Genomic DNA, 144,179 nt, shown 5'->3' with positions numbered 1-144,179 from the left:
AGCGCTTCATTCAATGGCAGTTTTACAAGTTTACCAGGCCAAACTTCTCCGCACCATGGATGAGTCTGGACCTGAACCTGAAGCTTTCAAGGACCTGCGCAGCACCACTGACGTAGCCCTGCGAGCCACGAAGGCCACCGCCCAATCCGTCGGCCGGGCCATGGCTAATTTGACTGTCCTTGAGCGCCATCTGTGGCTGACGCTAACGGAGATGAAGGACGCGGATAAGGCGCCATTCCTTGACGTGCCTATCGCTCCAAGCGGCCTGTTCGGATCAGCGGTAAAAGAATTCGCTGAACGCTTCACTGAGGCCCGGAAGGATTCGCAAGCTATGCGTCACTTCCTGCCCAAGCGCTCCAGCTCGTCTCACCAGAGACCGCCTCAGCAGCGAGCCAGGGCGGCCCCTCCCGTCTCCCAAAAGCCGAAGAGCAGACCTGAAACGGACGCTCGACGCCGCTCGCGTGCCGCTGGCCGAAGAAAGCCGCCTGAGCAACGAGGTCCTCGGCCCAAGATCGTGCTGAACCCGGAGCCTCGTAAGTCTTCCTAGCAATAGGAAGAAAAAGAGAGAGTACGTGTCTCGCAAAGGCCGGACCACTCTCTCTAAAACATGTAAAACATTACCCAGTCCCCTTACAGGCGGTTGGAAATGTCTGTATAGCAGTCAATGGGCCAGTCACAGAACTCGCTCAACTGCAATCAAACGCCGTTTTAACGGCGACACACAGAAATCACGAAAAGAGTCATTTTCTGCCTGTGTCACTAAGGGTTCACATGTCCACACTAAAGTGCGCATTCCCACATACCAATACTGTCCAAACAGTGCCAAATACTTCCCCAGCTCAGGCTGTACGTCCAATAAATGTAGATCGTGTGCCTATTGTCATGTATGCACCACTACACACAATTACTGTTCCCACAGTTATAAACACTTCCCCAGTAAAAGCGGGAAATACTATAAAGGTAGCGCGTGTGCCTGCTGTCCTGCATGCACCCCTACACACAAACACTGTATGCATAGCCAAAAAACCCCCGCCGCGAGCAGAAGACTTTATGAAAGTGGTGCGCGTGCCTACTACAGTATATGCACCCCCACCCATAAGTGCTGCCCATACAGTTTCAAACAGTTCTCTGTCTCATGCCGTAAACATCATAGATGCGATGCGCGAGCCAAGAGACGCCCCGCTAAAAGCGGGAAGCTTTATGAATGTGGCGCGCTTGCCTATTACGATGTATGCACCCCCACCCGAAAACTCTGTTCATACAGTTTCAAGCATTTCTCCGAAACATGCTGCAAGCATTTCGGAGATAGCGCGCGTGCCTGTACTCTCACACGCACCTCTGCACTCGGCACTCAATACGGCTGCTCAGCATGCACCTGCGCCTCTGAGAGCTGTAAACTCAGTGTTAGCACAAGGCAATTTGCCGGTGGGGCCCATACGTCACAGCGACATGCCCCCAGCCAGCATTCAGCCCATATCTGTGCGAGCAAAAGCCTGGGAAAAAATCCCTGACATGCCGAAATGGGTTTTGAACATAATAAAACACGGTTACTCACTTCAATTCGCTCGCAGACCGCCCCGCTTTTCAGCGGTGGTCGAGACGAAAGTGTGGAAAGATGTGTCACATGTTCTACGCACCGAGGTGCTCAAACTGATAGAGAAGGGCGCTATAGAAACTGTTCCTCCCTCTATGAGCGAGGCGGGTTTTTACAGCCGCTATTTTCTCGTCCCGAAAAAGGACGGTGGTCCCCGCCCCATCCCAGATCTCAGACATCTGAACAAAGCTTTAATGATTCGCTTGTTCAGAATGTTAACAACCAAACATATCCTCGCGCAAGTTCGCCCCGGGGATTGGTTTCTATCAGTGGATTTGAAAGATGCTTACTTTCACATTCCGATAGCGCCTCATCACAGGCCTTTTCTGAGATGCGCTTTCGAGGGACAGTCATACCAGTACACAGTACTACCATTCGGCCTATCATTGGCCCCCCGTACATTCACGAAATGTATGGACGCGGCACTTTCCCCCCTGAGACAGCGGGGAGTGCGAATACTGAATTACCTCGACGATTGGCTAATCATAGCACAATCAGAGGGTCAGTTAACGACGCACAGATCTTGGATTATCAGCCATCTAGAATGCCTGGGTCTGAGAATCAATTTTGCAAAGAGCGTGCTATCCCCCAGCCAGAATATCTCTTTTCTGGGAATAGTGCTAGACTCAGTGCAGATGACAGCGCGCCTCTCATCAGAGCGCGCTGTCTATTCGACGCCTTGCAACATCATTCAGAACGGGCGCACACGCCCCCGTCAAACGATTTCAAAGAATGCTCGGTCTCATGGCCTCGGCATCAGCGGTACTCCAGCTAGGATTGTTGCACATGCGTCCTCTCCAGCGCTGGCTCAAGAGCCGTGGCGCTCGGGCCACTTTTTGATCAGAGCGAATCACGGCTGTATAAAAGCCCTGATGCCCTGGAAAGCCGTCAACTGGTATCAAACCGGCGTGAGTCTGGGCATAAATACGCAGAGAAAAATTATCACGACAGATGCCTCCAAAATGGGATGGGGGGCCCTTTTTGGTCAAACCCGGAAAAGCGCCTACATATAAACTGTCTGGAAATGAAAGCGGTCGCCTTGGCTCTCAGAGCCCTGCTTCCGTACCTGAAAAACGAACACGTCCTGGTCCGAACGGACAACATGACGGTAGTTTCGTATATAAATCGCCAGGGTGGACTCAGGTCGAGCTCCCTGCACTCTATGGCCAGGGAGCTCATCTTATGGTCACAACACCACCTGCGCTCGCTGAGAGCAGCGCATGTGCCAGGCGCCCTGAACCAGGGAGCAGACATGCTGTCCAGAGACAAGGTTCTCCCAGGAGAATGGTCTCTCCACCCCCTGACAGTTCAGTGGTTATGGCAAAACTTTGGCGAGGCAGAGGTCGACCTCTTCGCCTCCAGGGAAAACGCGCAATGCCCCCTTTTCTTCTCAAAGAGCACGGACGCGCTCGCCCAAGTCTGGCCGAGCCGCCCCTTGTATGCTTTTCCCCCGATCACGATGCTACCTCAGGTCATCAGTCGGATCAGTGAAGTGAGATGTGCAGTGCTCCTGGTAGCCCCACTCTGGAACAACCAAACGTGGTTTCCAGAACTGATGCAGATGATGCAATCTGTCCCATGGCCGATTCCGTTGAGGCTAGACCTCCTCAGGCAGGCCAACAGAATGATTCTTCATCCCCGCCCCGATCTGTGGGCCCTCCATGCATGGCCCCTCAACGGGTTCCCGAGAACCTCCCCAGTGGAGTTTTGAGAACCATCACTGAGGCGCGAGCACCCTCTACGAGGTGTTATATGCCCAAAAGTGGAAAGTGTTCAGTGACTGGTGTGATACCAAGAGCTTGAACCCCAAATCGTGCGAGATACCAAGTGTACTCGCCTTTTTGCAAGAGCTGCTGGAGGCGGGCTGCACACCCGCCACGCTCAAAGTCTATGTGGCTGCCATAGCGGCATCACACAATCCTGATAAAGGATGTTCATTAGGGAAAAATGACCTAATCATTCGTTTCCTAAGAGGCGCTAGGAGGATGAACCCTCCTCGCCCCCCCTCGGTGCCGATCTGGGACCTGGCCACGGTCCTGGACGCACTCAAGAGTGCCCCGTTCGAACCTCTCCGAACCGTGCACCTTAAACAGCTCTCGCTCAAAACTGCGCTCTTGCTGGCGTCGCCTCAGTCAAGAGAGTGGGCGACCTGCACGCGCTGTCATCAAGCTGCTTGCCTGGAATTTGAACCTAACGACTGCAGAGTTGTCCTTAGGCCAAAGCGCGGGTATATTCCTAAAGTGCTCTCCACACCCTTCAGAGCACAGGTGATATCTCTGGCAGCTCTATCGTCCCCAGCAGACGAAAGCGACACTAATTTACTCTGCCCGGTCAGGGCGCTCAGAGTATATTTGGAACATCCTGCCCTGTTCAGACAGACGGAACAATTATTCGTATTCTTTGGCGGCCGCACTAAAGGTCTCACAGTCTCAAAGCAAAGAATATCGCACTGGATAGTGGATGCTATAGCGCTAGCTTATGAAGCCAAGGACCTTCAATGCCCCTTAGGCGTCAGAGCTCACTCTACGAGGAGCATGGCCTCCTCGTGGGCTTGGTCGAGTGGGATACCCATTGAAGATATTTGTACGGTGGCGGGCTGGGCCTCGCCTTCGACATTTATCAGGTTTTATTACCTACAGGTCCCCTCATTGCATTCCAACATTCTATCAGCCTGACTGTAGAATGGACTGGAGTATGTATATGCTGAGCATTATCTCCTCCCTTATAAGGTCCATCTCTGACCGACTTAGAGGATTTTTTATGCATATCAGTACATAGAAAAATGCATTCCAACATTCTATCAGCCTGACTGTAGAATGGACTGGAGTATGTATATGCTGAGCATTATCTCCTCCCTTATAGGGTCCGTCTCTGACTGACTTAAAGGATTTTTTATGCATATCAGTACATAGAAAACTCAGTACATAAGATATATGCTTGTGTTTGTACAATGAGCGCCCCACCTTGGGGCAAAGGTGCTCTGTGTTATCCCGTTATATAGCTCGCCGTTGGCCGGCTCGTGGAATAATCACTTTGCTTTAAGGCTCAGGCATCTGCCTCTGGCTTTATAGAGCGAAGTCAGCACGCACGGCGTTTTGCAGGGTGTTCCCATAGCGTAAGCTACTTATGCAATAGGAGAGACCTCTCGATAAGGAACGACTCGGTTACTAACGTAACCTCGGTTCCCTGAGAGGAGGGAACGAGTATTGCGTAAGCTGCCGTGCTTGTGCTTGGTCAGTTCGCTTCAGTCGATTGAACCTAAAGGAACTCGCATGACGGGGTGCCCATTATATAGCCTGGCTATGCTAATTTCAGCGGGCTCTGAGCGCGCGAACACGAGGCGCGCGCCCATTGGTCGCGCGTTCAGAGTCGCCCCGTCATTGGTTCAAGCAGTTGCCGCAGCACAGCCAATGACCGAGCTGCCTCGCTCATGACTGTCTGCTGTGCAGCTGCAATGCGTTTTACATAAAGACTTCAATATTTCTCGAGAAACTGAGTTTTCCCATAGCGTAAGCTACTTACGCAATACTCGTTCCCTCCTCTCAGGGAACCGAGGTTACGTTAGTAACCGAGTCGTTTCCAAAGATAATGTTGAGTTGGATTTGGCACATGTCGAATGTTAATCTTGGACCTTGCTCCAAAAGCTACATGAACTACTCCTGTACACGCAGAGCATTAATTATCATAACCTTGTTAATTTGCAGCATATTAACAAACAGCTCAAAGTTGAGGAAGTGCTATAAATGCAAGCCAAGTTATAATGCTGAGGGAAAGTGAATGAGTTGAAGGGTACGAAAGGTGCCAAAGAAATCTAATGAATGATGTATGGGCTACTTTAAATATGGTTAAGGAAGAAGTTTCTTAAATAAAATATATATACATAAAAAATGTTTTTTTACATCGAGTGCTCTGGACTTCCCTGATCTTAGCTCCTAGCCAGGAAAATGCAGAGAATTGGCCGAATGTTTTTGGGGAAGTTAGACGGCCCGAAAGCAAACTAACAGTGGATGAAGTTAGGGTATGAAAGGTGACAAAAGAGAGCGAGGCACAGAGCGGGAGAAGAAGATAAAAGAGAATTGTTTAAATAGGGATGAAAGGAAGTTAGCATTGAGGAGGAAGGTGAAAGAAAGGCTGTTTCTCAATGTGCGTTTCGTTGACTCGTTCAACATCATCATCCACTGTCGAAATTCAATTCCAATCCTCAAGAATGCAAGTACCAATAATGTATTAAATTACCCAGATGTGTTCTTGATTTCACTGAATATTGAGGATTCATCAGATAGTGACTTGTCGCAAGAACCCATTTGAAGTCCCAGAAGTCACAGCGGCACTGTGCAACCGGAGGACAGTTGTCATGTTTTCCGTCAAGAGTTTCCCGCTGTAAGCTCGCAAAAAGTCTGATGGCTCATGAGAGTCGTCATACTCTGTCAACATTTGTTGTTTTGTTGGCTTTCATTTTAATAAAGAAATAAATACATGTAGGAAATGACTTTCTTCTTTCAAGGAATCCTGCAAAACCTCACACGTGTGATGATAATAATTCTGTGACTGGTGTGAGATAATGCCAGTAGTTCTCTCACTGGCTACAAATGTACTGTGACTGTTAATTGTGCAAGATAGCAGCACATCTCGAAGCTCACAATTGATGCGTTTTATGTCCTCTTGTCATTCTGAGTTTGTTCTTCCAAGGTAGCTTGGCAAGACTGGATGTAAGTCTGTTCTCTGCGCTCTTAGCATTGAGAAACACCCAAAGGCTTTGGGGGTGACAGATTGATGGATAACCTGATGACAACTAGACATTAAGCAAAAGCTGATAGAAAACATGCACACTTTCCCTCCAAGTCATTATTTAATGTAAATGTTCTCTGCTGTAGCTCTCATATCTCATTTGCACTTCCACATAGTCAAACATGCCGTGTCACAATCGGTCATGTGATATGTGAGAGCTAATAGCATCAAGCATCATTGGCATCAAAAGTGTTGTGATGTTTCGTCATGCAGTATATTTGAATATGTGTGAGCACCAATTAGTATGGATATGAATAGTAAGGACTTTTATGATTCTGGTTCCATCTACTCTTAATGATTCTGATTCGTTAACGGTTCTATTAACAATTCTCACTTTTGAGAAAAAAAAATGTAAATAAATGCAATTTGTATTGCATTTACTGCCCTCAGCAGTCTGTTGCCAAATGATGAGATAATTGAACATTTTAACAAAGCAGATATAACAAATCAGACAGGGATTTAATACAATTAGGGGTGCACCAATCAATCGGCCACCGATCTAAATCGTCCAATCGTGCCTAGATTCAGGGACGATCTTTTAGCAGCACACATACACTGCACAATACAGTGTGGCCTCTGGAGGGTGAGTTGGTGGCATGCTGTAATTCAGATGAATATGCTGGTTTGTTTTACAACATGTGTAAGAATAACGTGTATGAATATTAAGCTGCCCATTCATTACGTCATTACGGTAGTAATTCTGGCTCGCTGCACAGTGAGTATGGAGAGGATAAAGAGACTGCAAATGGGCATAAAACGAAATAAACAACAAATAAACATGTAAATACAAATGTGAATATATGTGATTGTAGAGCGGAGGAGGGCAGGGCCAGGATGGAAGGATGTGCGCATGTTCCCCAATCAGCCTGATGGGGCGTGCAAAGGACAAAGGCGGCTGGTGGCGACAGTTCAAGAGAGAGAGAATTACAGGCAGCTGCCCTGTGTGTGGTTATGTTTGTGTGCTTTTGGTTAAGTTGATTATTAAAATATTATTTATATTGTTAAGCCGGTTCTGGCCTCCTCCTTTCCCTTTAACCCCCTTACAATGATGTAACATGAGTCGTGACAATCAGACAGTGTATAACAGATATAGATGTTTAACCTTAAATAATGGCACAGCGTCTTCAAGCATTTGCTTAATAATTTGTGATATGTATTGCAACAAAATGTCAAAGGCGGTAAGCAAATCATAAATATTAATGATCCCTCACAGGAGCAGTTTTGGAGCTAGTTATAGAAAACTTTCTTATTTTTGAATGGATCTCTGCTGTGTGTGATGCTCTCATCGTTTTTAGTGGTTGCCAGTATGTCACAATGACCTTTGATATTAACAACAGAACTATTCATAATGGTTTTCAATACAAATAAATGTTAGCGGTTCACAATTAACATCATTTTACTGTGTGGGGCATAAACATAACTGCAGAATATAACTTGGAAAACTGTGGCTAATGGCACTTAAAATAAAAATAAAAAAAAATCGGTATCAGCCGATCTTAGAGTTAAAATAAAAATTGGTGAACGTATCGGCCTCAAATATCCTAATCGGTGCACCACTAATTCCAATTCTTTCGAAAGACCCCTTAACTCTGTTGGACCCCCCAGGCGGGTCCAAATGGGGACGCTATATCGCAAAAAATGTTTATGCTTAAAAGATTAACATCTAATTAATCGTTTTTTAATTGTCTGTGAGCTTGCTTGGCTGAATAATCTAATGTTATATTTTAGATGGTCAGAACAAAAAAATGCTATCCATCAGGGAAAGCACGCTAAAGTAACCATCAGAATTTTCTTTCGACTGTTGATGATGAAATGTTATATATCAACACAAAGGGGAGTATCTCAGCTTTCTAATGACACTTAAATTGTCTATTGGTGAGCTACGACTCTGGAGGCTGCTCAAATTTCTGCCTTCCACGGAGCGCAACTTGCATAGTTTTCAATTAAATTCAATCCAAATCATTATCAAACACATGTATTATTTACTCTAGCATCAGTGGATGATACATTGCATATATGTATTTTTCATGTAGTCTACAAAATGTATTTTCAGTTACAAGTATGTCTTTTTGTGGTTTGGGAGCTTGAACGATGCCCATTCAATATTACACACAGAGAAATTGCATACTAAGCCTTGCCATTTCTAATCGTTCAGTTTGCGCAGTTACAACGGTTTCCTGCCAACATACAGACTCATCAACGTCACTCTGTTCATTCTTGAAGAAGAAAAAAACCTTGGTAACTTTTAGTGATTACTGTCTGCCTCCTGAACCGCATCAATGTTCCCTGTTTTTGAAACTTGGGCCACGTCCTATCTGCAACGCAGCATGGCACTTCTCCTCCAGGTTGCGACCGCCTTAAGACTTCAGGTTGATCCTATCGATTTTGTGTGAGAACAGGCCAAAATATAAGTATTTTTTCACTATGAATCTTGACATTAGCAGTCCCCTTGGCAATCATGATTTCAAGCTTGATTACACTTCCTAGCGCCATCTAGCACTCTGTTGTGCATTGTAGATACAATAAATAAACAACTCATAAGGCTCATTCATTTGGTGAAAAATGTTCACTTGTAGGGCTTTATATTGTGCGCTATAGTTTTAAAAAGAACCAGCTCCAAAACCAACTGGATTTGGACTCCACTAGCCATGCTGTTTGTTTTGCGCAGCAGATATTTAATGTGTTATTAATGACGTTATGCCTTATTCTATGAGTACAATTCACAATAGATTAGTAAAAGATCACCACTTGATGAGATTTAATGTAATATCTGCAAGAGAAAATGTGCATTTTGTCTTGCTTACATTCTGAATTCATGATGCTAATTTGCTAACACACTTTATGTTTATGACGACACTGATACAGACTAAAGAATGATGATAGGCGTACCTTTTTATGGGCAGATGGGTGAATAGCTTTCACCTCAGAAGCCACATGAGTGAAGCAGCATATAAAACAAAAGAGTGAATGGGCAATTAAGAGTATCTGAGTAGATCTGTAGACATTCATAGACTTATTAAACAAAAAAATATCTACACAAACAAACGTACAGATCTAGATACATTTGCACCAGCTCACTAATAACTGCACGCTGGTGTGTCCATATTGACTGATCTTTACTGATTGAATGCTGTGAACAGGAATTAGCTGCCGGCCTCAAGGAAGGTGGAGCTCCAGGTCTCATCGATGATGTGGACCAATGGCAGTAAGAATGTGTTTAGCAGCCGGTAAGATGTTTTGAAAATATTCGCCTTAGTTCCTGGCCGAGAGCAAAGTATAGGAGCTTTGGGACTGCTGACTCCTCGCCTTCGCCAGGAAGCCCTGTTGGTCACAAAACAAATGTCTCTATAAAAAGATGTGCACACGTTTGATATTGGCCTCAGAGCAGTACTGCGAGCTATCTAGAAGGGTGGTGAACTGCACGTTTGTTCCTGGAGAACTGTGCACTTTTGCTTGAGTTCTGGCAGGTGTGCAGGCGTATAGAAACACACACTCTGCAGTTCTCATCGATTGTCTGGCAGATATGCTTATGTGTGTGTGTAGGTGCAATCCTTAAGGAAGGGAGAAGTAAGTTGTATTTCTCCTAGAATGTTTGCAGTACCTTACTGAATCAATGTAATATTAAAGGAATAGTTGTTCAATTGATCATTTTGAGATTCTAGGCAGAATGTGGAAGTACACTTTCCAAGTCTACCAAAGCCATGCAATTGCTTTATGTGAGAACAGACCACAATTTAAGTAGTTATTTGCTGAAAGTTTTCTTCTCCATTGTAGTTTTCTGACTTTTGTGGTTGTATATATTCAAGCTTCTGTCCATATCAGTCATGTGACATGGGTAGTGATATTTCAGGTGATTAGTCTTATTAAAAAGTAATTAGTTACTGTAATATATTTACTTTATTCAGAAAGGAATGTAACATTACATTTTAAAAACTTGTAATCAGATTAATCACCGGACTTTCAATTACATTTCTTTGACGCTTTCAATCTGTCAATAATTTTGCGTGTCCTCATAGTATTGTAATTATTGAGGCTTACTGCCATTTTTATGTCATGTTGTTCATAACAGTTGTCAGTTGAGGGCGCTATTTTGCTGCTGTTGTTTATAACAACCGTTTCTGTATGATGCCAGTCTCATTAAAGCTCATTTGGTATCTTTGGAGTGCATGGTTTTGGAAAGAGGGGCGTGGCTATTTCTATGGCTCAGTCTGGCATCACCTTTGATGAAGTTATAAGTAATTAAGTCATTAGTCATTTGCAGTGGATTACTTTGAGTTACTTACAAACACTATATGCACAATATTTGGATATTTGGTATTTGGAATCAATGAGCATGTTCACATGCAATCTTAAACCAATTATGCTTAATAAAATCAGCAATGTGTGTGGTGGTCATTTAAAGCCTTAAATGATGTTCCTTTATTGGGGTAAGGCCAATAACAATTTAAGAAAAAGACAACCTGTACACATGGGTTTTCGTCCATTACCACGATTTTGCATTGCATGTAAACAACTTTGCTGCTATTTTTACCAATTTATCCAATGTTTGCAAGTGTTGTGCGCATGCCAGGTTACAGCTTGATGTCAAAAGCAGAGACTTGTCCTATAATTTAAAATCAAATGTATACACAGATTTCTTAAATGGATTTTTTTGATAAGCTGATTTTTGAAAGAAACCAACGTATTACAATGCACAATAGCACGCATAGAAGTATGTTACTTTTTCAGAGTTAAAATAATTTATTCTGTCCAAGCTTAATATGCAGATACAACTACACTGATGAGCCAAAAGATTTTGACCCCCGGCCTTATATACACCGCATGCCACTAAAACAGCGCCTGACACACCGAGGCATGGAGATTTGAAGGCCAGAACAACACTAAAACTCTTCATTATGTTCCTCAAACCATGCCCAAACAATGTGTGCGGTGTGGCAAGGCGCATTATCCTACTGAAAGATACTCTTTCTGACTATCTTTCTGCCCAAATAAATACATATATAAAGCAAATTTATTAAGAGACTGAATTTATAGGAAAAGTGATGAAAAACACTCTTTGGAAAAAAAAAAAAAAGAGAAATTCACACAATGAGACAGATAGAGTTGTTTTCTATTAGGTATATTCTGGCTGTGTGAAGATATTCTATATGTCTTTCATTTAGCTACATCAAGCTAAATGAGCCAATTAATTCAGGAAAATTTCAAAGACACTTTGGGATTGGACCATAATGACACTCTTGCCAATAAACAACACATTAAACCATGCACACATCCCCATGAGTAATTAGATTCATTGAAATGGGGGAAAAAACTCTAAACGTTTAATTTTCAGTCAACATTAAATACTACTACTATTTAGAATTTCAAGCAGAGCAAGCAAAAAGCATTACTGCCTCTCTTGTGCGGTATACATGTGTTCGAATTTATTGTTATGTAAATCTGTTTTTTTGCTCATACAAAACTCATGCTATACAGTATTGTGGGTGGTTGTCAAGGTACTTCTATGTGGTTGCTAGGGTGTTCTAAGTTAGTCTGTATGATATTTTGGTCCCTAAATATGGCTCAGCTCTCTCCTTCAATCTATGTCTATAGGTTTTTTCCCACCCGTTTTATAGTACGCCAGGCAAAACCTTATGTATAATTGCTTAGAAAAGTAATAGCACACCTCTCCTCAACAAGCTGCATGTTTCATATTGCCATAATTATCCATAGCACAGACAGCACAAAATGAGTTAAGTATTGAAATTTAGTACTTAAAGCTGAACCGAATTACTTTAATCATCTGCTAACAAGGGCACATGTCAAGGTCTGGGTATATTAGATGGTAAGCGAACAAACAGTTCTTGTAGTCAATGTGTTGAATGCAGGAGAAATGTGCAGGAGTAAATACCTAAGCGACTTTGACAAGACCTAAATTTGTTATGGCCAGATGACTGGGTCAGAGCATCTCTGAAATGGCAAGTCTTGTGGGGTGCTCCCAGTCAGCAGTGGTGAGTACCAACAGTGGTCCGAGGAGGGACAAATCACAAACTGGCTAGCAGGGAATTGGGCACCCAAGGCTCATCGATGCGCGAGGGCAACAAAGCCTATCCTGTCTGGTCTGAACCAACAGAAGGTCTACTGTGGCAGAAGTCACAAAATGTTTTAAGTATGTTTACAGGAGGAATGTGCCACAACAAAGTGCATCGTCTGGGGCTGCATTGCCGCAGACCAGTCAGAATGCCTATGATGACCTCAGTCCACTGTCGAAAGCACCTACAATGAACACGCATGCGTCAGAACTGGAACTTGGAGCAGTGGAAGAAGGTCAACTTATTTAAGTCCCGTTTGCCTTTACATTGTGTGACAGCCGTGTATGTGTGCACCATTTACTTGGGGACTTGATCGCACCAGGATGCACTGTGGGAAGACGACAAGTTGGTGGAGGGAGTGTGATGGTCTGGATAATGTTCTGTTTGGAAACCCTGGGTCCAGCCATTCATGTGGACGTCAATTTGCTATGTGCTAACTACCTAAACATCGTTGCAGACCAGGTACACCACTTCATTGCAATGGTATTCCCTAATGGCAGTGGCCTCTTTCAGCAGGATAATGCGCCCTGCCACACTGCACACATTGTTTGGGAATGGTTTGAGGAACATGATGAAGAGATCAAGGTGTTGCCTTGGCCTCCAAATTCCCCAGATCTCAATCCGATTGAGCATCTGTGGGATGCACTGGACCAACAAGTCCAATGCACAGTGGCTCCATCTCACAGCTTACAGGGATTGAAGGATCTGCTGCAAAAGTCTTGGAGCCAAATACCACAGGAAACCGTCAGGGGTCTTGAGAATCCATGCCTAGGCAGGTCAGCACTGTTTTGGTGGCACACGGAGGGCCAGCAGCATATTAGGCATGTGGTCATAATGTTAGGAGAAATATTGGTGTGCTGAAACAACATAAATCCACATCAAATCACTTTTCCACAGACATACTGCAGCAATGTTCCAGCAATCTGCCAATCATTGTCTAAAACTGAGTTTAATGAAAGTATTTACTGCTGATTTATCATTTCAGGGGATCACTAATGAACAAACACAAGAGAGGCTATATGTTGTCATCAAGTCATGTCAAAATGATCATATTTATGAGATGAGCAGACATGAACACGACTACAATGGTCTATTCATCAGAAACTCAGGATTGTCTTTAAAGGGATAGTTCACCCAAAAATGACAACTCTGGAAACATTTACTACCCCTTCATTTCATTCCAAACTCCTTGTGGGGAATTCATGAAGATTGAATAGAGCCTGGTTAAAGTGCCTGTTACTTGCATGCACTGTCTGCGTTGGTTCAGCGGCCAATTCACTAAAGGAATTATGCAGATCAGGCAACGGTGCAAACGCCCTCACAAAATCACTGCTTAAAGCAATTTGCATGTGTACTTCCGATTGTGCGGGCTGATTCTTAGCGATGTTTAGCAAAGGATGCAGCACACCACCACAAGCTGACATACCCTGGCGGGACTGTACATCTTCAGCCCAGTACTGTGATCCAGACACCTGAATCGTCTCTTTAACAAGCCGAAACTGCAACCACACATCTGAATATATGGCAGGTTATTCTCCATAATTTGATCATTATTTGATCAGTTACTGTTGATATGGTTGAAAGTGTACACAAACATCTCTTTAAAATAAAATAAATTTAACTGCCTGCTTTCATCTGAATTTTCCCCTTTGTGTCTTCGGAGGACAAAACTTTGTACGATGTAATGGTGAGTAAATTATGATGACATTTCCATTTATGGGTGAACTATCCATCTAAGCTCCCATTTTCTGATTATGTGGCTTGTCAGTTTAAAAAAAAAATGGCAGAAGCACTTTGGTATCACGGTTCCCACTTTATCAATGCATAACTTTCCAGGACATTTTATGCGCCCAACAGGCAAAATCACACGAGAGGTCATGATGCAGATTGTAGTTATTGAATTTGTATTTTTTCAGAATTCATTACACACATTAATTTTGAAGTGCGCAGCACATGCAGATTATATATTTAATTAAATTCTAACATTCTTTTTCGTGCCAAATATGTCAAATTATGAGATATTCCATGTTCAATAGCTAATGCAATTTTTATGACCGGATCCAGTGATTCCGTCCCTGGTTTTCACATTGTGAAAATCATAAGGCCCTACATGTGGTAACCTCATTATTAGACTCAGATCGTTCATTTATCATTTAAAAATACATTACATTCACATCCCGAGATGTAAAGGAAGCATCATCACGCTATCATCTTGGCTTGATAACTAATTTTCAAAAAAAACATTGTCTAAGATTTACAACTTAAATGTATTGTTGTTAACACCGGCTACCGTGAAACAGGGTAAATCTCCCCGCTTGGATGCTAATTTTCCACTGAGAAAGCTGATCTTCAGAAAGCTGACAGCATCTCTGCTTTGGTATGGCAACAGGTGATCACACATGCTCTGTGTCTCTCTCTCTCTCACTCTCTCACACACACACACACACACACACACACACTCACTCACATCCATCCTTGTTTATTCAATAACTTGTTAGAAATATCACAAGCCGTGATATTATTTCTGAAGTGACATTTTTGAATTACTAACGGAGGCTTGAATGCATCAACAGTCAAACAGTTTTATTATACTTAAATATATTCCAGGACAAATCATTATTTTCAAGGACATTAAGGTGTTTTTCTTCATTTTCCATGTTTTATACATGACTGGAAAAGTGCATTGCAAAATTCCCTAAGTTTTCCAGGTTCTGTGAGAACACTGGGTATTGGTCATAATAGAGTTTGGTTTGTAAATGTTGAATGTTGTGCACATCTGCCCAATACATCCATTATATTCAGAAAAAAATAGTTAAACCAGCGATTGTCAATACCCCCCACCCTAATCTAGTTGGAAAAAAAAGATTGCTTTTTTAAACAATGTTTTTGTATATTTTCTTTAGCAAAAATAAAGTATTTTAAACATATACTTTAACAAATAAGAAAGCTATACTGCTTAACCAAGCTATAAAAAAAACAAAACAAAAAACACACAAAGTCAGGGCCTTTTCTAGGCATAGCTGCTGGGAGGGCGCCAAAGAGGAGGCCTCTGCCATACCAACGGGGGGCCAATAGTGATCTCGCCTAGGGCGCCAGAATGGTCTGAAACGGTACTGCACAATTTCACTCGAATGACAAATCGTAATAATTTGTACAAGATGGCAAATAAAAAAAGACGGTCATAAAAAAGTGTATGACTTTCACAAACCAACGGACAATCTGACAAAGTTTTCAGAAGTTAAATGCCAAACACAAGCCCCATACCAAAACCTAATAAAGTCATACCTTATTGTAAGAGACAAGTTGTACAATATGTTACGTATGTTATGTTTTCGTTTTTGTTAGAAATCGTCAGATATCTTTTTTGTAAGATTATTTGTTTTTTGAAAGAAATTGTAAGAATGGTAAGAAATAGAAATATCTATAACAACTAAACTAAACCTAAACCTAAAAAAGACAAACCCTTTCGTAAGAGATAAGTCAGATGATATGTTACAATTAGGCCATCTCGTACAAATTATTCCGAGTTGTCATGAGACTATGATGTCCATGTCATTGTGTACAATATTTCAAGTCATCTAAAGAAATAGAAAAGTACTGTGTCAAAAACAGACCAAATTCAACAGAATCTTCTCCTTACCTTACAGTGCAGTGCATTGAGCACACCTGATAACATATAAAAGGCGATAGTGGCGAGAAAGAAATTGTGCACAAACTTCATTGGTTTCATGAATTGTTAGCTTTGCAGCTAGCTGTGAAGTTTCCCACCAGGGGATGATTTGCAACAGGTTCTTCCCCTGACATTTAAGCGTGATACGCTCTATAAGTTAAGCAGGACACTGTATGTGCGTGTGTATTGTATGCTGTAGAGAGATGCTTGAGTGTGGTAGATGGGGAAGTAATTGTGTGTAAATGTGCGATAGCCCCCTGGTGTTTGAGAGATAAGTCTGTCTGACTGTGAGCTGAGACGCTGTGGTTAAGGCCACATTAACCACCTGTGGAGTGAAAACACAGAGTAAACACAGCCTGAGGAGAAGAGAGCTGCTCAACTGCAGGGCACTACAATAAAGAAACCGTCATATTAGAAAGAGACTTCAAAAGAGTTTCCTTATTATGCCCATAGAGAAAGCCTGTATGCAAAATAATAAGAAAACATATTAGAAAATGTATAGCTCTGATCCTGGATGCTGACTGGTGAATATAAAGTGTTCTAGCATGCTAAAATACATGAAATAGTAACAGCTATGTGTGAATGACAGCTATATTGTGTATAGCTAACAAATAGCTTTTACCAAGAACAGATGAAAAAAAAATTGGGATGTCTTCATGCTTACATGGTTTTAAAATTTTGCCCACGAACACTTATAATGAACATATTGCATATGCATAGATATCCAACGATGGGAAATGAATATTGAAAGCAACTGAATAAGGAGCTTGTTTGGTTGTGCTTTACTCAACTCTATTGCTTGTAGAGGTCAACCGATAGTGAATTTTACTGATAACTAAGTTGGCCAGAACCTGATGATAACCGATTAATCAACTGAACCATTCAGCACTATATATTTTATATTTTTCCATACAACATTCCTATCCTGACTGTTAAAAAATAGCATTTTATTTCAACTAATGTGCATCAAATAAAAAATAAAAAGTTTTAGTTGGTCCATATTCTCAAATGTTAAGTCAAAAGTCAAATGAGGGGGAAATGCTTCAATAGACAGTCCACATGGTGTTACACTTGCACTGATTCCTACTCCAGACTCAAGCTTCATAATAACAGTGAAACACCTCATTGTTTTTTATTCAGTACAGTTGTATGTAGAGTAGCAATATTCACAGATAGCAGTGGTATTCGGCTGAACTCGGTGGTGAAGCGGCTCAGACTATGAGCACAGGCCAGGGGCTGTTCAAACAGTCGGAACACAACAGACTGGAACCGAACATGAGGATCTCGAAACACACATTTCCAAGTTAAACATCTTTCCAGACAAAGCATTTAAACAACTCATTGCGTAATCTGAGAAACGCTTATAAGAGAGCAAGACGCAACGGCTAAAGACCTCCACCAACTGTAAGGGGCTGTTCACACCAAACGCTTTTGCAACTATCCATTTGTTTTTCTATGTAATGCACGCTAGACTAACGTCTTTGTTTTTCGCTTTGTTTTTGTTTATTCAGCGTCTCGTGCAGGAGCTTTTTTAGATGATGCGTCTAATTAAAAATAACTTAAAAAGCACATTGAGACACCTGCTTTCAAACTATATTTCTTGCGCTGTGTCTAGCCTTTTTTAGCGCAAGAATGTGATCGATCTAAAGTCATCGTATTACAGAGAGGATAAAAAATGTAATTGAAATCAGATGCGTTTCTGATTTTTATACGTTTCTCTTGGCTGCATGAAGATATGAATTTGCTTTCTCACGTCACTAGCTTTAAATATGCAACTTAGCTTGCTAACGAATGCATACATGTGACCAGCTGGATATAAACTAATCCAAATAGATGGTAATAGATTGAACAATCGTGACATTTAAACATTTCGGTTGGACTTGCGTGCTTTTTTCACATTGTTCTAACCGCTTGAGGTTATCTTTAATGTTAGCAGCCTCTTAGCCTTGTCAGCAAACATACTGCTGTTCTCTACTAATGCAGCATCTAATCAAAAAATAAATAACTTTATAATGAAATGACAGCGTGTACTGTAACTATCGGTGTGGATTTTTGCTGATAACCGATAGTTCCAGAAATCTGTTATTAATCAGCAAAACCGATATATGGGTTGACCTCTAATTGCTTGCACTATGATGTTGGTTGTTAATAATTATAATAATATAATAGTGCATAATAATTAAAGTTTTTTAGCATTATGTTCAATCCAGATGCACTTTGTTATTTATAAGATGTACAGCATAGAAGCACTCTAGACTAGAAACTGTGAACAGAAATTGCAGAGTTTGCATTTTCATCTGCAATCAGGATAATATTTACCCCAGGCAAAGACAGTCTATTTGAGAAGCTTGTGGTGCCCGAATTAACATCACATTTTGGAAATCCCTGCTTGTGACCATAGAACACAGAAAGAAAACCCTTGCCACTGTTTTCCTTAAAATGAAAGTGAATGAGGACTGAAGCTTTTAAGCTGCAAAATGACAAAAATACATCATTAATGTATAAAAAAAATCACAAAGCAGTAATGTATAAGCCAATCACACTTGATCTATTGACACATTTACAAGCACAGCAAATTAATGAAGAAAACGAGAATTTGCCAAAGGCCTCATTTGAGTCTTTTGTGCAAACGTTGAGTGCAGAAAATCAGTCTGAAAGGATTAGTGGAATCAGAATCATATTCACTCTTCCAAAACAACACCCAAGTGCCACATTATTCATAGGTGGAAACGTTTCATAGCCAAGTAGGTAGTGATGGATGAGCAATATCACTAAATACTACTGCTCATATTTAGTGTTAGGGATTTGAAATAACCCCTAAACATAAAAATGAAACTTTAACTTGTCCCACACCGTTTGTGCTACAGACATGAATGATAACTCGAATCATGTGGCATGCAGAGTTGTGATTTTTCTGGTATTATTTCATCTGGCGAACAATTTAATGAGCAAATTTTCCCATACACATCCATTGAAGGAGGGACCAAGCCATTTATGAGTGTTTCTTCAACTGCGGTCCTTTTAGCACTGGATTTCTAGAGAGTAAAGTCTTGTTAAAACACTTTTCTTATTTGTCAACTATGAATGTCAAATAGTGTATGTACATACAGTATATCACAGGAGTGTCAGGTTAAGTCATGAAAATTCCCATCACAGAAATAAATAAATATTAATTTGTAAAATGGGTTTGTTCTTTCCAACTAAAATCACTTAAACACACATCACAATGTATTTATGGTATACAACCTCATAAGTACAAACCTCCCAGGAGGAATTTAGTTCACCATGAGTTTCGATTTTTAAACTATTCACCTACAATCTATCCCCCTCCAGTGTGTGGGATGTGACATGTGATATGATCTTTGAAATCCTAAATGTTTAGGACCGAGGAGGGACAAACCACAAACCGGAGACAGGGTGTTGGGCACCCAAGGCTCATCGACGTGCGAGGGCAACGAATGCTATCCCGTCTGGTCCAAACCAACAGAAGTTCCACTGTGGCACAAGTCACAGACAATTTTAATGATGTTTTCAGGAGGAATGTGTTACAACACACAGTTCATCACACCCTGCTGTGTATGGGGCTGTGTAGCTGCACACTGATCAGAGTTCCCATGATGACCACTGTCCACCATCGAAAGCTCCTACAATAGCCATGCGAGTGTCGGAACTGGACCTTAGAGCAGTAGAAGAAGGTAGCCTGGTCGGATAAGTCCTGTTTTATTTTACATCACGTGGATGGCTGTGTACGTGTGTGCCGGTTACCTGTGGAATTGATGGTACCAGGATGCACTGTGGGAAGATGACAAGCCGGTGGAGAGATTGTGATGTTCTGACAAGCCGGTGGAGGGAGTGTGATGCTCTGGGCAATGTTCTGCTGGGAAACTGCCTGGGTCCGGCCATTCATGTGGATGTCAATTTGATACGTGCCACCTACCTAAACATCGTTGCAGACCAGGTACACCCCTTCATGGCAATGGTATTCTCTGATAGCAGTTGCCCCTTTCAGCAGGATAATGCTCCTGCCACACTGCACTACATTGTTTGGGAATAGTTTGAGGAATATGATGAAGAGATCAAGGCGTTGCCCTGGCCTCCAATTCCCCAGATCTCAATTTTTGGTGAAATGAAGAGGCGCTACAACAACAACGACTTGTATTCACTGTAACACAAATCCCAAGTAAATGGCTAATTATCAGTTCATAATCTTACTTTTTATTTCTCATTGTCATGAGATCAGTCTGAAATCATTGTGAGGTTAATGACTGCCAATGGGGTAAGCAAAACAAAAACGTATTTTATATTTTTATTCTTAATTGACTTAAGTATCCAAAAGTATTTTTGTGATTCTAATGGCATTTATTCTGAATAAAAAGAGAATACAGACAAGGATATGACCTGATTTCCCTCTATTACATCCATTGAAGAAGAAAATGGTTTTACCATCATTTCATTCATCATAATTATTCCTCTGATATTGTGTGAACAGCCTTGAGACGACAATCAGTTTTATACTTCATTTCCATGCAACGGTAATTGACTGCAAAGTGCTTAAATGAGCTCAGTCATTATCTAATTCATTTAAGGTAACAAGGTAAATTCTGGTGGAATGTGTATTGATTGGTTGTCGTATATAAGCTGACATTCTGCACATCACGTGGGTGTCAGGAAATGGTTTGAGATGGAGGAATTATTTTTAGATTAGTCACAGTTAGAATTCTTATTAGGCAGCTCTTCTGTCAAACGAATTGAAACAAGGACTTTTGCATATGTAGGGAGCTTGTATTTAAAAGTGAAGTGAGCAATTTTTTATGTCTTGGAATAAAATGTATTTGAACCACAGTATTGGATGCCAGTACAATGTCTGACCTCAGAAGGAGGGATTGAGGGGTGGACAGTTCACTTCTGCCAGCACACCCTCTTTTCATTCAGCCTAAATCTGTGCAAACAGTCGCCGATGGAGCCTAAGTCTGTTAATTGCAATCGCACACCAAATGCCACAGATGGCTTATCTGCCCTTTGTCTCTCCTCACTCGGCAAACACATCCCCTCCGTCCCCCCGACATTCACTGAGATGGTATTTATTTCATTCTGTAAATTCTTAATCCTGTTTAGCAACACTCTTCGCACTCTGAATGGCCTTCTCCTCTCCTTCCCCTCCCGCTCTTTTGTTTTCCCCAGCTAAAAGAGCCGTAAAAAGGAGATATTCTTTATCCTTTATTCGCGACAGCTGATTGGTGGAGAGAATATGCTTCTAGATTTCAGTTCTTTTGCTTTATTCTTTTTCTGAGGGTTCATGCCTCAACTAATTGATGATTATGCTAGCCACCCAGCAAGCGCACAATGTTTTGCAACATTTCGCAATGTTGCATTTTGGTTTCAGTTATGATAGGTCACAGTACAACTTTTAAAAAATGCTCTAGAAACCGCAATGATGGGTACAATGATACCTGGGACGGAGAGGTGCGGCGACCTTGGTGTGTAAGTTTGTACATTACAGAGATGATTTCACCTCTAAAGGACTAAATTGTGCCAAAAAATGACTAAAACTGCAATTGCGAATGGGGTGGCCAGGCATCGGTCCATGGTGGCAACAGCCACCCCTAGCTCCGCCACTTGTTAAAGATGAATTACGAACTCCTTTATTATTGCCAAAAACAGTCACAAAAATAACATCCATTAGTATTCTCAGAGTGAACATTCACTACTCTTTATCATCTGAAGTAACAGCATCTTTTTTTCCAAGTACCTTTTAAGGCATATCAATTCACACAGGATCAGAAAAGTGCAAGTTTGCAAAATAAGTCTCTTTTTGTGTTTCTCTCTTTCTAGGCACAAACTGTTCAAAATATAAAATGCAGTTGCATTGTTTAAAATAAAATCGATATAAGAAACAAGGTTTCCATCTTTTCTGAACACAAAAGAGACTGTGAAGTCTTTTTCGGCAACATTGAATCACAGAATAGATTATACTAATAACAATCTCATTTTAAAACAGTGTAGATTTGAACCACTGGACTTATTTAATCGAATAACAATCTCATATTAAAACAGCAGTGTAAACTTTGAAGCTTTGAATTATCAAGCTCCAAGAAAATTATTATTTATTTTTTTTAATACCTCAAAGGTATACTTTGGAGGCCCGGATCATGAAGATTCAGTGCATTAGGTCCAACCAAACAGGACACAGCAAACCTTGTGAACACCGTCAAGGCCTGTAAGAAGGTCTTTGTTTGGCTACATAGAACCACAGAACAGATTATACTAAAAACGATCTTAATTTAAGACTGTTTTTGACAGCTTTGAAGCATACAGTTCCAAGAGAAGTTTCTGAAATGCCTCACAGATATACCACAGCAAGCCCTGGGAACACCTTCAAGGCCTGTAAGAACTTTCACGCCCTCGATAACGATTCCAGTGTCCTTAGGACTGCACTTGAAGCTCCTGTCCTGGTCACAATTAATGCCATCACAAGCCGTTCAATTCCTGTCTGTTCTTCGTTGTCCTACAACATTTACTCAAAACCTAAGAAATATTGATCAAAAGAGAAAATCTGAAACTCTATCTGTATCTTATAACACTGATCTAACAAATTAAGTCCAATCAACGATATTATGGCCTCTTGGGGATGTAACCAAGAATAATTTTTATTTAAATTCACACATCTGGTATATTGAAATTAAGATTCCATACGTTGAATTCTTTGAGATCTCCTTTCGTTGCACTACCATCAATAAATATTTTTTAAATGATATTCATATAACATCAAGTAGACAACTTGAACAATTTACAACAGTTATTTCATATATAAATTAAATAATCCACATTAAATTTGTCAGGAATTAAGTGAAAAAAGAGCGCCGAAGAGCTTTGCCTCCAGATTGTCAACGGGAAACTCCAATACAGGACTTGTGAGCATAAACTATTCAACTGCAGAGGTGAATAATTTTACAGCTGCTCTTTTGACATTAATCAGTGTCCTTTATTGATATTAATAAGATAGAACTAAGCAAATTGAAAAATATTTAATCACTAAATTGTGCTCTTAGTTCATTATTAAAATGTCTTATCTAGAAAAGATATGAAAATTCAAAACAAGTGGGAACCTTTATGCCACATCCACAATTTCAATAAGTTTATGCTTCTCATCCATATTAAATGGTGTTCTCCTCCACTGAAAATGGAGCATTTAGAAAATGCTATCAATTATACTTAGAAACGTTTTTTTTGGGAAACTGAATTTTTTTTTTTTATGTAAATAGTTTAGGAGTGTGGATGTGGCCTGTTTAACCTTACAAAAATAGAGAGTTCATGGAGACTTGCATTGATGCAGGGTAAAAAAAAACCCCAGTTTGAAACACCCACAGATTGGGAAACGCCCATTATTGTTTTGCAGAGACCTATACTTCAGTTTATGGCAAATGTTCTGCAAACTTGCAGCAAATTTGCCACTGATCATTTTAACATGCAAATGAGCTTTGCGACAAACTAGCGGCAAATTGTCCATTGTTGCAAATGTAAGCTGCAGGTTCACCACTTCAAACTTCAAACAATTTCTTAAAATCAGATCCTTCTGAGTGATGAATAGTGATTATTTGTAGCACAAACTCTGATTAGAATCCTTATCCAGGAATCATGAACAACTGGACAAGACATGGCAATTCATTCATTAGCAAGTGTGGGAAACCTGAGGCGATGTCCATACTAATATATTTTTGTTCGAAAATACATTAATTTCACCATATTTACGCCTCTTATCCACACTGGAATGGTGTTTTCTTCCATCAAAAACAGGGCAATTTTGGTGATAAATGCACCCACTTAACTCATACATTGGAAAATTATAATGTTAGATATTGACATGTAAATTAAACATTTAAAATTGTAGAGAAAATACTTCGGCTTTGATGCAGACTCTACAGTCAACTTTTCAAAGTATGCTTCATTTGAATGTGCGCGCATACACAGGTGGTCTGCGTATGCACGCTAAGACTGCTACGAGAGACTATTTATCTTCAAGAGTTTAGACCCAAAAATATGTCTTTATATGTCACCACCTTCGTATTATTATTGTCACCACCATATGGGCCCACTAAATAGTGCAAATAATTCCATGCGCATAACGCGCGTTCAGAGTAGCCTACATGTGGTTACAAAATCGGGCTGCACGCATTCAGTGCCTGTGCACTCTGCTGATGATTACATTTGCATCACCAGTCCTGAATGTATACTTTGGGCTTAATGCAACCTCTGACTAAAATGTGCATTCTGTACCACGCAGCAGCATTTTGTGTAACTGTGATATAGATGATACTCAAAATTGTTTACACATTTCGGTTGACAAGTATACAAGTTTCCCACTCAGAAGTTGCACATGAATGACCCTTCAAGTCATAATTCCAATTCATTTGAAACCCGAGATTCCCAGTTGGAAGATGTTTAAAATAAATTAATGTTTCCGGTTCTTTACGACAACAAAGCACTTGAACTTGACATATTTGTAATTACCACTTCAGAAATGGGAAGTAGGATGATTCCGATAGCACATGAAATGAGACTATGATCTTTCATGTGATCAACTATAATAAACTATCCAGTAATTACAAAATCAGATGAATCCAAAAATGTTTGGAGGTATTTTTCTGATTTTCGTTGTTGGTATAGTAACTGTGATTTGCTTTTTAAAGGGCAGTATAGCCTTCAACATAATTAAAATCCATAAAAATAAATACAATTTACATTTGTTTTATAAAGTATGTCGGATCAAAATGCTATCACAATCTATTCTCAACTTGTGTAAAAAGTCTTGATGTTGTTGGCCAATTCAGTTTTAAGACGATAAAAGAAAGAAAGAAAGAAAAAAACAGAAAATGAAATGCTGACATTTTCAAATTCCTAAAATGATCTGTTTCTCCTCTTGTCCAAGATCCACTGTCACTGTTTTCCCACAAGCACTCAGCGGCTGTCAGAAGACAGAGCAGTCTGCTAAGCATCTGCTTTGAGTCGCAGCCGAGCGACAAACACACACACAGTGTCCAAATCCAGCACAGACCGTTCCCTGCGGAATTTTAAACCAGGATCATTCGGCTTGCGGCGTTCCCATAAAGTCTTTGTTCTTCCTTTTGTTTCCAGTATCAGAGTTCCACCACATTTATTTTATTTGATAAGACACATTGACATTTCTGCTAATGTGAATGACTGCATAAGACACATGGGTTCCAAAAGCTATTGAGCTGCTTATATAGGCAGCATTTAAAGGCATCTCCCAATACAAGACATGTTCCTATAGGGAGGCAGCTTGAATATACTGCCTTTAAGATAGGCTAGCTTCTTTTTATATGTTCATTTGATGAAATCCTAAGACAGCATCTTATGTATCTGTGGCAGCGGGGGCGTGGTCAAGCGCCCGTCCGGGAGAGAAAAGCGGTAAGGGCGCTCACACCTGAGCTAAAATGATGACTAACACCTGTGTCTAATTTCAGTAACATGAGGAGAGCGGCATAAAAGGGCAGCAGCGACGGAGCACGAGAGGCCCGACAACCCGTCCAAGGGAAAAACCTACAACACCGATATTGTGTATAATTAATAGAGAAATAAAAAGCTTACACCTTAAGCTGACGCCTGTTTCCGTCCCTTCCTTTGGCGGTTGTCACATTGGTGCCGAAACCCGGGAACATTTTTTTATTTTTTTTATTTTCAATTTTTTTGAGTTATGGAACAAGCTCGCCCCATAGAGTCCTCCCAGCTGGCGGAAATCCTCCAGTCCCTCGCTACTCTCCATCAAGGCTACCAACAATCCCTGCTTGAGCTCCGGCAGGATCAAGATCGGCGGTTCTTCGAGATCATGCGGGCTCAGGCAGAGGACTGACTCGCTATCCGAGCCTCCTCAGCCAGGAGGCTGCGCCGCCCCAGCCGCGACCCCGACACTCACGCCACGCTGCCCCCGCCCACGCTACAGAAGATGGGGGTAGCAGATGATCCTGAGGCCTTCCTCGACTTATTTGAGAAGACGGCTGAAATCTGGGGCTGGCCGCCCGAACAGTGGGCAGCCCGCCTAATTCCTCTCCTGTCCGGGAAGCACAACTCGCGGCACAACAACTGCCGGCGACTAACCTCCTGGCTTACTCTGACCTAAAGAGGGCCATTCTGCAACGGGTTGGTCGGAGCCCGGAGGAGAATCGCCAGCTCTTCCGGAGCATGAAGCTTGAGAAGTCCGACAACCCGCTTATGCGTTTGCTCAACGGCTCCGGGACGCATGTCGGCGGTGGCTGCTCGCGGGGACCGCGACGCCGAGGGAGTCATCGATCAGGTGGTACTGGAGCAATTCAAGCAATGACTGCCCAGGAGAACGGGCGGAATGGGTCCAGTGCCACCGCCCGGCGCCGCTGGAGGCAGCTGTTCAGCTCGCTGGAGGACCACTTGGCGGCGATACCGAGGGCGGATGAGCCCTCCCCTCTCTCTCTCTCTCCCTTCCCCTGTGTCTTCCCCTGCTTCTCCCTCCCCTGTTCCCTCTCGCTCTGCTCTCTCCCCAGGGCCCGCTCCTGCCCCCGCAGGCGTGGAGGATACACCAGGCCAACTTCCCGCCATGGGAGAATCCGCCTAACCCTTCCCCATCCTTCAGCCGCCTCCTCTTCAGGTGGTGGCGCTCGCCAGCACGGGTGCGGCCGTGGCGCCTGGGCCGGTCTGCTGGAGGTGCGGAGACCCGACCACTTCCGGATCAGTGTCCGCTGATGGAGGTGGGGACGGTGGTGCGGGTCTCCGATGTCCCGCAGGCTGCCCCCGGTCGGGCTGGAGCGCACGGGTCCCGGTAAGGATCCAGGGGTACATACCAAGCATTGATGGATACCGGCTGTAATCAGACCACCATCCACCAACGCTTGGTTCAACCCGGGCTTTGGGCACAGCTAAACGGGTGAGGGTGAGGTGTGTGCATGGGGATATTCACAAGTACCCCATGGTGACTTTAGCGATCAAATTCGGGAGAAAAACATAGTGTGGAGGCAGCGGTTAGTTCCCGCCTCACCCATCCGCTAATCTTGGGTACTGATTGGCCGAATTTTAGAAGTATATTAGAGGGAGTTTGTGCGGATGGGTCCTGCATGAAAGTGAAGAGGTGTGTGATGTGCGATGCTTTGGCAGGGGAGGCGGAGCCGGGGCCGTCCTCGGATGCTCCGAGTGACGAGGGAAGGGGCGAAGGGGTCACCCCTCCTCTCAGGGAGTTCTCTGAGGAGGACTTTCCCTTGGAGCAGTCGCGGGATGAAACCCTTAAGCACGCTTTTGACCAAGTGAGAGTAATCGATGGTCAACAACTCCGGCCGGGTATCGCCATTTCATATCCGTATTTTTCAGTTATTAAAGATCGGTTGTACAGAGTGACGCAGGACGCTCAAACAAAGGAGGAGGTGACACAATTGTTGATTCCACGGAACCGCCAGGAAATGGCTTTCCAGGCGGCTCACTATAATCCTATGGCCGGTCACCTAGGGGAACGGAAAACACTTTTTCGTCTAATAGCCCGTTTCTATTGGCCGGGCATTGGCGGCGACGTCCGCAGGTGGTGTGCGGCGTGTCGTGAATGTCAGCTGGTAAACCCACCGCCACCCCAAAAGCGCTTTTGCGCTCTTCCATTGATCGAGGTTCCCTTCGAGAGAATTGGAATGGACCTCGCCGGGCCATTAGAACGGACGCCACGCCGGACATCGCTTTGTGTTAGTCCTGGTGGATTACGCAACGCGGTATCCGGAAGCAGTGCCTCTGAGCAACATCTCAGCACGTAGTGTTGCCGGGCACTCTTCAAGATAATCTCCCGGTGGGGGTTCCGAAAGAAATCCTCACCGACCAAGGCACTACTTTTATGTCACTGAACACTTCGTGAACTTTACTGAACTATTGGGCATTAAGTCGATTCAAGACTAGCGTGTACCATCCTCAGACGGATGGACTGGTGGAACGATTTAATAAAACACTCAAAAATATGATTCGTGAAATTGCGCACTAAGACGCTTAGGAATTGGGATAAGTGGCTGGACCCCTGTTATTCGCGAGTACGAGAGGTTCCGCAAGCCTCCACGGGATTTTCCCCATTTGAGCTGCTGTACGGGCGACGCCCACGCGGGGTCCTCGACGTCATCCGTGAAGCTTGGGAGGAGGGACCTTCTAATGCTAAAAATGAAATTTAATACGTTCTTGATCTTCGAGCAAAACTCCACACACTGGGGCAATTAACACGGGAGAATTTGCTCCAGGCTCAAGAACGCCAACGCCGGCTGTATGACAGGGGTGCTCAGCTACGGAATTTGCACCGGAGATAAAGTACTTGTACTACTCCCAACATCGAAGCTCGAAATTACTCGCCAAGTGGCAAGGACCCTTTGTGGTCACACGACGAGTTGGGGATCTCGATTATGAGGTTAAACGCATCGATAGAGGGGCGCCGCCAAATATATCACCTCAACCTCCTGAAATTGTGGAGGGAAGAGGCGGCCTCTGTGACATTGGCAACGGTAGTTCCGGAGAGGGCGGAGCTCGGACTAACTAAGAATCTAACTCGGACTAACTAAGAATCTCACAGCGATTGGTCCAGCCCGGTCGTCCTTGTTCCCAAGAGCGACAGGTCTGTACGTTTCTGTGTGGATTATAGAAAAGTCAACACGGTGTCTAAATTTGACGCGTACCCAATGCCCTGTGTTGATGAACTGCTCGATCGGTTAGGTACTGCTCGGTTTTATTTGACCTTGGATCTAACGAAGGGTTATTGGCAGATCCCCTTGACACCAATATCCCGTGAAAAAACGGCCTTCACCACGCCGTTCGGATTACACCAATTCGTGACGCTTCCTTTCGGTTTGTTCAGGGCACCAGCCACGTTTCAGCGCCTCATGGATAGGATCCTCAGACCGCATACTGCTTACGCCGCTGCCTATCTAGATGATATCATCATTTATAGCAATGATTGGCAGCAGCACTTACAACATCTGAGGGCCGTCCTGAGATTGCTGCGGCGGGCGGGGCTCACGGCAAACCCGAAAAAAAGTGCGCGGTTGGGCGTGTGGAGGTACGGTATCTGGGGTTCCACTTGGGTCACGGCCAGGTGCGTCCCCAAATTGACAAGACCGCGGCGATTGCGACTTGCCCTAGACCCAAGACCAAAAAGGGGGTGAGGCAGTTCCTGGGGCTGGCTGGCTATTACAGACGGTTTGTACGTAATTATTCGGATGTCACCAGCCCGCTGACTGACCTTACTAAAAAGGGGGCTCCAGATCCGGTCCAATGGTCGAAGCAGTGCCAACAGGCGTTTACACAGATTAAAGCTGCACTTTGTGGGGGGCCGCTTTTGCATGCACCTGACTTCTTTCTCCCTTTTGTTTTGCAGACGGACGCTTCAGACAGAGGGTTGGGGGCCGTACTCGCGAGGTGGTGGAGGGAGAGGAGCCCGGTGCTGTACATTAGCCGGAAGCTCTCCTTGAGGGAGACTAAGTACAGCACCGTAGAGAAGGAATGTCTGGCCATCAAGTGGGCGGTCCTCACCCTCCGATACTACCTGCTGGGGCGGGCCGTCACCCTCTGCTCGGATCATGCCCCACTGCAGTGGCTCCACCGCATGAAAGATACTAACGCCCGGATCACCCGCTGGTATCTGGCCCTCCAGCCTTTTAAGTTCAAGGTGGTCCACAGACCGGGGTGCAGTTGGCTGCCGCTGACTTCCTCTCCAGAAATGGGGGAGTGGTAGGCAGGTCGGATGACGCCTCGCCTGAGTCGGGCGGCGGGGTATGTGGCAGCGGGGCGTGGTCAAGCGCCCGTCCGGGAGAGAAAAGCGGTAAGGGCGCTCACACCTGAGCTAAAATGATGAATAACACCTGTGTCTAATTTCAGTAACATGAGGAGAGCAGCATAAAAGGGCAGCAGCGACGGAGCATGAGAGGCCCGACAACCCGTCCAAGGGAAAAACCTACAACACCGATATTGTGTATAATTAATAGAGAAATAAAAAGCTTACCCCTTAAGCTGACGCCTGTTTCCGTCCCTTCCTTTGGCGGTTGTCACAGTATCCTTTGTGAGGAAGGTAATCCTGGAATGTGTTGTGATAGGCTCAGTGAAAAAATACATTCAAGATGGCAGATAAATGAGAGAAATGTCAAGTACGAATCCCGGCCCACATGACTCCACATGCCAAAGTGTTCTTTGGCAAGACACTGAACCCCAAGTAGCTCCCAATGGCAGGCTAGCACCTTTCATGGCAGCTCTGTTGTCATTGGTCTATGAATGTGTGTGTGAATGGGTGAATGAGTCACAGTGTAAAGCGCTTTGAATGCCGTTAAGGTTAAAAAGGCGATATGTAAGTGCAGACCAGACATATAATTTGTTCATTTTGGAAAAATATTAAATAAAAATAGTTAAAGCTAATTACAAATGGACCATTGAATTGTTTAAATCATGTTGAAATGACCGCATTATGAATTGAGTGCATGTAAACGCCAGCACAAAGTCAAAATTACCAGAGGAAAACTCAATACCAGAGGTATTGGTAACTATTGGTGTCAATAAAGCTCAACGTGCCCCACCGAGAGCAAGAACCACATTAGAGCGACCACGAGGAGGTTAACTCAACGTGACTCTACCCACCCTAGCAACTGGGGCAATTGGTTACTTAGGAAGCCTGACTGGAATCAAATGTAAGCTCTCATTCTCACGAATTCGACTGCACAGTTTGTCTGTCCAGAACAAAATATGCGGTCCAACAGGTGGACTTTAACTTTCTAATGATTTCATCTAGATTGAGCTTCTAGTCCACTCAGAGGCCAAAAGATACAATGAAACAATGGGGGTGGTGCATGAATTGAAAATTAGACTGAATTTCTATGGATGAGCACATCTGTGAGTGCTAAAAAAGCGTTAGAGCACCACCTACATTTCAGGTCGGCATATTGTGAGAGAATGTGATAGATAAAAACTTTTCTTTCTAGTTCTTTATGCCATCTAGTGGAATGAAAGAAGACTTTTTGGAGGGAGATGGGGTTAACAGAACCAGAATTACATGCTTACAAAATTAGGAAAAAAATGAAACAATTAGACAAATTTTGGCAATTAGTCCACAGTATGTATAAATGTTACGCTTTTAAATTTGAGTGTAAAAAAATTGCAGATGGCAGCCCCAAACTGCCCAGTAGTTTAAGGCCCAAACACTGGTTACAAAACAACAAATGGAATGTTTTTTTATTTTATCCGCTGGTAATGAAAAGACTTTACACATTATGCACCTGCTTGTTTTGATCTTATCTGATTTTGAACAAACATCAGTTCCCTTACAAAAATCGAGAGTTCATAGCAAATTTGTCACAAACTTGCCGCAAATTCAGCACTGATATTTTTCACATGCAAATGAGCTTTGTGGCAAAATTTGTAAATTGTCCATTGTTGCCAGTGGCCTGCTGGAGTTTCACCACTACCAGTGAAGAGCGTCAATCTTCTGGCAAAGATTTGTGGCAAATCAAAAGCTAATTTGCATGTGAAAATAATGAGAGGCAAACTTATAGCAAATTTGAGGCAAGTTTTGTTTTATTTTTTGTAAGGCATGGTCATGTATCAGTAATGTCCTCCACATCAAAGGCTGATTGTGGTCTTTGAAGTAAAACATAAAATGAGACACCTGCTTTTCAGCCATAATGACTGAGCATTCAGCCCATATTTATACTCTTGCTGAATAATAGAGCGAAGGCGTGTTGAAAAGTCAACTGTACTTAAGGAGAAATCCAGTTAGGTTTTAGGGACTAACAATCAAAGCAACTGCAAAGCAAACTGCACTTACCCACATAGGTTTTTATTCTTCAATCACAAACATTTTAAAGTTCAATAATATCTTTTCAAGCCTGCTTTTTCAAATGAAATGACAATAAATATACACTTAGTCATTCAACAACTACTCAAATAAAGAAAGAATTGGCAGGTAAGATAAAACAAAAACTTTCACTTAAAAGCACAAGGAGTAACAAAGGCAGTCTTCAAAAGCACAAATGAGGAATGCACTGTTTTGGAGGACACAGAACAAAAGAAAGCAGTTAGTTGATATGAATATGAATAAAAATAGCCCCAAATGTGAATAAAACACATTGAAGTAAGATTGAAAGAAAGTATGTTAGGGGCAACTGAATAAAATGTGTGTAAGAAGCAAAATTGTGATTTTCTTTGATTTCAGCACAGCCTATATATTTAGCTTTAAAAGGCTATTGTCTAACTCAACTACAATCAACAGAAACTTCAGTTCCATTAGTTTTCACCAAACTAAAAGCCTCCACCAAAATAAAGGCTTGATGGTTTAACTGACTGCGTAGCAATCCCACAAGCAAGTTATGAAATAATTAAAGAAATAAATGACTTGTAACAATACAAATACATATTTTTTACATTATTTTTATTAAATAATAATGAAAATGTTCTATAATAATTAATTCATAATAAAAGTTATTATTAGGGCTGTGGATTTAACGCATTAGTTCAGTGTGTTTAATTATATAAAAATAACACGTTAAAAAAATTTACTCAATTAATCATGTCCCAGGACAATAATAAGGAATATTCAAGCATGTAGTGCCACCGGTTTTCTCTGGGGGCAGTAAGCAAAACTAACTGTATAGGCAACGTGCAGTTCAAACAGATCAAACCACACTTGCCGACAGCAGACAGCACACGATAAGAACACGTTATTGCATACAAATACAGCTTGATTGAGCACAAATCTGAAAGCAGGGTTCTCAAGACATGATTTTCTAAGTTTCAAACTTTGACACAAGACTTGCTGCCCATCCTCCCTGACTGTGTTTGTGCAATGAGGCTCACTGGAGGAAACACATACTTGCGTAGCCCTCGAGGCCAGCTGTGCGCCAGAACATCTGTGCTGAGGGGAGCCTTGGACAGTGAGTATCAAAGGGGGCAGTAAGAAGACTCTCAGGAGGCGAACAGGTCTACATGAGCATCGCCGAATCTCTCCCAAATCAGCTGGACTATGTGGGGGTGGAGTGTCCACTCCCCGTGGAGCATTAGAGAGAGCATGAGAGCGTGTCCGCTGCACAGTTGAGGATGCCCGGAAGGTGAGTGGCTCGCAAAGACTTCAAGGTCTGCTGAATCCAAAGGAGGAGGTGGCGGGTGAGCTGCGACATGAGATGTGAGCGTACGCTGCCTTGCCGGTTTATGTATGCCACGGTCGCTGTGTTGTCGGTCCGGACCAACACATGCTTGCCCTGAATCAACAGCCGAAACCTCCATAGGGCCAGTGATACTGCCATCAACTCTAAGCCGTTGATGTGCCATTGGAGTCGGGACCCTGTCCAGAGCCCTGATACTGCTTGCCAGTTGCACACAGTGCCCCAGCCCGAGTTCGAGGTGTCTGTCATGACCACGACGCACATTGAGACCTGCTCTAAGGGAATGCCCTACCGTAGAAATGCGAGGTCTGACCAAGGGCTGAAAGTCTTATGGCACTGTGGTGAGATAGTCACACGCTGGGTAACGTAGCACCATGCCCACATCGAGACTCGAGCCTGTAGCCAGTACGGAAGTCTCATATGCATCAACCTGAGGGGGAGAACCACCACCGAGAATGCCATATGCCCAAGGAGCCTCTGAAATTGTTTCACTGGTGCCGCTAACTTCTGCCTGAAGCTTTTCAGGCAGGTCAGCACTGACCGTGCACACTTGGTCGTAAGACGTGATGTGAGAGTGACGAGTCCAACTCCATACTGAGAAAAGAGATGCTCTGCACAGGGGAGAGCTTGCTTTTTTCCCAGTTGACCTGAAGCCAGAGTCGGTCGAGGTGCTAAAGCACAAGGTCCCTATGCACACACAATAGATCCCGCGAGTGAGCTAGGATTAGCCAGTTGTTGAGATAATTGAGGGTGCGTATGACCTTCTACCTTAACCAGGCCAACGCAGCCTCTGCGACCTTGGTAAATATATGAGACTGAAGGTGGCCTCTGTCTGCTTCCTCACCATCGAGAACTGTTGTGCGATGTCCTTGACAGTGTCGCCAAAAAGCCCCTTTTGGGAGATGGCCTCATCGAGAAACCAAACCTTGTCTGTGTCACGCATCTCTGCAAGGTTGAGCCACAGGTGCTGCTCTTGGACCACCAGAATGGACATCGTCTGGCCCAGGGCACGCACCTTGAACTTCTTCGCCTGTAGGGCGAGATCGGTCACAGTACAGAGTTCTTGCATAAGTCCCGGGTTGGTTCTACCCTCATGCATATCTTTCAATACCTTGACCTGGTGGACCTGCTGGATGGCCATGGTGTGCAGGGCAGAGGCAGCCTGACCCGCAGCCTTGTAAGCTGAGTTCTGTTCCTCGATGTTCCTCATCATCGAGGAACAGAACTTACAGGCCTTGGAAGGGAGCCTCGGTCAGTCCCTCTAGGTGGCTGCGAACTGCGGGCATAAATGCAATGCTATGGCACGCTCTACCTGGGTAAGCTCGACATATTCCTTAGGATGAACGAGCCCGCAAAACGTGTACATGCAGAAAAAGGTGCCTTCCACGACTTTGTTAGCTCCTCATGTACTGTCGCACCAGGGTGGGGCGTGGCCGTGAGTCGCGCTCTGAGCCCAGAAACCAATCATCCAGCTGCGATTGTTCAGGGCAGCATGGAGGGTACCACTTTAGCCTGATATTCGCAGCCACCCAGGGAAGCATGGCTACCATTTCAGCATCTGCCTCATCCTGGTAGCTCAGAAGATTCGTCCACTTCCGACAGCAGAAGCCAACCCTCCGATGCTGAGACCGATATCTCAACCTCTTCAGGAGCTCTGAATGAGACATTAAATCTGCCCTGAAGTGGACCACCTGCATCACTCGATAGCTCCTCCAGGTAGAATGAGCATGCTGGGGGATGGGAGGTCTGTGGAGGTTGAGCCAATGGAAGAACTCCCATGTCTTCTTCCAGATCACCCATGGCACTCGCCGACCAGGCCAACTGAGTATCAGCCCAGGACGGACTGGGTTGGGAAGCAGCCGTGTTGGCTCCATGCAACTGCAAAGTTCTCATGGGCACGTTCTCGCAATGAGACCATGACCCTTCCACGAAAGCTGCCTCAGCATGCTGGCACCCCAAGCACTCGTGACAGATCTCATTGGAATCCGGAGGGGAGAGATAATGGCCACATCCAGTAGCACAAAGGCGAAAAGCCATCTTTAAAAAGACGGCAATCGTTTGTGCGAGCTCTTTTAGAAGAAAATATACTCTTTAGAATATACTCTTTTAGCACCTGCAGACTCCGCTGCCGAAGCACCCAGGGGAAGCACAACACTTGACTGTGCAAGGGTGACCGTTGATATGTGGCGTAAATCCAGAAGTGTAGCATCGGTGATAGGGGCGTTTGCGTTTCAGTCAAGTGTTTCAACGGTAGTATATATATATATATATATTAGTACTGTGTAAAAGTTTTAGGCATTTGTGAAAAATTATGCATAGTGAGGATATTTTCAAAAATAATGAAATAAATAGTTTTCATTTACCACTTAATGTCATACAACGTCCAGCTAAGTCAATATTCGGTTGTTGGCAGATAGCATGTTCCAAGCTTCTTGGAGAATTCACCATAGTTCTTCTATCTATTTAGGCTGTCTCCATTGCTTCTGTCTCTTTACTGAATGTAATCTCAGACTAACACGATGTTCAGTGGGGGGCTTTGTGGTGGCCATGACATCTGTTTCAGGGCTCCATTTTCTTCTGTTCTATTCTTTACTATTTGCAAAAGTCATATTTGTGAGTCTAACATTTATATTTCCTATTGACACATTAAAGCTGAAGATATAAATAACCATCTTAAGACAAATGCTTTTGTGAAACATCTTATGTGCCTTAAGACTTTTGCATAGTACTATACATATACACACACACACACACACATACATACATATATATTGTGATTAATTTGATTAATTATCGCTATACCATGTAATTAATTCTATGGCCTACAAAGATAGCAGAAAATAGCAAAAAGAGACAGACAGAATCTCTCAGATGAGCCTACACACTTGGCACAGTCACACTGAATCATTGCCCTTAAAAAGTTCTTGAAAGTCAAGGAATTCTACTATGTGGCCACAGCTGCAACCTTAGGACAGTAAATGTGAGTGGTCTGGCATAATTTAAATCATTAATCATATTTTATTCCATTTACTGGCTCCCAGCTCCTTCATTTGGAACGATTAGGGTGTCTAAGAGAATGCTCAAGATTTACAGTACTCATGCTGAGGCCGGTGGGTCATATTACAGGTTACTGAACTAGCAAGCTAATTCTCAGCCTTTTTTGCCACTTAATCTGTGATCAGCACCATAACATATAAGATTTTTGCTGCTCATTAATGTGGCCTTAATATGTTAATATTGGGGCTGTTGATTTAACATGTTAAGTGAGATTAATTATGTGTGAAAAAATCATGCTATTAACCCTTGTGTGTCAATTTAATAAGGTTACTCAGAGGTCCTTAGAGGACAAAAATATCTGCCATAACAATTATATTGTATAAATATTATTTTCCACTTTCAATTAGTTAATTGTTCTCTTACGAGAGGTTCTCTCGTATTGCGTAAGCTAGCTTACGCTACGGGAAAGATTCATCTTTTCTGAGATATTGAAGCCAAAAAATTATCCTTAATTTTGTATCCATTGTCAACGCAGTGCGGCAGCTGCAGACCTTGAGCGGGCTAGCTAGCGAGCTCATTGGTTGCTCTGCGGCAACTGCTGCAGCCTATAGACGAGCTTGGGTGAACTCGCATCCAATGAGAGGCGCCCGCGCTCACTGCATCAAAGCCCGCCAAAAAGGGCGTGACTAGAGTGCATATAAGCGTAGTTCGTAGGCTGGAACCCTGATTTTCATCTCTTCAGCGAAGCTCTTCGCATCACTGAACCGGAAGCCGCCGCCGTTTGAGGGGCATCAAGCAAGTGTGGACAGCGCCGAAGAAGCCGGCCGTCTTCGCCACCTTCAGCCGTCCTGCGAAGCTACGCCATCCGGCGACGTATCCTTTTTAAAAGCAAGCTAGTTCTTAAAGAACTTCACAAAAGAGTACGAGCGTCTTTTTAAGATGCCTCGCTCCACTTGCGCCTCATGCCGCGCTCCTCTCAGCACCGGAGACCGCCACATCATCTGCACTCTCTGCCTGGGACTGGGGCATGCAGAGCTCGCCCGCGCGGCGGATGCGATCTCTGCGAGGAGCTGCCGATGTCGACCCTGCGGGCTCGACTCGGCGCTCAGGACCAAAGCCGCCGCCGCCTTCCGCTCAGCCGCGCAGAAAAAAGCGCCACTCTCAAAGGCTGCCGGACACAGTGGTAGAAGCGATTGCCTCGCCAGAGCCCATCCCTCGAGCATCGCCTTCACCCTCCCCGCCCACCCGGGACGCGCAGTTGCTTCCGAGCGGCTGCTCTGCTGCCATCTCGGACGAAGAAGCGGAGGATAAGGGCTGTTCCATCATGGCTTTGGACAGCGAGGAGTGGTCAGGCTCACACGCCTCCTCCTCGGCCCAGGAATCCAGCAGGACCCGCGCCGGAGTCGAAGGGGAACTAACACGCCTCCTCACACAGGCCGTCAACCGCCTCGGGCTCGAGTGGTCACCGCCCCTTGAGCAGGCACCCAACAGACTTGACGGCTGCTTTCTACAGAGCCGCCGCCACGCAGCACCCGGGCCGCTCCCTTCCTGCCGGAACTCCACGCCGAGCTTTCCAAATCATGGAACGCGCTTTCTCGGCCAGGGTCCGATCCCACGCCTCCACCTCTCTTGCTTCGGTGGACGGCACCACTGAGAAGGGCTACGCTTCCATCCCTCCGGTCAAGGATGCGGTAGCAGCACACCTTTGCCCGCCCTCCGCGAGATGGCGGTCTAAACCAGTGCTCCCGCCTAAGGCCTGCAGAACAACTTCCGCCTGTGTTGGCCGCCTATTCCGCCGCCGGCCAAGCTGCATCTGCTCTGCACTCTATGGCCAGTCCTACAGATCCTCCAAGCGGACCTTCTGTGGGAGTGGGATGAGGAAAGCAGGCATCCAGATGCAGTTGCAGACATACGGAGTGCTACGGACCTCGCCCTCCGGCTACCAAAGCTGCAGCCCAAGCTATAGGGAAGTGCATGGCGCGCTGACTGTGACCGAGAGACATCTGTGGCTAACGCTAGCCGACATGGGAGAAGCAGAGCTCTACGTTCCTCAACGCACCGCTCTTCCATCCGGTCTCTTCGGCTACGCAGTGAGTGGTATCATTGACCGGTTTTCAGAGGTCCAAAAAGCCACACAAGGCATGAATCTCTTTCTGCCTCGTCGCGCTAGCTCCTCTGCAGGCCACCCACGTGAGCCTCCTGCACGAGCCTCTTCACAGCGCCCAGCTCAACAAAGCCAGACTTCTCAGCGTCGACAGGGCGGCCGCCTTCGATCGCGCTCAGACAGCCAACGCAGACCGCCACCCCCCCCGCGGGCCTCGGACTAGAATTGCGCTGAAACCTGAACAACAGAAGTCCTCCTAGCTTTGTTGACAAAATGACGGATCAGTCCCGCTGCGGCCTGACCACCGTCAAAGCTTCGCCCCCTGTCAGTCCCCTTCCTTCAGGCTACTACAGTGGTAGATTCAGCAGCCAACAAGCCAGTGTTAACGTCCGCTTGCCTGCGCTCAAACGCCGTTTTCACGGCGACCCAAATAAATCTGGTAAAGAGCAAGCATGCCATATGTGTAGAAAATGTGCCCACAACCCAGTGTTCACCTCTACACACAAGCATTACACATCCCGTGTCCATACCAGAGAGCAAACATGTCTTATGTGTAGAAAATGTGCCCACAATCCAGTGTTCACCCCTACACACAAGCATTACACATCCCGTGGCCCTATCACGGCACACTCACATAAAGCGGTTATGAACCGTTCGAGTGTTAGGGTTAATAAACGCACCCACCTAATCCGCTAGCGCTACCATTCTCTGGCAGCTCTGTCACACGACCAGCCTTATGTGTAGAAAATGTGCCCACAATCCAGTGTTCACCTCTACACACAAGCATTACACGCTCTGTGTCCCCATCAGAGCACACTCAAAAGTGGTTACTGAACCACTCGAGTGTTAGAGTCAATAAATGCGCCACGAATACGCGACGCGCTCATTCTCTGCCCGCTCTGTCACACGGCCAGCAAACACTTCTCTGTATGTAAGTCCCGTGCCCGTGACTATGCTTGCGTATCACTTAACAGACATGACTCTTTCCCCATTCACCTCAATCGGAAGTCACTCACAGAACAGCCTGTCCATGCTGTCTCGCGAAGCAGTCCAGCATAAGCACAGTAAGCGCTCACACATTCTGTTCAGCTGCTGTGTGCGCAATCAGAGCGATTTGGCCACTCACCCTCTAACATTACGCTTCAAAGCGTGGGAAGATATTCCAGGGATATCTGAATGGGTGTTAAGCACAATAAAACAGGGCTATTTGCTACAGTTTGATCGCCGCCCTCCTCGCTTCAGAGCTGCTCGAAACTACTGTGAACACGGAAGCAGCGTGCATGCTTCCTTCAGAAATAGCAAACCTTCTGTGCAAAAGGCCATAGAGAGAGTGCCGCCTCCCTGAGCTGAAGTCGGGTTTTACAGCCATTATTTTCTTGTCCCCAAGAAAGACGGCGGCCTCAGACCAATATTAGATCTCAGGGTTTTGAACAAAGCGCTTGCAAAAGACCGCTCAAAATGCTTACAACCAGCAAACTCCTCGCGCATGATGCGCCAGGGGACTGGTTTATTTCTCTCGATCTGAAAGATGCATACTTTCAGATTCAGATAAATCCCCGTCACAGGCCATTCTTGAGATTCGCCTCGACGGCCAGGTTTATCAATACACCGTCCTTCCGCTCGGCCTGTCCTTAGCACCCCATACTTTCACGAAGTGCATGGACGCTGGCGCCGCACTCCCTGCGGAGTCAGGGTTTGCGAATTCTGAACTATTTGGACGATTGGCTGATTTTGGCACAATCACATACGGAGCTTCTGTCTCACAGGACAGTTCTCCTCAGTCATCTGAACAGTTTGGGCCTTGCAGTCAATTGGACCAAGAGCTCACTACAGCCCAGTCAGACAATTTCCTTCCTTGGAATAGAACTAGACTCAGTGGCAATGACGGCTCAGCTTATCTACACAGCTGCGCCGTGTGCAGCTGACTAGCCGCGTCATTTCAGATGAACAGCCTCACACCTCTGAAGAAATTTCAGAGAGTGCTAGGCTACATGGCCTCAGCCGCAGCAGTACTTCAACTGGGTTTACTGCGCATGCTCGCTTCAGCATTGGCTAAACACCCGCGCCTCGCCGGGCTTGGGCCACAGGCTGCCAGCCAATCAGAGTGACTCAGACCTGTATTTCAGCTCTGCAGCCCTGGACAGTGGCCGAGTGGTATCAGCGGGAGTGATGATGGGAGCTGTATCTCGCCGAAAGTCATCTCGACAGACGCCGCCCAACACGGGTTGGGGCGCGGTCTCGCGAGGGCTCTCCGGTTTTTGGCCTATGGTCAGTTCAGGAAAAGCTCCTTCACATAAATTGTCTGGAAATGATAGCGGTCGAGTATGCGCCGCGGCGCTTCCTCCCGATCATTCAGGGTCACCACGCCCTGGTCCGCTCGGACAACAGGTCTGTGGTATCCTATCTAAACCGCCAGGGCGGTGTCAGATCCAGGAACCTCTTCCATCTGACCTAAACGCATACTGAGTTGGTCCCAGCGCCACCTGCGCCGCTGAGGGCGACGCGACGTGCCAGGCCACCTGAACAACAGCCCAGACAGACTGTCCAGAGACAGTATTCCCCAGGGAATGGTCCCTGCACGCCAAACAGTCCAGACGTTATGGCGCATATTCGGCAGAGCAGAGATAGACCTCTTTAGCGCCAGAAGAGAACTCTCACTGCCCAATATTTTTCTCGAAGCGAGGACGCGCTGGCCCAGGACTGGCCCAACCGCCGCTTTACGCCTTCCCTCCCGCCTCGCTATTGCCACAGGTAATGCAGGGGATCAGGGAACGCGCCACTCGGTGCTCCTCATAGCCCCGCTGGGAGAATCAAACATGGTTCCCGGAGCTTACGCAGCTGTCACTGACAGCGCCGTGGCCCATCCCAGTGAGAGCAGATCTCCTCTCGCAAGCTCAGTGAACGATCTGGCATCCCCACCCAGAGCGCTGGGCTACACGCGTGGGTGATCAATGACTACCCGTCGCTTTGCCAGAAGGAGTAATAAACACCATCATACATGCTAGAGCCCCTCCACGAGAAGACTCTATGCGCCAAAATGGTCTGTGTTTTCAAAATGGTGCACCGACAGAGACCTGGACCCACGGACATGTGGGGTGTCGCCGCTGCTCGTGTTTTTACAAGAGCTGCTGGATAAGGGCAGATCCCCATCCACGCTCAAAGTGATGCGTGGCGGCCGTCGCGGCGTTCGCTGAACCCCTGCATGGCCAGTCACAGGGTAAAAACGAGCTGGTCATCCGCTTCCTCAGGGGAGCTAGAAGGATGAACCCTCCGCGCCTCCATCGGTTCCTATCTGGGACCTTTCTATAGTTCTCGAAGCTATGAAAGCCCCCTTTCGAACCGCTTCAATCCGTGAATGTAAAACACCTCTCACTTAAAACCGCTTTCTAACTGCCCTATCATCAGTTAAACGGGTGGGAGACCTTCACGCGCTATCTGTCAGCGCTGCGTGTCTTGAGTTTGGACCAAGTGACTCCAAGGTCATTTTAAAGCCTAGACACGGCTACGCCCCCAAGGTGGTCGGTACTCCTTTCAGAGCACAGATCATTTCCTTGTCGGCGCTACCAGCATCTGATAGCGAACGCGACGGCAATCTCCTTTGCCCAGTCAGAGCACTGAGATTGTAGTACTGCGCGCTCCGCGATCTTTCAGAAGCTCCGAGCAGCTTTGCTTTCGCTCGAGGGCGCACCAAAGGTCTCGCCGCCTCGAAACAGACACTGTCCAGATGGATAGTGGACGCTATTGCTGCCGCATACGCGTCAAAAGACCTACCATGCCGCTAGACATTAAGGCTCACTCCACTAGAGGCATGGCCTCCTCGTGGGCATGGTCCAGCGGAATTTCCATTCACGACACATGTGTGGCAGTGGGCTGGGCTTCCCCCTCCACCTTTGTCAGATTTTACAATCTGGAAGTACCCGCTCTGCAGGCTAAACTGCCAGCGGTTTAATACGCTACAGCTCCCCTGGTGAGCTGCATTAATGGGACACAGTCCACACAGACCGGCACCGGCGCTCTGTCTATGTGCTTATGTACTACACACACACTGGCCCGCACTCTTGCCGGCCAAATATTAATTGCCCACTCACAAGGGCTCCCCCGGGTCCCCCTTAATTCCCTGGGGCTCATGCAGTGGATGCTTGGCGCGACGGCGTTGACAAAGGGTTCCCGTGAGCGTAAGCTAGCTTACGCAATACGAGAGAACCTCTCGTGAAGAGAACGAATCGGTTACTAACGTAACCTCGGTTCTCTCTAGATGAGGGAACGAGTATTGCGTAATCGGCCGTAGCTTCAGCGCCATGGCCATTTTTCGCTTCATTCAATGAAAACCAGGGTTCCAGCCTACTGAACTACGCTTATATGCACTCTAGTCACGCCCTTTTGGCGGGCTTTGATGCAGTGAGCGCGCGGACGCCTCTCATTGGATGCGAGTTCGCCCAAGCTCGTCTATAGGCTGCAGCAGTTGCCGCAGAGCAACCAATGAGCTCGCTAGCTAGCCCGCTCAAGGTCTGCAGCTGCCGCACTGCATTGACAATGGATACAAAATTAAGGATAATTTTTTGGCTTCAATATCTCAGAAAAGATGAATCTTTCCCGTAGCGTAAGCTAGCTTACGCAATACTCGTTCCCTCATCTAGAGAGAACCGAGGTTACGTTAGTAACCGATTCGTTTTAACCATCATAAGTCCAGTGTGTTTACATAATGCCACTGTTGTTTCTCTCTCTCTCTCTCTCTCACACACACACACACACACACACAAATTTCTCAATACACACATACAAACCATACTCTAACATCCATACCAACACACCCGCACAATTTTTGCTGCATCATTTATTCAATGAGCCTGCAGTGCTCTATAATACAGCAAACAGAAAATAGAAAAAAGCATGTATTTGCTCCATAGGCTAAATATGAGAAAAATGGCACCATCTGGTGGAAACAATTAAAACATTTACATTTTGAAACCAGGGCTCCAGAATGAAAGCATAATGTCATACAATTCATGATATAATGTCACTGGGATTAAATATTGCAGTTTTAAAAGGACCTGAGTGTAAATATTTTGAAATATAAAAAATTCCCCAAATAATACACACATTAACAAAATTATCGAAAAAAGAAAAAAATTTACAGAAGGTTGTAAAAGTGTTAAATTAACACAATTAGTCATTCCCCATCCAATATGTAAATTCATCGTTAAGTAATGTTCCATCCTAGCAATTCAAGCTTGATGTACCACCTTGATGTTTTTGTGAATATGTGGCAGTAGGTGGTGGTCAGCGTAACTCCAGCTGTAAAGACAATGATTTGACTAGACCTGACTAGAGCAGGCAGCACAGTCTTACAGATATGATGCGCTTTTGCACTCAAAGACGGCTGGATCAAGCACAACTGTGCAGCAATTACGAGGCACGTTTTTCAAAATTCCAAACAACATTTAATCAGACATCATCCTAAACTCGACATTTATGACTGGAGATGCTGAAAATTATTAGATGTGCAACCTATGGGGTCTGGGTTGCTCAGCGAGTATTGATGCTGACTACCACGCCTGGAGTCGCGAGTTCGAATCCAGGGTGTGCTGAGTGACTCCAGCCAGGTCTTCTTAGCAAACAAATTGGCCTGGTTGCAAGGAAGGGTAGATTCACATGGGGCAACCTCCTCGTTTTCGTGATTAGTGGTTCTTGCTCTCAATAGGGCATGCTGTAAGTTGTGCGTGGATCGCGGAGTGTAGCATGAGCCTCCACGTGCTGTGAGTCTCCACGGTGTCATGCACAACGAGTCACATGATAAAATGCGTGGATTGACTGTCTCAGAAGCGGAGGGAACTGAACCTTGTCCTCCGCCACCTGGATTGAGGTGAGTAACCGCGCCACTACAAGGACCTAATAAAGTAGTGGGAATTGGGTGTTCCAAATTGGGAGAAAAGGGGATAAAAAAAATGTATATTAAAAAAAGATGCGACACAACCAAAAACTTTTTCTGTAAATATCAGTGAAGTTCAAATGGAAACACGATTGAAAATCATGCTTTAAAAATGATTTGTCTTTAGGCCCCTAGTGAGCAAGCCAAAGGCAACTGTGGCAAGGAACCCAAAACTCCATAAAATGTAATTTAATCCAGTTTCTTCACACAGTTTTAAAAGGTGTTTTGTAACATCTATACAAAATTATCCCAGTGAGATCTAAAATATGGCACATTGTGCAACATTATGTCAGACTGTACGATACAAGGACATAACCAAGACTTTGGTCCTAATCGTCACATTTGACAACTAGCGTTTTGTTATTTGGCCAGTTTGATGTTTCACAGACTTTACAGTACTTTGTGATTTCAGACCCATCCTAATTTAACACGTCTGTGTTTTCTCTCACAACCCAGGTAAAAATGACGTTGGAAATTACCAACTGTTTTAACTCGGGCGTCCTCTGAGAAATGTAATCCTGTCCGGATGGGAATGTCATTGAATGCTTCACATTTATTTTGACCTTCATTGGATGAACTAAATCTAAAGTCTCTTGTTGCGCTGCCTGGTGCACATTTATGAATGGATTTAAACCTCAGTAAAGGAAACCAACGTTGATTGGATTCATGGGTTGGTTGGAGGTAAATTCTGGTAATTTTGAAATTATTGTCAAAAAAGTTTAACATTTAAATATTCACTTTCTTGACCTACACTAGTATGATTTTATGTGCCCTAATATAATCAATCAATTACATTATCATTACTCATATTTATCAAAGACAAACATGTGATGAGTTCTGATGTCCCAGTTTAAAATAAACTATTTTTTGCTTTCCTTTGCCAACCAATATGAGGTTGGTTGCACAAATGCACAACATAATTTTGACCATGAATTAACCAAACTCAATAAATATTTGGTGACGTTGAAGGCACTTAATTGTTACCTAATAACTTAAGCTTGCATTTGCACCTACTTGGGATGTCTTAACATTTGTTTCACCAGAGATATTCAACAAAGTCTGAAAGGATTGCCAACCAACCCGGGCTGCCCTACCATCGAAAAGAGTTATTACATACAATAAAACCAAACACTACCAAATACTGAGTCATAAGCCCTATTGTTTCAATAATAATGTTTAAAATAATTTACATGGGCTAGTCAGTGACTTAAATGCCATCCGAATCAGAAACGTCTGTGTTTTTCTCCAACCATCAACAAGAAAATTCCTGGCCGAATAACCTATCTTTTAATTTTTTAAACAAACACCAAGGTCGTACGGTAATTTAATTCCTGTCCAAATCCAAATCTCTGGGTTTCAAAGCAAAGTAATGTGCATGTGTATATTTTTTAACATAATGGATACTTATATCACAGACTTGTTTTTAATTATTACCATTAATTCATACTATGCACACGATACTATAATGAATACTATACAAACCTATGCATTTATTACATTAAAAACTATGTGTGATCACGTGTGCGATTTGTTTCTAGTATGCTGAGCAGCTGCATGCAGACAGGACGTCTTGTCTTGACATGCAGCGAGCGCGGTGTTAAGCAGGGTGTTAGTGCATGTCAGTGGAGCAGGCAGAGGTTGTGTCGTCCACAGCAGGGTTCGGCTGTTAGCAAGACAGAGAACATGGTGTCCTGCGAGGTGATAGCACCATTCAAGCAACCTCTGTTCAGTGGAGGTTAAAGTGTCGTCCTCTTGAGGGTGACCTGGTCCACACCTCCTTTGTTCAGCTGTGACCTCTGTCTTTCCGCCTGCTGCTTTAAGCCATAACCGTGTTTATGGTGGCAGAAGATGTGAACAGGTCACTGGCTCAACGTAAAAGCTGAAACCAATGGATTCTGGCCAAAATCATCGATTTCAACATAGTTAGTTTTGTGTACAAATTCAAACTTTGGCACAATTTATATTTGTCTTTAAAAGAAATTTAGCATTTAAGCACAAGCCTTTAGATGAAAAGTTTTTTATGATAATGAGAAAAAATTTAAATAAATCAGTCAAGTGTGACCAAACGTTTTACTGGTTGAGTAGTTGTGTGTTGAATGCATGCATGCTTGATTCCCTGGAATGCATTTGATTGCACACTACACACGCACATGGCTTTCAAAACATATTAGCATTTTAGATACATTAAAATATTTCTGGAAAATACGACACATCAGTGACATTTCAGCTACTGCGGATATCATTAACGAAAAGACAAATCATTGATTTGACCTGATACTTGGCTCAAGATAAACAAAATGTTCTCTCAGATTCCATTTCCATCATGAAAATGTTTCCGCCATTTTGGCAAATCCTACTTTTTCAAGCTAGTCCTAGGCAATTTGGCCAATCGAAACCAAACCAGTGCAGAAAGATTCTCTGGAGTCCCAATATCAATAATTATATATAAAAAAAGTGTTAACTTTTGATTCGTCGTCACAGCGGTACGTCAAAACGTACAAAGTGGGTGTGGCCTCTTTTACTTAAATGCTTCTAACTCTTGAGAAACAACAATTACACATAACTTAAGAAACTTTGGGGTCATTCTGAGGACACTGGAAAAAAAGGTCTTGGTCACTTGGTGGTGCTATAAAACTGAAAAACCTAAAAATAGCTGTAACAATGGAACCGTTGGTTACAGGTGTCTTTGTCCTAGGTGCCATAAAGATCTATGAGGATAGTTGCATATCTTAAAAATTTGGCAAGGTTATCAAAGGCCAATCGGAACAAAAAGTGGTGGGGATATTTGTCTCTTGGCCCAAGAGGTCGGTGCAATTTTTTTTTCTTCTTTTTATAGACACCGATAATGGCATGATTATCATGTTGCCACAACAGCAACATGATAATGTTTTTGAGTAGGAATGTCCCAATACTGGTATCGGAATCGGGTCAGATATCACGTTCCTGTACTTGCTCATATAAAAAATGCTCTGATATCATCCACACCACAAAGGCTGCAATTGAATTAGATAAATATATAGTTTGCATGTGCTGCACACTTCAAATGTAAGCGCTTGCAATGATGGGTATTAGCTTCCCTACAAATCACAAAGCTATAAGCTTAACTACATTTCTGAGTAGTAAGGTGGTAGCTTCGCTAGTTTTTAATCAAGTAGCTTTTGAGTAGCGACGCTATATTTTTTATTAGGTAGTGCATATCTTTGACTAAAACTACACAGCTATATCATACATCACACCTGTGTTTACTATCACCAGTTTTGAAACAGAACTAAAGATGTCCATCTCAAAAATGAATCGCTCTGAGTCAGTTCTTTACAATGAATTGGTCACACGTTAAAGCAATGCAGTCTTAATCTATCCACGGTTCAATCTGAACTGAAAGCTGAATCAATTGGTGCATGCTCTCATTTGCCAACATGCTCACTGAATATTTAGAAATATGGATAATATAGAAAATGTTGGTTGCAGTAGATCTACAATCAATGGAAACCAAACCTGCAAATGTGTCTTATTGTTTGCCAGGTCTTTATTAAGCTTTTACCATCAAAAGACTTAGTAGCCTACACAAAAACACATAAAAAAAGTACATTGGTATTGCCAATGATACATTCAGATATCACATTGTTGTTGCCCAGATGTGCTCACACACACAAGGAATTTGGTCTCTGATCAGAAGCTTCCAGTACATACAGAAATACACAGAATCACAAGACTAGATGAAAAGTATATGTACAGAGGTTTATACAGGAATGTGCAAAGGAAATTATGTTCAAACGGGTATGAGTTTGTAGAGGTAGTACTATAAATATGAAAGATAAAATGTAAAAATAGTGATTTTGCATATTGAACACATGGGTTTTTATAAGTAGCATGCATAAATAGGACATGTTTTTTTTGGTTTTGTTTTGATGTTTTTACATCCATATTATATTGCACCATACTGCATATTTGTTTACTGTACTGCACTTTACTGTACTATGGCGTGGTGGTGGCGTAGTGGGCTAAAGCACATAAATGGTCATCAGAAGGTTGCTGATTCGATCCCCACAGCCACCACCATTGTGTCCTTGAGTAAGGCACTTAACTCCAGGTTGCTCCAGGGGGATTGTCCCTGTAATAAATGCACTGTAAGTTGCTTTGGATAAAAGCGTCTGCCAAATGCATAAATGTAAAATGTACTATGCTGTGCTATGGCTTTGATAAAAATGATATGAATAAGTCATTTAGATGTTTTGTCTATGAAAGTATTCTCTTTGAATCTGGTTGAAAGAAAGAAAGAAATAAAATTAGCTTCAATGTTGCAAGCTACTTTTGGTTTGTAGCTTGTAATGTAACTTGCTACTTTCTCTGAAGTGTAGCTTTTAGCTTAGTATAACAAAGTTTTCTGTTGAGTAGTTGGTAGATTAGTTAGCTAAATTTTTGAGTAGCTTGCCCAACACTGAGCACTTGTGATTGTGTGGCGCTGGTGTTGTTCTGCCTACTCATACCTTTTAGAACTCCTTGGCTCATACATGGAAAACACTATCATGAGAATCGAGCACTCTGTTTGTAGCAGATGACAGCAGGCAGAGCACTAATTCACTTTGTTGTGAAAGGCACATGCAGACTACAAATGTATTTAATATGCAGCCTTCAGTTTATTAATTACCTTAGGGGTGTTTTCCATTCAGAAGTTATTCGCAATATGCCCTATTTCCTTTGAAGACTTCACCATCCACTGTGAGAGCTTTGGGGGGCTGAAAGTTTTTAGTTAATTCAGAACTCACCTTTTAAGTGATCTTACAACATGGCTATCATGATTGTTCTCCATTCTAAGTGTCATTCAGAGGCTGATTTATCCAGATTGGAACACAGGGTATGTCAGGTAGCGGCTTTGTGAGAAGCTACCGTCAAAAATACACAGAAACTGAAAGGGCTTCACTCCAAAATAAAAGCTTCCACCAAAATAAAACCTCAATTTAAATGAAAAAAAGTAGGACAGAAATATATAACTACTGTATATTATTTAATACCCACTCTAATACTACAACTGCTTTCACTACTGATAATAAATCAATAGTATTTGTATTTAAGCAATATCGCACATCTAATTCTCTGTTAGGCAGCACTTTATTAGATAAAAATAATACAATATTATCCAAACCAGTACTGCTACCAGTTTTGGTAGCAGTACTCAAACTTGTTCTCAAAAAAATGCTATCAGGACATACCTAGTTTTAAGTTAAATCTGTTTACTTTGGCGGCCAGTCAAAGTGTTTGATAAGTAAAACTGGTTTGCTCTGAGAGTTCATCTCTTTGGTCCATCCATCTTCAACTGCTTATCCGAAGACGGGTCGCGGGGGCAGGAGCTCCAGCAGGGGGCCCCAAACTTACCTATCCCGAGCCACATTAACCAGCTCTGACTGGGGGACCCCGAGGCGTTCCCAGGCCAGTGTGGAGATGTAGTCTCTCCACCTAATCCTGGGTCTTCCCCGAGGCCTCCTGGCTGGACATGCCTGAAACACCTCCCTAGGGAGGCAGCCAGGGGGCATCCTTACCAGATGCCCAAACCACCTCAACTGACTCCTTTCGACGCAAAGGAGCAGCGGCTCTACTCCAAGCTCCTCACGGATGACTGAGCTCCTCACCCTGTCTCTAAGGGAGAAGCCCGCCACCCTTCTGAGGAAAGGCATTTCGGCTGATTGTACTCGCGACCTAGTTCTTTCGGTCATGACCCAGCCTTCATGACCATAGGTGAGGGTAGAAATGAAAATTGACCTGTAGATCGAGAGCTTTGCCTTCCGGCTCAGGTCTATTTTTGTGACAACGGTGCGATAGAGCGAGTGCAATACCGCCCCCGCTGCCCCGATTCTCCGGCCAACCTCCCGCTCCATTGTCCCCTCAAACGTGAACAAGACCCCGAGGAACTTGAACTCCTTCACTTGGGGCAATACCTCCTTCTCTACCCGGAGTACGCATTCCATCGGTTTCCTGCTGTCTCCTTGGTCATGATGAATATTTTACATTTGGTTCACCACATACAACCAACTGAAGTTCTGGATTCAACAGCAGGGGCAACAGAGCAAGCAGCCCGTCACACACAGTCTCATACCCTCGACCTGCCGCTTTTAAGTAGATGCAGATTAAATATACGCAAGTCTGAAAATAAAATTCACTTTTATCAAGGTTAAATTATTTTCATATTCATTCAAATGCAGTTCTTAGTTTCCAATCATTTCAACAACTGCTCAGGATTCCTTTAGAGCAATTACCAGGCCAAACACATTGTAGTCTCGACTGAAACCTATTCATCACCAGAAGAGCTCCGAACCGCACTGAGTGGATTTTGTTTTTCATTGCTGTGCTTGCAGCCTGCAGAACTCATTTAAAAAATAACAGGATTTTTTTTTTTTTCTAATCATGACAGCACAATTTATTATAAAGATATTCTGGAATAACCTTCCACTTTACATTAAATCTTCTTCTACAGTTGAGACCATTTAAGGAATAATAAATCCAAAAATGAAAATGTTGTAGTTATTGTGGCCGGGTCTGAATGTGAGACTTTCTTCATTTCTATGGGCTATGATTGGAATGGAATACTAGCATACTACATACTATTATTTGTTTTAAATAGTATGCATTATAGTGTAAGCTACGCAGTATTCTATTAATGGAATAGTACACATTCTGCAACCGTAAATGTTTCACATTTTATTTTCCTTTTGTAATTCAATTTTTATAATTCAAAAAGACATGTTTAAAATTGTCGTGATCATTTGTCAAGTGTCGTCTGCATTGCAGAGCCATTACAGTTTGAACTAGCATAAATATGCAATTTCAAACATAGCCATACTTAATTCTCTCATTCATGAAAAAACACAGGATATGAGAGAGACACACACACTTACTCATACACAAATAGACAATGAATTACTGTTTCGCACCACCTAAACTGTTTTTGGGAAAATATGACCCATCTGTGACTTCTCATTCAATGCTGGTGGCCGTGTGGATTAAGTGTTTTCATCACAGTGGATCAAACAGAAAAGGAGGGGTGAGAGAGACACACATAGGGTGAGAGAGAGAGCTGCACAGATAGATGTGAACAAAGCTGTTGGGGCAAAAGAAAAACAATTTTCCACGGCACAGAGATGCATTAACATAATCGGCATCAGACTCTACCGTCAAATCAATCCAATTGGCCACAGAAACCTCATTACCTGAGTGTGCAGCGGGAATTTAGTGGTCTGATATGTGTGGGTGTGGGGGACGTTGAAAGGACGTTGAATACTAGAAGTTCCTTGAAACCATCTGAGGCTATGACAAGTCTACACTGAGAGCGAGTGATGCAAGAAAACTATATTTTTAGCCTTCAAATGAACCTTTTAATGAACTTCAATAGATGTCTTAACATAAGCAACATGAAGCACTTTCAGTAGACACACAAAGATCGTTGTGGATAGCGTCATGGAAGGATGATGTTTCAAGGTTTCTAGATAGCAAGAAAGAAAAGTTGTGGATGGGTACAGAATAAAAATTAACTAACACAACTCTCAATCGACTGGCGACCTGTCCAGGGTGTCCCCCGCCTTTCGCCCAATGTTAGCTGGGATAGGCTCCAGCCCCCCGCGACCCTGTACACAGGATAAGCGGTTGACGATGGATGGATGGATGGATGGAACTCTCAATCGGTGAACAATCGGTAACAACATCTTAGAACGGATACAGGTTCTGGAGATTGCTTTTAAAAATCACCAAAAGAGCTGAAATAAATTGCCGAACATTGGATCACAAAACTTGACTTTTTTTTTTATGTTAGGATCTTGTGGAATATAATGGAATTATTTAAAAAAACAAATGTTTTTTTTTATTTACAACTTAGTTTAGTGTTTGATTGTTTTTATTCTATAACTTTAAATATATTTAATACTCTGATACAACTTTATTATTATTATTATTTTTATTTTTTAATAATATTTCTTAGGGGGTACCAAAGTTAATGTGCTAACAGATATTATTTAAATATGGTTAAAGTTTTTAGTATTTCATTTTTGTTTCTATTTAAATTTTTCATTTCAAGTTAGTTTGTTTTTGTTACTTTTTACTCTATGAAGTTTAGTTTATTTTTTTCTAATTTAATTGTAATGTTTACAGTATTTTAGCATTTAATTTAAATATAGTGAAATATAGTTTTGAATTTTGAATTTAGTGTTAAAATAAATGTTATTTTCTTTTTTTTTCTTTCAATTTAGTTTAATTTTTTTATTCTACACCTTTAAATATACTCTTTAATATACTCTAGTTTAGTTTTTGTTCATTTTTACTCTATGAAGTTTAGTTTTAATTCTCAAATTTAGTTGTAATTTTATTAGTATTTTAGAATTTTTGGGCTTTAATTTAAATATGGGTAAAAAATAGATTTTAATATTTAATTTAGTGTTAAAATCTATTTTATTTTCCTTTTTTCATTTCAATTTAATTTAGTTTTTGTTCATTTTTATTCTAACATTTCATTTTAATTTTAGCTTTTTTTTTTCTTCTTCAATATTTTAGTATTTTAGGGCTATATAATTTAATATGGTAAAATATAGTTTAAAATTTTTATTTCAGTGTTAAAATTAATTTTATTTTTATTTTTTTCCCCTTTCAGTTTAGTTTAGATTTGTTACTTTTTAACTCTGTAACATTTTAATATTTTTTTTTTAGTTTGAATGTTATCAGTATTTTAGGACTATACAATTTAAATATGGTCAAATATGGTTTTATTTATTTATTTATTTATTTATTAGTGTTAAAAATACATTTTATTTTCCTTTTTTTTCTTTCAGTTAAGTTTCTTTTTTGTCAGTGTTCACTGTATGACTTTCGAGTATTTTAGTTGAAATATATTTAGTTATTTTCAGTCAGCCAAAATTAATGCATCAACAGATATGATTTATGATTATCAACATTGCATATCACTATCTAGTAGCGTTTGCTTGTTTATTGAATGCGGTCTGTAAAAGTTGAGATATTGATAATACACTGTTTATAAAGAACTCAAAATAAAATAATTCGATGTCCTTTTTATTTTCAGGAAAATATATTTTTGTGAGTTTTTTTTATTTTTTAAATTTTAGTTTTTATTTGAATTTATTGAACAAAAATATATAGTTTGATCCTGTGCACAACTGGCTTTGGGAGTAATGCTGTATCGTGTTGGCTCACTCCATAGAGTTCAATGCATTGGGAAATGTAGACTTGAATCATGCAAAGGGCCTTTACAATCATTAGAGCTTGCATTGTACACAGCTTCATTTGTTTTAGTGGGAGCACTCTAGTTTCGACAAGTTGCATTGCTCATGTATGGTATAGTATCATTGCTTTGCGTGATGGACATTGAACAGTAAAGGGCCGTGATTTAAGGGTAAGTGTGTTTTCATGGCAGTAGTATTTTGATCCCCTTTCAGTTACACTCTGTCAACCAGATTAATTCTGTTGATAGTTTCATAATAGTTAGAGAACTGAACCATGACATACTGTATGCACACACATACTTACATACACATAAAAACATATTTCTGGTGTGCGCAGGTGCATAACTGTACAATTCAGACATCTGTTGAAAGGTATGAGGTATTTTTCCCAGTAATGCAAGTTTTTCTATGATTACGGTATTGCGTAAATGGTAATGTCTTAATTTCCTTGAAAAAAAAATAAGTACGACAATGCAAAAAATTTGGCTTAATTTTCAATAAACAAAATATAATTCCGTATTCATTTCTGTTGATTTTGAGTTGAATTATAACCTCAACATGCTCTTTACAAGTTTTGCGAGATTCACCGTAATATGAATAACTTTAATCTTTTCCCTGTCCTTTTCGCTGTCCAACCCATTTTTTTTCCACCGAAATGCAACATGCGTGCATTGTCCTTTCCATGACCCCACTTGCAATTATGCCAGTCTAGCCAAGAGCGGGTTCACATTTCGGTCACTTTGGTCCAATCAGATGCGTTCAGACAGACTCCGCCCCTGCGTCATGTAACCGAAGTGCAACTGCGATTGACCCATCTGAGCGTGCTCTAAAACTATAAACGTCATTAGCAGTGGCAAAGCCCTAAACACAATCCACTTTTAAGTTCACATCATTCAGTTCCCCATTGTTTTTGCCAAACGTGTCAAATTCCTACAAAGGTCGAGTCGTTTTTCCTGTCCTGCTCTTTGTTTTTTTGACAGCTCACCGCATTTACAGGTCAGCGATAGTAGAAAAAGATAAAGTGTTAGGTTTAATGAGGTGACACTTTGTTGAACATTAAAACATCTCCCACTCTATTTCACACAGCTGCAGAAATGATAACACACAACATTACCCCCCCATTGTTATCACCTTTGTTTGGCTGCCACCTAGCATTACAAAACCAAAATCGCTTTATTTCACACAGACAGAAGGCAAAGGTTAGATGGGCCACCTGGTCCAAAGAGGTCTGCTATTTTACATGAGAATGTCTGAACGTCTTTGCAATATGTCATTCTGATTAATTTTTAGCTACTAATATGCAGTAGTTGCATTTAATAAATAGTAAGTTCCAGTGTTGTTCGACTCTTTGAAAGCATTAGGTTTTTATCCCTGATTTTTTAAATAGCAGAGGATATTCAAAGTATTGAAATTATATTTTCTATAGTTGGCGTTGTTACATTGAAAGATCCAATCATGGTGATTTTAGAGCACAATACTGGATGTAGGGATTTGCTTTGTTGCAGGTGTGGTTTTATATTCTATATAAAGCAGATCAAACTCATACCCCAAATAACAGTGTTGAAATACCTGACTTTGTCTATATATAACCAGTAGACAAAGCACTGAGCAAATGTTCATAGCATTATTTACCGACACTTCGATTAGAGCACGCAACTCCATTTAAAGTTGTGGAATTATCCTCTGATAGACTAAATGAATGCACTTGAACCTCAACAAGGTTATAACAGTTGTATAAGTTGATTCTTTTTTGTATTTTATATTTTATTTTTTATTGTATTATTTTATTGTGCTTATTATATACCTATATATCTTTAATATATTGTGCTTATTATATACCTATATATCTTTAATATATTGTGCTTATTATATACCTATATAGCTTTAATATATTATAATAGTAAAACAATTACTAAATAAAATATAAAGCTCTCAGTGCATAGGGTCAATTTATAGGGTCAGACTTTCTAAAATAAAATAATAAAGTACAATTATTAATTACAAAAAAAATAATAAATAATAAACAATAAAATACATTTAATTATAATGTTGGACCTAGAATACTGTTAGCTGTAAAAACTCAGCTACAATTATAGAAGCGCATTAAAAATTAATGATACAATTAAAACACTGAATAAGCTAATGAAATAGCCAGATGGTAATGGTTTGGCTGCTACATAACTCTAAATTGATAATGACAGGCACAAAAGGACCTACACACTAAAGAAGCACAATCCAGGTGCACTTACTCTGCTTTTACATAGGCAGATCAAACTAGTCGTAATAAGTGAGGACAATCTATGTATTGAGTAAACAAAACCAGTTGTTAATAGTCTGTCTAAAAGATAAAAATATAATACTATTATACATAGTATACATATTTATGTATGTGTGTACTGTATGTGTGTGTATACATACATGTGAGGTCAAATATACAGTAGGTGTTCTTACTATCACTATATTTACATATAGCACTGTATGTATATGTATGTATGTATATATATATATATATATATATATATATATATATATATATATATATATATATATATATAACATTTATATGTTAGTTGTTAGTTTTTATTGCAATTTTTACATTTATTATTATTATTTTTTTAAATATTTAAGGGAGTCTTTTAATATTAGGCTATAAAACTACATGTATGTTGACAATAATAATAATAATAATAACAACAAATAATCATATTTAATTAGCTGGCTAGTTGGGTAGTTAGTTTTGCTTTAATAAAGTTCAGTTTTCGTTTGGTGGTCTCTGGCATTTCTTATAGCCATCAAGGACGCGTGAGAGGACGCTGGTCGCCTCTTTGCCGGGAAATAATCACAGCACGTCTGCCTCAAATTTGATTAAGACTGATAAATATCAACGCTCTGTTAATGAGATGTCAGCCGCTAACTGGACGTTCCCAGCCTAACCTTTTCCACCAGGAAAAAATCATATCAAAACAGGACGCCGTGTTCCCACATATCTCAAGGTCATCTTCCAGTGCGCTGGTCAGGAGGGAGAGTTATTCATTTTCATCAAAAGACGACAAGTTGGAGACCCTCAAAGCTGGTAATAACATACTGATTAAAGGTTCAAGGTATCAAGCATTGAAAGGATTCCCACACAAAGCCACTGGATATTGTAGCATATGTGTTTGCCTTAAAAAGTGTGACCACGAATTGGTCAAGACTAGTGTAGAAGGTAGGTATAGACCTAGATGCTGAACTGAACAACTGTGTCCTTAGCCATGTTACATTGTTCTGCACTCCCACACTTATGAATACCACAAACATTACAGCATTTAGAAATACCCTGCATGACATGTTTCAGGCTTTATGATGGGTAATAGCTGATATTTTGTTTGAGTTATGACAGAAGCAGTGTATGTTGAACTAATCCACCCTTAGAAACGCAGCTGCACTCATAGATCTCAACAAAGGCTTGCTTGTTGTGCCACTGTCAATGCACAGGCAGCCATTTTGGATGAATAGTCAAGATGAATAGAAGTTCTTTGGGGGGTTGGGGGTTGGAATGGGCTAATCCTTCTTGACTTTGTGGACAAGGCATGTGGAGTCTCCCAGAAATTCAATGGAGAAACATCTAGTTTTTGAAGAACCGTGCCTTTCTTGAATCAAGATTTAGCTAAGCCCTTTGCAAAAGTAAAAACAATTGAAAAAGTGTACATGCTGCAATTTGATCTGCAAAGATGTTAGCCAGTCATAACAGCAGCCATGTCTTAAAGGAACCAAGCATTTAAGACATTTACCACATTTGAGAGCCATTCAATTTGGTCACACTTGAACAAACGTATAAATGTAGTTGGTTTTTTAATGCAAATGTTCAAATGTATCACCTTAACCAAGTTATGTGTTAAAGTTATTTGGTAACACTTTACAATACGGTAAAATTTGATAACGTTAGTAAATGCATTAGGAATCATGAACGAACAATGAACAATAATTTTAAAGCACTTAATATTAGTTGATTTCTCAAAACAAAATTGTTTATTGATAGTTTATGCTAGTAAAGTGGAACAATTACATTTACCTTAAAAAACACTATCAAAATGATTAGCAGGCACAACAATACTGCTACAAGATGGGCGGCCATCTTGATTGTTTTGGGTTGAATGGATTACATGATTGTGTCACTTGACAACAAATACTTCATTTTGAAAATCTCCCTTTTCTCTGGCGACACAACAACGCGAAGATGGAGTTTTCAAATGTATCCATTAGAGAGAGCATTTTCAAAAATTTTACTGGACAAAAACACCGTCTCAGTGTGGTCTGAAGGCCAAATCCCCGATAGCACTTTTACATCACCTAGACGTCTAGTTGATGTCTGTGTTTACATCTGGCATTTTTTGCTGAACTCTTTTATTAAATGGGTCATGACATATTTAAAATAAATAAATATATATATTTATTGTTTATATCACCCTATTTATAATGTTTTTCACCCTAAAAAAATTTTTCACCCTGTCTCTGGCCCTCTGACTGAAACACTCAGTTTTCGGTTTTGTTCATCAAATATAAACAGCCACTGTTATGATTGGCTAACATTATGCAGCCCCTAAAAAACAACCATATATATTTGAAACCAGGGGCGTCTCTAGGATTTCAAAACATTGGGGACTGAGGGTATCATAAAATCGCCACCCCACCAAAGAAAATTATTAATTAATAAAAAATAATAATAATCATAATCATAACAGACTGCCTATGTTGTGTTTTTTACATTCAACAGATGTTTCTAGCATTTCATCATTCACACAATCTCCCAGGAGTTAAGTGCCTTGCTCAAGGACACAATGGTGGTGGCCATGGGGATCGAACCAGCGACCTTCTGATTAACAGTTATGTGCTTTAGCCCACTACTCCACCACAAAGTTGTGAAATTCACCCCTATATTGGTTTAATTGTGATGTTGTGATTGAAGAAAATTGGAACAATGTACAATGTACTTTAAAAATGTACATTTTCATACTTTTAATATATTAAAACATATATGATGGCGACATGAAAATGCACTGCATAACAGATATGACCCCTTTACCGGCACAGAAATATCATTGGTTTCATTGGTTTCAGCTGCCATCTTAGTCTGCTGTCAACTTCTCTACACACACAAACACCCCCATTCTTGTGGGAAACCTCTTCCAATTAAGCGACGTGGCGCTGGGCCTGTAATTAGCATTTCAAGTCAGTTGCTGTCTGCATGTTGCTTAGCCAAGACAGGCCTGATGCTAAACGGCACACTATTTGTCCAACAATTATGTCAGGTCCCTGAGTCGTGGCACAGACGTGACCAATTAGCCGAACCTCTGCACAGAGCGCGAGGAAGAATCAAGGGATTAGAGCGGAGGATATGGGTAAGGATGAAAACAGGGTGAGGGGGAGAGAGGGAGTGGGTGGAGAAGAAGGCGAGTTTAAAGGGAATAAGAGAAAAGAACGGATTGAAAGCCTTTGCCGGGAGGTGCAAGGATGCTCTCTTTCTCTCTCTGTCTGTACTGTGTGTTTTCTGAGGCTGTACTGATCATTTCTTTAACCAAAGCAAAGCCCATAATATTCATCAAAGGACACTGTGTAAAACTCAGTCTAAGAAAATAGTTGATATTTTCTCATTTTGACCATAATATGGTTGTGTTAATACTTTATAATGCATTCATAATACATCTTATACGGTAATCAGATACAGTATATATTCTCATAAATTATTTCAAACACTTATAATACACTATGATACTTACCTTTTCATGTTGCACACTTTTAAGGGATATTTAAGCAGTAGGGTACTCAAGGCTGTGATAAAAAATTTACATTTAGAGTAAAAGAATGGTCCGCTGTGGTTGCTAGATGGAACTTTGGTGCCTGTACTGTATATTTTACTCAACTAATGAATACAGTATATCCTTAAATGAAAATACAAATATAACAACCTACTAAAAAAAAAATCTGCTTTGCAGTGTTAACCACCATAGTAATGCAGGTGGAGAAACAAAGGCCACAAGATGACTTACTGTAAAGGAGCAATGGCAAATAAATATGAATAGACAGTGCACAGTGTCACTCACACAAACACAAAACACCAACAGGAAACAAATATAACACTAGCATAATGCAATAAACATTAACAAAACAATATAATGTAATACATGCAATATATATAGTGTATACATAAATAAAGTAATAAGTAGAAATTGAACTATTTCAATAAAATATAATAAAACGTGATGGGCCACACAGGGACTACTGGGAATCCAAACCTTTTTACTTTTTATTTATATATTTTTAACTATAATTTACAGTCAAAGTACATGTATTTTTGTATTAAACAATAAAATGAATAATTAAGTAGTTTGTAACTATTTCTAATTAAAGTGATCATATTTTTTAATATATTTTATATGATTTATTGTTCAATACATTGTCCCTATTAACTATAAGGAAAATCATACATACAAATCTACAAACATATTTGTACAATATTGTACAATAAAATTACATTTATTGTCTTGTTAAAAAATATATATATAATAAATCTAACTGTAAGGTAACTACCAGTTAACCAATTTACAGATTTGTTACTGCTTTTTCCATTAAAATTCAGATTTTTTTTTTTTTACAGTGTATATTATTTATGATTCCTATATGCTTTTATAATCATTAAAACATTATTTTATCAAGCAAATTGAATGCCATCATTCTGATAAAACATACAGTCCCTGACATATACACAGTAGCTGGTTTACATGTGTTTCACGGTACACCTATGTTGTGTATTTTAGCATGGCTGAAATGTTTTATTGTTGTAGAGACCAATCAGCATAAAAGACTCTAACTATCAGTTTCATTAAATGCATTATAACTAGTGCTATACATTTTTTGTAGTGAATCGGGATTAAATCGCAGATTTTGAAAATGCTGAACTTTGACACCATAAATTGTTCTTTTCCTGTCAAAATGCATTTATTTTCATTTTAGTAAAGAAAACAAAACAATATGCAAAAATATAATGCCTTATTAACTTTTTACAAACAAAATCTTCAACAGTATAAAGATATAAATGTTACATTAATTGTTTCCAAAGTCAAATTGGGAGTTTGACTAATCGAAAAAACTAGTCTCCCCATAGGTTGCATTTTAATGGACATTAAATATCTGAAACTCTCATCCTCCGCAATATTAATCTGTCGGTTCACTGGGGCTATCCACTTTCCTACAGCAATAGTGAAGCTGCATTCATGATTCACTTCAGAGTGACAACACCAGCAGCAATTGTTGCTTTGAACTCCACATGAAAACATTTGTTGCAGACAAAAATGTCTCATTCTGTGTTTTGGTGATAGTTAAGACATTTGAATGGATGCAAATATGTTTTGAGAGCTTTGGTGGAGGGTAATAGTTTTTTAATAATTTGCAGCATTTTAGTTATAACACAAAGCTATCGTATGGCTTCAGAAGTCTTTTTCCACTTTGTGTCCTTTTTGGTGCTTGATGGCACCCATCCCCTTTCCCTGTCATTGAATGGAAAAGAGCTTACAGCTCATTCTGCTTAACTAAATTTATGTTCCATGTTTGTGGAGTTGTAATAATAGTACAAGATGCAGATCTAAATATAGAAAACTCTCTTAGGCTGTTTCTCAATGTGAAGAATGCAGAGAATGGACATGCTTTCTTATGAGGACCAGTCTTGACTACCTTGGAAGAACGAACTCAGAAGGACAGGAGGACATGCCTATTGCGAGCTTTGAGGTGTGCTGCAATCTTACTGTTGTGCAATTAACCATCACAGCACATTAGAAACCAGTGACAGAACTACTGGCATTATAACACCAGTGACGGCGTTATTATCATCATCTCAACAGTGAGGTTTTGCAGGACTAGTGACATGTTAAAATAATATAGTCTGTAAACACTTATTTCCTTAAACTTTTGCAAGTTTACAGCAGGAAACTGACGTAAAACACAACGATAATTGTCCTTCGTCTGCCACCATAGTACTGGGTTCTTGCCCACAAGTCACCATCTGATGCATCCTCTATATTCTGCCTGATCAAGAATGCATCCAGGTAATTTTATGCATTCTAGGTACTTGCATTCTTGAGTACTGGAATTTAACTTTGGCAGTAGACGATGTAGTTGAACAAGTCCATGAGAACATAAGAACACAAAAGAACAAAAATTGAGAAACAGCCTTAGTGTGCTGCTGTAAATCCGGCTAACCTGCAAACAACTATGGCTATTAACTATTACAATTTAGACAAAGAGAAAGTACGCAAGATGATTGGCTAACAGGTTACTTGTCAATGAATGCATTGTTATTCTGAATTAAAATGTAATGCAATACAGATCTGTAAGCAAAAATCTGTCAAAACATTTTGCCATATAGGATTTGCGGTTATCCCATCTGGAGGCATCTCTTTCCAATCTGACAATAGCTCTTGTGTGAGTGCCAGCCACTGTAATGTCACGCATTTCACCGCAGCCACTGACAGCGGCTGGTTACCATTGCAAATCAAGAGATAGCACACAATACAACCACTGTGTCATCACATTCCAGCCACTGAATATCTGTCTGGGCTTGCTTAACCGAATCTATTATCAAGTATGGCCTGGGGAACGCTAACCATCTTGAGTTTGGTTTGGTTGGTTTGGTGAGATTGCTTTTGTTTCCTCTCTCTCTCTCTCTCTCTCACTCACACACACATACACACACACACACACACACACACACACACACACACACACACACACACACACACACACACACACACACACACACACACTCTTGCTATTCAATGCAGCCAACAAACAAGTAATCCTTCTTTAAAGGAGCTCTAAGCGTATCCACTGAAGTCCTGAAGGAAGCTTACAACAGCACAGCTTCTTTATATGGACAGTGAGGGAGAGATGAGAGCATGAAGCAAGTGGTGAATTAGTGGAATTTTAGATGAAGTGGCACCATACATAACTGAAATGTATGTACAGTGCAATATATTTGATAAATTGATTTTTTAATGCAAAGATATAACATTTTCATCTGAACTTACTAGATTCATATTTTATATATTTCTTATAAGTAGAATAGCAATTAGGGCTGGGCGATCAAGCTAAATAAAATTAGATCTTTCAACCTTTTTGACATTCAGTATATATCAATAGTTATGATTCTAAGTTCAGTCATGAAACTCTTCATTGTGCAAGCTGATAGGTCCTATAATGTCTAATCAATAAGCCAATCAACTTGTGTACTCTCTCTTTGTCTACACTTAAATTGCCTCAGTTGCTTGCAATTAAGCCGGTTTCACTGCAGCACATTAAAAGAGCTTTTTCCACTAAAACCCCTCCTCCTCCCCAGCACCACTTGACTAGAGCTGCTCCATGGGATCGTATGCATATCTAATTGTGCAGCAGAATGTCTAACATCCTCAACACATTATGTCTGTGTATTTTCTATCAGAAGCATGTCTTCGTATTTGCTCTGCTGCAGCAGCATTAAATGTATTCAGAAAGTTTTCATGACTGAAATTTGCTTTACAATGGCTTAAAAGGGTTTCAGCCAAACAATTATTGTTGTCAAGTAAAAAAAAAAACATTTTGTCTGTTTGATATAATTTTAAAGTAAACTTTTCAATTATTTTAATGATATAGATTACAATGATCCTGCGATGGACTGGACTGTCAGTGTGCCTCGCTCTAGCTGGGATAGTCAGCCCCTGACCTGTACACAGGATGCTTCATGATGGATGGATGGATGGATTACAATGATATAGATTACAATACATTTGAGACTTTGGTAAGCTACTGAAATTATATTCTTATTTTGCTATTTTGATTTTTCCCCCAATCATGTCACTTTGAACCAAGTAAATATTGTTTTAATACGACAAAGCAATCAACAGTTATTGAATTACAAAAATACATTTATCCTAGTGTCCAAAAATGTCTCCAAGAGTCCAAAAGCATCTCCATATAAATAAAACATAATAATTATACATAATTATACAAAATAAAACTGGACTGTCCAAGACTTGGCTACACCTGTTTACATGTAACATGTTTTTCAAAGACATATACTTAGCTATTACTTGCTATATTTTGTCTGTGAGTAAAACTAATAGACTGGTTGTGATCTGTATAAACTCTTTGAGAGCTTTCCAATAGCATATGACACATGGACATTGCCGGTCCAAAAAGCATTTTTAGTCAGCATCAAAGTAATCCACATGACTCCAGTCGATTAAGTAATGTCCAACTTAATCGATACATTTGAGTGAAAAACAAATCGCTAATTAAAAGTTTTTACTTTAAATCGGCGCTTCTCCAAGCTCTTTTAAACTGTTTTATTTGAACACTCGCATGAAGTATGTTCCTCTGTGGTAAACAGAGCGTAACTTCTAAATTCTCACATGAACGCATCAACGTGATGACGTCACGCAACAGCGACGTGAGGCATTGAGTCTTGGCAGGAAGCGATTTTTTTAAAGTTAATAACGTTTTAATTAGCGATTCGTTTTTCACACAAGCGTTTCGATTCACTTCAGAAGGCATTACTTGATCGGCTGGAGTCGTGTGTATTACTTTGATGCCGACTAAGTGTGCTTTTTTTGACCATCCAAATTGGTGTCCATTCACTTTCTGTAAGGGGGTTAATGGAAAGGAGGAGGTGAGAACCGGGTTGACAATATCATTAATATTTTAATGAAGAACTTAAACGAGAAGACAAACCCTGTCACATTCCTCCCTCATTCTCTCAGGCTGGGGAGCACCCGGCATGTACACCCCCCCCCCTTTCCCTGGGAAAATGCGTGCCTAATGCCCCGGATGGATCAGAGGCAGTCTTCTGGCCCCTGGTGGACAGAACACCCGCCGCGTTCTCGGAAAACAGAAGCAGTGGTTCTGCCGCTCCAGGCGGTCGGCCAGGAGCCCCTCCCCGCTCGTGGTCGGCAGTCTCATAACCCGCCGCGTTTCAGCGGCTGGTAGGGGTCTCCTCCGCCCCTGGCAGTGGCACTGACCACTCCAGGTGGTCGGTTAGGAGCCCCTTCTCCTTTCGCGGTCGGCAGCCGTTCGTCCGCTCTCAGGTGTCCTCCGGTGGATGGCCGCGGCTGCTCTGCTGGGGTGGATGGTAGTGGCAAGGACTCTACTACGGCACATCCCTCCTCTTTCTCGGATTTCGGCATCAGTGTAAGGGGGTTAATGGAAAGGAGGAGGCGAGAACCGGCTTGACAATATAAATAATATTTTAATGAAGAACTTAATCGAAAAGACAAACACACACACAAAGGTGTCGGACAGCTGTACGTAAATCTCTCTCTCTCTTTGTCTCACTGCGGTCTCCTGTTGACCTTTATCCCTCTCTGAGGTTTGATTAGCCTGATATGGGGCCGGGTGTGTAACATCACGACCGGTCCCGCCCTCCAACGTCACACTTTCCTAAAATCATAAATCCAGTTCTGATGAAGAAAGAAGGTCATATACATCTTGATCAGCAAATTGTCATATTTGGTTGAACTATTCCTTTAAATTTAAATCAGATCAGTTTAAATTAAACAGCCACAATACGTACAATGATGCACGAACAATCATTTAACAAAATTGTTTGAATAGTAACATGATTCTGTGAGACAAGATTGGTTTGAACAACATAAGGGTAAATATTGACAAAATTTTCTGTTTTGCTTAAACTATTCCTTTCATATTGGACAGCTACAAAGGTCAGTGCAGCCGTAGTCAGAAAAACACATGAACTCTCAAACATTCTTCTCACAGAACAAAGACTATCTGCGAGGCAGGTGTCCTGACCTGTAAAGATCTCCTATCTCAAATACAGAGAAGAATAGTTTATCAGTTAAGCAGGAATCTGTAGCCTCAACATGCCAGAAAAAGCTAACATTTATCTGGAAAAGATTCAATTGAATGTTAAGCATGTCAGTATCACAAACACATCCACCAGGTAACATTTTGCAATAAGGCTGTACACAGGGCTGGACTGGGAAGAGAAATCGGCCCGGGATTTTACATAGCAACTAGCCCAAATGTTGTTGAGCGGCACTGTTTTGAGGTCCGTTCTACATAACGCGGTGGCCCATTTTATCTTATTGCAGCCCATTCAGCCCATTTTGTGGCCGACCCACCAGCCTCTCTGTTCTACCAATGGCCAGTCCGCCCCTGATCGGCCCCAAAGTGCGTCGGCCCATGGGGAAAATGCCCGGTATGCCAGATTACCAGTCCAGCCCTGGCTGTATACGCTGACAATATTCAAGCCATTAGGTATCATGAACTAACAATGAACAATATCTTTTCAGCATTTATTAGTCTTGGCTAATGTTAATTTACATACTGTATATTCTATTGTTTATTGTTAGCTAATACTGCATTAACTTATGCTAACTTATACGACTTTAAATGTTACAAACCTATTAGCAAATGTAGAAATGAACAAAAACGAAGATCATATTCATTGTTAGTTCATGTTATCAAAAGTGTTTACTAATATTAACATTTACAACCTTATTGTAAAGTGTTACCAATTAAACTCCACACAAGAATTCACACGGCACACATGGGTATTTCTTAAATAATTTAATTGCAAAAGGGTTTTTTAAAAATATTTCTACAAGAACGCATCATTTAATCGTTGTTTTTGTCTTCACAATTAAATACATCCCAATGCTTTCCAAAAAAAAAAAAAAGAACCAAAAAATAATCTTGAAATGTGTCTTGCTTCTCTCAGTTTAAGTACAGCACACAGCAGACATTTTGTGTTTTACCTCAGTGGTTTTGTGATGTGATGAGAAGCTTGGAACAAAAAACTTTTTTTTTTTTTTTTTGCTTGATTCAATACAAAAGAGTATCTTAGATTTTGAAGGACACGGTACAAAGAGAGAGAGAGAGAGAGAGAGAGAGAGAGAGAGAGAGAGATGGATGGAGACCATTGGCACAAAGGTATTGAACCAAAATCATGCAAGTTCTGTTCCTCAAAAACAATGACAACAGCAACTTATTCAAACAATAACTCACTCATACATTCATACAAACACATATGCAGATCCAGTTATGTGAAAATACACTGTCAAATGTGTTAAATGTGACAAAAGCAGCTAAGCTGAGCTCCAGAACAGCTCTTAAAGGAACTTAAAGGAATAGGGTTTATATACAAGATATTTTGTGTGTTAATATATTTTGGGAAAGTTTAACAAAAAAGCAACACAAATTATTAAGTTTCACTCATTAAAATGTAACTAAAACAACTGCAGCGTTTGATTAAATGGAAATCTAATTGGGAATAAGAGGCAGAATTTGGGAACTTGATGTGTGAAATTACAAATGACATAAAAGCATATTGCTGTCTTATAGATCCACAGTTTGGTATACTCTCTGAAACGTAGCATTTCTCAAAATAACAATGTTATTTTTTTGTTTGTTTTAGCTAAAAAGAGATTAAAAAAAAAAAATTCACCTTTGCACTTTATATTAAATTATGCAAAGAGAGGCGTTCTGCGGGAACTTCGGAATAACAAAACACTGGGTAAAGATATTTGGCAGAATATATGCTGTGCCATTGCCATAGTACTATTTATATACAGCAAATCATTTTCTTAATCAGTATTTTAGTTTTTTTGTCCAATAAGAATATGTAGCCATTCTTAAAACAAACGAAATTTTGAATAATATGGCATGTTTTCTGAGAATATATTGAATTAAGTTCAGTTTTCTTATCCCATTGGCCAATTTTAACTCCATATTAAAGTGCGTTAGAATTGTGCTTGAATGTTTTACTGAAGATTATTTTTCTGTAAAACATAAACTGACAAAAATACTGATTAAGAAAAGTAGTTTTTGCACTGTACACATCATATACAGTATGTGCAAGAAAAAGAGGCTGGAAATATGTGGAAGACAAAACTGTAAAAATCGACTATTTCAGGATGTATAACGTATCCTGCCTCTCACATGTAGCACTACGGTGAATTACCATTGTAGTCAAAGATCTCATTTGAAAACGCCCCAGGAAATCCTGCAATTCTAAAAATATGATTTCTTGAAACGAACAAAACGCTCGGCGAATGAGCTTTACAATAGGATATCTCTCAGAATTGGTTCTAACAGATTGTCTTTGTGTCTCTGACGGAAAGGCTTAGCTTTAATATAGGAGAGATTTAGCAGGAATCTGCATACTGAACATCATTGATGACACGCGCAACACCTCTATTCTGGATTTCAATAAACTTCCTCTGCAATAAACTTTCTGACACATTGCAAATTTCATGACATCATCCCAAACGGTTTTTCAACATCTCTATTGTTGGTGCATACCTTTCTTTCTTTCTTTTTCTTTTTTTGTTGCAAAACATTAACAGTGAACATTTTGACAGTTTCCAATTTATATTATATCTTTCAAAGTATTTAGTTTTTGTTTGTTTAAATGGGTTTATGGGCTATATTTCCTCCTGATAAAATAAAATGATAAACAAAATAAAATCAATTAAAATAAAATATGAATGTTTAAATTTATATCAGATCATTTTATATATATATATAAATATATATATATATTATTATATTTATTATTTTTATTTTTTTTATTCAAAGGGTTTTCTGGGCTATATTTTCTCTTGATTGAAGGAAATCCATATAAATCCATTAGGATTAAATTCCATTGGTCTCTTGGGATATGCAAATAAAATAATAATAATAATAATAATAATAATAATTAAAAAAAAGGGGGTGAACGTTCGAACAGCCACAAAATTATGCAAATTGTCCATATTATTGATTCACATGTAATTATATATATATAAACTGCAGTTCCTTGTCACAATTTATACATTAGTTCTCCACCGTGGAATACAACTGAAGGCTAATGTACAGTGTTTGTGTGCATAATAATCGCTCTGTTTTATACACACGTTCACACACAAATGCATACACTACAACACAGTCATTCTGACACACACACACATTCACTCATTATAGAGATGGCCAGCAATTAACACTGTTTATAGTACAAGCTATCATGGTCCTTCTCTATCTAACTGCTTAAGAATTGTGATATAATGAACTCATTGTGGAACAGGAACTAAAGGAGGGTGTGGAGAAAACAAAGGAAGAAAATAAAATCAAAAGATCAATTGAAATTGTGAGAATCCATTATTTAACTATGAAAGCATCCTGAGTTCACCAGGTATTTTCTTTTAAGTCCTTTGTCAGTTTAAACCTGGTGGACAGACGCAGCTTCCTCAAATTCCAGTCCTGCGGCATCTGCGACCTTTCGCCTCTGCCGTGTGCCTCTCCGTGCCTTTAAATTAAACACCTTCAATATGAAGGTGGGGAATATGCACAAGATCATACACTAAACATCTGCTAGGGTTTGAGAGATTTCCTTGTCCACACGCATTGTTTGTGAGTGTATATATTCACTCTTAGTCTTATTGTCTTTTATTTCAAGTTATGCGTACTATTAGAGGAGTATCTCCATATGCAGTGTCCATCCGGAAAGGGTTTGCTTTCCAAGTCAGCTTCAGGGAAAATGCATTGCGGGAGGCTTTGGAGATGGGGCGAGTTCCACGCAGCCTCCGTAAAAGAAAATATCACACGCATGCATGCAAACGCCACCCCACATCGGAGCCTCACTAGGCATGCATGGGATAAGTCCTTTTCTCTCTCCATTCTTAAAAAGAAATACAAAATAACTGTATCTACTCCTGTCGTATGTAAAATAATGCAGGTAAACAGAAAAAGGGAAAGGAAAAAGTTGTCCGAGGCACAGCAAGCCAGTTTCATCTGATTAGCCGAGATGATCAGGCGTCCGCTAGAACAGTTCCGCCCCATCTGAACTCAAACCTGGATGGGCAGCGTTTGGTTCATTTGCAGTCTCATGTCTTGAATGCTGCCGAGAATCTTCTTTTGGTGGCCTGCTAATGTCACACCTATCCGTAGCAGATCTCTGCAGAAAACAAAACAAAAAAACACTTTATTTAACCATAATGTGTATATTTATATTTAAGTTGTCATATGAACAAAAAGTCTGATGAATGCATGATTTAGAACCATTAACGGAATGAAAATTGAGAAAATAATTTGGTTCTGGTATTTGTTTCAGTTCCAGTTCCAGTTCCGATTCTTTAGATTAATTACTTAATTCAATTATATACAATTTGACTTATTACAATAAAACCCATTCTGTGTATCTTTAACTACAACTTGTCATATCAACATGTCTATAGAATGCATGTTTGAGAACCATTTACGGAACTGAAATTTGGTTCTGGTATTTTTTTTTTCAGTACCAATTCCTAAACAATTCCATTAACGACTCTTTTAGATTAATCAATTGATATAAAATGTGACTTTTTATAAATATGATCTTATAATAAAAATGGACATATGAATGTCAGTAGAATGCATGTTTGAGAACAATAAATGGAACTAAAAAGTTGAGAAAATAATTTGGTTCTGGTATTATTTTTCAGTTCCTTAAAGATTCCATTAACGATTATTTTAGATTCATTACTAAATGAATTGATATTAAAAAAAGACTTCATATGAACAAGATTTTTAGAATGCATGTTTGAGAACTGTTAACGGAACTAATTTGGTTCTGGTATTTTATTCAGTTCCAGTTCCTTAACAATTCCATAAATGATTCTTTTACTGTAGATTAATTAATTCACTGATATAAAATTTGACTTTGGTCTAATCCCCATAATGTGTATCTTTTACCTCAACTTGTCACATGAATAAGTCTGTGGAATGCATGTTTGAGAACCGTTAACAGTACTGAAAGTACAGAAAATAATTTGGTTCTGGTATTTTTTTCAGTTCCAGTTCCTTAATGATTGTTAAAGATTTATGCATTATTGTAATAAGTCAAATATCAGTTAAAGTCCATAATGTGTACCTTTCACTACAACTTGTCATATCAATAAGTCTGTAGAATGCATGTTCGAGAACCATTAACAGAACTGAAAGTTGAGAACATACATAATTTGGTTCTGCTATTTTGTTTTTTAGTTCCAGTTCCTGAACAATTCCATTAATGATTCTTTTAGTTTAATAAATTAATTTATATAAAATTAAACTTACTACAATAGAACCCATAATGTGTATTTTTTACTACAACTTGTCATATGAATAAGTCTGTAGAATGCATGTTTGAGAACTGTGAAAGGAACTGAATCGGTTTCGGTATTTTGTTTTTTCAATTCCAGTGCCTTAATGATACCATTAAAAATGATTTTACATTTAATAATTAATTATTTCATTCATATTAAATATACCTTATTGAAACAAAACCCATAATGTGTATCTTTAACCACAATTTGTCATATGAACAACAAGTCTGAAGAATGCATATTCGACAACAGTTAATGAAATCCAAAATCGAAAAATAATTTGGTTCCAGTGTTTTTTTTTTTTTAATGGAATCAGGAAAAACTACTTGAAATATTACACATTTTCAAAATTGTTTTTTAATCAGATATTCATTTTCATATGGTTTGGATCAGGTTTTTACTGCTCAGACAACAAACAAATAAACACATCTGTCTTACCATGCCATTGTGGCTTCTAAAAAGAAACAGAATCTCATTCAAGTAATATATTCCTGTGGGAATGTATTCAGGTGAGCAAATCCGTTTGCAAATTGTCGCTAGAATGAGTAAATAGAGCAGCCCCACCCTTTGGCTACTGAACTAAGACAAGTTTGTGGTGCAAAGCCAATTCCCAGACAGGAGGTTGGTCAAATGTTTGGTCAATGATTTATTCGATTTTGCACATTAGGCTACCAGATGTCAAATTTCACATGAAACGTTTAGAGAGTGCTACTAGTTAAACCATACACAAAGAATATTTCACCACACAATAGACAGTGATTATTCTGCAGAACAATAACAATAAGAAAATGGTATGAAAAGACCTTTATTAATAATAATAAAAAAATAATCTGTATTTCTTTTTTTCAGTAAAATATCTAAACATCATAAAACAAGATACATTTACTTTAAAATATTTAATTTACATTTAATTTACCTTTTAATTGTATAAGATATTAAGAGAATATACTTTATATTGAATTAATTTTATTTCTTTTTGGAAAATATTTTTTTTCCCTTTGTTTTAAGCATACTCTAAAAACGTAAGTGAGGTTTATACTTAAAGTATCTTGGTTAATATTAATGTATTAATATAAAATTGTTGATTGTTAGTTCTTTATGGATTAACTAATGTTTACATATACTATATTTCATGTTTATTAACGCAGCCAATAAATGCTAATGAATTTAACCTCATTTTTATAAAGTGTTACTCATTAGTTATTAACTAACTTACACACCTTTGCTTCTCAAGTATATGTTATTTTATTACAAAATTACCATTACTGAAATCAAAAACTCCTTCCTTTTGTTTTGGATTGGTCAATGTAATCTAATCCCTTCATGAAGTTTTAGTTTACACAGAAAAAGATTCCAAATACATTTCATTTCTTCAATTTCCCCCCGACTGATAAGTGGTGGAGGTGGAGAGCAACGGACCCTGCGTCAACCCCATCTCATCTCTACAAGCGCACGGCATTAGCAAAGTGATTTCACGCAATGTAAATGTGTTTTCTCTCTTTTCCCTCTGTTGGCCCCATCAATGCAACAACGCTGGATAAAACGATAATAAATGGGGCCCATTAGGAGAATTACTTGTCATTAAGACCAAGGGAAAACCACCGACTGCTCCACCTGTCAAGTCGGCATATTGAAACAAATTACCCCTTCCTCCATCCTTTATTACCCTTTAATGGGCGTGATGAATTTTTTCTTTATTCGTTTATTTGATCCTAACTGCCCTCCTCATATGTCTAGACATTCAATATACTGAAAAATCATGAATTCCCTTATTAGACAACGACCTTTGTAAGGTTTTCCATTCATTACATTTTCTGAGCGATGTCTCTTGAACTCTAATTGAAGTTGCTTTACTCAAGTCCACCAAAACTATGGTGACCAGATGCCCCAGTTTTACAACCCACATATCCCAAGTCCTGACCATTCCCAATTCCCTTTCTGGTCACCCTAACCAAAACAAAGAACCTCATTCTATCCAATTGAGCAGCCACTCACTCTGCGGTCATCTGGGCCACCAGTTCAAAAGAAGCAAAGCCTGCATTGAGAAAGTTGTCTCGGTAGCGGCTCATCTTGATGGCATCCAGCCAGTCACCCACAGTGGTGAAGGTGGTGTAGTCAGGCACACAGCGGTCAAGAAGCGGCTGGGAGGCCCTACAGAGAGAGAGAGAGAGAGAGAGAGAGAGAGTGGAGATGACAAGAGAGAGAGAGAGAGAGGGTTAGGTCAAGCAAGGCCTCCACCACCGTAACCTCATCCCAATCCCCCACCACCACCACCATCACCTCTCCTGGCCTGTAGGGCCTCAACCTGCCACTGTGGCCTACTGGCTGAAGACATGCAGGGGCCTGCTTGAGAAAACTTCACTGGAAATAGTGGGTGCTCCTCAGTCAGTATGTTTACATACACTTTAAAAGTTCGATTTCAGTCGGACTAATAGACCAAGAAATGCAATTGTAGCTCAGCTTCATCCATAATGTATACAATGTTAATTTGACCACAACTGGCCTCGGCATTGTGCACATGTATGCTCCAAAAAAACAGAGGTTGTGTGCAACGTGTATTTAAATGGGAGTATATGTTGTTTTCCTTCAAATACTCAGTTACATATTGTTTCATGTATACTTGGACAGAGAAATGATGACTGGCTCAAATATGCAAAAACTTGCAGTAGCTCGATTAAAACTGCACATGCAAACATACTGACAGTCAGGCTCAATGGGTGTGGACTGGTTTAAGCAAACGCCTGGACTTCTGATTAATCCCGTGAGATCTACACTATCTGCCTTTGATATGCTCACATTCAAGATTACTGTGCATCACATACTAGAGAAAGCTCTGACAGAGCATTTGATGGATAAGAATGTGTAAAATTTAATTTGAAGGCGTGGAACGAACCGGGTTAATTTGAGATGAAGTTGGAATACAGAAAATTGGACTTCTAAAATTCTCGTTGGTCAACGAATTGCAACGAAAGAATGAGTTGCAGCAAAAGTTACATTTTCCGCATCTTTTGGTCACATGATGGAGCATTACCTTCACAAAACCCTTGCTAAAAAACATTGTAATGCACCGTCCCTTTGAAATGAATAGATTTGCACAGATTTCAGATGCACCTTGAACTCTAGCGTGTAGACGGCATAAGAAGGGTACCCAAGAAGGGTAGCTGAGTGGTTAGGTATGTAGGTTAGGTTAGGTTAGGTAGGTGGATCAACATCCTTTGCTGGTCCTGGAAAACATTAACCTACCCTTAGCCCTAACCCTATCCCTAAAATCAGAGGGAAATGATTTAGCCTGAGCTTATTAAAATTGATATTTTTGCTAAATGATATAACATGTTACTTGACATGCATTGTAGAGATCAATTGAGGTACCACACAATGACCGTGCTTGAACCAGCTTGTAAATGTAGTTGGATATGTAATGCCGACACTAAAATACAATCACCTCTAGTGTTAGCATTGCGAACATTGACCAATGTAAAAATAATTGGGCAAAAATGTAGATAAAGTAGCATGATTCTGTGAGACTTGGTTATTATTGGTTGATAAGAAAGTTGTTAAAATCCCAAACCCCAGCCCTATTACTCTTAAGAAGTTGATAGGAATGTTATGTCATGATGTTGATTAAGGAGCTAGTTATGTAAAACATGTTTAGCATTTTCTTACATGCTTCCTAAAATATCCCTCTTACCCATAGTCAGGGCTGGACTGGGAAGAGAAATCGGCCCGGGATTTACATGGCAACTGGCCCAACTGTTGAGCGCTGTTCTTCTCTGCATATAGCGGTGCCATTTTGTGGTCCGTTCCGCATAACGCAGCGGCTCATTGTTGCTTGTCGCGGCCAAACCACCGGCCCGCTCGATTCTTCCAATGGCCATTCCACCCCTGATCAGCCCTAAAGTGTGTCGGCACACCGGGAAAATGCCCTGTATGCCAGATTACTAGTCCAGCTCTGCCCATAGTGCAACTACATTGCAGATGTGCTAATCCAGTTCAGTCTAAACCCAACAGAGACCAGACCTCATTAATGCCCAGACCTGACTCTTAATAACCCAAAAGTACAGTTTGGGTAGTGGGGACAGGGAGGCAAAGTCTTGAGAGCAAAGACACTTCTGTCTGCAAGCACTCTGCTCAGCTGAATCTCGGTGTCTTTTGATGGCATTAGATTAATTAACAATTAAAAGCAGAAGAAAAAAGTTAATAAGAGCACAACAGAGGCTCTATTGAGGAGAACGTCTATAGATGGATGGGAAGAGAGATTTTTAATAAGCTCCTGCCTTTAGGGCTAAACAGTTTGTGGTCATTAACCTGGAAGGCAGCTTCTCTTAATGGAGCATTGTTAGAGCTTTCTTGACTCTCACATCTTAGGGATGTTGAGTTTAAATACAAATGTCAAAGCCATATGAGGAAATCGAAAGATGAAGGTCCATAACTAAATTGACGTTAACTCAAAACTGACAGCAACTATTATCATTTAGTCAGTGTAAATGTGGTATAAGGCATGTTCGGTTTGTTATACATTCAATAAAGTGAATTTTGGGTTACTATTTTGAATATTTCCTTTAAAAATGGTCATGCATTACAAAATAATTATTAGGAGTGGACGATTGAGTATTATTATAAACACACTTGCAGTGTATTTTTAACATGTTTTCTGTAAAGTAGCATAACTAAACTGTACATCCCTGGTTTAGTAAAGGAATGAATTGTCACTCCTCTTTCATTTCAAGTTCAGCAGGGGGGCCACCTCTCCATTGGCCCTTTCAAAATCTCGTTACTTGCTAATTAAAACCAGACCCATCCTTGCATTACATTAACTAATTACTCTTCTTCTATCCTCTGATCTTTGTGAAGCAGACGTAGTGGCTCCCTCTGTTTCCTGGTTGTCAGCAGCCCTTCTCCAGGATGTCCACCGCAGGGGCAGACATCCTAAGGTGGGTCAATCCCCTGTCAATGCCCACCTAGAGCTTCTGACCCACAAACACATTCCAAGCAATAACTGTGTAATCTAGTGCAAAAACACAAGTCACGTTCAAATGCTTCTATGAGTTTGGCCTAATTCACTGACTTTGAAATGGAGAAAAGAACCAGACTGAATAAGTCGTAGGCAGAGTGTCATTATTTTACATTAAAAATTATTATTTACAAATGTATTTTGTGGAACGCAATGAACAAAACGTTCACACGAATCACTTTTGCAGTGCTTTTGCATTCATTTTGAGGCACGAAATCTCCGGCCCACATTTATAGTAGATACATGGAGTGACCACTTATGAAAATTAAGATAATGACTACAGAATATTCATTAATTATCACTTGATAGTTGACAAGCTAACATGCTAATAAGCTAACATGCCTCAGTCCATGCATGCACTTACCCAGAATGTGTGCTGGTGACCACCTTAAGGCTGGCGGCATTGCGGATAAGTTTGTCCAGGGTGTTAACGATCTGAGAGAACTTGGGTCTCAAATTTCTTTCTTTCACCCAACAGTCTAGCATGAGTTGGTGCAAGGCAGTAGGGCAGTCCATAGGCGGAGGCAGCCGATAGTCCTGCTCCACTGCATTGATCACCTGTGGAAAAAAATGTATAGTTTGGTCTTAATCTATGCTCAGTTGAGAATAACTAGTTAAAATAAAGTGGACACGAGACTCACATCTTGGTTGCTCATGTCCCAGTATGGGCGCTCGCCGTATGACATCACCTCCCACATGACGATACCGTAGCTCCACACATCACTGGCTGACGTGAATTTCCTATAAGCAATCGCTTCAGGGGCCGTCCAGCGAATAGGGATCTTTCCTCCCTACAGATACAAGATGATACAGAGATTTTAACCTAATTTGAGAGCTGGTAATTATTATTTGCTCTTAAAAATGAAGAATATCAATATTTAATTTGTTTAAATATATTGCCCAGCCCAAATTGCTATAAATATTAAATGACCAAGAAGATATATGATTGCTGACCAATGAGCTGGTGTAAGTCGGATCTGTTGGGTCATCCTCCAAAAAGCGAGAAAGGCCAAAATCAGACACCTTGCAGACCAGGTTGCTGTTGACTAGGATGTTACGAGCAGCCAGGTCACGGTGCACATAGTTCATGTCGGAAAGATATTTCATGCCAGCTGCAATTCCTCTCAGCATACCGACCAACTGAATGACTGTGAACTGGCCATCATTTAACTGTTGGAGAGAGAGAGAGAGAGAGAGAGAGCAGAGATGTCACATACTCATTCATAACAGTGTTGTCCCTCAATGCTGTCAACGTGTTTTTGGAGTTCCAGGTTTTGACTAATCAGTCTGATGATTAATTTCTGAATGTCACAGCTAGCAGCTTTGCTATCTGTCATAGCCATTTAGATAATGTTTTATGATTTTTCAAGGGGATAGGTGAAAACATCTCTTTTTATTAGAAATATTAAGGAGGCAGGAATTTGTGCTAGATTGCAGCAAGGATGGCAAATAAGATAATGGAACAATTTCATGAACAATATCACTTTCTATGAAGTATTACTTCAAGTATTACTAGTATAGAAATGAAAGGAATAGTTCACCCAAAAATGAAAATGTTGTCATGATGTATTCACCCTCAAGGAAGTCATGGGTTTGGAAAGTGAGTAAATCATGACAAAATGTACATTTTTAAAGACAAACATTATTCTAACTTTATTTTGGTAGTAGGTGACTCTCACCCGGAGAAAGGAATCCAGCGCTCCATTCTCCATGAACTCAGTTACAATCATGACTGGCCGGCTCTTTGTCACAACCCCTTCCAAACGGATAATATTGGGATGATCAAATTGGCCCATAATGCTGGCCTCGCTCAAGAAGTCTCTCCTTTGGCGCTCGGTGTAGCCTGCCTTCAACGTCTTGATTGCCACAATGATCTCACGGCGTCCAGGGAGCTTGAGGCGCCCACGGCACACCTCTCCAAACTCGCCTGCATGAACAGTGGACAGACGAGAAAGAGGAAGAAAGGGTGGAGTGGAGAGAGAGGAGAGGGAAGAGTGGTGGAGTGTGGGAGAGAAAGGGGAGAGGGACAGTTACTGGTTAGAATCAAGGAGCCAAGGGGAGGCGGGGGAGACAGCAAGAGAAGCCAGGGCTAAAGGTGGAGCTATTGGAGTGTGTCCACGGAAGGGGCTGGCCAGGAATGCTTTAGTGGCAAAAGCTCTTAGAGGGTTGCTGGGGGGATGGGGTTTAGAAAAGAGGGAAGAGTAAGGGGTAAAGGGCAAGAAGAGGGAATGTTAGGGTCTTGAGGGAGTGAGGGTAGTAGGGCGAGACGTAGGTGGGGATAAAAGCTTGGTAGGGTTGTAGGACTTGCATCTGGTGTCTAGACCAACATGGGATATAGTTCAAAAGAGACAGAGGTTTAAAAGGGGTTGGGAAAGGACATTGTATGGGTTCATCACTTTAGAAGCTAGGAAGCAATGGGTTTAGGAAGCAGTGCTAGATGTTAAAGCCTTTCTTGTTGTAGTCTGGCATGGGACTCCTCAAATCTGTCCAATTACAACATGGCTTCATGTCCTACTGAACCAGAATCCTATTTCTCTTTGTTCTTGGCTCTTAAAATGGTTAAAATTCACGACATTTGTAAAGCAGACTGCATTTATAAATATTAACATTTAAATTAAATCAACAAAACAAAGGAGAGTGGTCTCAGGGGCAGGAAGGAGCCATAGAGGGAGAGGTTAAAGGCTAGGGTATACTTCGTTTTTCCATGTGCTGTTCTGTCTTGTATATGATCCAGTGTTCAGCCTTTCAAAGTATACTCTTGACCGTGGCCTGTACAGACATGTTCGATGCATGCACACTTTTAGCACAGCCAATGGCAGGCGTATGCACTAACAACGTGCAAAAACGTGGACTTTCCGCATGTCTAGGAAAACTTGGCTGCACACAGACAGTGCTTACTGTGCTGATGACAACATTTTTACCACCATGCGGAAAACCGAAGTATACTTTGGCCTTAACAGGTAAGGAGTACAATTAGTTATCCAGGAGATACCAACAAGCTCAGGGTAGGCTTGGTAAGTTGACAGAGTGCAGTAGCAGGAATGGTAGCTCTAAAGATAACCTCAGGAGCTCCCTCTTGTAAGTAAAGCTGTTAGAGATATCGGTAAGTTGCTAGGGGATCAGGTTTCGGAGTGGGATGAGGGGATTCAAGTACCGCTTGGAGTGAAGTCCTCCAAAGGTATGGCCTGGGTGTGCCTAGCTGTCATCCCCCTGTTGCTCAGGAGCTTGTGTTGTTGGTTACCTGCGCCGATGACCTCCTCGATTTTCACGCAGGAAACATCAATCTCTTTGGCGAACTCGCGGACAGCCTCATTAGGATCCTCGTAGGTGAAGGGATCAATGTAGACCTTCATTCCCGGAGTGACTATTGGGGATTCAATAGTATGAATAGCCATATAAGTTCACTGCTATAATACGCCACAGTATCTAAACCATTCTTTGAGGCCGTTCACACCGTACATGTTTTTGCATCCATCTGCCCTGTTTTTCAATTCCCCTCTCCTCATTGTGAGCCTTTTTTTTGATGCCATGACAAGTTAAAAATATTTTTAAAACACATCTCAAGACACCTGCATTCTGTTCCATTGATTCGCTACGTCTAGCTTTGTATCACAAGAAAGCAGTTTTTAGATGGCATGTCAAGTTAAATGTACTTCAAATTTTAAAAAGCATCTTGAGGCAGCTGCATTCTGTTCCATTTGTTGTGCTGTGTCTAGCTTTTTTTAATGCAAGAACGCATTCAGTCTGAACAGCCCCAAATTATTGCGATCACATGTGCCTGCTGAAAAGACCAGCTTAGACCAGCATGAATTTCCATGCTGGTTTAGGCAGGCTTATGCTATTTTGGTAGTGGTCTAGCTGGTGGTGGACAAGCATAGCCATGCAGTTTAATGGCAAAACTTAGTTCTTGAAGCTATTTGACCATGGAATTCTTGCTTGTTTATCTAGCTAAGAAGCCTGGTGGGTACACCATCAAACCAGAATTCGAAACACAATATGCTGATTTCTTCAGCAGTGGTAGTGTAAACAATGGAAGAATATGGCAAATAAAATATTTAGAATCTTACTGTATTGTTGCAGCTTCTCTGTGTACTCTGATTCCGAGCCACTGCGTTGCTTCCTGTGAAGCAAAGACAATAAACTTAGTCACAAGAGGTTGATGATTTCCTAAAAATTTTGTAGCAAAGTAAGCATTTTGAAAGGGACTTGCATTTTTCTCTGGAAGCCCCTTCAGAGACACAAATTGAGGTCAATTAAAGGAGGGAAATGATTTTAAAATTAACAGAACAACAGTTTTAGCCTCAAGAGACACATGTCTCTTCAGTTGACTGAATGTTAGAGTAAAATCTGCATAAAGACAGCTAAGAATAATGGAGGAAGACCTAAAACAACAGCGGCAGTCTTAGCTCCCATGCTCCTGTTAGATGTGAAGGAATCTTTGCTTCCACATTTTTCATTATTCCGCATAATTCACTATCCTCTCCAAAATCCTTCCTCCACACTTACTCCAATATCAGTCTGTTAAATGCAGTGCAATTTCAACAAACCCAACCCCCCTCCCAGAACATGTTAATGTGGTCCCTTTGTTGTCTAACTAGTAACCGGGCCAATAATACCCGCTGGTAATTTGTATCTCATTTCCAATTCAAATGCAGTTCCGGAATATGCCAAGGCCTACATTTTTTTCAATCACAGATGTGTTAAGATACCAAGACACTGTGCTGATTAGAAAGAAAGAGAGTGGAAATTGAGAACTTCTGCATGATAAGGGTTTAAATACTCAGCTGCCTTGCCCTCTACTCTGGCAATGGGATGGTGGCCACAAGATGGAGAGTGCCAGTGCCAATGATCAACATACTGCAGAATTGCAATGTAGGGCACATGTAAATCTGAGGCCAGTGGCTACAATTTAAAAAGTGCATGATTTGAATGTACTTATGAAACTGGATATATGTATTGCCCAATAAATTATCAAAAAGAGAGGCTAAATCTAGGGGAATGAAAGCATCATGGGTGACTATAGGTGAATATGTTTTGGGGTTTGAAAATAACTTAAAATTAAATACAAATTTAAAGCATAGACCATTTTAATGTGTGGTTAAAATGTCCAAATAGTTTTTGGGGCCACTGCATAAGCAATAGTGCTGTTTCATAGATATTTTTGGCTTCTTACCCCTAAATTAGGTGTAATTAATTTTGGAAATGGAAAAATAGTACTAAATGTAGCTTAATTCAAAGTTGAACTCTGTACCTGAGGCAAACTATGGCAATGACAACAACAACAATGATGAAGACCAGCCCAGCTGTGAGGGAGCCCACAATGAGAGGCAACTGCTCCTGTAGATTCTTTTCCGAGTCAGCTGTAAGAGAATGGAATTGTTCAAATATATTTATAATATTTCTCTTCTGGTAAGGCATATTTATAGGATAAAAAAATCCACTTTGCTTGATATGTATTGGAAAATCATTGTTTTAATATGGAAAAATTAAAATATAGTGTGTTTTACATACCCTGGTTGTTGGTGCTAAAGTCGGCAGGGCTGCTGTAGCGGCCATATCCTGCCACCGTTCGGGCTCGAACCTGCACCACGTATGGCGTGCCAGGTTTTAAACCCTCAATACGTGCGGAGCTACGCTGGGCTGTCATGGTGTGGGCAATAGCTTCTCCCTGGTCCTGTGGGAACAGTGATAAAACAAGCCATATAAAACCAGCCAGCATTTAAAAGCGAGCGTCTGGCAGCTCCAGTTTAATCTGTCAGTACAACACATCAAACACGCAGCAGATATGCCCGGCCCTTTCTTCTCCCCTATGCAAATCCTCCTGCCTCTATCCCTGCCAAGCACCGGCTGCCTTGCGGTATCAGCGCTCAAAAGAAGGGGATGAATTGAGGAAGGAGTGAGGGAGGAGAGTGTTAGGGTACGAGAGAGAGAGAGGATGGGTTGACACTTGTCAGTATGAACGATTATGTATAGAGCAGAGGATGACAGTGGCAGAATTGTGATTGAATGGTGTTTGCTTCATTGATTTACACTGACTCTCACCTTCTCATGGTATTTAATCTCGTAATCCAAGATGATGCCATTTGGTTTTTCAGGAGGGAGCCAGGAGAGACTCATGGTATTTGCTGATGCCCCCATCAGGTGGACCGTAGGAACTGCGGAAGGAGCTATATAAGGAAAAGGATAGAAATCTTATTTTAATGAAAGCAGAATTTCAATTTTGACATTTTTTTCAGATTCAAGATTACCAAACAACCAGCTTTGATGTTTCTACTTGTATGCATCAGATAGAAATGGCTCCAAGTCTTGGGCCCTTCCAGGGCCCCTGCCTCTCAAATGAGACATACTTGATTGTGTTCTGTTAGAAGCATTTAGTGGTTGGGATTTTGATTCATCCCAGTGAATCCATTCACCAAAAAGATTCGTTCAGATTTGTTAATTGATTTGTCCATTGACCATTTCTGCAAATTGCACCTTTGTGGCAGGAGTTGGCAACAGATTACCGTATTTTACGTTTTGACTAAAATCCTAGCCTAAAACATAATTATGAGTTTCAATAACTACAGTATGTCATTGTAATGTGTGGTCATTAGTAACTTTTATTCACAATTCTTCTGGTCAGTCAACAGATGAAAATCCACAACAGTGGCATTACTACAGCAACATTGATTAATGCCAATTATGTGGTCGGCCATAAGATCAAAATGTCTCAACGTTCAGTGGATGAACACCCTTGCCAGTGTCCGAATTAATGTTCACAATATACTGATTCAAGGCATAGGGAGCTAGGGAGCTGATTGAGTCACACCCTTGAGCTCACTGGCTTTGAAAGGAAGAGATGTGAGTGAATGAGAAAAATGAGTGATGTATGTATATGGAGTGTACGATTCATTCACTTAAAGGTTTATTCCAAATGAATGATTTGTACACAAACAAAACACCACTAGAAACATTATGTATCAGGCACATTACAATAATATGATAATGAGAATATGATGATAATTGTAATGTGCTTAATTATCGGGAAAATAATGTCACAATGCAAAATAAATAAATAAATAAATCTCATTCTCATTACTGTAGTGCATAAGTATTTTTTTAATTACAGTATTTTTTTACTCATCTTCTTCCATTGCACACGATCTCTCTTAGCATCTACCTTTACACAATCTATACTGTCTCGATTTGTCCTCAGGTGTGATGTTAGTATCTCTGGTTTCTGATTTTATAACGTCTTGTTCAGAATACAGTACCTCTCAACATTTCACTGTCTTCTTGTCTCTGTTTCTCTCTCTCTCACTCTTTCTTTGACTGTTTTAATCCCCAGGTCCGGTTCTTCGATCCTTCCACTGTTCTGTCTCTCTCTCTTTGTCTGTTCCCCCCAAAGCCCTCTTTACCCCAACCCACCATCAACCTTTTAACCTAAGCCTTGCTCAGAAAAAAAGCTCACCCTGAAGAAAATACTCCCTGGTCAGCCTGCATGCTTACTAAGCAAGCAGGCTGACCATGGAGTATTGAGGATTAAGGGGCCTCTTCCTGAGGAGACAGTGGAAGTTACCATGACGCCCCTTGAGCTGATGGCCCATATTTATTTTTTGTCTTAAAAGGGATGAATATTCAAACACAGCTCTGGGAGAATAACCAGTTAATCTGATCACAGGGCCTTCTGAATTCTGGAACCATGATGGTGGGCTGCTTGGTGGGCGTGCATGTAACCCTGGGCTTGACTCGGGCTCAACAGTGCCTGTGGACAATTCCAGATAGCAAACATTCTGGGATTTGGATTCTATCATAGAGCGCAAAGAAGAGGGTTAAGCATATGCAGTGATCCTGAGAAGTCCAGTGTTCAATTCAAACTTGGATCACACAATAAGAGGCCATCTCTCCTCAAATGTTAATGCATCTCCACATCTTGCTAACCAAGCACACTCTATCTTAGCTATTGAGCATTGTAGCACAGCTCTTTGGCATGTACATTTTATGTGGGCTGAGCTCTGTGGGTTGAGTACCATGGGCTGGAACTGTCTTAATTGATCCCATTATACTTTACTATTTCAAGCCAATGAGAATGTAATTTCCATGCTGGTCTAGGCTGGTTTATGCTGGTTAGTGTTTGTGTGGTGTTGGTCTAGTTGGATAACCAGCATTACTTTAGCTGGAAAAGCTGGTCAATCAGCACGGCCATTTTCTTGAAGCTGGTTGACAAAGGAAATATTGCTAGTTAAGCTAGTTAAAAAGCATGGTGGGGAAACCAGCACACCAGAATTCCCATGTGGACAAGGCTGGTTTATGTAGGAAAGTGTTAGTTTAGTGCTTGTTGGACAAGCATCATGTTAGCTGGTGAAGCTAGTCAACCAAAATGGCCTTTTCCATGAAGTCAAGAAACCTGGTTGAGACACAAGCACACGTGAATTTTCATGCAGTCTAGGCTGGTTTATGTTGATTAGTGCTGACTGGCATATCCTTAGCTGGTGAAGCTGGTCAACCAGCATTGCTTTTTTCATGAGGCTGGTTAACCAATGACGTCTTGCTGGTTAAGCAAGTCAAGAAGCCTGGTTGAGACCCTTTAGTTTAGCTGGTGGACCAGAATCACTTTAGCTGGTGAAGCTGGTCAACCAAAATATCCTTTTTTCATGAAACTGGTTGACCAAGGAAAAAGCTGTGCTGGTTATGCTAGTCAAGAAACCTGGTCAAGAAACCATCACACCTGCAGTTCAATGTTGGTCTAGGCTGGTTAATTTTGGTTATTGCTGGTTTTGTGCTAGTCTAGCTGGTTGATCAGCATATCCTTTAGCTAGTGAAGCTGGTCAACCAGCTTTGTCTTTATCCTGAGGCTGGTAAACCAAAATTACCTTTTTCCATGAAGCTGGTTCACCAAGGAGGAAGTTGTGCTGGTTAATCTAGTCAGGAATACTGGTTAATACACCAGCACTCTAGAATTTCCAAGCTGGTTTAGTCTTGTTTATTCTGTTTATTGCTGGTTTGATGCTGGTCTAGTTTATGAAACCACCATCACCTTAGCTGGTGAAACTGATTAACCAACCTAGCCTTTATTTCTGAAGCTGGTTGACTGAGAAAGTCTTGCTGATTAAGCTAGTTAACAAGACTGGTGGGAACACCAGCATACCATCATCCAAAACACAAAATATGTTGGTAACCAGCCATGCTGGTCTTTTCAGAAAGAACATAAGAGCATATTTGTTGAACAAAACCCATTGAACTCACCAGCCTGGTTGGTGGTGATATTAACAGCTGCAAAATGGGGTGCGTAGGGATTCTTGTTGGAGACTCCATTGACAGCCTGAATCTCAAAGCTGTACTGAGTATGAGCTTGAAGGTTCCTGACAGTCACATGTCTCTCGGTCAGGCCAAGGTGGCGAGGAGAGATGTCTACGTTGTCATCACACCGTGTGCAGGTACCACGCTCTGGCAGACACTTTTTACAGATGACATTGTAGAGAAGGTCATCCCTGCCACCTTGGTCACGTGGTTCACTCCACTCGAGTATCAGCGACGTCTCGTTTACGCTGGAGATTACATTGCGAGGAGCTGAGGGCACGGCTGCAAAAAAGAACAAATGTTGTTGTTATCTTTTGAAGATACTAGTACACATGGAAATGATTTAGATAAGGTTAAACCAGACTATGGTTTTGGTGGTTTCAGCAGGTCTAGCAAGTTGACCAGTTGATCTCCCAGACTGACCAACAGACACATGCACTAAAACCCTCTAAAACCATAATTTTGAACTGCTGCCTTCTGGCCGGCACTACAGAGCACTGAGCACCATCAGGCACAAGAACAGTTTATTTTTTCCCCCTCAGGCTTTCCATCTCATGAACAGTTAAAACTATACCTTAATTACATGCAATACACAGCCTAGTCAGTTATATTAGTTAACATATCCTACCTCTTCTATATGATATTCTTTTGCACTGTATATAACAGATTTGCATTTGTACATACTATATGTATATTTGTGTCTTATTCCTGTATATACTTATATTTCTATTCACTTTTTATTTTTATTCTATTATTATTATCATCATCTCTGTCTTGTTGTTTTATTGTTGTGCACTGGAAGCTTCGGTCACCAAGAAAATTTGCACATACAATCCTTTTATGGAAGCTTAATTGTCAATAAAGCTTTTTCTGATTCTGATGTACACTCATTGAATAACTAATATTCAAATAATATCTTATATTAAACTGAAATTAAGCTAAACCATTTTTTTAATTCTTGCACAGCTCATTTTAAGATACAAAAAAATAGTAATAAATAGCTTTGGTGCTCTTGGGAAAAGAATTTTTGGATGCATTCGCTTAGACTTCTGACACTGTTTTGAGCAAACAGCCAGAGGGAAGCTTATATAAAGCAAGAGAAAAGCAAATAATTCCAAAACAATCATTCTCCAGACTGTAGTAAGTATCCAATGGTGTTTGGGCCAAAATGTTTTTTGTGAACAGCACTGCTTGTGTCTGGATGAAGTCATGCAGGGTTGAGTCGAGGAAATCACTCACTGGTGCATCCTGAGTCAGGAGAATCATTGTCTGCCCGGTAGTATCCGTTTCGGCAGGAGCAGATGCTGGCTGCTCCAGAACTTGTTCGACTGTTGGGTGGACACGGGGAGCAGAACCCTTCACCTTGCTTGGACTTGAAGGTGCCTGGGCTGCAAGCTAAAAGAAGAAAAGAAAAGAAGAAAGTTTTTTTAACAAAGCATTGAAAATGACTTCAACAATTAGTGATAAAAACAGTAATAGCTTTACTAGCTTTAATAGCTTTATGCCTAGCCTGGATTTCAACTATACAATTCATGTGTTCTCTTTGGTTTCGATGTTAGGCAAGTAGTTAAGTAGTTTTAAGTAGTTATGGTGCGTTAAAATCATCTGCTGTTTTCGTCCTTAATGTGCATTGTTTTACCACATTGCTCTTGGTGAGAATAAGGAACATTTATTGTTAAAATGGGAGTATTGGGCATATGTTCGCCTTCATTTAATTTCTTTCTTTTTTTTCTCTCTCTTGCCCACAGTATGTGGTCTATTTTTCCATATTGACTTTTACAATCTTGGCATCATAAAATGCAAAGGCGCACAGGTTCTTGCTTACATATTTGTTTGGCAATGTCAATTAATTGTTGCTTTCCCTGGGGGAAATAACCCCCTTATGACTAGACGAGTTCCAACAACATACCCTGGCCTAACATAAACCCCATGTGCATATGCTAACTGTCAACTTCAATTACAAACACATGGCTGTTAGCTCCAAACATGGGCACTCTTCATAATTAACTCCTTCGATCAATACTCAAACACAGGGCATGTCGATGTTGTACAAGAGGAAATGTTAAAATTGTATTTTGAGGGGTACAAGAGAAAGTGTGAGCCGTTATCTTATGAATACAAAGATTAGAGCGTCATTCACAGGTCTTTGGGCTTGTGGAGCTCTGAGACCATTTACACAGCTTGTTTACACATTTTAGCACACCTTTGATAAATATGGATGTGCTCTATGGGACACCCAATGCCACTATGATCTTTCTGCTCTGTAGGTCACTTTAAATGTTTTGTTAAGTGATCAAGGAGCCAGTATTATTATAATTAACAACAGAGAAGGGGTATAATGGCAGGTTTCCAACTTTATCAGTAACCTTGAGGGTTGGAAACAGCAAATAAAGAAACACACTGCAATGTTTTTGGGAAAAGGGTTTGAACATCTGGTTTCTAGGATGAGGTCATCTTCCAAGTTCCCATTCTCAGAATGTGCAATATTGACACAAGGTTCCATTAGCACAGGGAAATTGTGTTAACTTAGTAAACGGGGGGTTGTTTGTTCGACCATTAATCAAAGGTGTCTAGAGGTACGTATTGAAGAAGGAACTTAGGAAATGATTCACGTAGAGATAAAGATGAAAGAGTGTAAGCCTTGTCAATCTGAGTTTATCGCATTTAATGCATCACCTTGGAGATGAATGAGTCCTTAGTGTTTTCCCTCAGATTTTAGATGCACATAAATCAAGCAAATCTTAGCTAGACAAATGAGTCCGAATAGCTTCAAGTCTCCATGAAAGACTGCTCGAAATTCCCCTTTTAAAAAAGTCAGGATGTTTTTTGAAAGGTTGAAAGTGCTGATTAATCGCTTCCAAGATGGTAAGAAGTCAGCCCTTTGCTTTCATCCTCATCTTTCCTCTAGCAGCAGTCCTCACAGAGCGATAGAGTGGAGAGGTGAAAGCAGGCAAATAAATGCAAATCCTGCAAGCTTTTTTCATGAATTCTCTCACTTGTGCACTCTTTTCAACGCAGTCTGTTGCACAAACGTTCTCTCTCTCTCTCTCTCTCTCTCTCTCTCTCTCATTGAGAGCAGAACATAGGGTTTAAGGAAGTTATTAGAATTTGAGGGAAAATGTGGTGTACCATAAAAAAGGAATCTCCAAAATGAATATTCATGTGAATGTCCTAACCGTGCTCTGGCAGGGTATAAATGAGACCAGTGGCCCCCAGATGAAGGAGAGAGAGAGAGAGAGAGAGAGAGAGAGAGAGAGAGAGAGAGAGAGACAGAGCGATTTACCCATTCTTTTGTTTTTGGTCGACTTGATTTGAGAATTTTTTTTTCATCAGGGCTCTCACCTTACCGCCACAAGCAAACAAATGAGATTTTAACTGTACATCACACAACAGATTTGCTAGGACTGCCCATAATTCCCCCACAGCTAAATTTTTAGTTGACAACAGTAGAAAATCACTTTATTACTATGATGCAAAAGTGGTTGCCAGAGCATTGATCTACAGTTGCTAGGGTGTCCTGGGTGGTTGCTATGGTGTTGCTAGCCAATTGCTAGGGTGTTCTTGTTGCGTGTTTACTGGCTCAATCAAAAGAGCCCACCCCCAAGACTCTAGGACATTCGATCTGGCGGAAGACTGATATGTCGGCCAGAGTGATTAATCGACCAATATATGACCAATTTAAGATCGGACGATAACCATACCCGCTTGACTGACAGAAATGTTTGCTCCTCTCTCTCTGTCAGTTCCTAAATCTACTGACATGGATTATAAACAATTTTTCTTTTAAATTCTTAGAGAATTTTGAATAAAATGCTCTCTAGATATCTGTATCAGCCATTAAACAAAATCTCTGTTCAACCATTACTTGGGTTCTTCCTTCAGTGTAGATCAACAAGATATTTTTGATGTTTTATCATCTGCCGCAAATTGAAAAGTAAGATGAAAATAATAACCCTAACCTAAACCTTACCCTAACCCACAATTTGAGATAATTCAGATCTGTAATACAAACAGTGCAGAAAGAGTTACACTGAAGTTGTACTGAAGTTTAATGTGTATGCTTAGAGGTTTGTTCAAAGACCTAACCCTAAGTGTGAGCAATAGTATTTGCCTTAGCAAACCCCGCTAATAATCCTCTTTTCTCTGTACACATATTACTAACTGTTCAATTTACATTTACATTTATGCATTTGGCAGATGCTTTTATCCAAAGTAACTTGCTATGCATATATTACAAGGACAACCACCCTGGGGCAACTTGTAGCTGAGTGCCTTGCTCAAGGACACAATGGTGGAGGCTGGGGGGTCAAACTAGCAACCCTGTGTTTACCAGTACAGTGCTTTTGCCCACTACACCACCACCACTCCAATTTAGTTCTTTACTCCAAACGTTCACTGCTCAGTATTTCTGACTTTGTAGTTCTTAAAATGTGTTGGAACCAACTTACTACCTATGACATTTAACCTATGATGCCTTGACTGTCAGGGTTACTTTTCTCTCTCTATCTCATGCTCTGCATTCATTTTTCACTGCAGCCCTTGCCCTTGATCCGCAAATCGATTCCTGGTCAACTCTCACTCCCAGATCTCCATTTGACCTCACACTGTCTGCTCTGCTCACTTTCACCGCTGCTATGTTACTTGCCAGCTTAATTCACCTTGGTCTAAACCTGATATGTTTTTCATCAAGACTGTTCCTTTCTCTCTGCAAAATGTTCCACTCCGACAGACATACGGAGTCTTTTACTTATTCATTGCCTTGCTCTGCTTAAATTGAGGTCGAATAACCAAATTGCTGTTTGGCCAAACACCCTCAATAAAAAAAACAGCACGATTTGTTCATGTGCCTTAATGTGATACTGCAATAAAAGACTGAACTGCAAAGTTGGGAAAAACACATACATCAGCACTTCTGATGGGTGATACAGCTAAAAACATGATCACAATATGTTTCAGCCTATTCACGATATTCGATATGTATCTCATTATTTATGTATTTGCTCTGAAAGTACTTAAAAATTAGATGTTTTCCATTGTTGCCGAGTAGATGAGATCACAAATGTTAAAGTAAGAACTATATAAGTATAAATAGTAATTAATAGTAATGAAATAAGTAATTAAAGCATTGTTCCACTGCTTTTTTACTTGATAAATACAAGCAAGAATATCTAACAATTGTAATTTATATGCTGCAATTAAACAATCTATAGTATACTGTATGTGTAGTATGTGTAGTATACGCAATATAGTATCCTATAAACTATAAGCACCAATATAAGAATACATATTAATAAACAGAATAGATCACAAAACTAATGTAAGATGATGTCTTTAGTCCAAAAAAAGGGAATTAAAGTCATTAAGATATTCACACTGTTGCAGAATTGTTTATTGCCGAAAAAATCAATGTGAATATCTTGTGAATACTATATATCTCCCAGCCCTAATCAGCACTCACCTTGGCAATGTGTTTCCTTAACAGCAGGCTCGAACCCAGCCATACAAGTGCAGGAACCTACAGGAACCATCCATTCTCCATCTCCATTGCAGTAGAGTTTGAGAGGAACCGACACTTCCAGAGCATTAGCCACACATGTTCCAGGGGCAATGACTAGTGATGTGGCCTCTGCGCCTGTTGCCGTCTCGGGGAAGACCGCAAAATTTGCAATGGTTGTTGAACACTTCTTGTAGAAAACTCGTACAGAGATCAAAGACATGCAGGCGCCTAAGTCTTGGAAGGCCAGATAGAAGCCAGCCTTGGAAAGTGGACCAAAGCTGCGAATCTTTGTGTTGACGCGACCAGACTCCAACATAGAGAAGCTCTCATCTGGAGCAATGGTGTCCACCTTGACGTAAGGGTTCTCCATCCAAAATGGACTGGTGGCTGTTGCTGAATCAGAGTCAGACTCGTAGTAGAACAGGTTGAAGGTCTCTTTACAAGATCCTGGAATATTGGGAATGCTGTTGCAATCCCGTACAGTAAATTTCATTTCCACATACACACGGAGAACGTCCTTGCGAGGGATGAAGTCACTACGAAGCCAATTGTTCTGGTTAAGCTCACGAACATTGCACACTTGGTATGTTCGGATGGGGTTCATGGCGTCATCATATCCGCTAACTTCCTCCCACTGAGCGTAAGGTGAAAGAGACAAATAGAAGAATAAAGTTAGGACTTTTAGTCATAGATACAACAACAACAACATCATTCATGGTCACCTTGTGACTTCAAGTCTACAGGGTGACATACAGTAGAAAGTGCCTTGTACAGAACAAAAGCAATAACACGTGTTTTATCTATAGTGCAGTACAATCAGTCTTACAAATTAAACCTCTCTCATTTTGATGTTATCCAGGGCTTTAGAAGTCAAGTTCTGAGGTGTTGCACTACAAAGGTATGGCAGGCAGTAAATCGCTCTTAGCTACGGCTTCACACGCTACAAGAAAGGAGCTCAAGAAACAATATAAAGGAGAGAGAATGGCGAGAAAAAAAGTGAATGGGGTGGATAAAAGCGAGGGGAAATGAAATGTTGTGCTTTTTGGTTTGTGCCTTTTCAATTACACATTGTACATGCCATCAAGTAGGGAGCTGATTGCTGGCCTTTCATCCGTGTTCACCTTGGCAAATTCATCAAAATTACTGTGGAATGTCAGAACTCTATCAACAAATACGAGTGGATGTTTACCTCATACCTCGAGTGTGGAGCACTCTCGGCATCAATTCACAATCAATTACCATTCAATTACACCATCACGATTACACTGTATTCAAGCGGAGAAATAAGCTGTCAAATTGTCTGCCTGAATTATTTCCTTGTTATCTAGCTGAATGAAGAGAAATTATATTCTAATATTTAAAGAAACAGCATCTTATAGTGAGTATATTTAGAAGTATTTTTTATGCCATTGTGGTCCTCGAAGCTGCATTGCTTTGGGGGAGGGGAATTCTCATTCTAGAGTGCGTTTAATTGGACTAATATCTGTGAAGTACATGATGAATCATCAACATTTTTGGCCTGTTTTCCCAGAAGATAAATAAAATTCAAATTTTAAATGTGTACATCATTGAAATAAATTGTGTTTACTTGTAGGAGGACACTAGCATATTGATGGACTCATAGCTAACAGACAAAAGCCACAAAATTCCAATTGGGTCAGTGTTTATTTTTAAAGAAACAGCAATATTTATTTATAGTATATTTAAATTTTTTACAAAAAATATTATAAAAATGCGAAATTATTGGGCGAAATTTACGATCGTGTGGATTCCCATTAAGATTACTGTATTCCGCCTGCAGGAATTCGCTATGTGAAGTTATGAGTGAGCGTGCCTTAAATCAAGTTTGGTCTAAATTACAGAAATGAATCTGTTTAGCCAACTGTATCATTGTTTTTGTTACTGAAGTTTAAATCAGAGTCGTTTAAATAGTTGAAGTCGTGAGAGTGTGAGGGATCATGAAACAAATTGCGTAAATTGCGAAACTAAAACAAATACCACACTGGGGTCAGTGAGAAAAAAAAAGCCCAAAAAACTCATTTCAATTGCATCAGTGTGAACGCAAAGCGAACAGTTAACTAAAACAAATAGCTTTACACAATAACAAACACCAAAATCTACCTAAATTGTTTAATAAGAATGTTTTAATCAAGTTTGGGCTGATTTCATGAATCAAACTAATCAACTCTAACGCCATTTTCGCTACTGAAGATTAACTCAGAGACACTAATAAAACATAATATGTTTAATGTTTCAATTTTTATTCCATTTGGTCAGTGTGAATGCAAAGTGAACTGCAAACATGCTAGAGTTGAAAGGGAAGAGAAAACTAGTCCGGCGTCCAGAGATTCGTTGATCAGAGCGGTGTAGTGTTTGTGTAAGGGTGAAGTCTTTAATTTACACAGCGATATGGATGTGGTGTGGACTGGGCATTCATCCATACCAGCCCCGGGGACCCAAGGTAGACTGAGGCATCTAGAAATCTCTGCTTTATCATAGCCTTGCTGAGCCAGGGGTGCATGGATCAATATTCAGCAGCAGGTCAATGGGACAGGAGAAAGAATGAGGTGTAAATGACCATTAAGTTCAGTAGAATAAATAGCTGAGCGAGTGAAGATGGGGCAGTGGCCCGCACTTTGCACTTTCTTTGACTCCTCTGGGTATTACGAAGCACCAGTATTTGACATAAAAATGTTCTCTATCTAGGATTAATGCATAAAATAGGCTGTGGGGAAAAGGGTCAGGTTCCCCGCCATAAATGTAACTTGATGAATAGTTTAATAGTCGATGAATAGTTATATACGTTTCTTATTTTTCCCTTCTGTAATCTTAGTGGGATAATGAATTTACTTCTAGATGAAGATGTTGGCATAGCAGGATGGTTAATGTGGTTATATACAGTATATATATTTTGATAGTAGAAGGTACTAATATATATATATAAAAGGTTTTTTCAATGTCAAATTACCTTCTACTATCTAGAAATTACATGTTTATTTTTCTTTATGGTCTTTGTTTTATTGTGTTTGTGGCTACAGGTGCGAGAGTAATAGTCTTTCTTTTTCTTCTTCTTCTTGACAGATTAAATAAGAAAGAACAAAAGAAACAAAAGAGTCAGACTGGGATTTAATCCAATTTATTTGCTCCGCTGCTTTTATTAATATGTGGGCACAGTTCCCTTTTTTTTTTTTTTGGGCACAACATACCATTCAATTTCATGTCAGACAAAGTAACAAATGAGTGTTGCATAGGAATGAGCGATATGGAGGATGCAGTTGTGCCAATTATGCTAGTGGGTGAATCTCACAAAACTGTTAAGAATATGTCTGGGTCATATGTTATCACAAAATCAGAAGACGGATGAGAATACAAATGTAGTCTATATTCGGGACCATTTTTAAAAAAAAATGTTTTTTTACATTATCCGTGGTATTATTCACTTAAGCACATTTTCTCCCCCAATTTGCATTATTGAAATGCAAAAAACAACTAAAATATTATTAAAATTGTAAGCTATTCACACAACATGGTCGTAGTACGAAGCCCCATAGAGGACAGTGCGTACAAAAAATTTCTGAAATAGTTTGCCTTCCCTCACAATAAGTTTTGTGTTCCCTCCCAATAGTTTGCATTCTCGAGCAATACGTACCTCGCGACAGTTTGCATTCTCTAGCAACACGTACCTCGCGATAGTTTGCATAGTTTGCATTCTCTAGCAATATGTACCTTGTGATAGTTTGCATTCTCGAGCAATATGTACCTCGCAATAGTTTGCATTCTCTAGCAATACGTACCTCGCGACAGTTTGCATTCTCTAGCAATACGTACCTCGCGATAGTTTGCATAGTTTGCATTCTCTAGCAATATGTACCTTGTGATAGTTTGCATTCTCGAGCAATATGTACCTCGCGATAGTTTGCATTCTCTAGCGATACGTACCTCGCGACAGTTTGCATTCTCTAGCGATACGTACCTCGCGACAGTTTGCATTCTCTAGCGATACGTACCTCGCGACAGTTTGCATTCTCTAGCTATACGTACCTTGCGATAGTTTGCATTCTCGAGCAATATGTACCTCGCAATAGTTTGCATTCTCGAGCAATATGTACCTCGCGATAGTTTGCATTCTCGAGCGATACGTACCTCGCAGTAGTTTGCATTCTCAAGCGATACGTACCTCACGATAGTTTGCATTCTCTAGCGATATGTACCTCGCAGTAGTTTGCATTCTCAAGCAATATGTACCTCGCGATAGTTTGCATTCTCGAGCGATACGTACCTCGCAGTAGTTTGCATTCTCAAGCAATATGTACCTCGCGAGTAGTTTGCAATCTCTAGCGATATGTACCTCGCAGTAGTTTGCAATCTCTAGCGATATGTACCTCGCAGTAGTTTGCATTCTCAAGCAATACGTACCTCGCGATAGTTTGCATTCTCTAGCAATACGTACCTCGCGATAGTTTGCATTCTCGAGCAATATGTACCTCGCAACAGTTATCCATTCCCTTGTAATAAGTTTTGCGTTCCTTTTACAATACGTTTTGCATTGCCTCACAATATGTTTTGTTCCCTCGCAATAGTTTGAGTTCCCTTAGTAATACATTTTGCCTTCCTTCGAAATAAGTTTTGCGTTCCCTCGCAATCATTTGCGTTCCCTTTGAAATAAGTTTTGCATTCTTTTGCAAAAATTTTAGTTCCCTCGTAATAAGTTTTGCATTCCCTCACTATAAGCTTTACGTTCCCTTGCAATAGTTTGCATTCCCTCACAATAAGTTTAGCTTTCTCTCACAAAATGTTGTGTTCCCTTTGAAATAGGTTTTGCATTCCCTCACTAAATGTTTAGCATTCCATAAATCTAGTAAGAAGGACCATTAATAATAAAGGAAATATATATATATATATATATATATATATATATATATATATATATATATATATATATATATATATATATATATATATATATATAATAAAAAAATGTATTATTAAGTTTCAATGTTGAGACACATTACAATAAAAAGAATGAAATTGTTTTGCATTATGGTAATGACAATTGGGGAAAATGTGCTTAATTGTCACAAAAATAATGTCACAATGCAAAAAAAATTCATTATAGGCTTAATTTTCTTTATGCAAAGTCTATATATTATTATTATTATTATTATTATTATTATTATTATTATTATTATTATTATTATTATTATTAATTGATTTTAGTTTTGGGGTAAAATTTTACCTGGAAATGTTCTCATGAGAGTCACCCCAGGAGAGGCAATATTTATGTTTCAGATTGAAAATAAATCTGCCAGAACCCTGTGAAATTTAAGGAGTTGTAGCACTGGTGCCACATTTCCCCTGTCCGCCCTAAAATACAGTGGGGCGTTGTGGGTGAAATGTATACCTGTGTGCCTGACAGAGAGCAGAAGGGGAAGAATTGGGCAATGTATATTCTGAAAGGAGGCATCTGTTGGGGTGCAAAGTGGGTGTGCTGTGTCCCATTGTGCTTGAGGAAGTTTAAGGGCTTTAATGGAGGTAGGGAGGGAAATTTACAAGAACAATATATGGACATGGGAGGATATGTGTCACTGGGGCTGGGAGGGAGGGGAGGGGGGATTGTTGTGAAAATGATGCTGCAATTTAAAAATCAAAATGTTTCTAACTGTAGGCTTGACAATCTTTATGAAAATGTGTCTTTATGCAAAAATAATAACATTAAAAATTTAATGGAACAGAATATAATATAATCATAATTTTTGTATTACTATTTTAAATAAAATTATATATTTTGATTTAGGGTGAAATGTGACCCGATCATGTTTTTGTGAGAGTCACCCTTTATACATTATTAGAAGTCAAACACAAAAATAGTAACTCACCCCAGTTTCAGGATGTGAAGTCCATGCAAGTTCAGTTGTGGCCCATTTGGTGTCCATCAGTGTTTCTGCAAACAAACAACAAAGACCCACTCAGTTTTAGTAACAATATTTCTGAATTTTATAAAAACTAAATTAGTGAGAGAAAGTCAAAATAAATACATTAATTAATAGAAAGCCTAAAATGAATTGATTTCACACTGTGCAGGAGGAGCCAACCAACATATAACTGTCCCTGTTCATATGGTTAATCAGTATTAATGGATCTTGGTAAATTCACGGGCGCAGGAACACAGAAACACTATCATGCTAATCAACAGTGAAAAGATCTTTGTGGGTGATCCAGAAGGCATTGTCAAAGATTTATGACAGCACTCCTCTAATTAGATTTAATTAGCCGTGTATTTGCTAGGTGAGAACGAAAAGCTAAGTGTTTTTGAAAGACAAACCAGCTCCCCTTCTCAAACGTACACACACACAAAACATCCACACACTCTAACCCTTAAGCTAGCAGCTGTAAACTCAAGAGAATATATAACTGAGCAAAGAATTCTTGAATGGCACCATAAAACTGACAAAAGAGCTTCAAATTTTCCTCAATACACAATATGCTCTGTCTGTCTGTTTTGTTTTGTTCTTCAATTTTCATTACACCTGCCATATGTGCAGTCCTCTGTCTTTATTATAATATAATACGCATACTCACTTAGCGTAGACTACAAACATGTTGAGAGAACCATTTCGGCCACCTGCTTCAGCTGTTTATATAGAGCATATAGCATTTACGTTGCAAGTTGTGAATCTGTTTCACAAAATTAAATGGATGGGCCTTTTTTAACAGTGATCGGAATTCGTACGCAGGGGTATAAGACAGCAGAATATCCTTTTTCAAACTTAAAGCTATTTTGTCCAGCAAAGTGAACGGTAACTGTTTACACCTGGTATTAGCAAATCTTTTGGGTAATTTGATTTTATTAAGTGTACAGCGCTAAATAGATAAGCGCTAAATAAATGTTTCAAAAAGTGTTTTGTGAAGAAAAGTAAGCAAATTCATGGTAAATATCACTTATGAGTAGAATATTTTAGTTGGTGTAATTTCCAATCAAGCTGTAACTTTGCAAAAAGTGTAAAAAAAAACATATAATGTAACTGTGTGTACTAAGTATACATAAAATGTAAGCTATGAAATTAGCATTAGCAAGACAAAGGAGTCAGCTTATTCATTCAAAATGTCATAATACAGCTGCTTCACTAAAACAACTATGTGATTTCCACTCTAAATGTCACGTTTGTAGCAAGATTAAAATGTAAAAGTTTGGAGTACATGTGTCGACTTTTCCATCCTATTTTTGAGTCAGCCATTTTCTTTTGAAACCATAAACAATTTCATAATACAGCATAATACACTAAAGCATGAATGCAATTTCCACTCTAAATGTCACGTTTGTAGAAAGATTCAAATTAAATATATTTTGGAGTACATGTGTCGACTTTTACGTCCTATTTGTAGTCAGCCATTTTCTTTCGAAACAGTTAAAAATGTCATAATAAAGCCACTTCCCTAAAGCAAGAATGCAATTTCCACTCTAAATGTCACGTTTGTAGAAAGATTAAAATATAAAAGTTTGGAGTACATGTGTCGACTTTTCTGTCCTATTTTTTAGTCAGCCATTTTCTTTCAAAAGCGTAAAAAATTTAATAATACAGCATAATACACTAAAGCATGAATGCAATTTCCACTCTAAATGTCACGTTTGTAGAAAGATTCAAATTAAATGTATTTTGGAGTACATGTGTCGATTTTTACGTTTCAACACTATTGACATTAGCACAGTAACGTAGTAAACCCTTACAAAGAGGAGTTCTGGGAAACTTAGCGCAAATCTACAGTGAATTCGCCACTCAATATTTTCACATAAAAATGAGCTTTTCGGCAAACTCTTCATTTTCACCAAAGGTTTGCTGAAGGTTCACCACTACTGGTGAAAACTGAAAACTTTTGGCTAACATTCACGTCGAATCGCAAGCTCATTTGCATGTGAAAATAATGAGTGCCGATGAAGTTTGTCAGAACTCTAGATTTTTTATAAAGGGAAAAGATGTACTGTATGTAGTCACGCCATTGGATCTACTTCGCTAGAAGCTTGCTAGAAGTTAGCTGTCCATTATATTATATCTTCTCTACTGTACACAATGCTTGCCATTTAAGAGGCATCTGCATGAAATATTAAACCAGACTGTGGCTACACAAGATGTTTGTATACAAGCAGCCATTTGGACAATTACATAATTGTATAAATTTTTTGTCTTTAGTTCAAATTTGCCAGTGGTTTCCTGTTGAGATGTCATGCACTGATGACATCCACTGCGATTAGAGATTACGTGTCATATCCTGTTGCTGACTGACAGGTCCACTGACATTTAAACACTCTCTACAAAAGCTTTCATGGATTGAAAGAAGGCAGCTGGCAGCATCGACTGCTGTCAAAAAGCTGGCGTGCAGGTAACCAGCGCAAATACAATTCAGGGTAAAATCAGAGAAAAAGGAATCGAGTGAAAGCAAATGCATGTGTGAGTGAGTCTTAGTTCTGACTCAGTGAAACACGGAGAACGTTCCGGAGCATGCGGCGACTGACTCAGAGCGTTCTGCAGCCTTCGGTTTTGTTTGCGTTTTGTAAGCTGCGCTGAAAAACAGCAAAGCCGTGCATTGTGTCAGCTGAGTGAGCTTTTAGATGAGGAAGCAGTCCTGACTCAATGAGAGAAAGAACACAGCGGAGGGTGACCCTCCCCTCACCCCAGCCCTTCGTGAGAGAGAGAGGCCATGCCCTCAATGCACCAATTTGTTCGCACTTCTGCTGGAAGCCTCTACATGGAGCCTGATTATGACTATAGATAATTTTGTAACAGTTAAAATGGCTCCATGACTCCACATATATGAGCAAGAATATGAGCATTTAATAAAGCCATACTGGCAGGGTGTTGCTCAGAAACCTGAAATTAAACTGTCTTGGGTCAGTTTGGATCACTACTTTATTTTAAGAATTTGAAAAGACAGATTTATGTATTACAGCTTTTATATCTTTCATCACATTCCCAGTGAGTCAGAAGTTTACATACACGTTGTTAGTATTTGCTAGCATTGCCTTTAAACTGTTCATCTTGGGTCAAACATTTTGGGTAGCCTTCCACTAGCTTCTCACAATAAATTGCTGGAATTTTGGCTAATTTCTCCAGAAAAAACTGGTGTAACAGAGTCAGGTTTGTAGGCCTCCTTGCTAGCACACGATTCTGCCAACAAATCGGATTGAGGTCAGGGCTTTGTGATGGCCACTCCGATACCTTTACTGTGTTGTCCTTATGCCATTTTGCCACAACTTTGGAGGTATGTCTGGGGTCATTGTCCATCCTGGCTGATTGTCCATCCTCTTGAGATGTTGCTTCAATATATCCACATCATTTTCCTTCCTCATGATGCTATCTATTGATGCTTCACGGTTGGGATGGTGTTCTTTGGCTTACAAGTCTCATCCTTTTTCCTCCCAACATAACAATGGTCATTATGGCATTTAAATATTTGTTTCATCAGACCAGAGGAAATTGCTCCAAAAAGTAAAATCTTTGTCCTCATGTGCACTTGCAAACTGTAGTCTGGCTTTTTTATGGTGTTTTGGAGCAGTGACTTCTTTCTTGCAGAGCAGCCTTTCAGGTTATGCTGATATAGGACTCGTTCTACTGTAGATATAGATACTTGTCTACATGTTTCCTGCAGCATCTTCGCAAGGCCCTTTGCTGTTTTTCTGGGATTGATTTGCACTTTTTGCACCAAACTACGTTCATCTCTAGGAGACAGAATGTGTCTCCTTCCTTAGTGGTATGATGGCTGCATGGTCCCATGGTATTTATACTTGCATACTATTGTTTGTACATATTTTGGATGATTTCTTTTGATTTTCCCATGATGTCAAGCAAATAGGCACTGAGTTTGAAGGTAGGCCTTAAAATACATCCACAGGTACACCTCCATTTGACTCAAATTAGCCAATTAACCTATCAGAAGCTAATTGGCTAATTGCCTAAAGGCTTAACGTAATTTTTTGAATTTTCAAAGCTACTTAAAGGCACGGTTAACTGACCTGAATAGTGATATGGTCAATTAAAAGTGAAACTATCTGTCTGTAAACAATTGTTGGAAAATGTAGTTGTGTCATGCACAAAGTAGATGTCCTAAACAACTTGTGGAGTGGATAAAAAAATGAGTTTTAATGATTTCACCCTAATTGTATGTAAATTTCTGACTTCAACTGTGTGTATATATAAGTAATGAAGTAAAATAGTAAATATTAAACAGTAATATCCTATATTATGGATATTTACCAATATTGGTATTTAAAATAATATATGGGTAACACCTTAAAATAAATTAAGTCAGTAAATAAAAGGTGTTACCCATGTATTATTGTAAATACCCATGTATTATATATATATAAATGTTTTTTTCCAAGTATAAAACACTACAGTATCATTAAAATACTAAATTAATATATTGTATAATGATAACTGGGTAACATTAAACAATAATATAGTATATGCTTAACAGATAATTTGAACATTCAATATGTACATTCAAACATGAAAATATCTAATTAATTGTACAATAACTAATAATCAGACAATCAAATTAAGCATTGAATAATGTTAAAATATTACTGTTAGTGACTTACTAATGAAAGTAATGAAAGTTCTCATAAAGTGTTTCTGGGAAATTTGTGCTACAATTAAAAACAAAATCAAAATAAATGTGCAGCCAATCTGAGTAAACAATACTTAATGGTTAAATGACTTAACGATTACTCTGTTTCTTGTTCAAATGCTAAACATACAAGTTGCATGTCATGTACACATTCAAATTCTCAGAGTTGCATGCTACAAACGCATGCATTAATGTATTAAAGGTCAGCGCTTGCATTCTAATCCACTAATTATAGAGGAAGAGAGAGAGAAACTCACACACACACATACTCATTTTGTGGGTTTACAAGTGCCTTCAAATATTTCTTTGTTCCAGTAAGCTATCTTTTTAAAAGAGGGGTATGTGAACAAAACCGCCTCTATTGATACAAAGAATGTTCAGTGGATTTAGAAACTGACTGCCGTGTGGGCAGACAGGTGAGAGATTAGCACAGGATTTCTGCTGAACTGCTTCCAGCTTTAGCGATTTCTTTTCTTATGTTGTTTGGAGGTTGTTATTTTTTAACCCGAACTGCTCGACTGCTCAGGATTCTGGAGCTTAAATTCTATTAAACTGAATTTTATTTACATTTCATTTAGCATTTATGAAATAACTTTGAGAAAGTGAATTTGTGTATGAAATGTATATCCCATCAACTGCACAGGTTTTTATTTTTTATTTGATTTAGAAATGTACAGTTATTATTTGTACTAATTTAATCCATTTTATGTAATGTGTTCTGAATTGAGATTCAAACTGTGCATTCTGAATGACTTAATGTTCACATTTCTATAATTACTCGAGTTATTTTCACTTGTGTCTCAAAATATGTCTATTTCTCTCATGCTGCGTTGTTGTCAAACCTCACCGAACGGCAGGCCACACATGGCACAAAACGTGAAAAAAAAGGAACGTCTCTGTCTCCAAACACTTGAGCTCTGTTTGGCCACCCAACACATCGATGTGTCAACAGTGTGAGGAAAACACTGCATTAAACTTATTATAGCCATTAGACTGATTGCTTTGTATGTGCTTTTGTTGAGGCTTTTATTAGCTCTTGGGGGGTTAGGTGAAGCAGGCATAAAGTGGGGGAGAGGAGAGAGGGAGAAAACATTGAAAGAGGACGAGAGGCAAAAGAGGAGGGGGAATCCTATTTAAATTGAAATGTGGTGAGTGGCCCGAGCTTTTGTGGCACAGTGGAGTGTGGTGATTAGAGGAGAGGGTTGCTTTTGGCGAGTTGGCGTGGAACCTCTAATTGGTCGACAGTTCTTGATGTAGTTGGCTGGATCTTAAACACCCGGAATCCTCCATGGGAATTCCATGAAAGGAGTCTCCTTATCCCCATCCATCCACTTGCCGTCAGTCATTGCACAATGCTTGTCACTCTCTCGGCTTTTGAAGTACTGACAAGGTGCACTGTCAGTTCTACGGAAGTAATGCTGCATTTATGTCATGAATTACTATAATTAAAGGGATAGTTCTGTAGTGATGACAAAATGATCATTTTTGGGCAAACTTTCCCTTTAAAAGTATACATCTAGTAAAAAAATGTTCTCGTAATTGTCGACTTGTACTGTAGAGTGTGTTACTAGTTGGAAACAGAGCCACTTGTTCTGGTCCAGTGGAAGCCAGGAAGTAATCACGTTCCCATAAACAATGGTGAGCGCAATTCGGAGGTTGCATTTTCCCGCTAAAATTTCATTTTTACACCACTGACAGTTAAGTTAACGTTTGGGGGGTAGAGTTAATCAAATATGTAATCTGTTTGCTTGTATTACATCAAATACAACTTGCTTTCGGCACCACTCTGTGGACATTTCACAAACTGAAGCCCACACACGGCATACGTTCAAGGACACTTCCAGCTTCGGCCACTGGTGGCAGTGGTTCGAATTAAGGAATGCAAAGACCAATTTCAGGTGGAGAACTTTTGACCTACGGTCGCAGAATTCACAGTGCTAGCAACATAAACTACCAGTTGAGGGAAGGGTTCATATAGCCAATGTTACCTGGTGCATTTTCTAAATTCGTCAAGAGCATATAGAGGAAAATTAATGTATTGATAAAGTATTTTGATCTCAACAACAACAAATCCGCATATTGATTGATGTTGGGGTTATGAGTTTTCTTGTAGAAATGAATCATTTCTGAAAACTAAGACGTTAAATCAGAGTAGTCACATTTACGGTAATCCTGACTAAATGTGAATGTAGCATAAGCTAGCGCAAGTTATTTTCCACGAACATAACGTAGAACATCTGAGAGCTGCTGTTGTCTTTCCTACTTTTATTTTTGCTTTTGTGATCTTTTGTTGAAAAAATTATACCCTTCAAGCATGTGGCCAGAGCACAAATCTAAAACAATTGTTTTTAATGATCTTGATGCCAGCTACGATGACAGCATTTGACAGCGAGGTGACAAAGAGCATAAGTGCGCCTGCAACATTTTTGTTTGTTGTGTTAATTAGTTCTTTTTGGCAGATGTTAAAATACTGTGGGATTGAACAGGTCCTAGGGGGTCTGATTTTGAAGCTAACATCATCAGGAAAATTGGGTTATAGAATTATGCCGGTTTACTTTGATCAAACAGAGTCAGACACAGCGCTAATGCTCCCAGACAGCACAGGGTGCAGGGTTCATACTGCGACCAAGAGATGAGCTGCAACCGAGATGAATATTTAAGGCTGATGATGTGTGCATGTGTCAAACTGAAAATAACCTTCTGCACCCTGTTGTCTGGTCTTGCATGATTATTATAGTTTCGAATTTTTAATTTGTTATTATTTCCATTTTATTTTAATTTTGTCCTTTTAATTATGTGTTGTCTAGTGTTTTAATCTAGTGTTTTCTGGTTATAATTTAGTTTTAGTTTTTTCGTATATTTCGTTTTTAGTTTTAGTATGTAAGAGCTGTGTTAATGCACTAACTGTTATTATTTAAAGCTACAGTGTATAATTTCTGAGCCACTAACGTCACAAAATGGAATTGCAAAAATAATAATTGTTTTCTGCCATTGGTTGTCCAAACAGATAGCTCCACCCCAAACTCAGAGTAGAAACACTATGATATCACCACAGACCCACATTGTTTACACTTTTCAAGGGTATTAACCAACAAATGGCTTACTTATAGTCAGTGTTATGTGTAATGTAATTAAAAAGAAATAAGTTACTGTAATCTATTTACTATATTAAAAAGTATTGTAATACATTACATTTTAAAATATTGTAATCAGATTACAGGTAATTCTTTAGAGTCCGTTAATACGTTTAAACATGAATTATATTCATACCAGTGCATGGTTTGTATGTGGATGAGGAAATACAGACATTATTTTGCATTTGTTGGTCAGAAACACACACAAAAAAAAAAACATTCTGTGAAAAGTGTAAGAAGGGGTTTTAGAAAGTAACTTAAAAGTAAAGCAATTAGTAATTCCATTACTTTTCCATGATGTATGTAGTAGTTCAAACTGATTACAATTTTAGAGAAGTAATAATTCATCTTTAATAAGTTACTTTTTTGTGTAATCCAACACCACTTATGGTTTTGTCTGCATATTAAACTGAGGCGTCGTCCACATTAGAACATTTACGTTTGTAAACGTATTAATTGAATCGTTTGCGGCTCATTTTCCTACACCGAAAACACTTTCCACTATGCTGTTTGAAAACTGAATACAGAATTATAAAAACAAAACGGGTTAGTGTGGACGTGGCATGAAATAGGAATATTTTATTTTTTTATATAAAATAAAAACATTTATTAGAAACTTCAACTTGAAATATGTTGATAAGCATTGCATGTTTCATGGCCGTCTAGCTTTAGCTCTATCTTGCGGCATTTTCGTGCTTAATAAAGGTAAATAAAACTGTATAGCGTAATGTGTATCAAAAACTAAAATGTATTTATTGTTGTTTTTATTCAAATATACTGTATTAAAAAATTATTATTAATAATAAAAATAATAAGTAATGCATAATTAATCAAAATAAATGTAATGTGCTTTTACAATAATGTTAGTTTTAGAGCTGTTAGTTGAATAAATTATTTAATTGCGATTAATCACCCGATTATTCTGTTCATTTTGATTAATCACAGATTTTGACATTTGAGGCTATATATTTATTTTTCAATGAAAAGTGTATTTTGTTCCTTCTTAGAAAAGAAAATAATATGTAACAATAATGTTTTATAAAAAAAAATCTAACAAAGCCTTCCACATTATAAAGACAGAAATGTCCTAAAATAGAGCCAATTCAAGTAACATTAAACGTTTCACAACGTTTGAGTGGGAAGGTAATTATTGAATATTTGCATATTCATTGCAATGTGCATTTAGTCGCTTAAACTTTCATCCTCCACAAAATGTTCTGTGGCTATCCACTTTGATACAGCAATCGTGAAGCTGCATTTACATGATTAACTCCGCATTTTAAATTAATTGCATGCATTAACACGTTAATTTCAAAAGCTCTTGTTAGTTCCAATTTTTATTTCAGCAAAAAGGTTTAATTTAGTTTTAGTTTTCTTTAAAGATAATAACAGTGGTCCGGTTGCTGTTCTGCCTCAGAAATGGGCATTCTTTCCCCACTACCCACTACTTTTTGTCATTCTCTCTTTCTTCCTTTTTCCAAGGCCTTTAATTACAGAAGAGAGGCAATCTGATGAACAGCGAGCCCCTGAGGCGGCCGTCTACTAACCAGGTGTGCTAGTAAGTATGCCTTTAAATGTCTAAATGTGGTCCTGGCTAACATATCCATGCCACTGTAACTGCATGCCCAAAAGTCTCTAAGAAGCCGGGTGATCATGTCCCGATCAGGTCATGTCTCAAAAAATAGGTGCATGATGCCCCTGAATAACCCAACAGTTGCAATTGATTGTGGTCAATTCAGAGTATGTCCCCTAAAGCACTTAGTTGACATGTCGCGATACTGCACATCAGTTACTCTGTTGTGGCTAGACGCGACACAAGATGCTTTGAGATCGAGATAAAGCACGTTCAGCTATTAATGAGCACTTAAGCTAACACGTTGGTGTATTGTGATACTGTACGTTGATCCGATTACAGATTTCACGCTAAACACCAGCAGTCTGCTCACATCGCTGAAAGAGTGCAATCAATTTATGCCTTCATTTATTTTCTTGTCTTGGAGAGTTATTGTATGGTCAGAGGGCATACAACAATGCATATTTAAATGTAGTTTGACAAGTTTTTTTCAGAAATATTTGTTTAAATAAATTCTCTATGGATCAATATCAACAAGACATCAAAAAAGTCATTCACCTGGTAAATAAACCTTAACCAAATAAACCTCTAATCTGGTATGCTGGTTCAAGAAGGTGTTACTGGTCTCCTAGCTAGGCCAATTTGGTCTTTAGCTGGTCTCTGTCAACTCCAGTTGACAAGTTCCCCAACCCCTCTAAAACCAGCAAGCCAGATTAGACTGGTTCATTATTATTAATTTTTTTTTTAAAGTTTGCAGAGTTATATGTCAAATTTCTTTTGTTCTCCATTCCTTCACTCGAAACGTTAAAGCTATGACTTCTTCAGTAGTGCTGACGCTTTAGTTATCATTACACAACTTTAATGATAGTGTTTGACGATCTGAGAGAAAGACAGCTGTTCCTTTATGGTTGTTTCGCTGTATGATGTGATGCTTGTGGTTGCGTCAGTCCAAAAGAGTAGCTACCTCAAAACCAGACACAATTTATGCTTCAGAACATGTGACTACATATACTTCCCACCGTCATGTAGGCATCACTGTTGATTGTAATATTGTTTGTGGGATCAAAGCATTGGACGCTTCTTTGTGTCTGAGGTTTTGTTTGATTTGTTGTACCAAATCATAAAAGAAAACGTCATGAACAGACTCAACCACTCATACAAGTCAAAAGTTCGGGCACACCTGCTCGTTATTCATTATTACCATTTACCACATTTTATAATAGGACATAAATAGGATAAAACGATGAAATGACACAAATGAAAGTATGGGAATTATGTAGTGACCATAAAATGTTAACATTTTACCTTCTTCTAAGTTGTCACCCTTTGTCTAAATCATAATATTAAAGGGATACCATTTCACAAGTGAATTTGTCAATCAGTTGGAGATTTATTATGAGGGCTTGTTTAAGAACCCGTCAATTTACACCTGTGTCAGACATGCTTGTGTAGTGTCTCGGGTGCTTTGCGTCATAAACATACAATTTTTGGTCACTGTGTCAAGTTAAATAAAGTTTAATACTTAGAACACATATTAATATCTCTTAGTTCGAATTTGCGCTCCTTCAAGTGTTTTGAACGCAAGAACGTAACGCATGTTTGTGTTGTGTTGTCTGCCGGACGGTTGTTTTCTTCACTGTATAATCTGTGCATTGCTCATACAGCTGAAGTTTCACTTACTGCCCTCTGGAGTAAACAGGTGGTACTACAAGCTTGCGTTTCTCAGGAATCTTCCTTATTACAGTCCGGGGGCATAACAATTAATTGCGTAATTAATCGCATTGAATTAACGTGTTAAATCAACAGCCCTAATATTTATATATAACCATATATATATATATATATGGTTAAATGTTAATTTATAAAAATAGAATTGTTCCATTTTTAATCAATTTAGTTTAATTCATAATTAATTTACTAATGTTAACTTAAACAGTTTTTAATTTAAAACATATATATGTGGAAAATAACATTAACCAAGAATAATAAAATGCTGTAAAAAAATCATGTTCACTGTTAGTTTATGTTAAAACTTACATAAATAGTTATCGATTTGTACTGGCAAAGTGTTACAAATTTGTTAATAAACTTAACTCAACATATACTCCCTAACTCTTAAAGGGATAGTTCACCCAAAAATGAAAATCTCTCATCATTTACTCACCCTCATGCTATCACAGAAGTGTATGACTTTCTTTCTCTACAGAACATAAAGTTTTTTAGAAAAATATTTCAGCTCTGTAGGTCCATACAATGCAAGTGAATGGTGACCAGATTTTTCAAATTCCAAAAATAACATAAAGACAGCATAAAAGTAATCCATATGACCACAGTGGTTAAATATTTATATTTAGAAGTGATATAACAGGTGTGGTTGAGAAACAGATACATTTTTAAGTCCCTTTTTACTATAAATCTCTAATTTCCCTTTTACTTTAACATTCTTCTTCTTTTGTTTTTGGCTATTAGCATTCTTCGTGCATATCCCCACATGCTGGGCATGAAGGAGAATTTATAGTAGACAAGAATTCAATATTGCTTGTTTCTCACTCTTATCATATCACTTTCAAAGACATTTATTAAACCACTGGAGACGTATGGATTACTTATCTGCTGCCTTTATGTGGTTTGTGGAGCTTCAAAATTCTGGTCACTTTTCACTTGCACTGTATGGACCTACAGAGCTGAGATATTCTTTTAGAAATGTTTGTTTGTGTTCAGCAGAAGAAAGAAAGTCATACACATCTTGACATGATGTGAGAGAATTTTCATTTTTGGGTGAACTATTTCTTTGTGTGTTCCGCAATTTAGCTTTTTCAGTAAATCTAACTTGTTATAAAGATTTCTAGGAAACAAGACAAACATATTGCTGAAGAAAAAATATTTTTTTGCAGTGCTCTCTCTGTTTTTATGTTGTATTCACACCTTTTCTATCCCTCATTTCCTCTACCAGTGACTTCGGTGTATCAGTCAACAGGAAGTATTTTGACAGGCAGTGATGATCACAGCTTTCCTTTCCATCCACTTCATTCTCCCATTCCCTCATATCTTTGAAAGCCCTTCTCTCTTCTTCTCACTGTCTATCATGCTCCCTAGGTCTCCATTACTGTCAGCAGGGAGCAGGGCCAGCTAGAATAAATGCAGATGACTCAACCAACCCCACTGAAAAATGTAAGCAGGCGAGGGTAAACAGTGGAGAAATGTGCGGTAGGACAGTTTGGCTCCTTAAGCTTCACCTAAATGGCATGGAGAGTTAATAAAAAAATATGCATAGGTCACAGAAGGTCACGGAGTTAGAAACATACCTCACTGTGTTCCCAAAACAGCACCATAACTCTAAAGACCATTTCAAGGTAAAAACTTTTTTCTGAAAGTCTACTTTTATCTTTCTTTAATTCTGGTAACAATTCTCAGTAAGAATAGGAAACTGGTGCATTATGTAACAATGAGTCATGTGTGCAAAGAGAAGCAGTGGGTTACAGTGATTTATCTATGTCCAAAATCACTCGAATCCTTGGTCTCTCAGGACTTTTTGCTTCAAAATGATGGCAATGTGATTAAAGAAACCAATTTTTAAGAAATAATTACATATATAAAGTATTAATAATCCAACCTGGTCTCATAGAGTCACATTACTATACTTACTATTCGTTGTACATATCGTGGCAGTTTCCTGGTAAAATGAACAGTAGATGTGCTATAAATGACATTGACTGTTTTTAAGGGTATAGAGGTAGGTTTTGTTGATTAAAACTCAATAAAGCATTAATACTAAAAACGTCATCTGTTTGGGAGATGATTTAACTCACTTTTAGCGCCACACAGTGGACATTTCACCTGTAAAAGTGGACCATTCAGTCACGGGTTTGTGTGTTTTGGTATTTGGCAATGGCTTCGAGTATGGCTCACCCAATCAGAATATAGAGGCAAAACAATCCGTTTTATAAAGAAGTTTTCACAGTGAAGCCGCTTTTGTTTATCCCCAAAACAACCCAAAAGCCCCCAAGGTGTGTAAAAAATAATCAGCGAGTTCTGAAATTGCAATCCAGAGAGCGTGATGAATCGTGCCGTTGGCTGGGTTTGGTGTAAGCACATTTTAACAGTCAAACACCTATGCCTCTCCTCAAGCGAGAAGCATAAAAGGACTATGATCACGATAACTATGTTTTGATTGATTTTTTCGTTCTGGTTGAAATTCTACTCTGGCTGTAATAAACTGCCAGGAATACAAGTCTGCCAATACTGCTGAAAAAACGTCTTTTTGAAACTGCCTGAAATATGTCTCCACGCTCAATAGCGCTCAATGCATAATTATCCACGACTCTCAGGCAGGCTACGTCGCAAAATCTGGCACTCGGTACAGAAAGCCTGCTATGAACTGTACCGGGGGGGTTCTTTGCATAAATCAAAAAGGATAAGAGTGCATTGGCATAATTTATGAGATGGAACAAAGGACAGTGGTTGATACCTCTGTATTTGTAGCACACCAATCCTCAACAAGGTGTGATTTTGAGTCTTATAAAAGAATGGATGTGTAGAGAAAATCTGTTTAAATGTTGCTTTTAGTCCATGTATGTTAGCTTTGAGACCATCTGTATACTAGTGTACAACTAAAAGTTGACAAAATCAGCATATTTACAGTCCTTCTCTTCCAGGAAAATGGACCAAACACATAGACCAATACCATGGCACTGTCACTGCCTATGTCACAGTCAGAAGTGGTGGCCAAAATACCGGATGGAAAGAAAACAGTAAACCGAACCTTAAAGTGTCTGAAATGTTGTATTTATTATGGCTTTTTATCATACCTTCATTTAATCTATGATTTTAACTAACAATATTTCTAGCAATAGTGTGCCCAAACCTACCTAGCTTTGAATCTGAAGGCTAATTTTATTCTATATGATCTTTAAGTGATATTTAGAAGAGCTAGCTAGTGCTAATCTGTCAAATCTAATACAACAGTTTGCCGACCACCGACTAGCATTAGCAAGTAGCAACTCATTGTTCATGGCTGTGACATAACTAAAAACCTTATGTCCTGCCATCATCATCAGCTTCATCTCACATTGGAGAAGCATCATAACACTTTTGTTTTCCTATAAAATTAAAGACCAAAATCATCGTCCTTTGAAGTTCAAAAGTGTATTTTTTGTGCCACTAGCGGCACCAATCATAATGGTATGGAAGCCACAACGACACAAAATAAAAAATAAAAAGTGAATTCGGATTTTATTGTACTTGTGTGTTTGTATCCCACAATTATGACTTAATTTCTTGTAATTACGAGATATTAAGCTACATTTAAGATAAAAATTCAGAATTGTGAGATATAATGTAGTGACTTTATATTTAGCAATTTAAACTTTATATCTAGTAAGTATAGCAATTATGAGAATGCGCAATTGCAAATCTAATGTTCGTAATTGTGTGTTTATATCTTAATATTATGAATTAATTTCTCATAACTGAGATATAAAGTCGCATTTACATTAAAAAGACGAAATTGCGAGATATAATGTAGCGACTTTATATTTCGCAATATCGATTTTATATCTATTGAGTATAGAAATTATAAGATGTCGGAAATGTGAGAAATAAAATGTTGCGACTTTAAATTGATCAATTTCGACTTTATATAAAAAGTTATAGCAATTGCGAGAAATAAAAATGAAATTGCAGTTGAAAAATTTGAAAAGAGTCTAAATAAATTCACAATGTTAAGCTATTAAGTCAAATTTAGGACTAACATTTGTTATTTTTTTCTCCATGGTGAGATCAGATAAAATGTCACAATTGCAAGACATAGAGTCACAATTGTGAGATGTAAAGTCAGAATTACCTTTTTTTTATTATTTCCTCTATTTTTTCAAACAGGTTTCCCAAACACTCCACCTGTCTTCTATTGGTTGGATATTCCCACCAAACTCACACATTGGTTCAGCAAATGTCGCTGTGTTGACCTGGTCAGGACACTCAAATAAAAGTTTTGTTTCGTAGTATCACAGAGCCACATTGTTTAAGATTTTCAGGGGAAACGATCTACAAATTTAGTACTTATAGTACTCTCTGCACATTAAACTGGGGTAGGAGACAGTATATTAACAAAATAATAATAATAATAATAATAATAATAATAATAGAATTTTACAAAATTACTTAAAATGCATCCTTCCAAAATACGGAAGTATTCCCTTTTTAGCCCTTGAGTTTTGCAGTGCAAGCCAAAGAATGGGACAGAAGCCATTCCAGGTTCATTATTGAGGTATTTTGGCACAGTGCTGCCCACTGGCCTCGCCTGTCAATGGCAGAGAGGAACTGTCTGCTGTAACAGCCGCCCAGGGACTCATCTCCATCTCTCCAACAGCAGATTGCCATACTTGCCTTTCTTTGACACGTTCATTATATCTCTGCCGAGGCAGCCAGCACACATCCAGGCTAAATATATGGTAATAGTATGATCCTGTGGGACCACCGTGAGGTTTTGGCCATGCTGAGGACGTACTATGGCAGTTGCTGAATTGTTCAGAGAACCCTAATTTTCTCCATCTCTTTTTACCTTGAGACAAGATGTTTGTGGAGGGACACGTTGTGGATGATGTCAAAGATCTGCTATTACTGTATCGCGAGATGTCAAGCTGAGCAGAGTATAAACCAAGAGGCTTTGGGTAGAGCGTTTTTAGTAGCAGACATGTTCTGGTTTGAATTAGGTATTGAGCTGTCTGTCAGGGTAAAGTTGCCCTTGATAAAGTCCTCAGCCAAATGTACAAAATCATCTTACCATGCAAACATACAATAATCTATAGTGGCTAGGTTAAGTATAATGAGACATTTCTGCTTTACATCATAGGACAGCTGTTTGTCAGCAGCTACCAGACTGATGTGATCCATATTTACAGCATTCCAGTGGCTTTCAATCGGTTCATAATGTTTCAAATATACCGTCTGGGGAAGACACTGAGGTTCAGATAGATTCCTTTTCACTTCTTGAGAAAACACAAAACTGCGAGGGCACAAGCTCAGCTAACGTCCCATTAGCCGATCCAGTTTCATCATTGTGGTCATGTGCATACAGTCAATGTTTGAGATTGAAAATCATATTTACTTTTACTAACAGGTGTAACAGGAGATTAAACTTTGCCGGTTTCATGCCATTTTGAAAGGAAATAACTGTCCGATATAAACATTTACACCAGAAACTGGATTCCAATTGAGGCGACATTATTTAATAAACAAGTCCAATACAGGCACAAGGTTATCCGTTAAACCTTAATTAACCGTCAGCGGCTTCTAATGCCTTTTTAAATGTATAACAGAGTGTAAAACTCTCTTTCGGAGCCCCTCTCTGGGCATTTCACCCAAAAACTAGAGCTCAAATATAATCTAATGTTCAAAAAGACTTCCCACTTCGGCCACTGGGGGCAGTGCTACAGATTTTTGTAAGCACAGATCGAGTTTAGCTGAAGAAAAGTTAACCTACTCTTTCTTAATTCACTGTGAAATCATCCCTGAAAGCATTAGTCACTCTTGTTTATAAGTGCACTGTGAGTGAACATAACCGTATTTAACACTCTACAACAGGACTGACAACCGTATTCAGCTGATGTGTAGATGTAGCAACATTAGCATTGGCATCTCCCACTGAAGACATGGGAATAAATCTGTAGCTGAGTTTCGTCTGTCATGCTGCATGCTAATTATCAGGATATGTTGCGGTTTACCTGCTTCAACAAAGAAAACACATCCAATGACTCCAACTCCACCGCAGTGTAATAGGAGTTATTATCTTCAGTTCTTTAGTCTTCCTCTCTTAACATTTTTGGCAACATGTGACACTAGCCTTAGGCAGTGCAGGTCTCCTTCGACTGCTTCTTCTCACGTTAGTTCATTAAGCCCAGAGCTCATCGTTAATGTTTACCTGCCCACTCATTATCTGATTCAGGTCAGGGCCGCAATTACAAAGAAAGGTTAGGCAGTAAGCGAGAGGAATGCGGTTGGGTCGGGCTTTTGTGACTGTTCAGCCGACAAATACATGCACAAATACAAATACAAATACACACCCACACAGGCACTCTGAATATGCTCAATGACTTCAGTGTGGTTTGTAGGGTTTGGAAACAGGTGCTGAGTGAAAGGCACACCATCATTTATGTTGTCATTGCCTTGTGTTTTCATATAGATCACATTAACAGACTCATTTTAGCAATCTGTGCCATGCTTTAGCACTGTGGGAGTGCCTATAATAAAAGGTGGGGCATTAAGGTATGCAAATTTCCGATGTTCTTACAACCAATGGCAAACATCTGAATATACACTGGCCCAACACGTATTTCAATACTGAAAAGTGATGACTCTTAAAAGTGTATGAATGACTATGCATAATAAAGAAAATATTATAAATGATCAAATCAATTGTCATTTATTTGAACCCTCAGACTTAGACCCAGACATAGTGTAACATAACTGCAATTTTTTTTAAGTAATTAAGACTACAAATGTCTAATATTCATTAAATATGGGTAAATATGGGTACACATAACATAAGCTGACAATACTGAAACAATTTATGTGGGGAAAAAATAGCAGTGCTCACACAAAAGTCACAGCTAGTTAAAAAAAACAAAACATATTAACAATATTTAAATAAATATATTAACTTTCATAAATCTAAAACCAATTTTTCTAAGCTTAGCAAAAATGCAATGCTAGGCATTAACGGTCAACTTTTCTATATTTACAAAGTGGAGCCTATTCAATAAATCATAGATAAATTACCTTTTTTTTTTTTTTGGAGCTGTTTTGTCAATATTATTGTTAATATTATTATCAGGGCTGTCGATTTAACATGTTAATTCAGTACAATTAATTTTATAAAAAATAACAGGTTAAAAAAATGAACGCAATTAATCGTTATGCCCCCGGACTGTAATAAGGAAGATTCCTGAGAAATGCAAGCTTGTAGTACCACCTGTTTACTCCAGAGGGCAGTAAGTGAAACTTCAGCTGTTCAGCAACACGCAGTTTATACAGTGAAGAAAACAACCATCCATCAGCAGCACAACACAAACATGCGTTACGTTCTTGCGTTCAAATCACTTGATGTAGCGCAAATTCGATCTCAAGGGATCTCAAGATGTTTTCTAAGTATTAAACTATATTTAACTTGACACAGTGGCCTAAACATTTTATGTTTATGATGCAACGCACCCGAGATGCTACTCAAGCATGTCTGATGCAGGTGTTCATTGACGGATCCTTAAACAAGCCCTCATAATAAATCTCCGACTGATTGACAAATTCACTTGTGAAATGGATTGCTGTGAACTGTGTGCCAATGACTGACTTATGATCAATAATAATATGGTAGTAAACAATACATTGTATTCTAAAGCCGCTTTTTGTATTGTCTTAATAAAGATAAATAAAGATAGCACAAGTGCATTCATTTTGTTAGGTTTTAAATTATGACAAAATGTATTTTGACTGAGTGTTTCAAACATAAGTGGAACATTTCCATAGTTAATGTGTTCAACTACACCTGTAGTTACTCTGCTTGGACACCTGTGTGACCTTGAGGGGAACTGACGCCAAACATCCAAAAGGTAAACACCATTAAACTAGTTGCTTAAAAGTAATTGGAAAAATGGTTTAGAAACTAAAGTTAGTTTTGAGAAAAGGTCTAGCATAATTTGTTTGCAGTTGCCAATTGGTATGAAATCGTGTATCTAATGCAATGACAATTACATGTTTTTAACTGTGACTTCAGTGCCAAAATCCATTTATTAAATTTATTTTTTTTATTTCTGTTCTTGGTCCTAGAACAACATTTGTGCAAACCAATTAGTTCCCTAAACCCTACCCGTAAAATCTGAGGGCACTGAATGATTGATAAGAATGTTGTTCCAAGACCAACAAAGGATATATTGTTGACATAGTCTTCTATTGGCAGTAGTATTTTCTTATTTGCTGTTTGGGCTTTATAGCTAGTTAATTTTGTTTACTCCCTTTCCCCTCCCAAATGGCTAAAGCTAATAAATTGGGTTGGTTATGACTCTCCCCGCGCCGATCTGTGAGATGTTGTCGCGCTCTTAATTGCCGCTCAGTTAATTAATCTCACACTTGGCTGCAGTAATAACTTGACTCGTTAGACCTCTCTAAATGGTCTTCGGCTCTTTAGCACACAGACGCAGGCTGGCAGAGTGTAAGGAAGGGTAATTTATTTGCCAAGCGTGACTGTCCGATCCTAAGCAGACGCACCTCCTGAGTTCTGGCTGTTGATTAAAAAAGAAACAACTGCCTGATTAGGACACATGGGCATCTAGGTCATTGGTGATCACATAGTCATGCACTTAAGTGTTTCACTTACAGCAAATTGACTTGCAGATTATGACAGAAAATATTAGCAATGCAAGTTCATTTCTGGGCAATTATGCTGGAGAAGGTTGATAGAAGGGTTGACATCCAATTCTAGGATGCCCCATATGGCCAGGGGTTTGCATGTCTCTGAACAATTAAATAAAAGCATCAATATATTTGGAAGGATAATGTATTTGTTTGTAAATGTGCATGTAAGGAAGAGGGCACATTGATATATTTGGAAGTACAGTGGCCCGAGATATGTCATTGCATTAGGTAACAAAAGTCATTTTTGACTACATAGAGTCATTTTTGCAAAGGCATTTCAACTGGGGTCAAGGTGATTTTTATTCCCCTAAGGTGTCCTAGCAGAGGACACTAACATTTGACAACCAGAGACTGTCCAAATGTTGTCTTCATTGGAAAAAATATCCATCTATTATCCTCGAAAACATTCTTCAAAACACCACCTTTATTGTTCAATGGAAGAATGAAATGTTTGCAATGACTTGAGGGTGAGTGAAAGAAGACTGGGTGATCAATCCTTTTAGCCCCTATAGTGTTTAAATAATGTCATATTTGCACACCCGGTAACTAAATCAGGTGAAAGAGTGGTAGGCCAGACTGATGCAGATCTCCAGAGGCTGATTATGGCACAGATGCACTGATGAAGGGCCAGGGGAAGCTCTGTCTGCCTGCCCAACTAGAGCTGCTCTGTGAGGGACTGACTAATGTATTATTCACCCTTCATTGATGTGTAACTAAAGCCAGCGGCTAGGAAGCCCGGGCCACCAATACCCCCCACAGACAGTAAACTCCCGACAGGCTACTGAGCTCCATTGATTTATGGGTCTCAGTAGAGGCCCTGGTGAGAAGGCGGAGACGAATGGATGGGGGGTTGAGATGGAGATGGTGGAGAAATTAGATGGTGGTGTGCATGAAAAATAATGGCAAATTTGTATTGCCAAAGCAGTTGCAGCTTAGCAGCGGACAATGAAGTGCAATGCAAAATACCATCAATAAAAGTGTCAAAATGGCCAAAGAATGATATTATAATATATAAGGTCTAAATGTGGGTGTAGATTGAGTAGGTGTGGGTGGTATGACCGAAGGCTAGGGTTTTTTTATCCAAGTAATAATAATATACAAAGTTAGTTACTTTTGCTGGAAATGCAGCCCAAAAGTTATATTTGTTAAATAACCATGTAGTATTACGTAGAATTTTCATATATGTAGCATGTGAATACGTATACTGTTTATTTATTTCACAACAAAATAATAATTTTTGCATCAGCCCAAAAACAGCTGCTTCACATTAAAAAAAAAGACTCAAAACAGTTAAATTCTGTATGCAGAATATTGCTTGGGCCTTGTCCACTATTAGTACTTTTTTTTAACAAATTCATTTAGTTACATTTACACCTCTCGTCCCCACTGGAACAGCGTTTTCCTCCACCGAAAACGGAGCATTTAGAAAACGCTTTGCATTACCACATACTTTGGAATACGATGATGTTAGAAAGTTTTATTTTATTTTAAATAGAGTTTTCAAGTGAAATTGGATAAGTGTGGATGTGGTTTTGGTCAGTGTTAAGAGCCCACAGTTATATGTGAGCAATGTGGCACAATAACAAAGCTGCCTACTCCGGAAGCTCCCATCTGCGATACAGTTTATGGTGTAATGGTATAGCAAAATATCTACTGGTTGACACATTTCTACTGTCACCTGGATATACAGTCATAACCCTTGGCCAAAAACTAGAGACATGGCATTAAACATGGCACAGCTATCATGTGAATAGACTGGTGCTGATAGAGGAACTAAGTGAAATGATCTCGTGAGAAAACACAGTTGAGTCAACAGGGACAGTATATGAGAAAAAGAGAAATGGGGAAAGCTTGGAGCGCAGGTGACATTGAGGGTAAACGCAATCTAGAGTCAATCATTGACTTATAAATCAAACACAGTGGCTTTAACAGCGTTTACACTGAACCAATAAAGGCCTCCAATAAGACCATGTACTGTGGTATTAACATCCATGGGTGGTTTGTTGAGGTAATGTGAAATGCATGAAAACAAACTGTGCAGATGGCAAAGGTGGCACAAAGACAACAACCGGGGAAGAGATTTTTATATGAGAATGCCCTTCAATTTAAGAAGTACAGGTGCAGGGAGATGCAATTGACTGGTAGGGAGATAATGAGAAGTTGCACACTGAAACACACACACATAGATCCACTAAACCCAATACATACAAACATAGACATGCCATCATGAAGACTTGGTGGCCTCTAATTATAGAGCTGCTAACCACACCTTGACTGCCTGGAACCTGCAAGTGAACTTTTTGCAGTTCAGGTACATTAGGTCTCTTGGTGGTCTCCAAAGCAGGAAGAGTCCAACATGCTAACATTCATCAAAACAACCACAGGGTGTGGACTGAACCTCAGCATAGATTACTCATAGCAAAAATATAAACTGTACAGGAGTTCCATCATAGGAGGAGTGACCATGCACTTATGAGAACCCTGCATTTACCACTTCCACAAATGAGTGATGCATGAATGGACATGTTTTCCCCAGTCTGAACCTCATAACCTATCAAACTAACACAAGTTGTACACAATATTTACTAAAAATTCATTAAAAAAAATTAAAAAAAGGTAGACCGTGCATGTGACAGAATACAACGTGCAAAAATGAAGTTTACCCTAACACAGTTATCGGCCAATGTCAATCAATAAAGTTCCAAAAAGGTGAACAAACTGCCTTGATATGCTTAAGTCATAATCATCTTTGTGTTTATGACATCTCTGCAGTGCCTTGATTAATTAAACAGGCACAAAGCATCCACTGTTAAATGCTATAGATTGCTTTTAAGTGCTTGACTACTTAGCCAGCCTCTACAGACCAAGCCATCTCAAATCGAAGGGAAGATTTATGAATAAGTAAAAACAGTGACAAATTGCCTGCTTAATTAACCAAGGAAGAGAAGCCAAGTCCCTGGAGATTTCGACCGCCAACCTGTTTTGATGGAGAGGGAGCATCAACAACCATCTCCTCATTGACCGATGGCTGGCTAAATTGAATAGCTAATCATCACCATCCTTTTAAGCCATTTCCCCGAGGACACAACCGGGCAAAAGTGGCAATGAAGCTGTATCACTGTGGTGAATCTCACACCCAGGATGCAAATATGGCCTCTTAGTTCACCATCCCATCTGGCAACGGGTTTGTTTTAATTTGATTCTTGTGCCAGCTCCATTTCACATCAATTTGCTTGCTTTCACATCCCTTGAGAGTTTACGTCACTTCGGTATTCGTATAATCTTAGTTAGAGACCCTCTGTTTGACTTGCCTTTGAGCAGTGTATGGGATTATGGCAGTTTGGGAATGCGTTACATTCTTGTACCTTGACTATTTCACTCAGATGTCACGAGGGGGAACCTGCTTTTATATTTTCCTAAATGCCATGGGCGACAGAGTATCAAGACACTGAACATATCACCTCTATCAAGCAAAAGCTTGACTTGCATTTCCTATAGACGTAGCATTTGTCTCCCAAAAGATACGGTGACAGAATAGAGTTGTAAGCACAGAACACACATGGAGAGTCACAAATCTTATCAATGATTAGGCCCAACAAAGGTTTGATGGGTAAATAGGCCTTGTCTCCCAGCTTCTAGTTCTGTTCTGGGATACAGATATAACTAAATGGGTGCGATAACAGATAGGGACAATAATACCACAATTAGAAGCTCTCCTTGATAAGAGAGAGCCACAGGGAGAACAGGGAAGACTTAAAGGGGATGGTGGGAAAGTATAGCAGTGAAGTGACAGAGAAGTGGAGAGAGGGATGGTAAACAGAGTAGAGAAAGAGGTGCATTGTCTTTACCCCCTCTGTCTGGATAAAGCCCACCTGTTGGGGGAAGGGCCTATGAACTTTCCACTCTTGTTCTCTGGGTTTTCACCAGGTTGCCACCTCTTTTACTGTCTGCTTGCATCTAGATGTTGTCGGTCCCTTGGGCCCTGTTTACACTTGATAATAAGATCAGATCATAAAATGAAAAGAAAGTGCAAATAACCCCAGTTGATATTAGGTACAGTACCTAATTTTAACCAAATGTGGTTTGGGTGTTTGGATCACAAAACATTTTTAAACCACCAAAACTTGCAACATAAAAGATACCAGCTGTCAGTGAAACTGCAGAGTAAAACTGGAGTTTCTCCATTGTGTCTCTCTTTCCCACAGTCAGGTGGGTATGATCTCTTGAGTGCAGGCTCAAGTCTGTCATTGATCGACACTCGCTGGCTTTTCAGATTCATTAAAAACCCTTGCATATGCCTTCCAGAACACATCAAGACTTCTTCAAGCTCAAAAAGAGAGAATGATAGGTAGAAAGACAGACAGAGAGAGAGAGAGAAGAAGCAATGATCTCCTCTCAGGCAGAGCTAGGCTGAGCAAGTAAAATATAAGATACAGAGATAGATCCGTGGCAGCTGTCCAAGACACAAGATGAAAAATCTGGGTTCTTTAGACAAGAGCTCTGCCTCAATTCCCACTGCATTTATAACCTCCTCTGACCGGCCCCAGTCTGTTCCCTTTGTCTCTGCTCTCAGCACCTTTTCAGATGAACTGCTCAACCAATACTGTACCAAGTGCCATTTGGATAAAAAAAAACAATTCCCTCAATCTTATTCTGTCCTTTTGTTTGCCTATGTCCTCATCTCTCTAGTTCAGGTAGCTTCAATAACAAATAAGTCACTGTTTGTGACTCCTGGTGACTTGGGGTGCACTGCATACCACAAATGGTGATGTCTAGAAGGTAACGATCCTACTGTGAGAGTCTCGCGAGAGTCGCATATGCTGCAACAAAGGTTAGGGTTATGGTTAGGGAAAGGTGTAGGGTTTCTGTGGTAATTAAAATAAACATAAGCATGTACATGAATGTCGCATGCAACTCTCTTACGGCTTTTCACAGTTAAGGGTTACCATCTAGTCACGTTCTACCTTATATCCATCACTACTTCTCAGGAGCTCAGACGTTAGAGTTCAGAACATGAAAAGGGCAATTCTCAGGTCACTGTCGAAACGTGTCACTTCATCTAGGGGATGGGCTTGAGACAAGCACCCTTTCTCCATGTCAGTTCTGGCCTATGCCATTTGCACAGAAGGTTGATGGTGAGTCCACTGGACAGATACTATCTTCTAACTATCTTCTCTATTCTGCTGTTCTTCAACAGCTTCTAAAAAGCTGGTAATGAGAGGCTTTAGAAGGCTTGGCACATTTCAAAAGGGCAGTTGCCAGAAAGGCTAAGTGAGAAGGAAGTGTGATCGATCAAGCCTGACAATGAGCCATAAATGGATCAGTCACACTGATTCATCAAGAATCGCTGATTGGATGAGGGTGGTGACCCTGCAGAATATGGACGTGGTGTTAAAGGAATGAGAAATAGAAAGATAGAGTGTAGGTTGGAGGAATTTATGCTTGCAGTCTTTAACAAGAAGCAAATCTCTAATGCATTGCATCTTGCTGTACAACATCGTTCGATGCTATTTGGGCCTATGTTCAAATGTTTGTTTTTTTATGTGATGTTTAAACACACATATTGAACACAAAATATCAGGAAATGTTTGGGACATGCCCTTGCTTTGATATTGATATTACATGAATCATGATATATAAATACACTAATCAAAACAATCCAGCAAGCCGAATTTCAAAATACTCACAGTACAGCTACAACAGACAAACCTGCAACTGCCTTCAGGGGCTTTTACAACACTCAACACACTGTTTTTCACACATTCCTGCATTTGCACCTTGCTGAAGTGCCGTTGCTCTCACTTCAAGCACCAAATGGAGAGGTGACACGTCAAGTAAGCAGTAAAAGAATTTCTGTCTGACACCCGTATTTTAATTTAGGTCTAAAAATATGACCATTACAACAATTTACCATGGTTATCCAGCCAGTAGACTGACTTTTCTTTCATCAAAATCGGTATATACCAACATTTCGAAACACTGCCCCCAGTGGCCGAAGCGGTAAGCGTTGTAGGGCATATGAGCACGTGTGAGCTCCATTTATGTCCAGGAGATTTCACCAAAAGCTAGTAGTGAAGCAAGTGGTTTTCAGCTTTACACGACCTTATCCAATATTTATAGATTCTATCCCTCAAACCATATCTTAACCATTAGTCTAAAAAAGTAATGTTAGTTAGTAATGTTAGTAATGTCCAAATTATGCTCGTCATTGATTATTTGAATGTGGTTACTGTCTGGCCTTGAGCCACGCAGCTAATGCAATGTGCTACCAATCGCGCCAGGTGGATAGTTAAACACATTGAAACCACTGCAAACATGTTTAATAAGAATGCTGCACATAGGCGCGTCGGCATGGAGTCGCCTGTCCTAAGGTACCGAAACTATCGGAAACTTCATGCTGACTTCATGTGTGATCATGTTGGGTAATCATACTAGTTTCCACTAAAGTAACAAAGTTATCGTGACTACTGTAGAATTGTGATAACTTGGTATAAGCCACACACTGGTCAGAAAACAAAACAGAAAAATATTAATAATACAATTAATGATATCAATTAATATATAACTTTTAACAAATTAATAAAAACTATTATTAGATATTGTTTTGGTCTTTTGCAAAAACTCATCTTTTTAAATATTCATATTTACAAAAGAATTCATTAATAAAGTGTCCAGATGTGTAATTAAACAGCGTGGTGCTAAATTGCAAATTAGGGTCTAGATTTAACAGAAAGAGTGAAGGGCCAGGGTGCTTTCAGGTCCGACTCTGGGGCTCCCAATGTTTGATGTGGAGATCAGGAGCATGTTTTAACAATCTAGAGGTCCAGTCTGATTGGGAGCATGGGATTTAGTGGCCATCAATTGTACTAACACCCCCAACCCTGTTCACACAAGCCCATACTGCTAATCAAAGCAGACTTTTGCACCTAGCACTAGCATTAGCCATTTCCTGCAGGGCTTCTGACATCTCACATTCCCTCATTTGAACAACGGCTGAAAAATTCCCCAATATTTCACCATGACAATTACATTGTTTCCCCAAAAAAAGGTAACTTCCTTGTGTTGGACTTCACCTTTTTGTATATTTAAAAGCTAAAATATGGTTGTGGATTATGGATTAAAATGTTTTGTCTCTACTCTAATTATGATGAATTCATATCAAAGAACTCTTCTGTTTCAGAGTTGGACGGCGGAGTGTGCAAATGCTTATGACATTTAAGAACTGTTGCCTCACAGGGACCAAGGTTCGAGTCTGCCAAAAGAATAAAATAAAAAAATAATAAAGTTACATAAAAAATAACTCTTCTGCTCTATCAGCAGAACTGGCCGCACTACAGATCATAAAACACGGTCTAGCAAAAGATCAAACCATTGCAGCAAAAGTCCTACTTGCCAAAGAGCTTCAACTCAGAGTAATGGCTACAGCATTCTTGTAAAAATGCGTTAGTCATTTCTCAGGAGCAGAACAGGACTACATGTGTGCTGCCAATCACATGTCATCTTACTCCATATACTGAGCTCTATTTCAGCATGCAACTTCTGTTTGCATGGGTAGTAGCATAACATGTCCATGAGCTTTTTGAATCACATAGATTTTTCGGTTAAAATGTATAGGGATGTATATGAAGGGAAAGTGTATATGTTAGGTGCCGTGACTGTTTTTCCCAATTTTTACACTGCTTTATTTTGAGTACAACTATTTAATAAAAAAGAAATAGCAAAGTGCTGTTTAAAATAGTTTTATATGGAGTACAACATGTCAAACCATAGGACAATATCACCTAAATGTTGAGGATTTGGCGTAATGTCAGTATTGAGAACTGCCTTTGTTTATCTGGTGGTTTCTGATGCAAATTGTTTCAGAAACAAATTATGTACGCATCAGGTTCTATAGTGACCAAGTCGCATGCTTGTGAGCCATGCGTTGTTAAACGATGGTGTCAATTGTACAGTGGTGTTTGCTTTATAGTTTATTGATGTGCAATCTTCAAGTGTCTATAAAATGTCAAGCATCCTATAACAGTCAAAAGTATGAACACTCTTGATTGAATTTATGATTGTCATGATCTTAAAAAAACCTTTTGATCTAAGCGCTTATGCTGAAATGCTTGAAATTAGTTTTGCAGACAAATATAAATTGTACCAACATATGACGTTTATTTACACAACTAAAACTGTTTATGAAAATGTATATCTTTTGAAATGGATATGTTGGAACGATTGTGAAGGAAAAGCAGCCAACAAGTTTCCGGCATGAATAAGAACTCGTTCAATCCTGTTTGTTTTGACTTTTTTGGTCACATAATTTCACAGTTTAATGGTTTTAATGGCTTATAAAAATACAGAACGAGTAGGGTGTCTTCAAACTTTTGACAGTATTTCTAAATTTCAAAACTATACTTTAAAGTAGTATTTATGCAGCAAAAAAACACAAAATAAGCACACTATACTTTCTATTCTTTGCCTGACCAAATGTGCTCCAACTCTAAAGTTACTGAACACATGTATGCCTACAAAACTTAAAAATCCCAATGGCTCTGCCTGAGAGGGAAAACCATTCAGATGGAAAGTAAAATTTATTGTGCCTGTCATCATGTGACTTTGTTTGGCTATTCTGCACTACCGCCCTCCTTTTCAATGGGTACTTTGGTAGCAGATATATCGCTTGCCAGCGCCACCCATCTTGCTACCAACTGAAGACAGAAAGCAAGCTCCGATGTCTCTCTTTCTCTCAATCCCTCAATCTCTCTGCCTCTCTTTTGCTCTCAATTTCTCTCTCCCATTCCGCTTCAGTAGCTGCAGACAGCAGTGGGGGCGATTTCGGCCCAGGACACATTCTCTCCTCGCTCGTCGTGAGCGTCAAAGACCTATTTTTCGACGAAGGCCTTTGCGTCAGCTGCCAGAACGGCCCTTTTGACTGGACACCCCAAAAAGAGCAAATTCTACATTCCGGTCAGCATCCAGTCCACTTCTTCGTCAATTAACAGAACACTTGGTTCAATATCTAACCGGGCTCATATTACCGTCGAATTTTACAGCCAAAGCATTCCTGAACTCAAGAGGTTATCAGTGCTGATGTTTGTAGGTTAGTATAGCATGCTTTGTGTACATCTCTGTGGTTAGTGTGCTCATGAATATGACTGGGTTTCATAGCATCTTTAAGCCTGACTAAGTCTGAAACCCCTTTGAGCTTCTTACCAGGGTCTGAAACAAAGCCAGTGGACATCTGCTCAACCTGCAATCTGTTGAACATATGACCTTTCAATGGCACTACAAGACATATATAATGATAGGAATAAAAGTAATCATTTTATTAAAAGCAACAATTTAAAGAGAAGAAATTGCAAGTAAAAATATGCTGTATATATAGCACACACAAAAGTAGTGAATTTGTGGCCATCCACAAGCCTGACCCAGCCAAACTTATGATAGCTAAAAACGATATAGCTGCTGTTTATACCATCTAAAAAGCAATATTAGCCTATTTGATAGATTTATTTCTAGATAACTTTAAGAACACCCTAAATACAAATCAAAATGTAAAATGAATGACTGCACTTATGGATTCAAATGCTATAAGGTCCTATATCGAAATGCATATTTACATGGGTTTTCTCTAATTGAATAAATTACGAATTATGTCACTTAATGGAGTGTATGCCTTGTCTATAGGCCTACTGTGAAGAGCTGATCCATGTTTTGACCTTTTGAAGCCCTTTCGACCGCAGATATTCCAAATCGATAAAGTCGCATTGATTAGAGAACCCAAGTGTTGAGTTCAACAACTAACGTAATAATAGGCCTAATAATAATAATAATAATAATAATAATAATAACAGCAGCATATAAACAACTGTTGTTATCATTAATTAATTATTTTTTTTTAGCTATATTTTGCTGTTGTTGTTACAGTATATCGGTGGGACATTATAACAGTCGGCTATATTTCAGTGTAAATGCATGTGTGTTTTTAAAATAAATGAATTTAGTGGACTTACTTAGAGTTTAATTCTGTGGCAAAGAGCGTCCTTTTCTAAATATACAGTACAAATGCAGAGTTTCGCTTACAGGATCCCGTTCACCCCTGGCCGTTCTTCAAACTCATGTCGCTCTTCTGCAGCAAATGTGCCCTGTAATTATTCTCTTGTGTTTCATGTTAATGCTCTTTACACCCAAAATGACCAGAGTCTGTTATTTCGAAAATAAAGGATATTCTGCGTTTACCTTTGAATAACCACTGCCAATGGGACGTAAAGAGAGCAGAATGCACGGACGCAGGACGTTTAAGTGCTTTTTCGATTGCATTCAAATTAGAGCACGTAAGGCAGATCATGTAGAAGAAAGTCAAGAGATGTCAGTATTTGAGCACGATGATATATGAGGTCAAATTGCCCGTGCATTCTTACAGTGTAGACTGTTCAGTTCAACTGATGCGAAGGCCTATTTTACAACCCTTAGGTAACTCAGTCAATATTTATAGGCAAATTTTATAAATGTTTTTTTTTAAAATAAATGTTTTTACCTATTTTTTTTTAGCACATGTATGTATGTATGTATGTATGTATTTGTATATATATATATATATATATATATATATATATATATATATATATATATATATATATATATATATATATATATATATATAGGCCTATATATACAAGTAGGTGCTAAAAAGAAATAATAATAAATAGGTCCAAATAGATGGTGAGAACTAAACCAGGCCTTTAAAACACACTAATTGGACAAGGGAAGAGGAAATCACGTAAAGAATGTGAAGGATTGAGTGCTTAACTAATCTTAAAAATACAATATATTAAAGTATGGATATGAACAAAATAAATAAATAAAAGCCCAACAGTTACTTTTATGTATGTTTGATAGTTTCAGTGTGCACTATACAATCTGAAAAAGCCCATTGTGTTAAAAAACAGTCTGTAAATTGTTCATATTCGCTTTAGAAATGTGAGTAATTAAAAATGCGTCGCAATTCAAAACGAAACTACATCGAGTCCAACTACTGTTAGTAGTCGCTTACTAAGTTAGTTATTTAATTATTAACATTTATAACACTTACGCCATCAAACAATATAATCATCATAGGCTTCTTTGATCAAGTCAATTGGAGAGTTCGTTATTTAGGATTGTCGGATAAAATATAGGAGCCTATCACCAGAGGCCCGTGTTTCCCTAGAAACATTCACACCAATCTTTCTGAGAAGTTCTTGGAAATGACCATAAATCAACGAGCAAAAATTGGTAAAGAAAAGTTTTGATAATATACCTTTTTAAGGGTGGACAATTATATAAATAAAAAAAACTAAACAAGCTAAAATCCATGCAATTCAATTGAAATAAATAAATAAATAAATATATTTTGTCAGCGTATATATTATTTGTATTTATTACCCACAAAAAATATATATATTTTTAAATTATTAAAAAAGTGTTGTATTAACGGAGCTATCTTGATAGATACAATAACTAAATAAATAAATAAATAAAATAAATTAATGGGTGTTTGCGATTTCAACCTTTAATTTTTGAGCTTAAAATAATAGCAGCAATGAAATAAATCGACATTGTTGTTCCCCTTTAAAATCTATTATCCTACAGCGCTCTCTCATTTTCATTGGTGTCAATAGGTCTGGAGGTCTAATGGGGGTCCAGACTTCGAATAATTAATTGAATCAAACGCAACTATTTGAGCCATTATAAAACAATTAGTAGAAAACACAGACCAAAAACTGTTTTTGCCCCATTGCCCAACAGTATGCCCGACATAAGTCCAACCTACAGGATTTAGACACAAATGCGCAAATAAAATGCTGGTCTTGATGGATTTGCGCGTTAAAAACGGGTCAAAATTCTTAAGCGCCAAAATAAAATATAAAATACTCTCAAAACTGCTGAAATTACACACTGGTCGTGTCTTTTTATGATAGCCTGGATTTGTGACTGACATGGAGAATGTTGAAGTGGGACTCCCTGTAGGGACATTTCCTTTAGGAGAGACAAAAACGATTGTCTTGGTGAAGGAAAATAAACATCAATTAGTTGGCAGAAGTTCTGCATGTGTATTGTGTCAGCTGATGCTTAGAATGATTCTCATGTGCTTTTAGAAGTGTCGGACCAGTCGCATGCCGCTGTATTAATTCTAACGCATAAACTTAAACATAAACTCTCATTGTAATTCACAGTGTCCAAAGCGCATCTTCGGATGGGTGCGCATCAATACACATCGACCCGTGACGCGCGTCCCTGACTCTTTTTTGGGCTGATAAACACTGTGCTTCAAAACCTCTTGAAAATAGGTGTGATGCAATCATATTTCGTATCTTACCTTCAACAGCCGAGGACAGAGGCAGCAAAACGCTGCATAAAAACAGCAAATAATCCATCGTCATAAACCAAAGACTTCGGACATGAAAGTGGGGCTCCAGTAGAAGATGGTAAAATCCAGACACCCTCTTCTCCAACTTCAGATTTCTTCTTCTTCTCAGCTCTATTTCCATAAACCACAAACCTCTCAAAATACAGATTATTTCTTGCTGCGTTTATGTACTCCAACAGCCGATGTGCAAAATATCTAAAGCAGCATTGCAGGTTTAGAACTCCTCCACTGGGTATAACTCCTTATTTTTCATTAGCGGAGAGCATGTGTGTCCATTTATAGATGTTGCACAGTGAAATTCCTATAGGCGAGTAGTTGTTTAAATGTCAATCCCATCTCAAATAACACTTGGTTGTAGTCCGTAAAATCAAGCGCTCCCAGTGTAAGTCCTGTTAAATTGCCTTATAGTGGCTTTACGCGTAAAATCCCTGAGCGAATTTCACCATCTGAGCGCCGATCGTTGCTGCTCCTGCCTTTCCATGTGCGCTGGAAAGATCGGCTGCTCTGAAACCAAGGAAAGAGTAAAAGACGGACAGAGAAAGGCAGTAGTGGGAGGAGTTTCACTCAAACTCAGCCGCCAGTCATTCTAACGTTCCCGCCCATGAAACTCTGGCGCAGTGGACAGGGTGAGAGCGCCCCTGTGCGGGATTGAAATCTTGAAGTTACCCCATCAACACTCGCTAATGGAGATAGAGTACACAAACATATAAAATAATACATCTTGTTTTGGTAGCACTTCACATTACAGTGTCTGTTACAACATTATTACAGTATTATAAATGTTTAATTAATAGTAATAGCAACAATAATGTCTTGTAATTGAAATATGTTCAACAAAGTAATTGCACATTAAGTACAAGATGTTTGTTTGCATCACTCAATAACTAAATACATAACTATATTTGTATTTTATTGTTATTATTGTTATTATTATTATTATTGTTGTTGCAAAATGTATCAAGATTGTAAAATACCTTCAACACTCTCTAATGGAGTCAGCGTACACGAACATACAAAAGAAAGCATCTTGTTTTGGTAACACTTTACATTACAGTGTCTGTTACAACATTATTACAGTATTATAAATGTTTAATTAATAGTAATAGCAACAATAATGTCTTGTAATTGAAATATGTTCAACAAAGTAATTGCACATTAAGTACAAGATGTTTGTTTGCATCACTCAATAACTAAATACATAACTATATTTGTATTTTATTGTTATTATTGTTATTATTATTATTATTGTTGTTGCAAAATGTATCAAGATTGTAAAATACCTTCAACACTCTCTAATGGAGTCAGCGTACACGAACATACAAAAGAAAGCATCTTGTTTTGGTAACACTTTACATTACAGTGTCTGTTACAACATTATTACAGTATTATAAATGTTTAATCAATAGTAATAGCAACAAAAATGGCACGTCATTGAAAGATGTTCCACAAAATAATTACACAGTAAGAACAAGTTGTTCATTTGTATTACTCAATACCTAAATACATAATTGTATTTTTTCTGGTTGCAAAGTTTGTCAATAATTAATTTTTTGTTTTATTAAGGATTGATGGAGTAACATAATCTAATATGTGTTAACAAATAATGGAAAGTTGTTTTGTTTTTTAAGGAGTGAGGGGGCCTTTTACCTCACAATTGGGGTAAATAAACAAAGGCTTGTAGATATTGGGTAAATTGTTAAAGGGCAAAGTTTGTCAACTTATACAAATACATTTGAGACAGCAAGATTATTTTTGAATAGCAAATTAAGATCATGCTTATTCAAAATATCCATTTTTGAAAAGGGTGCACAGCTTTTCATAACATCTCAAGTATTCCATCCACAATATAATCTCCATTGTTACTGGATCAGTCAATGTGAGCCCACTTTGAACGCACATCATGACAAATCTATTAAGTGTGTTTTACAGACTAGTGAAACATTTAAGATTTGTCACACAGACCTCTATGAATAAAATATGTTGCATATTTTGTATATTATATATATATATATATATATATATATATATATATATATATATATATATATATATATATACATTTCTCACATTTTGGCATAAAATAGCTCTGATAAAAGTCTTTAAAATATTTTATAAGCAAATATGCATGTTATACACTACCAGTCAACATTCTTAACACTCAATTTATGTCGTACTACATCTTAAAAATCCTTCGATCTAAAGGCGTACAGTATGCTTAAGTGCTTGCAGTTCGTAGACAAATATAAATGGTCAAAGTATGAATTCCTTTACATTTCCTTTTACAAATGTAAACTTAATTTACGGCTACTTTGAAAGAAGCTAAAATACAAGATCATTTATACTTCAATCTATACTTCATAATTTAACTAATACATAACAACATATCAACATATCATATAAAATATACTAACTAGAGCTGTGTTGTGATGTTTTTTAAAAATCACTTTTGCATTATTTCTATTGTATTAATAGTGTTATAATATTAAACTTTATTTTTTTTTCATTCATTAAATATTAAAAACTAAACATAAGTATGGCTGTATGTGATTACTTCATTTTGATAATACAGTACATTTGGTATCATGCTAGGTATTGTTCAACTAACAATGAACAATTATTTCTTACAGCATTATTTTTGGGTTAATGTTCATTTCTAAATATATATATATATATATATATATATATATATATATATATATATATATATATATATATATATATACTATTGTTCTTGTTAGTTTATATTGCATTAACTAATTTAAAACTAATTTTATATATATACATGTGTGTGTGTAACATAATTTCTTTCTTTCTATCTATCTATCTGTCTATCCATCCATCTGGTGATAATTGAGGTTTGTGAATTTTTTTTGTAACATTTTCATTCTATATTTTATTGTTATTGTCAATTTCTCTTAAAGCCATATTACAAAATATACAATAAAAGAACAAATGAAATACTGTGATTAAGCACCAAAAGCCTCTTTAATATCACAAAAATGTAAATGAGACATTATAGAACAAGTCAAAGTCAAGCCAAGAGAGTGCAGAGCTATACAGGATTATAGAGGTAATCAATCCAGAAAAAATAAACAATTCCACATTTCTGCCATATATTGATTATTTGTAAGGCTGTCTGTGCTTGACTGCATAAAGACTCGTTGGAGATTTGATTTACTATGTATAGCCTTGTATTTTAATGAAATCACATGTGCGATGAGAAAAAGGGTTGGCTCATGAGATAAAGAATTAGCCTCATACTGAGCAAGTCTTCTAATAAGAATGTCTGTTAAAGTAAAAAAGTATGTGTGTGTGAAACCATAAATATGGGCTTGAGCTAAAACCACGACATAAAACTTTGGGGTCTATTTTGCATGAATGGAACATTTGAGTTAATAGACTGCTTGTCTGATTGCCTTTAGATTTGTGTTGTTTTGCAAATATTTAATCACTTGGTTATTTGTCGAACTGTTTATAAAAGTGAAATATTATTAGATTTCCATTTTTGGTTTTGATCTTTTACTTTGCTTTTTATTGTCTCTGTGAACGGTAATATCTGTGCTTTATATGTTATCATCATAAAGTCCACTATAGGTCTAAAAGTGAGATTTCCTAAAATGTTCTTTTGTTGAATGCCCAAGGTGTGTTTTCTAAAAACAGACTACACACCTGGCGTTCATTACAAACTCAATAAGTAAAGTGGCAGACATTTTATTGCCACGTGGACATATGGAAATTTCTCAGACTTTCACCATATCCTGTTCCACTATTGGCGCTTCTGCTTGTTCCTAGTGCCACCAATCCAACTCAATCCCAACTTTAATGTTGGCATTAAAACTGTTAACGTCAGTGGCAGAGGTCGGGATAATGTCCTAGTCCAAGTAAAGTTTTCACAACAAAAATATTGGCCAGACTGATGCTAAACAAATCACTGTACACTGTGAAAACCTCAGCCCACTTAAATGTAAAACCTACGATTAATTGCTGCCTTAAAGTTTTGAGTAAAGTCAAAGTGGTGCCAAAGTAAAAGCCTATAATCATAGAACATTTTCGACCACTTTGAAATGAATTGACTGACATATAATCACTCAATTAACAGTGGATAATCAGTGAAGCTGTTATACATTCCTTCCTATTTTTCATGCGCTGCACCACCAATAACATGGTCGGCATGTTGCTACTGAATGTTCCAATACCCAGACATTAACCTTATTGTGCCGCGTTACTTTCAAGTGGCATCTCTCATCAGCGTCAGAGAGCTGGGTTCACGAGTGTGACTCAGAGGTTCTATTTTACCCTCTAAGATGCCATTTTTACTCCACTAACAGTTATGTTTAGGGTTGGGGTTTGGGTTAGAGTGTAGAGTTAAGGCACGGTCACGCATACCTTCACGCGGTGAAATTCCGCTGGAGAAATACAGTCACCTCAATAGTAATCCATACAATCGTGAATTTTTCACCATGAATTTTGATGACGAAAATTTCCCCTCACGGATTTCGCTCAAGTTCAAGCTCAGTGAGTTGACAGGTGAAATTTGCCGCATTGACCAATGGCAAGTTGTTTAGTTTGCCAGTGACCTCCGTGTGGGCTGTGCTTCGAATACAGCTACACTGAATTTTCACAATGGACAAGGATATGTTGAGTGAGTTTCTTTTCAACTTAAGTCTCACAGAGTATAAAGTACAACATTAAAAGAGGCTGCTTCAACAATTATATTTTTGGTGGTTTCACACGTGCTCAATGTCTGCCAACACCATCTTCCTTTGCCCATGTAATTTCACCATGTGTGACTGCACATTTACAACTAAAACAATTTGCTTTACAACTCGCTTTTGGCGCCACTCGGTAGACATTTCACTTGAAAACTGCAGTTCACACGTGCCCATATGTTCATCAGCACTACCCTTCAAATTTTTCTAAGTTCAGACTGACTACAGCATAAAAAAGTTGACCTACTCTATCTAAATTCACTATGAGATCAGGCTGGTTCACCTAGCATAAATTTACAAATAGCCACTGATGCACAGAAAACCAATTTTGTTTTAAATATTTAAAGACCATGTAAATACAAAGTGCCATCACTTCAATTCCACCGTTGGCCATTGACGTTTCCTACAAATGGTGCAAACAGAGTCTGGCTGTATTAGCACTGTAATATCAGTACAGTGGCTGTGGCTATTAAGAGCCGATCACCATAGGTCAATGTCAACACACCTTCTAAGCCTCCGAGGAAGCGGGACATTAGAGGGCAAGGGGGAATTCACTTTCATTTCCAAATGCATTGTGGATACGATCACTCGTTATTATGGGATTGAGGTGATCCAAGGGTCAGGAAGCTTGATAAGTTTTTCATTCCGAAAAGTACATTACATATATGGTATTAAAAGCCCATCTGTCTTCAAGCCCCTTACAGTTGTGCTGATCTCATTTAATTAGTTTTATGTTTTTTGTCGTTTTTAGTATTATGGCAGGCCAGTGGCGGAAAGCAATACTTGAAGCAGAGTTATTATACTTATGAATTTAGTTTTTATTTGTATTTATTTATTTATTTCATTAGATTTTACTTTTACTTTATGATCTTTAGTTCTAGTTTACATTGTTTTTTCAGTGTTCGCTATTTTCAGACCAGTTTTAATCTTCCCTAAACTAATTTTAAAGGAAAATTCCGGTTTTAATACAAGTTAAGCTCAATTAACAGAATTTGTGGCATAATATGTATTACTACAAAAAAATAAAAAATTATTAAAAAAATAATAATAATACCACATCTTGTTCTTTAAAAATAGCAAAAATCTGGGTTCCAGTGAGGCACTTACAATAGAAGTGGATGGGGCAAATCCATTGAAATGCACACTATTTCAAAAGTATAGCCACAAGATATGAACAATATTTGTAGTAACATGATTTTAGTGTGATAAAATTGCTTACTAATCTTTACTGTGTGAATTTAAATCCAATTTAACAACTTGGCATGACAATGTAATGTCAACTAACCCTAAAACGACAATTTAAACAACTTTACAGCTCAAATAATGCATACCTTTTTACAGAATAAATAATGCATGTGTATTTTATTAAATTATAAGCTTTTAACCCTCAACAAACTGGCCCATTTCACTTCCATTGTAAGTGCCTCAATGTAACTTTGATTTTCTTTTTTTTTTTTTAAAGAATAGTAGGGTAGAGTTGAAATGAATGTTTGAGATAATCATCATTATGCCACAGATGCTGTCGATTGAACTTGACTTGTATTGAACATTGAATATTACTTTAAGAGGCAGAAATAGTTCCTTAAAGGATTAGTTCACCCAAAAATGAGAATTCAGTAATTGTTTATGCACCCCTGTGTTGTTATAACCCTAAAGGACTTTCTTTCTTTTTCTTAACACAAAGGGAGAAATTGTGAAAAGAAAATTGTGCTAAGTGATGGCATACAATGGCAGTTTATGGTGACTACTTCAAAAGAATGCAAAAGTATAATTCAGAAGTCTAATAATGATTCTATGAGACTCATGAAAGCATATGATAAGATTTGGTGAGAAACAACCTGAAATCTAATGTATTATTTAGTGAAAATGTTCACTGACTGTTGAGCATTCATGATCGAACATGAGAGCAACAGTTTACAAAGCCCCCTCACGACATTGGGGCGTTCAAGCAAACACTTTTGTTTATATAAAACAGGTCCTCCACAGTGATAGTGACAACAGAACACAACACAGCTGCACAAAAAAAAAAAAACAGAAAACAGAACTTACTAAACATGTCTGAAGAGTCGAAGAATTTATGCATTTCTATGCCCAGCCTTGTTTTTTTGGGCAGGTGACAGTTCACAGCAGATGGAGTTACCTGCGAAATCTCTTTGAACAAACATATTAATGGACAGAATTATTTTTACAATATGTCAGGGATAATGAACAGTCAGCTGGTCATTATCGCAAAATAAACCCAGAGTTCCAACACAAATTGAAAGCCACCAATCACAATCACGTAAGCAGTGTAAAAGAGTGCAGCAGTGCCCACCCACGGTATTTTACCTATTCATTTTTTTTTTTCAATAGAGATTTGATAAAAATACATTTGAAAAGAATTCTAAGCCATTATCGAAACCAAACAGTTCTGATGTGAATCACAACATCACAAACTTTGATTTGAAGCAAAAAAGTATTTAAAAATCAGACAAAAAGACAAAGGTACAAGACTGTGTACTTACTGTTTTTAATGAGGTAATGAAATATAATGACATAATCCAAATTTAAATGATGGAAAAATATAAAACTATTTATTTAAATTTGTTAATCAGAAGTTTAGAAAAACCTGCGAAATGCTGAATATAGCAAACAAGCGGATGATAGAATATACGGTCACTCATTACTGCTGGTTAGGACAAAAACTTAACATATTAACATAGAAAATATAACTTTTATAGCATGTCTTTTGCCGTCAGGTTAGGACACAGTGTGACTGTGGCTGCCTGTAGCCTCCTCTATGTTTCTGTTTTATTTTACAGTACTCCGTTCAAAAAAATAAGGCTGGGCATAGAAATGCATCAATTCTTTGACTATAAACTCTGCAGACATGTTTAGTACGTTCTACAAGTTTTTGCTTGAAAGCCCCAATGTCGCAAAAGGACTGCATGAACTGTTGCTCTCGTGTCCTATCATGAATGCGCATCAACTATCAGTGAACATTTTCACTTAATTATACATTCGATTTTGGTTTGTTTCTCGTGAAACCTTATTGTTTGCTTTCATAACAATCATGAGATTAATGGAATAATTTAATAGACTTCTGAATTATACTTTTGCATTCTTTTGAAGTAGTCACCATAAACTTCTATTGTATGACATCACTGAGCACAACACTTTTTCACAATTTCTCCCTTTGTGTTAAGAAAAAGAAACAAAGTCATATAAGTTATAACACAGGGCTGAGAAAACAATGGCTGAATTTTCATTTTTGGGTGAATTGCCCCTTTAAGCTAACAATTGCCACTTTTACAGTGTAGTTTTTTCACTATCTAGTGTGATTTTTAGTTGAAATGTAATATACTCTGCATCAAATATTTTACTAAAAGTGATTTGTGGTCATTTTTGTTTAAATTTAGTTAATTTTGGAGTCATGAAAATGTATTATAGTTTCAGCTTGTACAAGTATGTTGTTTTTATTTCAGTTAACAAACCTTGTCTAATGTTCTTTAAGCATTCACTTACGATTATAACTCTGAATTGAAATACCTTTGTGAAACACGCTTTAGTATTTACTGTAACGCACCTAGCCACAAATGTGTCTGGTTTGAATTAAGGGCAAACTACTTCCAACATGGGTCCCCTACTGTTGTGCAGTGTGTGATCAAACCACCCATATTTCTCAGCTCAAGAACTCATTGGTAATGGGAACCAGAGTCATTGGTAATGTTTGGGCAGACCCGGCATGTACAAAGCCCCTTGATCCCACTGATGTTTCTTGGAATCTTTCGAGTAGGGGGCTGTTGACTGATGCAAGTGCTGAAGAAGAGGGAATGTCGACATGAAAAAACATCTACAAACTTGATCATTGTTCTTTGTCTCTAGGTGTCAGATTGTTTTTGGGGCCTCACGAATCACCACAGCAAACACCTGGAGATACTGAGCAACGTTTATGAATGCAACCCAAATGTAGATAAAGTTATTTGAGGTTGCACAGTGGTAATTTTATGACTTTTCCCAGAATGCATTGCCAAAACTCTAGTGAGATAAGTAGGTTACATTGAGAAGGAGGATTCAGTAAGTTCCTGTAGCTCAGCTCGTACAGCTTGCAATGCCAAGTCCATTGGTTGGATTCCCAGCAAAAACACCTACTGATAAAATAGATATATTTAATGCATAGTCGCTTTAATTAAAAACGTCTGACAAATGCATACATGTAAAATAACAATGAACTCAACAGTGAGCCACTGATAAGCTGTACAACTTCTCAAAATTTAAGCAGCAAAGACTTCCTTGGACAACCAACTTAGCCAGAAAGAACATGCTGTTTGCTTCACCAGCAAAGCAGATATTCTTGCATGTTTCTCTATAAACAAACATATTAATGGACAAAATTATTTTAACCATATGTCAGGGATAATGAACAGTCAGCTGGTCATTATCGCAAAAATAAACCCAGAGTTCCAACACAAAGTGGCAGGGTCTTGTATTACCCTAGAGGGGTTTATTTTACGATAATGACCAGCTGACTGTATATTATTCTGCTTGTTACATGGCTACTTTAAAATAAATATTGATGTGATTTAAGAAATCAGTTGGCTGGAACAATGGCCAATGATAAAGTTTAGCTTTCATTAAACAAACATATTTGACTGTAGAAAGCCATGATTGACCAATCACAATCACGTAAGCAGTATAATAGAGTGCAGCAGTGCCACCCATGGCATTTTTCCTATACATTTTTTTTCAATAGAGATTTAATAAAAATACATTTAAAAAGAATTCTAAGCCATGAATGAAACCAAACAGTCCTGATGTGAATCACAACATCACAAACTTTGATTAGAAGCAAAAAATATTTAAAAATCGGACAAAAAGACAAAGGTACAAGACTGTGTACTTACTGTTTTTAATGAGGGAATGAACTTCAATGACATAATCCAAATTTAAATGATGGAAAAATATAAAACTATTTATTTAAAGTTGTTAATTAGAAGTTTAGAAAAAATATGTTTAATTTTATTGCAAGGTACAATATTTAGATTTTTTTTAAAATATATAAGTAATTTGACAGTGTAAAGAGACACACTTATTTTTGCTTCATACACAGTGCGCTCATGCAATTGCCGGCTGCAGCAAAGCTCTTTTGGTGCACTTTGTTGGCAGTGTTTTTCTGATTGGTGGATCTTGCTCTTCAGGATCATGGGTAGTGTAGTTCTTCATCAAGAATTGCACTATGAAACATGATTTCTAAAACATAAAGTTAAAGTAAAATTGACTGTTGACTTCAACAGATGCATATACCATCGATTAACAACCTTGTAGTTTACTGTATGTCTGTCTTAATAGGTGTATAATTTATTGTTAATAAAAAATAATGGGATTTTCTTTCTTTCAAAACCCAACTGTTGCAATAAGGAACTGTATGTAGCATGGATTTATGTGAAAAGATCGACCTATTTTTATGGACATCTTTCTACTATTTCTACAAATACATGATTGGCCTGACAAATGGTATGCCACTCCATGTATATTGTGTAAGCTACATACATATTTTTTATTGAAAGCTTTTTGGCTCCAATAGTCAGGGATTAAAATGGAACTATAGTTCATTTAAATTGTAGAATGTATGGCCTGTAAATCTTACTAAAGCGTGTTGTGACACAAGGCTTCAACTCAGGAAGGGGTAAGATTCCTTTAAGAGAATATAATCCACACATATTCACACTCACACATGCACATACACATACACATGTGCCCCTGTGCACAAACACCAGCCCCGTCATTGCCAAGAAAGCAATCAGAGAACCAGCCCTGTTCTGTGCTTCATACAGGTGCTTAAACAAATGAGACTGACACAGTAATTCATCAAATGCAAAATATGAAATGCTTACAGATGATAGATCACTATAAAATAATAAATCTGAGATATACATACTGCCCTCAAACAACTTTGTCAAAGTGCACAAGCCATACATTTTTGCAGAACTTCAATAGACAGTGACCATTTACTTTTTCAGCAGCCTTGGTTCTAAAAGTATAAAAAAAGAATCTACAGGGGGAGCATGCCCCCGGAACCCACTAGATATAAGGTTTATTAGGAAGATTTCTGTGTGTACCCTCAAATTAAATCCTGCATGCGCCCCTGTTATCACATAACAATCTCAGTGTCACTGCAAGTCTATGTTTATACCCTATTGTTAGAAGATTTTTACCTTCAGAAGTTAATATATTCTTGTGCTTCATGTGTTTATAGTTTGGTTTCACCTATAACGTTCAGGTCATATGGTTGACACTATGAACAGTACTCTCAGTTGTGTGTGTGGTCATTCACGTCAGTGTTTGGCAGCATGTTGGGAAAGATCAGCCTCACTTTTGGGCCATTGTGGCTTTTTTGTTTTCAGCCATCTCTTCTGTGGTACCTTGGGGAAGGTGTACCATTGCTGTGGATCCCACAATCAACAGGACAAGGGCATCTGGAGTTTCTCTTGGCCCCTAGGCTGAAATGTAAACACTCAGGATGCCTGGCGTCACCAAGAAAGCACCTAGTATTTCAAAGTGGATCCTGGCTGTGACGGTCAACAGGCGAGCTGAACTGCATTATAGGTTATTTTTCCCTGCCTGGTATTTTTAAACCTCACCTGGTACCTTGTTTAGTCTAAATTCTCTGTAATATACATGGCCAGATTACCACAGATGGAGACTTCCTGCTTTTGGTCTCTGGACAGATGCTGTCCCCTTCATCTAAAGCAGGACAGGCTTGTAATCATCTCAGAACTCCCAGTTAATATACAAGTGCAACACATCACTGATATGTGTGGCTCACCAATTACCACAATAAGAATTTAAAAAAAGTCCAAATGCAAAATAGAAAGCAAAGCAAGGAATGTTCAAGAGCAACCCGTTACTGACATATAAGGTTAAGAACTTGCTAAGAAGAATGCATCTCAAAAAAAGCCAAATGCTAAATTAATTCCAAAACAAAAAACAAAGCAAAGCAATGCAATGAAAGCAAAAAGCAAAAAACATAAAAAAAAAAAAACAATACAAAACAAAAAAAGCAAAACAAAACAAAGCAAGAAAAAAATACAAAGCAGCAATACAAAGCAAGCAAAATATAAAACACAAAACAAAGCATGGGGAGAAAAGGAAAAATAAAAACAAAGCAAATTAAGCAAAACAAAAGCAATGCAAAGCAATTAAAGCAGAAAAAACAAACAAACAAAAGAAAACAAATACAAAAAAACATAGCAGTACAAAACAAAAGAAAAACTAACAAAACATAAAAACACTAAACAATACAAGGAAAGAAAAAAAAAGTAATGAAAACAAAACAAAATTAAAAATACAATCTGTAACATTATATTGTCAATCAAGAAGAAAAAATTCCCTCAAATACAACAGTAAACATTTTTTTGACAATATATATATTTTTTATTGACAAATATTTTGTCAGTAAAAACAAAAATTGTCTGATTGTACATTTATAAATGTTCTGGATATATAATTCACATAACAATTTCTATTTTGAGGCCATTTTTTCATCCTTTAAATTGTCCACCAGTTAAAATTGACAAACATCATCTGACACCACGTTGTTTAAAATATCTATAACAATGTAAATACAATGTGCATTTAAACATTAATGCAAAACCTGCGACATCACAGTGTGTCCGTTAGACAAATTACCCCCCTATAAGTCAAATGTTATGTCAAAATTTACATCATCCCCCCAAAGATTGGGTTTATTTGTTGACTGAATTGAGCTGGTACAATTTAGGCCCATTTCATTTGCATGATGTCACATGACAGATTGAACGCTTCTTTGTTTTGGCATTCTTCACAGTGACATGCAGCAAGTAAATACTGGGTTTCTTTCAAGCGCGGCTCTGACACTTTCCATGCCCACCCATGGCTAAATAAGCCGGCCAGCGAGGCAAACCGCTCCACTGTGACATTACACAATTCCCAGTATCTTACTCAGTGCCTAAACACACTCTGGACCTCTTACACACAGTCTTTCTTCAAAGTTAGCAATTCAAATGTTTAACTGCTGCCAAGATAACAGTCATGACTTAAGATCTTTACTTAATTATGTGAATTACTCGATGCTCTATATAGGACATCACTTGAATATGGCCATTGTATTCTGTGGTATCACTACAGCCAAACACTGACTGTCTTTACCACAAAGAATATATATATATATTTTAACAAATAGAAGTCAGGACACACTAAGTGTTGCCCATTCACGAAAAAATAAATTAGATTAAGTGTTCCTGTTGCTCAGGTTTTAGAGCAGGTTGTGGGTTTGATTCCCAGGGAACACTTCTATTGATAAAATGTAAACCCCAAATTCACAGTTAGTCGCTTTAGATAAATGCATCAACCAAATAATATGCCTCTATACAGTATGTTAACATTAGTTCATGTATTAGGTGAACAAAATTAGCATTTATAAATCATGGTTAATGTTCATTAATAAATATACTACTGTTTATTCTTAGTTCATGTAATTTATTAATATTTTAATCAAGATTAACAAATGTTATTATATATATATATATATATATATATATATATATATATATATATATATATATATATATATATATATATATATATATATATATATAGTATGTTTTTAGTTCACGTAAACTATTACTTTAACTGTTGTTCACATATATTCACATAGACAACATTGTTAATATGTAATATAATGTTAATATGTATTAATAATCTGTTATTATTTTATGTGTTAATAAACTGTATAATAATTAAGCAAGATCAATAAATGTTGCTTAAGTATTGTTAATTATTGGTAACTAAATGTTACCTTATATTGTTAAAATGTATTAGTATATATAACAATTTACATGAACAATAATGAATAATCGTTGTTAAAGAATAAAGAAAACAGGTGCAACACTGTGTTGTGCACATGCCACTATGTTGGTCGAAAGAAAAATCCTACAAATAATTTTAGAAAACAATGGTTTCAAACCAAACAAACCTTTTTTGTCTGTTTGTTTGTTTGGTTGGTTTGAAACCATTGTTTTCTAAAATTATTTGTGATGTATGAATCACAGTGGGGTGTGGTGGGATCTGATCCCCAAATTAAAGCTTGGACCACTGAAAGAATGTCAAAGTGAAAATACATATGTACCTATCAGTATACGTTCTGTGTATTCTATCATGAGGGGTGTTTCCTTTCAGTTCCGCCTAAATGAATTTGGCAGTATTATTTTACCCAGCCCTAAAATGGGTCATACTATTGACATTGGTCCAATGTATTACAGTATGCATGAACAACTGAGTGTATTGACTGAACACAGGACATATCACAAGTATCTAGACAAGAAACATTTTCTTGAAATGTAAATATTGTAACATAACATTTTTTATTGTTTTCAATGATGGCATTTGCGACACAGTTGAATTGAATGTGTTAAACTAAACAGTTCAATTCTGTTAAAATGATTGATGCATTTGTTGTCTTGAATTGATTAATAACCCCGAAGCAATGACGGGCAAGACATAAGACAAACCACCCACATATCACAACCAGAACATTACCAATTTAAAATACTTTATTTGCATTTTTTTTATTATGTTTATTATTATTATATTATACTGTATATATGTAAAAGTTCAGGAGATTACAAGCTTAAACAGTTATCGGTTATCAAGGTCACTGTTTCTCCCCTAACTTCATCCCTCTCTCTTTTCATTTGATCAAATTAGAAAAGGGACAAACCGCTTCTCTGTGCTGGGGGCAAAGGTGTATCTATATTAAAACACACAGCAAATTGAATTCACAGTTGATGAAACAAATAGATTTTTTCATATTGAGTGTACTCAAATGAAACGAGATGGCCAGCTCCGGGCAAGAATCTGTCCCGTCTTTTAACATCGTGTTGTGTGAAATAATTAATGGCTGTTTATATTACAATCTTTGAAAGAGAAATGGTGTAACACCTAAAGCCCCAGAGGGCCAGATCCTTACCTATTACACGGTAGTAAGAAGCTATTTTACGTCAGAATGAATTGCAACGTTAGACTCAAATGACCCAGTAAAAACATCTGAGCATTGGCCTATTAAACTTGTTAGCAGATTCATCGAGTATCAAACAACATTCTTAGTAAAGGAGACTTTAAAAAAGTTTCAACACCTGATTCACATATAATTCCACTTAACACTTTTGCCACAAACTTGCCACAAATTTCCCACTCATTATTTTCACATGCAAATGAGCTTGTGATTTGCCGCAGATTTCCAGAAGACTGCAGCTCTTCACCGGTAGTGGTGAACCTGCAGCAAACCTTCAGTGACAATGAAGAGTTTGCCATAAAGCACATTTGCATGTGAAAATAATAAGTGGCGAAATCACCACATCTCATGGTTTGCAACCCCAAATTTACAGTACAACCTTGCCTCACACATAGGTATACTGATCTCACAGTTAATTTTAAAATCACCAAGCTGCTCCAAGCCACCCAGAAAGCAGCTTGGCTCTTAACTAAGTGCCCATAGGCCAGTCAGTTGTCCAGTTTCGGATGTCATGGTTTTTGCTCGATGGGCACCAGTGCCCAGAGATAAACCTTCAGGCTCTCACATGGTGGGTGTGGGCAGATGAGTCGACGTGTCTCCTGCTATTAGCCATATGGAGGGCCTCTGTTAGAATTTCACACCCTATTGGCAGTGTCTCTGTCAGCTGTTCTCAAACTCTCATTAGTATAGCTCTTCCTCACCCTTCCTTTCACTCTTGCCTGTTTGTACTTACATCTCCTTGTTGTTAAACAGTAAAAATGAGCCAACCCAAAGACAGGGTGTGTAGTCATCAGGGTGTGCACTCTCACTGGTTTTCATCTCATCTTGGACCTTTCACTGGTTCTCAAATCTCTCACTGGTTCTCATTGTATCACAAACCTCTCACTGGTTCT

At 39.2% G+C, this 144,179-nt stretch overlaps 1 protein-coding gene across 6 annotated transcripts; it reads right to left on the bottom strand.

The window, feature by feature from the left end:
- Positions 1–68,247: 68,247 nt before the first annotated feature.
- Positions 68,248–129,035, bottom strand: LOC127641078 (ephrin type-B receptor 3-like). Of its 6 annotated transcripts, none has more exons than XM_052123841.1 (16): positions 128,497–129,035; positions 96,296–96,360; positions 90,381–91,053; positions 86,162–86,317; positions 84,869–85,204; positions 81,686–81,810; positions 81,155–81,317; positions 80,895–81,003; positions 79,711–79,763; positions 78,798–79,019; positions 77,323–77,570; positions 76,598–76,813; positions 76,285–76,434; positions 76,008–76,201; positions 72,628–72,783; positions 68,248–69,464 (listed from the first exon to the last, which is right to left on the bottom strand). In XM_052123841.1, exons 1-16 carry the CDS (start codon positions 128,666–128,668, stop codon positions 69,356–69,358), a joined length of 3,147 nt encoding a protein of 1,048 aa, XP_051979801.1. In that variant the 5' UTR covers positions 128,669–129,035; the 3' UTR covers positions 68,248–69,355. The 6 variants fall into 6 exon arrangements, with proteins under 6 accessions (XP_051979801.1, XP_051979803.1, XP_051979802.1 ...); XM_052123843.1 differs by having other exon boundaries at positions 78,885–79,019; XM_052123842.1 differs by having other exon boundaries at positions 78,798–79,007.
- Between the last annotated feature and the right edge of the window lie 15,144 nt (positions 129,036–144,179).

This window comes from Xyrauchen texanus, chromosome 50 (genome assembly GCF_025860055.1).
Source record: "Xyrauchen texanus isolate HMW12.3.18 chromosome 50, RBS_HiC_50CHRs, whole genome shotgun sequence".
Lineage (NCBI taxonomy): Eukaryota > Metazoa > Chordata > Actinopteri > Cypriniformes > Catostomidae > Xyrauchen > Xyrauchen texanus.
The sequence above is the reverse complement of the archived record's forward strand: the minus strand, read 5'-3'. Positions and strand labels throughout refer to the sequence as shown.

Coding starts and splice junctions, on each gene's coding strand:
- LOC127641078 (XM_052123841.1), bottom strand. CDS start 128,668: ATGGAAATAGAGCTGAGAAGAAGAAGAAATCTGAAGTTGGAGAAGAGG. Junction 76,435..76,597: donor CGACTTACACCAGCTCATTG/GTCAGCAATCAT, acceptor TTGTATCTGTAG/GGAGGAAAGATCCCTATTCG. Junction 72,784..76,007: donor GTCACCAGCACACATTCTGG/GTAAGTGCATGC, acceptor CTCTCTCTGTAG/GGCCTCCCAGCCGCTTCTTG.